Consider the following 124,142-nt stretch of genomic DNA (forward strand, 5'->3'; position numbering starts at 1 on the left):
TCTGGAAAATCCTATTAATTGGTTGGGCGCTTAACTCCCATGGCCGTAAGGGTACAATTACTAAAATTTAAGCCCAGGTGCAATTGCATGCTTGCGAATCCTGCCCCAGTTGAGATTGCTTTACTTTGATAAAAGGGTCTGCATATTTTTCAAAATCGGGTTAAATACATGGTGATACGGGCCAAAGTTTTTTAATACCATTGTATTTACAATGAATTTTGAGTAAGATATTCCAAGGCTCTCGACATTCAACGAAGCGATCAGAAGCAAATAAAAACTTAGGATCCCAGGATTTAAAAGCTCAAAATTGCTCAGAAATACCGTGAGAGTTGGTAACTTGCATCAGTGGAGGTTAACATGCATAGCCCTCGAATGAAGACCTGGCCTGGCTAGCGGTCATTAAAATACAAAGTTAAATCAAAACAAAAATGGTAGAGTAGAGCTGTGACCTGTGAGCGTAACTGCGTAGTTCATTTGTTTTGAAATTTTGCTACTTTATTGGTCAGTCATTTGATGGCTACTGCAAGTTTCCCTCCACTGATACAAGTTACCTGACTTCACGGCAGTTAGTGGAAGTGTACTTCAATTTGTGAAGCATCCATGGCATGGACCAGGGGTTTAGGTACCCCCTAAGAAAATAGGTACCCCCTGAATTTTAGGTACCCCCAAACAACAGACGTTAGTATGTACCCCCTGTGATTGGTACCCCCTGTGACTTAAGTATATGTCAAGAAATGAAAAAATTGTATATTTTTATAATTAAAAGGAATAATGATAGTTAGATAAAAGCAAGCCTTTTTCAGGAAGATTTTGGTTGTAGCCCCCCCCCCTGCGGGCTGGGGGGATTCATGCCATGCCATCTTTACGTCACATAGAACAAAAGAAAATAGCAAAAGAACAAAGGAATTACCCATAGCCACCATTTCGCAACCATGGGGAATCGCAATTTTACGCAAATGGGAATCCTCATAATCGATAAAGCATCTTCTGAAAATTTCATTCTTCCCCATATGCAAAAATAAAAAACGAAGAAGCTTTTGTTTTCTGATCGTCTTTTTATTAATCTGTTATAAAATTCCTTAAATACACTACCGTCAACTGCTCTAACTTGAGATTATCTGACAAAACATGGGACGGCAATTTGACATATTATTCTTGCTACCATTTCACCGAACCTCAAAAGTCATTTGATTTGACTTAATGAACGGCGTATTAAAAAATACACAAAAACAAATTTATTGTCAAAGAGATTTAACAGTAAGTGAAAGTACAGACCATATATCAACCAGTCCCATGTTTCGTCCCAAGTTAGAGCAGTTGACGGTACGTCACAACCACTGAGTGCTGACTTTTAGTTTTATGACTTGTTCTCACTCGTTTGGTTTCCGTAATAAAAAGAAAGTCGTTATTGTGAACTTTGAACATGCTTAAAATCGAGGTACTTGCACTATAGTAGACTTAACCTGGGTATCCAGACTCAAAATTTCAGAAAAAAAGTCTTACCTCAACATACCGGGTGACCCACGAAAAAGTTCGGACGGTTTTCGTTGGCTAGGGTCTGAAATAAAAGTAATATAAACTCAATCTTTCTTTTTAAAGATAGAGGATGCTCTAACTTAAACTTTGAGCTATTACTTCTTAAATTTGGTTCAGCGGTTCTTCATTTATGAGCTTTTAAAGTCAAAATTCAATTATTGGAAAGTGAAAAAACACGTCAAAAATGAGGTATAAAATTATAATTGTTTTCTTTATCTTTAACATTGTGTTTTTCGAGTGTGCTGATGTTTTACGACCTCGTTAATTAGTGTTACGTAGGTAATTAAAGTTTGTAAAATAATAAATTAACAACGAAGTAGATTTATATAAATTTATTGTAAATATTTTTTATCAAAAATATTTTGCAAATAGGCAAAATTTGCCTTCTTTATGAAAATGTCGCGTCTGATGAAAGAACAGAGAGTGTGGGTTTGCCTCGATTATGCTAGAAAGTGCATGGTAGTGGTTCTTTTCTGAGTGAATAACTTATTAATAAATTTTGTGACAGTAAAGAATCTAAAAAAAGGTTTAAAATTGAATAAAAATATCTAACATGCTCTTTTCTAACGATTTAACGACTTTGCTTGATTGATTGATAATAAAACAATTTGATACCTCTTTTTTGACGTAATTTCGCTCTTTCCGAAAAGTGAATTTTGACTTTAAAAGCTCATAAGTAGGGAACTTGTGGGTCAAATTTAAAAAGTAATAGCTCAAACTTTAAGTTAGAATATGTACTTTCTACATATTAAAATTTCAAGCACTTTGAGACATTTGTTCGGCCTCGAGACGCCAAAAACTGTCCGAACTTTTTCGTGGGTCACCCGGTATATATATACAAAGTTTCTTTTAAATTTTAGAGTCTGGTGCAACTAAACCAGTATGGTACAGCTTGAGTGACACAGTCTGCAAGTGAACCCCAGAATTTCAAAACGTTGGAAACCCAGGCAGACACACATAATAGACCTTTTTTCAAAGAGGCCACCCTGCTGAATAATTATGTAGTCCAGCAGAAAAACAATGATAAAACCATGCATAATTATTACAATATGCATGATACAGTAATTATGCATGGCTCTATCATTGTTTTTATGGCTGGACTACATAATTATTCAATAGGACGTCCTCTTTGAAAAAAGGTCTATTACTTACCATAAAACCTCTTTTACAAACTCAAAAGCCTTTTAAAATTACTTTAATCTACATCCAAACGATTCCAAACGTCAGCCACATTCATAAAGGCTCCTTTCCATCAGCCATTTTGTTTAGAAATGAACCTGAGTTTTCATTTTCATTTATTTACAGTATATTTTTTTGCAATGTCAGCTTTTCCATAAATTACCGTGACCGTGAGATTGGGTAACTTGCATCAGTGGAGGCTAACATGCATAGGCCTCAAATGAAAGACCTGGCTGGTCATTAAAATACAACTACGCAGCTCCGCTCGCAGCTCTACTCTACCATTTTTGTTTTGATTTAACTTTGTATTTTAATGACCAGCCAGGTCTTTAATTTGAGGGTTATATATGTATGTTAGCCTCCACTGTGCACTGATGCAAGTTACCCACCAGCCAATCTCACGGTATGCGCGTGCATTAAAAATATCAAAAACCCCGCCAAAATTCTGCTCATCACAGTGACTGGGCGCGTACTGACCAACTCGCATAAGCAGGGACAGATATCCCTGCAGAGAGGAGTTAGTTGGACCAGGACCCTGCCGACGCACCGGACTTAACGAACACCGGACACGCGAAAGTCCGGTGTAAAATGAGAATTTTTTTACCATCGGACAATTTATACACCGGACTTAAGGAAGTCTGATGTCCGGTGTCGGAGAAGGATATTTTTTCCCACCAGACAATCAAAACACCAGACATGACCAGTCCGGTGCGTCCGGTGTTTCTTAATTTTTTGTTTCATAAATGTCAGGCGTCCAAAATTCCCTGTATGCAACACCGGACTGACACCGGACTTATTGCGTCCGGTGTAACCAGACGATGTCAATCGAACAATTTCGAACAAAAATCGCAATCGAACCAATCGAACGTAATCGAATGCGATCGAATAATTACGATTCGATTGTCGAACGTAATCGAATCTCAATCGAACGGCCGATTCCTGGGTAATATTCGATTGTGTTCGATTGCGTTCGAGTAAGGTTAGATTGGTTCGATTGATTGTTGACTATGTTCGATTGGTTCGATTGTAAGTAAGTAAGTAACTATTTATTTACCATTTGAACACTTAAAATACATGAGAGACGGTATCCACAAAATAAAAAGGATGGAGACCGCCTTATAGCCTGGACTAATCATAAAGATGCGGCCACCTAAGTGCAAGTAACAATTGTAAAATACATAAATTATTTCAGTAGATTAATTTGAAAATTTTTATTTATTTACGGATTAAAGATAAGCTGTGGGTAGGGAGTGTGCTCAGTATTCCCTAAGACAGTGAGTAAAGGCAAGAGATTTGACAAAGCTAGAATCAGATGAGCTCAGAGTAATATTTGGATAAGATCGCTGAATACTATTCCATTGTATTATGCAGATTTTAGAAAAAGATTTGTTACCAAAAGTAATGGTATTGTAGGAAGGAACAAAAAGGAGCTTCAATCTTGCTCCTCTGGCACCTTGATTATCGTCACCTTCAGCTTCAAGCTGAACAAATTCAAAGAAATTAAGAAGATCTTAGGGTAATCTATTGTTCAAGAATTTGTGAACAAATGAAATATTAAGAGATTTGACTAGGTCAAAGATTTTAAGAATTTTAAGATCAGAAAAGAGCGGAGAAGAAGGACATTGAAAGGAATTAAAAGTCATGAGACGTAAGGCTTTCTTTTGAAGAATAAATATAGGTTTGGATGTGGTGTTTTCAGTGAGGCCCCAGAGCTGACAACCATATTGGAGATGAGAGTGAAATAGAGCGAAGTAGATGTTAACTAGAGTTTTTGTTGGAACGTAGTGCCTGAGCTTAGATAAGATACCATTTGCTCGAGCAAGTTTGGCTGACAAAAAAGTAGTGTGAGCTTTCCAATTGAGATGCGAATCAATCAAAATACCAAGATATTTGATATGGGAGCTTTGAAAGATTTTCTTACCTCCGATTTTAAGAAAAGGGATGAAAGGAAGAGGTTTGCGACAATGTCTAAAGATTAAAAATTCTGTTTTCCCCGCATTAAGGGAAATTTTATTCGCTTTCAACCATGTTTGGAGGGATCTCAAGTCACGATTGACTCTGTTGCATAATGAAAGCAGATCAGGGTAAAATGTAAGAGGTGGGTATCATCAGCAAAATGAAAAGTTTCACTTGAAAAGATGGCATTGTGAAGATCGTTTATATAAATTAAAAATAAAAGGGGTCCAAGAACAGAGCCTTGTGGAACTCCATGAGGAATTATTTTAATAGAAGACTCAGTGGAGGAGATGGAAACAAACTGAGATCTATTGGATAGATACGATCTAAACCATTCATTAGCTTTGCCTCTGATTCCATAATGATTTAATTTTGAAATCAGAATAGAGTGATCAACAGTGTCAAAAGCCTTTTGCAAATCAACAAACACACCGCATGCAAAGTCACCACTATCAAGAGATTTACGAATACGTTCAACAATGTTAAGCAAAGTGTGGATTGTTGAGTGAGATCTACGAAAACCAAATTGACGTTCAAAAAATACGCGATGAGAATCTAGAAAAGTAATGATACGAGAGTACATAAGTTTTTCAAGAATTTTTTCGATGTTGGAAAGTAAAGAAATTGGGCGGTAATTAGAGATCTCAAGAGGGGAGCCTTTGTTTTTGAAAACAGGAATTGGGTAAAGGCCACATTTTTGGTACACCTGTCCCTTCCGTTACGCTAAAAAAATTTCATCTTCAAAATTGCTTAAAACCTATTTATTTGGATGTGTATAATACCTCTATGATGATAATCAAGTATGTGCTCCTCTATATTACCTTTTTGCAGAACTGTAGGACCCTAGAAGTTGTTGTGGTTGATTTTTTTCTCATTTTCAACCAATAACTAAAAACTTGTTATTTCTACAAAAAAGAGACACTTATAAGACTAAACTTACTCTTAAAATGTTTCTACAAAGTGTTTTAACCAATTCCTAATCGTTTTTCATGAATTTACATTTTTGGGTTGGAGGGGTAGCCTAATTTGCGTAACAGAAGGGACAACTTTCAAATTTTTAATTAACATCTTTACTAGGAAAAAACTTGTTTCAAAAGATAGTTTGAATTTTAATAGTCAAATATGATCTTTTAACCTAAAATGATAGAACTAACCAGAACTAACTATATAAACTTACAAATACTCCTAAAAATTGTAAATATTAGGTATAGAATAAGCGTAACAGAAGGGATTTTCAAAATTTGAAAATAGCTCTGTTTTGGGCCATCCAAGCCTCATCCCAAGTTTTAGATGATCCCTAAAATTTAGGTGACCCACTGTAGGTGACCCCTGAAACCGAAAATGTGACTTGCATTTCAGTTTTTCTTTAAAATTCTATATTGAGCATTCAAAAAAGAAGACGCGAAAACGCGTCCTATGGAGCCTAAGGGTTAATGAGACCTCTGGTAAAATTTGTTATGGTCAAAACAACTTCGAATAACTCCTAATTGTCATTTTCAGGCATTTTGAGCAGTTTGGAGTCTTCAAAAAAAATCAAAAATTTTTGGTTAACCCTTTGAGCGCGCAGTAGTTTTGAAAATGTTGAAAAATTTCAATGATTTTTTTTTGAAATTTGAAACTTCAAAATGGCGTAAAAGCTTGTAGCTTTTGATTCAGACACTCGTTTTGGTACCAACCATTGGAAAGGTAACATAGTGTCCTCCCCCCCTTTATAAAGGGGGGGGGGATTCTGATTTTGGCCCTTTTTTAAAGTATGGGGGAAAATGAAAAATTTGAAATTTGCTGGGGGAAAATAAAGAGGGGGGAAAACCATAAATTTAGGAGATTTTGACTGGGGGAACTTCACTGATCTCAAGGTGATCTTGTTGCAAAACCTGTTTAAGCAATAAAATCAGCAAATCTTTTGGGATAAACCAACTTTTCAATACAATTTCATTTTTCCAGCACTTTCAAGGCTATTTTTTCAAGCTTTCCAAAATTTCAAACTTGATTTAAGGCATTTTTATATTAACCATATGGGGAACCGCAAAATCTTCAAATAGCTGGGGGAATTCAAAAAAGAGGGGGGAACCGAAAAATTTTGAAATATGGTGGGGGAAATAAAAGAGGGGGGAATGGAGAAAAATTTTGATTTTTAGTGGGGGGAACCAACCCAGGAGGACACTATGGGTAATTCTATACTCTTTCAAAAAGCATCGGGTTTAATCCCCTTTAAATCAAGTCCTAGGGAGCTGAGACCCAAGCTTTGGGACTTGGTATTTTGGCTGTTTCAGGACGCGAAAACACGTCCTATTGAGCCTAAGGGTTAATGAGACCCTTGGTAAAGATTTTTTATGGTCAAAACAACTTCGAATAACTCCTAATTGTCATTTTCAGGTATTTTGAGCAGTTTGGAGTCTTCAAAAAAAATCAAAAATTTTTGGTTAACCCTTTGAGCGCGCAGTAGTTTTGAAAATGTTGAAAAATTTCAAAGATTTTTTTTTGAAATTTGAAACTTCAAAATGGCGTAAAAGCTTGTAGCTTTTGATTCAGACACTCGTTTTGGTACCAACCATTGGAAAGGTAATTCTATACTCTTTCAAAAAGCATTGGGTTTAATCCCCGTTAAATCAAGTCCTAGGGAGCTGAGACCCAAGCTTTGGGACTTGGTATTTTGGCTGTTTCAGGACGCGAAAACACGTCCTATGGAGCCTAAGGGTTAATGAGACCCCTGGTAAAGATTTTTTATGGTCAAAACAATTTCGAATAACTCCTAATTGTCATTTTCAGGTATTTTGAGCAGTTTGGAGTCTTCAAAAAAAATCAAAAATTTTTTGGTTAACCCTTTGAGCGCGAAGTAGTTTTGAAAATTTTGAAAAATTTCAATGATTTTTTTGAAATTTGAAATTTCAAAATGGCGTAAAAGCTTGTAGCTTTTGATTCAGACACTCGTTTTGGTACCATTGGAAAGGTAATTTTATACTCTTTCAAAAACATTTGGTTTCTTTCCCTTTAAATAAAGTCCTAGGGAGATGGGACCCCAGCTTTAGGACTTGGTATTTTGGCTGTTTCAGGACGCGAAAACGCGTCCTATGGAGCCTAATGGTTAAGAGATAAAAAGAAGTCATTGTAGTGTAGCAAATGTGAGAACAGTCTACAATAGGTCTTTCAACAATGCAATAACTTCAGATATCTTGGCTTTGAAGAAAGTAACACTATAATGAACATCCAATTCCCTGTAACACTCCCCTTAAAAAAAGGCGTAACGGAAGGGACATCCATAACGGAAGGGACATCAAATTTTCCAAGGAGATAACTCCCACCACATTGTTAATATAAAGTTTAAATGTACCTGCAAGTAAGAAGTCTAATGAGGGTAGTAGTCAACCAAAAGGAAAAGTTTTTAAGTCGAAGACTTGAGATGCTGTTCAATTTAATGTTTGCGTAACGGAAGGGACAAAATTAAGGCACATTTCCAATGGGAAGGACTGTCAATGAAAAAACATGTCAAATATAGAGGATAATGGTTTGCAAATTGAATTTGGAGTAATCCCAATGGTAACTTGTGAGAATTTAACATAAACTATAGCTATTTGACAAATATTTTCTTGAAAATGAATTTGCGTAACGGAAGGGACAAGATCAGAGTCGCAAAACATGCTTTTTAGAAAAATGCAAAACCTGAGCAACAGTGAAAAAAGAATTTACTCAAAATATTGTGAAAACTCGCTCCTTTCAATATTAGATGGACTGAAAAAAAATTGAAAGTGAATATTTTATCCCAGTTGAAGAAAAAACAATTTTGAATCTTATTTGTTTTGCATTTTTCATAGAAAAATGTGAAATTTAGACTTCTGCAGGGTCTGTAAGAGGAAAGACTGTCCTATTGCTGGCCAAACTCTGATTTTAAGGGCACTTTCTACCCCAGATCAATAATCAATTGGAAGTTTTGCAAGTTTAATGCTAGTTTTCAAGATATGAGCAGTAAAAGTCAAAAGCATAACGGAAGGGACAGGTGTACCAAAAATGTGGCCTTTACCCAATTACTTTGCAAAGTTTAAGCATTGTGGGGAAAGAACCACATTCAAAAGAAAGGTTAAAAAGAAAAGATAGCGGTCCAGAAAGGTCAAATTTTAAAAGGCGAAGGATTTTTTGGGGGATGCTATTGGGACCAGATGATTTATTTAGGGGAAGGGATTTAATAATTAATAAAACTTCAGCTGGGTTGACACGGTCAAGAAAAATAGAATTTCTGATGCGGTTCTTAAGATAATGGAAAAGTGATGGTTGGTTGGACCAATTTTGGAGCGAACAGTCTCTGCAATGGATGTAAAAAAGTCATTGAAGCCATTGGCAACAACTTTTGGATCTGAGGTAAGATGACCATTAACACGAATAGACGAGGGAGATGATTTAGAATTTGAGCCAATGATCTCTCTGATACCTTCCCAGACTTTCAAAATATTAGTAGCATGGACAGAGAAAAACCTGGAATAATGATTATTTTTGCTCTTACGTGTAAGAGTAACTATGAGGTTTTTGTAAGTTTTGTATCGTTGATAATAAAAAGTTTTCATAATTGGGTCTTTGGTTTTGATATATTTCCTTGAGTAAAATTGACGTTGAGAAATTGATTTGATAATCCCAGGGGTAGCAACTCCAGAAGATTTTTCAAATTTTAATTTTTTTTTCAAAACCTATCCTATCTTGTAGAGCTTTGAAAAAGAAAGAAAATGAGGGGTCATAGGCCTCCAGAGGATAAGTGGTTGTAAAAATATTCAAATTTATTGTCAAAAATTTGACTAAAAATGTCAAAAAAAAGGTTAGGAAAATAGCTTGGAAAAATTCAAAAAATGTGTCAAAAAAGAAAAAAAAGAAATTTTCCAGTCATGCTTCTTCAATTTTGCATATCTCTTTTTCTAGTGTAGCTAGAGACCTGAAATTTGCAGGGAGAATTCTTTGATGGTGTTAGAATATTATTATATAAAAATATTTGAGAATATTTAGTATATTTATCAAAATAATGAAAGATATATCTTTTTTTGAAAAAAGAAGACATTGCATTGTTTTATTTTTGTTTTTGAAGAAAATTAGCTTGGAAAAGGTTGAAATGAGTCAAAAAAGGTGGTAGGACCCACTTTCAAGGGGCCTCTGGAAATGGAGGAACAAAAACTTATGAATAAAGAATAAGTTTTTCTGAAAGGAGAAACCCCAAATGAAAAGAAAATCCATTTCGGCAGAAATAAAAACTTTTTTTTGGGACATTCCCATGCAAAAGAAGCAAAAAAGTGAAAAAAACTACATGAAAATGAAAGAATTAGAATTATCGATTGTGATTTTTGAATTCCTCACCCTTTTTCTGATAAACATACAAAGTTTCAGCCTTCAAATACATTTTCCTCTGTTTCCAGACACATTTGTTCATCGATAGTTGGAAATTGTTTTTCTCCCGTCGGCAAACAATTTTCAAAATGTTGCAAAATGTTCGGCATTTTACCAATTTGCCGTCTAGCCCGTGTCCACAGTGTTATATACCGCTGGAAAGCTAAGATCACGGGCTTTCATTTAGTAAAAACCATAACGCTTTAGCATACATAGAAAAAAAGTTCGAAGGGTTCAAAGTTCACGGAAAAATGAAATATTTGGTTTGACGTCAACGAAAGTTGCATGACTTCTGGAGTCGCTACCAGGGGTGATCCATGGTTTAGCTCTGGTTTTTTGTTGATTGTCAATTACATTGGATTAATCTTCGATTACGATTATGTTCGATGAGTTTGATTGCGATTAAATTAAATTGGATCACTCTGTTAGAGCTTCTTAGCGTGGGCGGCCGAGGGCTTAAGTACCATACTAAAGCGAATAAAATCTAATACAATTGAATCAATCGAACGTAATCGAATACAATTGAACGTAATCAAATACAATCGAACGTAATCGAAGCAATCGAACATCAAATCCTGGGTAATATTCGATTGCGATTCGATTGCGTTCGACAATCGAATTGCAATTATTCGATTGCGTTCAATTGCGTTCGATTGAATCGGCGTTCGATTCGTTCGATTGACACCGTCTGGGTGTAACGAAAGGATACTTTTTGCCACCGGACAAATACACCGGACAGTCCGGTGCGTCGGCAGGGTCCTGTTGGACCAGAATAGCCACCAAACCCCTAGCCTATACTAGACGTCACCCACGTTTTTTCTATTCTACGCAAGAAACGGGATGAAAAATCTCGGTTTTTAGTGTGAGGCACTCGCTACCAAACCCCTCCAAAATCGAAATATTCAATGAAAGAAAATGGAAATACTAAAATAGCAAATCGGGCCTGAACTCTAAATTCTGAAAAACGTTAAAATACACTAAAATCTCAATATATTGTAGATTTACAGCTTAGAAATGAAAGCTTGAAAAAAAATCATTTTTTGGTCACGTCTTGCCGCCATTTTGATTTTGATAGCACTTTCACTTTCAAAAATTCCGCTATTTCGACTCTCCGTAAATCTTTTTTCAACCCGGTACCCCCCCCCCCCAGGTTGCGAGCGAAATAAACAAAACTCTATCACTTTTAAAGCAGTAGCAATAAAATTTGAATGAATATTTGTCGATTTGTCTTTCTACACCCCAGTTACTCTAGGGGCTGAGTTACGTCTCGTATGTACATCGGCGTATAGTCATTTTTTCTTGACCATGGTCGGTTCTGACCTTTTTCTTAATCAGTATAAAATTTCTGATCGATTGGTATATAGTATGCAGGGTTTTAAGCTCAAAAAATATCTTTCTTAGGCTAGCAGAGCCTAAGAGCCCATGTGACGAAAGAAAGTAGATTCTGATAAATAACGAGATTGCTCACGGGAATTTCTAACCCACGCGAGCAAACCCGCACCTGTCCAATCATTTTTTAAACCTGTCAATCATTTTTATCTGCTTTTCTTTTCACTTGTGGTTTCGAAAAAACATTTTTTTAATTCAAAGTTTTGGAGGGGTTTTGGAATACTGGATTTTCAAGAGAAGGGAAAGTCATAACTCTTGACTCTTGACTCTTCACCCACTAACCAACCTGATCCATTTTGAAGTACTTGAGTCAAACTGCACTGAGGCGACACTACTTATAAAATTTTTGTTTCTTAAAAATATAACGGGAATTTCCAAAAATATCAATAAGAGCTCATAAAACCAGAAAAAGGTTGGTCAATGCTGACAAAATAACACAAACTTCAACCCCCCCTTCAACGCACCGTATAGGATTCGAACTCTCAAAAATGACAAACACATACCTGATAGCTGGAACGCCCTATCCAATCGGCCACTCAAGACGTTACAAATATTAATCAATGATTAACAACAATATATCTTTATTGCCATGACCTGTATAATTTTATTTGCCCTGTCAAGATATTAACTTCTTAAACAAATGATTTTAGATCATTTCCAACATGCGGGAGCCGATCACTCATCGAGATTTTCAGGGGATTTTCAGGACTCTTTAGTCTTTAGTGGGACTGCAGCAAATGGGTTGTAAACCCTGCTAGTGCCTTTAAAATTAAAATTTCCATCTGGGGGGTTAGGACACTCTCCAATCTCCTTAAATTCTCAAAAAACTGAAGAGAGGAGCTTTTTCTTGTATACAATACCCATATACAGCAGATAGAATTCACAGAGCGTACACGTGCGGGCAATTAAACACGATCGCGCGTAATGTGGGTCAAAAAATTCCCGTGAGCAATCTCGTTATTTATCAAAAAGTAAGAAAGTTTTGAATCCGCCATTATGGATTTCGAAATTCATGTAGAAAAAATAAATTTTCCTGAAATTTATTATTTGAACGGTAGGCAAAACCCTCCAAAAATTTCAAGTATATCAAGTAAGCCAATTAAATTTTACAGCCACGCAAATTTGGAACCAAAAGTAGTCATTTCAAAAAAAACAAAATCGAAAGTGCTTCATATCTCCAGATAACGAAATTTTCAGACCATGGTTCTGACATTTTTCTTAATCAGCATAAAATTTGTGATCGATTGGAATATAATATGTCTATGTTTAAACTTTAAAAAAAAGTTTTTTCAAGCAAGAGGGCTAAAAAGGGTTGAAAATCTAAAATCCGCCATTATGGAAATTTGTGCCTGATCTAAATAACGCCACACACGTTTTCTGACTATTCAAGGACTATACTTTCATGATCAAAAGATAAAAATGACTATACGCCAATGTGCGGCATACGAGACCTAACTCAGCCCCCAGAGTAAGTCGCCCAGTACAAAAAATGCAAATAGATCCCTGGATACATGGTAAGTCTCTGCACAAATCTTATACATTTGAAAAATAACATCAAGATCCTAATTATTTACAGGTAATCAGTTTCCAAAAAATGTGCGTGCCAAAAAATATGGAGTGGAGGTCTTTCAGGGATTTCCTACCGAGTAACACACTCACATCACAGCTCGGATAAAGCTAAAGGAGATAAATATCGATTTTTTCCATCACACTTAATCTTTGGTATACGGATGTAGGAATTTTAAGAAAATTTCACCTGGTACATATTTATCTATTTTTTTTCTATACGTATGTATTGGGTGCGCACCACGAAAAAGTTGGGCAATTCGAATTCAAATTTCTACAGCTCTTTACAAATAAATACACATTTTTTTATAAGCAACTCAATCACTCAATCTTCGGGTCAGGGCTGGGGCTCTTTAGCATTCTAGCTCATTTTCTGAAAAATTATTTTTGACTACCCCTGGTATTCTACCATATTTTTATGGAAGCCCAAATGCACAAAAATATCGTAAACCTAGGTTTACGAACCGCAAACCTATGTTTGCGATATTTTTGTGTATTTGGGCTTCCATATATTTTATCTTTTTGGGTCAAGGGCTATCGTTTGCAATGCTTAGGTTATCTAAAAAGCTTTTATTTTACGAGATAGTGCATTCTTTGGATCAGAAAGAGAAAAAGGTAACTTAAATTTTGATAATCCGCCAAAACATTCAATATTCACATGTGACATGACGGAGAATCTACAAATTTTAATATCTTTATATTGCGCAATCATGGTCATAATATTTTAGAAAAAGGGGAATTCCCTGCAAATGTTTTAGACTTGAGACTTACTAGCTTAGGATATTGGGATCTGGGCTTAGGCCAAAAAAGGGTACTCCCTTCAAAAGGTTATATATAGAAAATCGCTCATAGATTTTACGAAAATCTCTTAAAGATTTTACAAAAATTTTTAAGGGATCTCAAAAAATAAAAAAGGGTCGATTTTTGGCTCGGACATACCCATCACCTCGCAAACCTAGTACCCCCCAGATTGGGATCCAAAAGCTCAAAATTGCTCCAATAAGAAGGCTTAGAATATCCGAGCAATCTTATGAAAAAAATAAAGTGAAAGTATTAAAAAATTGCCATTCTCGCTCGAAGTTTAAATTCTGAGAAATGCCCTAATTTACCAATATTATTCAACGTTGATTGTAATTTGGGTTTGCTATTGGAGAGTTTACTGTGATTTAATAAAGCGAGTCAAGAAAAAATATGTTTTAAAACGCCTTATTTTTATAAACATAATCAGGATAAAAAGTGAATGCATAAACATGGTTTACAATGAATGCTTAATGTGCGTAAATAAATTTATATATTGTATATACATTATGGAGAATAAATAATTTTATTAAACAAGGTAAGATCAATTAAATTTGTTGTTCTACGGGCCCGACCGACCTCATTTTGCTAAAATCAAAAAAATAATAATATTGAATTTCCACTAAAATGTATTTCACACACTAGTTATTTGTAAGAATTAAATTTGAAGAAAGCTGAAAATTAATTCAAAAAATTGAAAATTTAGAAAATCAATTCCATACACTAAAATTTTATTATGATCTTCATCGAAGATAAAAAAGTGAACTTTTGATCCAGACATTTTTTATCCAAAATATTTTCAGTACCTTACCAACCCTGATAAATGAAAAATTTATTCTTATTTTACCGACCGACCGACCCATATTTTTCTAACGATCTGCCCGTAGAACAACAAATTAAATTGGTCTCGCCTAAGCTATCCTTTTTTCTGAGGTAGAAAATTAGATCAATAATAAATACCAAGAAACTCTTTAGCTTTCATATTGTTAGTGTATTCAAGAACTGAAAACGCTACAAAAACAAAAGGATCTGGTCAACTTGATTTTGACACAGATACCAAAATTTGAAGAAATCAAGAAATCTTAATGTATGAGAAAGGCGAAAGAAAGGAAATCAGTTCAGATATTAATAAATCACTGTCAAAATATAAAGTTGTCATAACTGTTGGTGCAAAATCTTACAAACAAATCTTCTCAAAGATAATTTTGTTCTATAAACGAATGTTTTCAAAGCTGTTGAAAACACAGTCACTTTTTTTATTCTGACGACCAGCTTCGCCAACATTTGATGGTTGAATGTCCTCATCAGGAAGTCGTTCAGTCTGTAGACCATCTGCGATAGCATCTTCGTCATCTTCCTGATTAGGATTCTCTCCTTCCATTTCTTGATTCTGGTCTTCGTCGGCAGCGTTGGTGGTGTCTTCTGGATCATTGTTCAACTCTTCCTCAGTATATTTCGATTCTTCTTTCTCGACTATACGTACCAATCGTGAGATACACATTTCCAGCTCCGTCACTGCTTGATCGGTCTTGTTCAACTTCTCTGTTGGATCTTCGGGTAGATCGTCTTGATCGATTCTGATTGGATCTTCATCGGTATTAATACCAATCAATTCCTGAGATTAGTTTTAAAGAAAAGGTTAAATCTTTGTTTTAGTAAATACATACAAAAAGTGGGATCGTGTTGCAAAAAAAGACTATTTCAATTATTGTAACTTCGAAAATGTAAGAAAACAACGAAGGAAACCAGGGAATACTTAGTTTGCGTGGTCCTTGTTTTAAATATCGTTAGCCTTGCAGAGGAAAAATTTGAAATCTCCTGATTCCAATTAATACCTGAGATTAATGTTAAAGAAGCGGTTCTTCGTTTTAGCAAGGATTTATTATACACTGGATGTACAAGTAACAGATTTTTGCCGATTTCTCGTGTACTAGCTATGTCCGCATAATGATATTATTGTTCACTCTCCTTCCCTCATTAAATGTTTTTTCAAATCATTTTTATTGCATTTCTTATCGAAAACCACCTATCCAATTCCCAAAAGAGACTTAAAACTTTCCTGTGAGAGTCAGATTCTTCCACTTAATTGATAATTATAAGTCAATATGACGTTTCAAGCTGTGAGAAAGATGCAAAAGACGTGTTGTGTATAAGAAATTTAATGTAGACACCGGAAATTTTCAAACTTCAGCCTCAAAAAAACCACCTTCCCACCACATGCCTCCAAAGGATTTTCATACCACAGTGAAGCCAAGACACTCAAGTCTTATGCATGCTAATTTCAGCTCTTCTGGGGACAGTCTTGGAAAGATATTTCCAATTGAAAATTTCGTGTCACTATAAGCATTTTGTCTGAATTTCTTGTCTAATGATGATTTTCTCACACCAGATTTCACAAATGTATCCAGCTTGGTATGCTAGCCTTACTTTCAGACTTTTTTTTCTGCAAATGTACAAAAAAAAAGAGCGAGAGAACTTTTTAAAAATAAGACTGATAAACATTTTTTTTAAACGGACATCTTGGAGCCGCCATTACGGTTTTAGTAAATGCAAAAGCAAGTCAACTAAGATCGTGTTCAGAAAAAAACGATTGTTTCAATTGTAATCTCGAAAAACGAACGAACGAAACCAAAAATATAACAAAGGAGCAAAAAACGAACAAGCAAATAAAATATCATCAGCAAATTTCATGGTCTGAATTTCAGAAATCTTCATCATCTTCCCTCTTCCAGAGAATTTATTGGTTTATTGTAACTCTTATAGCGAATTTCGAGGTATAAAAAACAGTACCCATACCACTCTCACATAACCAGGTGTTCATTTCACCTAATTGTCCTCTCGCCGAAAAGATATTTAAATCAATTTAGATCAATAAATATATCAATGTTGAGTGGATCTTTTTTGGAAAGGTGGCTCCTGGATTTTTAAAAAATTTTCAGGAACACCTTGAATTTTTTTTCTCATTTTTTAAACCAACATGGATTTTTGACCTAGTTTTCCTGACCACCCTGGATTTTAAGCCTCATTTTACTAACCACCCTGGGTCTTTACACTCGATAAACAGACACCCTGGATTTTTTCTTTTCCAGACCACCCTGGACGTCACACCTCCTCAACATAGCGGTACAGACTTTTTCTGGGATACCTCAATTTGCCCAAACACATTGTAACCTCCCTAACAACAATTAAGCTTATGTGTACCTTCAATCGTTTTGTCATGAATTCAATGACCTGGATATCACCAGCTTGTCTTTCAAACTCTTCATCGTAATCATCATCAACTGCTTCACAAATGATGGCCATAAACATGTTGAAAACAATAAACATCATGAAGCAAGTGTATGCCAAGAAATACATCGGACCAAAGATAGGACTTAATTCCATAGTCCCTTCAAAATCAGTTGCACCTAAAAGAATGAAAGTAAGGCTCTTAAAGAAAGGATTGGTATGTTTTCCAGCAATTCGCTCCAACACAATGTATCCCAATGAAGACGGATTCCGGAAACCAAAAACCCAAATCTTCCCCCAGACTGTAAAAATTTACCTATTATTATTTTTATTTTGAATTTTAACTTTAACCCTATTATTATCAGGCTTTTTCGGATTTTGTATTCTCAAGGGGGGGTGTTTTCCACCAGCCTTGCATAACTTTTGATCTATAAAAGATATGGACTTGAAATTTGGCATAAATGTTCTCTACCATAAAAGGAGTTCATAGAAAAAAATTTGGGTTGATGACGTCATCATAAAGGTGGTGACGTCATCACAAACTTTCACATTTATCGCTTACTAATGAAAAAGTACTATTCAATAAAATAGCAATTAAAGTTGAACGAATGGAGATTTTTCAATTCTGTTTTGAATTTCTAAAAGCCAAAATAAATATCTTTAACATATTTGCCGGTTATAAACATACTAATAAAATTGACCTTTAAAATCCATGCAGAAAATGAGTAAATTTTTTCAAAAAACAATGACGTCATTTTTGATGACGTCAGCAGTTTTTGAAAACTTTTTTAATATTTTTTAGAATTTATTATTGATACCTAAAACCTGTCAAATTTTGAAGTCAGTTTGATGACTAGGTCAAAAGTTATGCTAAATTTAAGATTTATGGATTTTACAGGGTTTTAGCTGGATTTTATGATATGCCTGCACAAAAAAGTCATAAAACCTGATCTGGTCGGTGTATAATTGTAAAATTTGGTATACATGCTGCTAATAGGATTATATTAAAAGTCAAGAACCTTCAGAGTGTTAAAAAAAATTTACAGTGAGCTATTAACAAAAGAGTGCCAGCCTGGTGGAAAACACCCCCCCCCCTGATAAAAATAGGGTTAAAATCAAATATAGCTCGTCCGACCTCAAAAATATAATAAGACAAAGGTCCTTCTAATGAGAAGTAGCTAAGTCAAGAAATGGTTAGTGTCTAAATTTATCTAAGTCACCCGTTACGGAAAGTTCTTTAGTTATAAAAAAATCCTTCTACTTGAAGAAGATAAATTTGCATACCTAACAAGTGCAAGAACTGCGTAGCAATTGTACGTGATATACTCAAGTAATTTTCATTGACGGCGCCAAAACCAAGGTTAGCAACCCATGCGAAGAGAAGGAAATACAACGTGAATGGAATACTGAACATCGCCAATGGATAAGCGAAAGATTTAATGACTTGTCCAGTGACAAAGAATAGTTTGGCAAATTGAAGCAATCTGAGAAATTTGATGTTTAAGAGGAAAGCCACGATACCGATGACCGACATTAAAGCGGTGTCTGCAGCAGCTGAGTACTGGAAACTGACAAAATCTTTTGGATTCTCTTTAAAAGACATGATGTTGGCTGAAGTCGTCAACCAACGAACGAGAATCAAAACAAACATGATCAGGTATAAAGGCATTAAGATGGTCTCCACCCAGTTGAAAAAGCCACGGAAATATTCTTTCTTGAAACGCAACATCTTTCGAATCTCCCTGACTGAGAAATAGGTGATGAAAATAATGAAAACCATCTCAGCCCATAGACTCTGTAGACCATCTTTAGCAGAATAGCGATAACCGTTGAAGATTTTGAAATCAGCCCACGGTAAAGCACCACCAGTCGGCAGATTTTCCACATACAAAAATGCAGTTGCAAACAAATTGATGTTACCATTATAGACAGTGAACTCGGTGAAAACAGCTCTTGATTGACGATCAAGCCAATTATGAGAATGAAGATCAGCTAAAACGGTCCAACTGGTTTCCTCATTATAGCCTAGGTTTGAAACGTAACCCCCGCCATTGTAACTGGTGACGCGACCAGGCACAGGGAAACCACGCAGTTCAGTGGATGTGAAATATTCCCAGCGATCTTTACATGATACTACCGTACCGTCTGGTAATAAAGCTTCCGGTGCAACGTAATAAACCGGTTTTCCATCAATACCTCCGGTCGCCATTTGCTTACGTCGGCGAAGCTGCTTATTACGACCAGTTGCCATAGATTGATAAGCACCACCGACAGCCGCTTTGGCTCCACCGACAGCACGCCTATATCTATACTTGTCTACCCCTGAATCCCTGACAATCCAAGTTGAGTCGCGACGTTTTCGGGTATTCCCAACCAAAGATGCGTTGTAGGGTGTCCATGCTACTCCATAGTCTTTTTTGTCTTCTTTCTCAAAGGCATAGTAAGATTCACAGTTCATTATGATGTCTTTAAATTCATCAGGAACGACACAAGAATCTAAAAAAAGAATAGAATATTGTGACGTTAACTTTTGTCAGAACAATTTTTGGGAATGGCATGGATGGCATAGATATATAAAATAATTTATTCAATATCCACCTCACAAAAGCGACCTGCCTTGGACTGGATTTTGGTCTTTTGGAGATCAACGTCTTTGGACAGTGGAAAAGATACCATACCAAACAGCCCATTCTCGTATCCCCCGATTGAATTAATTGGTCCATTGACGATTTTTTATCAATCAACGAAAATATTCATTAAAAAACTCGCTGCTGACTACGAATATACTGGTAGCAGAGGGGTCAAAATACCGTAGGGCCGTAGCTTTTGGTACAAAAACTTTATAATCTACGTAAAATTCTGCGTCCATTGGTATAAGATTGAAAGGCATTTGAAGCAAAATGAAGGCCAGAGGAGCCTCTAAAAGTCAAACTTCCATGAATTTCTGAAAAGGGCTCGACAACGACAGTTCGCTCATCAATTTTAAGGTGCAAGCTTTTTCACATTGAATCGACACAATGTGGAGCATTAGAACAATAGGGAAACACTGGCCTGAAATAAAACATGTGTCTGATATTAATACAATAATGACCGGTTAGTGAGGGCTGTACTGAGAAATATTGCCCGAGGTCAAGTAACGACCGAGCTTGCGAGGTTGTTGCGTTGACCGAGAGCAATATTTTCAATACAGCCCGAAAAAAACGGTCATTATTGTATTTGTTATCCGTTTCCTTCAGCTTCAATCGATTTTTAGCGCTTTATCCAGGAAAAATAGCGAAATAAAGCGAAAAAAACAAGCGAAAAGAGATAAAAAATTGTTATAATTTCTGACGTCAGAAATTAAAAATGAGAGAAAGATGTCAACGCATTGTTTATTTTCCTTTGAAAAAGTGACGTCACAATGAATTTTCCTAACAACGGGTAGACTGGAGTCGTTTATAATCCGTGTAATTCTAATAATACCAATACTAATAATAATAATAATACGGGATTTAGTTTGTATAAACGACTGGAAGAATCCGGTGTTCCAGCCTTATAGATACAGGGGCTAGCTACGCAGAAACTTGCGTAGCAAGAAAACAATTTATCAAGCAACAACAAACTCTCAAAACGAAATCAACTCAAATGAAAAACTTTCAATACACAAATCCACACATACTTTTTTTTCTCAAGAATTATTTTGAGCAGGAAAAAATTATAATTGCAATATTGACACTTTTCTTTTGTTTGGAGTTAGTGCACAAAGGTTTCTAGACGACTAAAATTGTTCCATTCATTACTTTTTGCTTTATTTCTACTATGTATAAATTAGTCGTCTAGCTTGCTAGACTAAACAACGGGCAACTCTGAGCAGTTTAGGCCCGTCGTCATGCGAAAAGAACCAATTGCATGGCGCAAAAAGCCGTGTAGCCTGCTTTGAAAAAGTAACCGGTTAACAATAAAACAATAAAGGAAGTAACGTCTTACGTTTTTCGGTTCGTACTTGTCGGATACGTGGAATACTGACGAGAAAGCTTTCATGGTTATCAATGAAGCCTTGATGTTTGAGAAGTTCGTCATTGTACCAGGGACCAGAAAATACGCCAGGTACCAGCGTATCACGTATCCAGGTGTAATAATAACCATTGTTTGATACCTGAAAAAATAAAACAAATGATTTTCTCAAATTTCCACATGAAATATAGTACTATGAATTATTATCCATATAGCGGTCATTAAGTAAGCCATTAAAGATTCGAACGGCGGGTGGTATTGAAAGGTTCTATGACTCAAATATTCATACCCGCGCTGAGAAAGCTAAGGCGTCGCGCTTCAGAGGGCTGAAATATCATTAACCGCCCTGATTATAGGGCGATAACGTCATTTGCGGCCCGCTAGCAAGGGTACTCAAAACTTGTTAAAGTTATTGCATTGAAGCGAAAATACTTGGCTGACGCTAGAAAAAAACGTTGTTTGAATGTCTGATATGGATAATAATAGTTAAAAGCGTTAAGCTTTCGTTCGTTGTTGTCATTTATTCTGCCCTTGCAGTTGGATTATTAGTCCTCTAGTGCCATTTGCGCCCTCCGCTTTGCGTCGGGCCCAAATGACACTCTCAGGCTAATAATCAAACTGCGCGGGCAGAAAATAACAACAACGACCTCAAACTGAACGCTATTGTTATATTAATGTAGAACTTCCAAGGTTGAAAAATCAAAGTTAATTGATGTTTTCCATTTTCAATTCACAGTAATTGAGAGAAAAAGAAAATAAAAGCTACCCTACCCAACAGTCCCGGTAATCTTTTATCTGAAATTTTCATCCGACACGCTAAAGCTCTGAAGCTCGCAAAAATTTTCAAAATCTAGAAGTTTTAGATAGATTACGGAGTTAGAAAATTGGGTGGAAAAAAAAGATACTCCAGGGTGAAAATAAGAACATTAAAGAAAATCTTAGGTTTAAAACTCAGCAAGCTAACAACATCCATAGGCTTCAAAAAATTTGGACATTTGGACAAAAATTTCATTTCTTCAATTTCTGCAAACAAATCACACTTACAGATTCAAATTGCATTCCACCATTACTGTATTTAGCATATTTGAACATATTGACCAAGTCCTCACGGAACCAATAAGCGTGCATGTCACGTTCCGAGTACGCTAATTTACCCACAATTCCCAAGAAACAAATATATGTAAATATATCCTTGATCACGATACTTGTCATTTTATCACGGATCTTTGATTTTCGTGATCGTTCAATTTCACTGTCGCTCGGTCTGGAGAAAAAAGAAAAACTTTCAATTAGCCGATATTGATATGATAGATATGATAGATATGCCCTCTGATTGCATCGGAATGGATCCTACCCACGATGGATTTGGGATCACAGCGCAAGCAGACATTGCAACCATGCAGATGCGAGCTGCCGAGCCATGATGTATACCACGACACTCGAACTACACGGGAGAACGGATGTCCTCGAAGGTGTAGAACCTCTTAAGTGTCTCAGCACACCACAATGTCTAGAATATCTAGCATTCACTTGCCAAGTGAATCGTAGTGCCACGGTGGGTATCGAACTCGGGCCTCCTGGACAGACGTCAAGCACGATAACCACTATACCACTATACGCCTTAGCCGATGTTATCCCGTAACATTTATTATATAACCACACAACACCCTTATAACTATTATAACCTTATAAATATTACACGCACAATAAGCGACTCCAGTCTACAAAGGTCGGTGGTCGAATAATTCACTCATTCCAATAAGACCTTAGAATTATGTTGGTTAGGTGGATGTTGTTGTTCCTGGGTCGAATCTCCCCCCTGTTACCTTTAGTGCATGAATTGTCATACAGGTTTTCCATGGATCCCATGCTAATAATACACCTATCCAGTCGCTTTTGAATTTACAAGGAAATGTCGTCAAAATTCTTTGTTTTATGAGAATTTCAATGCAAAGACTTCAGGCATTTTGACGCCATTCTTCCTGGTATGTAAACACGAACCCTGACTCCTCACGCTCCAAAGGTTGTGTATTGAAAGACTATCCTAGATTTTGGTGCTATCCCCGTAAAACTTTTCCTAGGTACCTATTAGTAGATCAAAAGACAAGGCTTACCTGATGATAGGCACTTCATCAGCAGTAATGATTCCATCATCGCCCGCCATGTCTTCTACTTCATCTTCGAACGCTTCTTCTTCATCTTCTTCACTCGTCACTTTCTTTGTTTTCTTCTTCTTCTTATCTTTCTTATCAACAACCTACAATATGAAAACAAATCGATTGTTGTTTCATAACTTTCACACGAATTATGGCTCTCAATATATAAACCGTACGAAGGGAAGGGGGTCAAAATAAACGTGGGGCTGGAAAATTTAATTTTGAAAACCAAAAATAGAATAACAAGCAATATGCTAAATGGACCTACCTGATGATTAAAGTTAGATAGCAATGCGAAAAGAAAAATGAAAAAAATCAGTCAGAAAATATAGCGTTTAGCGAAAATACACAACACAATAAATTCATCATTGATTGTTGATGGGGGGAGAGAGAAGAGTTGTAGGGAAATAATAAATAGGAAGTTCTGGTCGCAAAAATCAGTTTTATTGACAATTGAATCATGCTTGATGGTGGGCATTGCTATTAATAATGTTTTTGAATGAAAAAACAACCAATTATAAGGAAAATTGTTATGAATAATGTTTTTGTGTGAAAAGCATAGAAATAAGTAAACTAAACGGCGATTTCCGGCATTTTCAACCGGAAAGATTTTTTCCTCAAAAATCGGACTCAGCCATGTTTTGGGCATTGTTAATACCCATCTTTGAGCAGAAAGTCAGAAAAAACTAAAAATGAAAATTCGAGAAAATATCAAAAAACCAATATTTCCGACATATTTCCGGCATTTTCGGCCGGAAAATTTTTTTTCGAAAATCGGGCTCTGTCACATTTTAGGTATTGTCATATTGCATCAGTGTGCAAAATTTCATAAATAAATATAAAGTACAGCTCGAGAAATTCAAGAAATACTTCTGTCTTTCCGGCGAAAATAGGTTGTTCCGGCGACTTTTAAAATAGTTCCGGCTTCAAAAATCAATTTTATTGAAAATTGAAACATGCTTGATGGTGGGCATTGCTATTAATAATGTTTTTGAATGAAAAACCATCCAATTATAAGGAAAAAGTCCAATGAAAATCTAGAAAAACGGCGATTTCCAGCATATTTCAGGCATTTTCCGCCGGAAAAAAAATGTTCTCAAAAATCAGACTCGGCCATGTTTTGGGCATTGTTAATACCCATCTTTGAGCAAAAAGTCAGAAAAAACTAATGATGAAATCTCGAGAAAATGCTGAAAAACCAGTTTTTCCGGCATATTTCCGGCATTTTCGGCCGGAATTGAATTTTTTTCGAAAATCGGGCTCCATCACAATTTAGGTATTGACATTTTGCATCAGTGTGCAAAATTTCATGAAAAAATATAAAGTACAGCTCAAGAAATTCAAGAAATACCGTTTTTCCGGCGAAAATCGGCTGTTCCGGCGATTTTTAGAAAGTTCCGGCTTCAAAAATCAATTTTATTGAAAATTGAAACATGCTTGATGGTGGGCATTGCTATTAATAATGTTTTTGAATGAAAAAAACAACCAATTATATGGAAAAAATCCAATGAAAATCCAGAAAAACGGCGATTTCCGGCATATTTCCGGCATTTTCGGCCGGAAAAAATTTTTTCTCAAGAATTGTACTAAGCCATGTTTTGGGCATTGTTAATACGCATCTTCGAGCAAAAAATCAGAAAAAACTAATGATGAAATCTCGAGAAAATGCCGAAAAACCATTTTTTCCGGCATATTTCCGCCATTTTCGGCCGGAAAATTTTTTTTTTCGAAAATCGGGCTCCGTCACATTTTGAGCATTGCCGTTTTGCGTCATTGTGCAAAAAATCAGAGAAAAACTAATGAGCCAATCTCGAGAAAAGCTGGTAACTAACGGATGGACGGACAGACGGACGGACAAAGGTTAATTTATAGGACCTACAGCCCACCGGAGTAGGTCCAAAAATTTATATTCATAGAAACGATTGGACTTTTTTCTTTGTCAGTAGTAAGTAAGTAAGTTTATCCATCTGGTGACTGTTGGTGGAGCTGGGAATGAGGAAGCCTATCCCCTTTTCTATTTGCATTAGACCTGGGAGTTCGAATGCTGAGGTAGAGAGCCACACCTACTCTCAGCTCCCAGTAACTTACCGCTTAGATTAGAATACCCAATCTAAAGCTACTCATTCGCTGAGTTGGCGGTGACCGGGGATGCTCTAACGACTGAGCTAACCGGCCGTTTTTTTAAGGATTAATTAACCGAAGGACTGTTTATTTGGCAACTGAACCACGGAAAATTTTGATTTTCATCTCTTTTCCACAACAGAAAAAAATAATGGATGGATTTCTTATGAACGGATTCTGTTTGCCTGTACTAATCTAATTCTAGACCTCTATTTGTGTATGTTATGATGAATCACTTCATTCACTTCCGACATTACATCACTTTTACAAATCTGATTGGTTGAAAGTGAGGTATGTATTGGGAGGAAAATCAAGGATAGATAAAGTAATTTCGCGAAATCATTGCAGTGGTATTTCTCTTAAATAAAAAAAACTTTTCGTTAAAGATATAGTCAAAGCCTGTACCTGTACATCTTCTTCTTGAGCAGCTTCTGTCTTGACTGGCTTTCTACAGATCGCTGCAAGCAGGATAGCTAAGAAGACAGCCTTGATAGGTTGGATAACCAGTACAGATTGGAAGAATCCAGCAAACATAGACGCTAACCTATAACAGAAACGCAAAATGACATTTTAGTTGTACACTTGCTTCACGGGAAAAACCATAATATCACCCTAATAATGACACTGGCGGATTTAAGACAATAGAGCAAGTACGTCGGAAACATGCGAGGAGTGCAATGCTCGTTAATTGACAATGAAATTAAAATTACAACCAGAAATTCACTCAAAAAGTTCAATTTCATACTTTCAAAAAAATAACGTGCAGTGTGAACCAATGAAGTATAAGCCCGAAGGACTAGAATCGAATCTCTAACCTTTCTCAGGCAAGAAAAATTGAAGCCTTAAAATACGCGCCGTATTTTTGACGACGGATTAAATTAGCAATTCTTTTGTTTTCGAGTGATATTTTTTTAGCGGTAAATTTTAGTTTCAATCTGCCAATTGTGTAAAAACCAGGGGGGTCGCGCAAGGCTGCGCAACTTTGGTAGGATTTGTTGGCTTCAAAGCCTACCAAGAAGATTCGATTCTAGCCCTTCGGGCTTATACTTCATTGGTGTGAACAGATTTAAGGACAATGTTTCAAAAATAAAAACAAATAGAGGGGAGAATCTCTTACCATTCATTAGACTTTTTCGGTCCCCACATCATAGAATAAAAGAAGCAAACGATTGCCGAACTTCCTGACGAAGCCACCACAAAGAAATATGCTACATATTTGAATTGGTTTGGCAAGAGGAATGGACCTTTGTCTTTCTTCCCTTCAGCTTGAGAAATAAGTTGTTGCTCTTCTTCTTCTTCGTTTTCCATCGAGTTATCGAGACTGTCTTGATTGTTCGTTGTTGAGTCTAAGTAAGGTTGAAAAACACAAAAAAGTCATTTAAGTTTAAGCTCATATTAGTTTTTATACTCCGAGTTTTATGGCTGGGTACAAATGGGTTTTTTCAGAAATAGTCCGTGCGAGGGTATCGAGGGTATCGGATAAACGATTTTTGTTCAAAACTGGATATCCAGGGGGTTAAATATCTACAAGGGAGCGGATATGTAGGGATAAATTGTCTTTTCAAGAGTCTTTACTAATAAAGTAGGATATTCAGGGGGTTCGATACTTCGAAATCCTGGTCACAGCACCAGAGATGCTTTTGGACGTACTTTACGTTTGCTGATTTCATGACCATGATTCCAGTGATTGTAAGCTGTATTTGTGTACGTTATGGTGTGAGGTGACAATGTTTTTACTATAAATGCCATAGGCCAAACTCATGGACAGAGACATTTAGGTGAGTAGGTTTTCGACGCGTTCTTCTGATAAGTAACGGTAAAAACACTGTCACCTCTGACAAAAATCAATATCCCCAAAAGTGGTGGTAAAGTTTTTTTCTGGAAACGCCTCAAAAAATGAGGTCTCGCCAAAACAAGTTCCCTTAAAGGACATATCTTCTCCCTTTTGCTTATACAGCAGTCTTAAACAAAAGAAAGAACAATTTTCTCCCCTTTTGGTTCCACGCGAGCAAATATTTAGAGAAATTCCTCTGTTAATAATTCTGTTTTGTCATCAAAGAGGCGCGTCTCCTTTCCATATCATAAGTGATACCTTTAAGGAATATGATTACCTTTGTCTTTTGGTTTAGTCTTTGGAGGAGCCAATCTTCGGAAGACTTCAATGATTATCACACTCGGGAAAATCACAATGATGCTCGATTGTATACCAATCATAATTCCTGTGAAATTGATTTTGAATTCACCTAACCATACAATCTTCCTATTGGCCGGATTGTCACCCACACCAAAGAACATAGCGTTCGTCAACATGGTAAGAAAGATGAGAGCAAGACATGCCGATAAACGACGAACACACGTAAATGAGCTTTGTTTAGGTCGCAAAAAGACAGAAAACCAGATATGACCATCAAGAAGCCCTTTGGAGATTGTGGAAGCAAAAACTAGGTGGAATTTCTTTAATTCTTTTTCACTGGCTACGGATAGGAGACGTTCAATTAATCCGTCGTCGGATTCGACGGCTAACCATTTGTCGCATACAAAGGGATATTCTTTGCGAGTGTTGGTGTCGGTGACGAGGATACTTCGAAGATACCACGACGGACTTCGACCTGGGAACGAGAAAATGCACTAGATATGTAATAATCTAAGTACTTAGATGATTTTAGAGTGTTCAAAAAATAAAAAAGCTTGTTGACAAGACTGTCACTAAATTCAATAACATGAGAGTTTATTTCATTTTTTGAAGGTTTTTCCATGAGTTCCAAGCCGAAAGGTTTTTGAGGAATCTCCTGGATGGGAAATGAGGTCACTAATGTATTATTTATTTAACTTAGTAATAGACAGAATAAAGTTAATTACCCGAATTGTCGTGGAAAACACGAATGCAATCGATATCACCGAGATCTTTGGCTAACATGACTTTGATGGGGACAGTTGACCGTGATTTGAACAATGATTTATCTTTGTAGCATAATGGAATGATTTCTGAACTACCGTTTTTCCCTGAAAGATAGATATTTTTCCTTGTTTCAATATTACTTCGTTAGTCACTATAACGTTTAAAAAAATGTGTCGGGGAAATATCCAGTTGGGTAAATGTCTGTCAGAGTAATGTCTATCGGGGAATGAACCGCTCAGGGAAACGTCTGAGTACAGTAAGAGAAAAGTCCGGTCTAGGAAATGTACGTTCGGGGAAATATCTGGTCGGGTAAAGAACAGTTGGGGAAAAGTACTTCAGAGCAATTTTCGTTGTGTTAAGGTCCATCAGGAAACCATCCGGCTACCACTATAACTAAATGACATGTCTGTGATTTTCGAGTTAACTAAAAGCTTACCTGACACAATACAGAATACTTTAGCGGTCGTTCCGCTGCTATGTCCAGCACCTGTGATGACGTTGAAGAGAAGCGTTTGTTTCACCTCTTCGCCGCGCGTGCAATCTACAGTCACCAAGCGTTTCTATGAAAAGAAATTTTTTGAGGAACTTAGAAACAGATGGACTTCAAAATCTTCGATTCTATCTTGCAAGCCGGGTTTCAATACCGTTAGCATCACAGTTCACAGTTTGCCTTTCTCTCAATTTTAGCCTGTGACGACATATTTCGAATCTTTTCTACGTTTGTGAGATGCAATTTGATTGGTTTGATTGGTTTAGTTTGTAATGTTTATACTTTTGTCCTCCTTCAATATGTGATTATTAGCGAAACTGCTGATATCAATAGGTATTTTTATCAACAGAAGCTAGCTTGCTGCTGTTGATAAAAAAAACACAGTGGTGACAATAAATAAAGTACATACGTCAATTTCGTCTTGGCGATCTTTCTTTCTTGCCCAAACACAAAGAATGGTGTATCTAAGGAAAAATGTTACCAAGAAGCTTAGGCTGCTGGCATCTTTTAACGGATTCGTGCTCCTTATACTATCCTTATACTATATCTGCGGTTTGTAGAGGTGTGCGGCTTAGACTAACGACAGAGACAGAGAAAAGTACACACGGAGATATTTCCGTAAATTGAAGGAAATAGAAAGAGGTGACGGTCAATGTTATGGGAAGAACCAGCCCCCAGTAAAGAAAGGAATCAACCTTTTTCCGCGTGGCATCAAAACCATTATTCTGTGATAACACACAATCTTGATCAAGCAACAGTGGTACTATATCTTAATCATTGTATATCAATAAGAGAAACGATAAACAATTTCCAAAAAGGATGTACAAACTTTTTGGATCTACCTAGCTAATCAACATTAAAATATTGGTTGGGAATCTCGAGAAAATCCCATTTTTTTACGGGACATTTTCGGATCTGGCGACAACGATGTTTTTTTTCGAAAATTTTGGGACATATTTATACAAGGAAAGCTGGTAACTAACTAACCAACGAATAAACACCAGACCTCCAGGTAAGTCCAAAAAACTATAAACTCACATAATAAAGATTGTCAAAATGACCATCAACACACCAAGATTGTCACCCAGGTTCTTTAATCCTTCGAACACCGCACCCATGTCGATGGGGTTGGGTGCCACCATGACGTCACCACCGAAATCAGTAAGATGTGTACATAAACATTCAGTCTTTTCAGCGGTTGTTCCTGGTCCAACCTGTAATAATGAATATTAACCAACGCTGCTTCAAATTTTCAAATACGTAATCTCAAATCTTATTCAGTAAGGCGCGTTTGCTGTTTTTTTTTTTGGGCGGGGTCAAGTAAAAGAGGCATGTATCAGCACACTTCACGGTCCATACTCACACAGAGCTATAAGATTAAGCCTTCACAGATATAGATATGTTACCATACATCGGAATGGGTCCTACCCACGATTGAGTAGGAATCAGAGCGCGAGCAGACATTGCAACCCTGCACATGCGAGCTGCCGAGCCATGGCGTATACCATGACACTCGAACTACAAGGGAGAACGAATGTCTCAGCACACCACAATACTTTATGATGCCAGTTTATTATACTAGCGTTTAGATATATACTAAAGTTACATTGCAAAAATTACATAGCTCCCAGAACGCGTAAAAAATGAAAATACCCGGCAGTATTTCTCAATCAATATTAACGCCCATTACAAAACACGATTTAAAAAAAAACATAATTTTTGTATCGTATATATCGCAGGAAAATTAAAAAAAACACATTACAATAAAAGATAGATCATTACCCAACAGCCGTTGGATTCCCAAGTTTCGTTGACAGTGTTCCAAAAGAGACATTTGGATTTGGTGACATCCAAAGTATAATTGGTCGAATCGTTGGTAATCCTTGGTTCAATGGCGGCGAATGAGCCAGGACCTGAAAGAGTAAATAAATTAAAGTCGATAAGTTAAGAAACAAAACTATCATGAAGTCCTTTACCCTAAGTAGTTAACTAAACCAGTATTAACGATTCTGGAACACACGGCTTATGGCAATATAGCGTTTTCAGCGCTTTAAAGATTGTTTATATTTACTGATTTTAAGTTTGTCTTGGGATACTAGTTATTCAGTCACAACTTACCATTAGATTTATCCTACTGACTTAATCAAACTAGCTTACATTTCTAGGATAACATTCATTTTAGCGCTAGAACCATATATCTCTAAACAATAAAACTTTTCTCATAAGAATGGGCATATTTTTATGAACTTAATTGGCAACATACTGCTTTTGAGCTTCGAACCTGTATATGATATGCTTTGGTGTCTGCATGAAAATGTTTACCTAAAGTAGGAGCAGGTGTCGGTGGCGGTGGTTTAATCACAACACAATATTCTTCGTCAACTTTATCGACATCAATCTTTTGTGTCGTGACCGTGTTTCTACGTCGCCTTGATTTGCCGTCACTGATTGTGTTCTCTTCTTCCGGTGGCGGAGTGTAAGATACAGCTGTAGTAGAAAATAGAACAGAAATTCTCATGACACTCTTACCAACTAGAAAAAGGAGTAATTTAGGCATCTAGCTTATTTTTGGTTGAATTGAAATTGATTTCGAGTCATTTTATCATCAGCACGTGGGCGTGAAATAATCTGGCATCACTATTGGAATCGTGATAAGACGGTATGGGTTGTCCTATTTATGCCTCCCAGACTAGATTTAAGTGTTATTCTTTATTACAAGTCTTTAGATTACGTGGTATACTAGGAATTTTACTAAGTTCTTATTTTATACTCCAGATTTAGGTAACATGATAGAAACATTTGCCCACCAGGACCAGGGTCACAACACAACGTCCGCGTTACATCTACCTCCACCGGGCGCTAGCCCGGACTTCCAGCCCTCGCGATCCAATATTGCAGTGCTTAGTTTTTGTAACGTTAGACGAACGTTAAAACAACGTTTAAAGCCAACATGTAAGAAACTTACACATCCAGAAGTCTCCATCAAGATCTGCATCGTCGCTTATGAAAACAGACCAGGGATGTTGGTGACACGTGACTAAATCGGGCCAATCAGTGAAGATATCAATCGTCTGATTTTCGTATAGAGTTTTATTATTCCAAGTGCATGAATAATTATCAGGGAGGTTCCATTCGTAATCGAAAATTGTTTCGGTTGGCTTTTTGTTTTGTTTCAAGCGGATAGTGATTGGTCGACCGAATTGTTGGACATCAAATAGTGAGAGGAAGCTTTCGTTGTGAATACTGTGCTTGTGATAGGACACCTATGAAAAGAAATGCCAATAAAATGATTTGATTCTGAGCGCTGAGATCTCTTTCCTTTGAGAATTAAGACTATTCGTTTGATCGTTTTTCGTGTTGTCTGTCTGGATAGCTGCTGCCTTTGTTCTTTCAAACCCAAAATTTCTTAATCGGAATATTTCCTCCCTGCTGTAATGAAACCTCATTTAACGGGAATTTTACGGTACTATTTTTCAAACCAAAGAGCTGTCCACAATTTTCCCTTACAGACTATTTAAGAGTATTGCTAGGTGTTCGATTGGTGGTTTTGTCTATCTTGTCTCCCCTAAATATCTTTTCACAATTCACAAGAAGGTATGTTGTGCGCAGATTTGTAATACTTGCGCAGATTTGTAATACCTGCGCAGATTTGTAATACTTTCTTCGCAGATTTGTAATACCTGCGCAGATTAGTAATAAATTTTGCGCAAATTTGTAATACTTGAGCTGCGCAGATATGCAATACTTCTCTGCGCAGATTTGTAATTTGTAATTTAGATTTTTACTTCAAGGGCATATGTTTCCCACGAAGAAAAGTTTCGAAAAAAAGACTTAAAAAAATAAAAGAATTAAAAATAATCAGAAAATCACACAAAGGTTGTACATCTTTTGTATGAACATTAACTTTATAAGAAACACATCAATATATTTTAATCTAATGAAAATTGGCTTTTGGCAGTTGGTTCTTTCAATACAAACAAGAAATAATTTTTATTTTACGAGTTATTGATTAGTTTCTTATAAAAGCAGCTCTTATAAAAAATTATGTCCACGCTTTTCTCAAAAACAATTTTTATATTACCAGATAAATTTCTTATAAAAGCACTGCTTAGAAAAGAATTATTAATTGATTATTTATTCGATGTGCTCAATAATCACAACTTTATTTGGGAATTATTTTCTAAGTCTTTTTTAATGCATTTTGTTCGCAGAATAGAATTTGGTTACCAATGAAAATCTAAATTCCAAATTACAAATCTGCGCAGAGAAGTATTACATTTCTGCGCAGCTCAAGTATTACAAATTTGCGCAAAGCTTATTACAAATCTGCGCAGGTATTACAAATCTGCGCAGAAAGTATTACAAATCTGCGCAGGTATTACAAATCTGCGCAGGTATTACAAATCTGCGCAAAGCTTATTACAAATCTGCGCAGGTATTACAAATCTGCGCACAACAAGGTATCCTAGAGTAACTCTGTTTCGCCTATTTCTATCAACCACATTCTTTAGGAAGTCAAGTGCACTACACACCTGTGTTCCATCATCATTGACAGACATTGTATTCGTCTCTTCTTCTTTTTCCTCTTCCTCGTTGTCAACCACCTCACCTTGGGCGTTTCTTTTGGGCGGTGGTTTATTATTGACAACGTACAAAACAATAGGTTCTTTAACATCTTTCACGGTGAGCTTAGAACCACCCTTACTTTCCAAGTTGATACTGGTCAAAGCAGACTTGACGGCAGTTGCTGAGGTATCGGTCGTGTAAAGATTGAAGTTCACTTTCTTCACCTGGTAAAGGAAGAAAAGAATTATATCCAATTCAACTAGTTTGAAGCATTGAATTTAAAGCCCGAAGGGCTAGAGTAGAATCTCTAACCTTTCTCAGGCAAGAAAAAGTGAAGTCACTTATTCCCCATCCAGAACGAGCCTAGAAAGCGCCACAATCATTACGACAGATTGTATCTTGCGGTTCCTTTGTTTTTGAGGACCACATTTTTTTAAATCTAGCGATAAATTTTACTTTCGATCCGGCATTTGTGTAAAAACCACGCGCGGGCGTTCTGGATGGGTGGATGGGGAATAAGTGTCCTCATTTCCCATCCAGGAATCTCGAGTCTAACCCTTCGGGCTTGGAAGTCAATAGCTTGAATGGATATAGCCTGGGGTCCCCTTAAGGCTTTTTGATAGACTGAGTGGCGCACTTAAGTGCCCCGATTATTGTATATGGTAGTTTATTAATTTTGAGCGTTGCTAGGCTGCCTTTTAATACAGTTCGCCAGGCTTCAGTTTTTTTAGAAGGTAAAAATAGATGTGGTGTTTTTACTTGGAAATGGATAAGGATTGCAAATCTGTTATTTATGTTGGTGTCTAATTCTGATTATATCTTTCAACTCAAAGTGATTTTTTTCTTTTAAAGCGATCTCCCTACCTGACTCAGCGTCGTGATACTCTTGTCTCCCGAATAGACGGGGAGGGGGGTCCGAATAAGCAGGGGGGTAGGGAAATTTTCTAATTTCTAATAAGCAGGGGGATGGAATAAGAGGGGGGGTAATTTGAAGACAGAATTTTTATAAACTGATATCAATTTCAACAACAAAAAAGAAACTTTAACAAATGAACACGTAAAATAAGAACCAATACTAACAAAAAGGAAAATTTTAACAAGTTTAAGGTCTATCTACATTGTAATAAAATATTGATTTATTCGAATTTAATTAGCGGGGGGGTCTTAATAAGAGCGGTGGTGGTTTTTTTTTCTCTTAACAATTAGCGGGGGGACGTCTATTTGGGAGACAAGAGTAACTGGCTTCTCATCCTTATAGAGGATAACCGGTTCTGTATTGAGCGGTCTAGGAATCGTCTCGCTAGAACCGTCTTACACGCTGTAGTTTATACTGCCTGTCAGCTTGCGAAACACTGACACACAGTTTTTCGGATTAAGTGCGTGAACCACTGATTACCAAGGGCAGCGCACTTTTACTTCATTCACGATGTATCGTGGAATGGAAACCTAGTACAGTCACCGACAGCCTTCTTCCGTTTCTGTCTACCCAATTCCCCTCACATAGCATAAGCTGGCCCGGGCAACAATACATTGTTCCAGAATAATAAAATCGTAAGGATATGCTGACTTTGACTACGGTACAAACAATTGATCATATGTAAAAGGTATTCACCTTAGTTGCAGTGAAGTTTGAGGCTTTTTCCACATCATCGCCGTCATTTTGACCAAGGATATCAAGGTTGATGCTGACTGCAGCTCCTCCAACGTCCATCTTGGCGTTGCCACCGTTTCTTAAGGCTAGCTTCACACCTTAAAGGAGAGTAAAGATTCTCAGTCCCTGTAATCGACCTGTAATGAGGTCTACAAATAATAAATCACTGAGAACCAAGAATTTTAAACGTTTGATTCACAGCCCGTTCACAGCCTTAAAAAATATTTTTAAACAATACCTAATGCAGCATTTGAACTTTCAACAATAAGGGCGTCACCACCAGGAACGCAACGTTCTTTAATCATATTTTGTGTTTTGTCAAAACCGTCGATGGCTTTTTGAACTTGTGCTTTTACCTTAAAAAAAGAAATTGATGAATAAAATTAAATGGAACAAACAGAGTGGATTAAATTTTACCAAATACTAATCATAGCACTACATAGCGTCAACCCCCCAAAAATACAAATGAAAACCGGGAGCTAAAATACAGCCATTTATTTGAGGGGACCTGATATGTTTGCGGGGGCCTGGAATTTCAATGACAAAGCTGGGGGCTGACTATTTCTTCTATTATTTTTCTTTATATCACGACGTTTTTATCAAAAAAAAGAGAGAAAAACGATATTAAATCAAAAAATATTTTATACTAGGTATAGAGCTGCTTAAAAAACTTTTAATATTGGGGGGGGTCTAAATCTTTAGGGGGATCTATTTTTTGCCTGGGACCTAGACCTGGGCTGACCCTATGGCAGTGAATCACTCCAATCATCATAAATATTTCAAACATATAATTATTTTCTTTCTAGTCCTCGATTTCACAGACCATCGATTGATGGCTGGCCGAAATTGCTTATAACAGCACGTTACTATGATATTGCTTAGACTATTTTCCGATGTTCACATGCAAAAAATAAAAAAATGTGAAGTTAAAAAATGTCATATTGGAAATCTATTGAAGTTCCAGTTAGGAAAAAGAAATTAGTTTGGAAGGACTAACATAACATTGGGGAAAAATAGGATTTTAGAGTCCACAAATATCCAAGGAACTAAGAATTATGTTTGAGGTAGAGAGATGAGAAATACAATGTGAGAAAGTAAGAGATAGAGTGATTTTTTTTCAAATTTCAAGCAAAATCCCATCTTAGACCTTTTAAAGGTTAAAATGTGGCTCGAGAAGGGGGCCTCACAAAACTCTTACCTCCTTCACAAAGTACTCTGTCCTAATTCCACCCTGGTAAAAATTCTTGATAAGATCTGAAAAGATCGTTGAAGATCTTTCAAGATCTTTAACAAGTAAGAATCTTATAAAATTTGTGTAAGATCTTACAACGATTCTTAGGCAATCTTGAAAATGTCTTCCAACAAAAAGATCTTTAAAGATCTTGTAAAGAGATCGTTAAGAGTTGTCAAGATTCTTCCCTCATATTTATAATAAGATAATTATTATTTCTTATTAAGTTCTTAAGTAGAATCTTATGAAATCTTGAGCCATAAAATATTTTAAGATTCTTTGCGTAACTTGTAAAGTTTTTATAAAGCCACTTTCCAAATCTTAACTATCTATTATGTGCAAAGAAGCTTTAAGATTCTTAGTGGTTCTTATCAAGTTCGGGTTTGGTTATGATTGTTTTTCATAAGAAGGAGTCTTTTGACTCAAGGAGAGCAATCTCTTAGGATTGTATTTACAAAGCAGTTTTTGGTCAGCTTCGAAATACGGTAAGTGGTTTTTCTTTTTTGTCTTTATTATCATTGACTGTATTAATGAAATAATTGATTAATGGAAAGTATTTACGAGGTCATCAGTTGAATGCAGTGTCACTCGAGCGAAGCTTTCGGGGATAGTAGTAAGATTCCGTCAGCGACCGTAGTGCAGTGGTAGAGCATCCGTCTACGGTGCGCAAGGTTGTGGGTTCAACCCCCAGCCGGATCATACCAAAGATTCCCAAAATGGTACTTGATGCTCCTCTGCTTGATGCTCAGCAATTAAGAGAAGGATCAAGGGTAAGTGGAGCAATCCCTCCCCTACCTTCAGGTAGATAGCTATCGAAAGAGAAGCCTTCGGGTCGCCTCCGACTCACTTTTACTTAAGATTCCGTCAAGATCTTGAATCACTGTATGGAACAAGAATCTTATTCAAAACTTATAAAAGAGTCTTATCAGATCGTTAAAGATCTTGAAAGATCTTGGCACGTTCGTAGTAAGAAACTGAAAAAGAATAAGCAAAGTTTCTTGATAAGATCTTTTCAAGAACTTTTCAAGAATTTTTACCAGGGTGATCTTTAATATCATTTAAATATTCAAATCCTTTGTAAAGTTAAAAGAAATTTGTTGTCGTTTGTTAATTGAATCGGAGAGGGCTAACATGACTGTAAAAAAGGGGTAAAATCTTACTTCGTTTTTAGCTGCATCGCTTTCTCCGAATTGTTCTTTCAATAATTCAGTGTCCGATGCATTTTGATTGTTGACGTCCAATACATTCGCCGAAGCTTCCCCGACCTAAGGATAAGAGTAAGTGAATGAGTTTAAAGAGTGTAATTTTTGCAAAAAAATCATATATAACTTGGAGAGACAAAATTGATGAAAAAAAGTTACTCTCCTAACTGTAACTGTTTTTACTTTCGTACACTTAAAGAGACCCTGAAAGCTGAAAATAGAGAGTCATTTTTCTGACTTTTTGTCCAATACATTTGACATCCAATACATTCCTAAAGATTGGAGAATGGGGAATGGAACTTTTAAATCGACCTTTAGAGAGACTAAATATTTGCGAAAAATTGAAACTTGGAAGTCCCATTTTGACTGGTTGTGGATTTTTGTAGCCTTGAAAGCTGAAAATTTCCTTTCGAATTTGGATTCTATTCAACTATATCTTGCTCTGTTATTACATGTTAGATAAATAAACCAACCTTGCCCATGATATTGAGAACACCACCCAAAGCACCCAGAAAAGCATTATCGTCTTGTACATTGGCGATGACATCAAAGTAGCCATCAGCTGCATTCATCATTTTAGCTTGTGTGTCTTTCCCAATCTCGTTTGGATGTTCACAAATAGAGGCTAAAGTACCTGTTACTCGATTCAATGATTCGAGATCACTGACTGGCATGTTATCCATAACTGTGTCAGCTGCTTTTGCACGAAGCTGGGAAAAAAAAGAAACTTTATGTTCGACGAAAATACATTGGATTTTTGTGGCGCATCTTTTAGAATTTATCTCTTTTTGCTGGTGGAATACCGCGAATTAGCATGTGTTAATTACGAATCGAACAAAATTTCGGGATTCTTTTTTACAAGTTTAAAGATAATCGACTTTTAAAGTCGTTGAGAGTTTACTTTGATCGATTTAATCGCTTTTATACGATTTAAATGAAATTTCTAGGTTTATGTATTCTCACTTTTATCACATCTTTTGCTTAGAAGAACTAATGACTATTTGGTTATTAAATTATGAATCAATGAAAACCGTGAAAACGTAGAAAAATCGGCTAAAATTGATAAAAAAATATTCAAATATATATGGAATAAAACAGCCGTAATGACGGCTGCAAACTCCGGTAATTGTCATTTTTGAATAGCGAACCATTATGCAAACATCTTTATCGTGGCCAGCCTTTCTTGATATATCTAACATAAAATTTAAAGGAGTATATCCTAGTAAGTGCGAACGCAAACGCAAACCAAATCAGGAAATCAAACCGGAAAGATCAGGAAATCGAACCCCACTATCGCAATTAATCGGATTTACGCACAATTACAAATGAAAAACACTGATTTTAAGAAACTCCTTGACCGGAGTTTAATAAATAGTCTATGTGCCCAAATGGTTTTATTGAGTTGAAATCTCGCGCACTTTATCATGGTGATAACGAAGTTATAAAAGACATAACCAATCGAAATATTTCGAAATTAATATTTTTTTGCTCCTTTTACACCGGTTCTTATAAGAAAATACATAACGCCGATTTCGGGTGAAAATCCATAGATTAAATAAAAATTTATTTAGTAATCTTTAAAAACAAACCTCCATTCTCTTAGACTGTTCATCTTTGAGCGCATTCTTTTCGGTTGCCGTCATATTGGAACTATTAGACGGTGCAGAGCTTCCTGTAGCCTCGTTCACCAGAGATACGAAACCAGCCACAACATTATTCAATGAATCTGCATCTTTGCTTTGAATGAGTTCTCCAATAACTGATGTTGATGAATCGAAGCTGTCGGTTACATCAGTGATGATGCTATCAATCTGCTCGGGCTTTGTCACCTTGAAAAAAAAATGACCATTTTGCTTCAGATATTGAGAAGATTGTGTTTGCGACGCAGTGGTTTTATGTTTTGGTTGAAAGTATTGGCTAGTCTATAAATTTTAGGCGTGTTCAAATTTGAGAAAATTTTGAGGCAAAAAAGATCGGTTACGCAATATTTAGGTTTTGGCAAGGACTTGAGCTAAGAAAGGATCGATTACATAGCGTTTAAGATTTGGTCTAAAAGATTTGCCATCCTCATCTTAACATATAACTTTCAATAGTTGACATATAGTTGACATATAACACAGCGTGTTTCAACAACTTTCACCGACAGTTATTTGGACCGTTTATGTATGTTATAGATGAGCGATGAAATGTAACGAAGTGTTTGATTTTTAACAAAGTTAAGTCCTAGAATGAACCGACTACACTGACCTCCTGGCCTGAAAAGCGGTAAACAACAGAAGACATCTTACTGTATCCCAACGATGGTATTTTTTACCGGAAATGAGCTTTCTTGCTTTTAAACATCAACAAAACATAAATTGTCTCTTACCGTGACGTTAAAAGATACCGTCGTTTTGCTGTCATGCCGATCACTGACGTCGATATAAATAGTCAAACTGCCGTCCTTACTCGATGGAAGCGGTAATTGTGACGTGTAGCTATTCTTTTCTGTCCCATCCTTTATTGGAGCTCTAACATTGTTTTGTTTGGTGTAATAAGAATATTTCATGGGCTGGTGCTGATCCGTCCAGTCTTTGCAGGTAATGGTAAACTTGTCGACAGCCGCTACCCCTGTCTTAGGGTTGATATCGCAATTTCCTAAAATATAAATTTACATTTAAAATTGAGTGCTAAATTTTCTTACTTAAAATATATTTTGAAGGGTAGATGGAGATGGAGAAAATGAAATTTTAATTTCCTCAACAGTTAATAACAAAATTCAGCGTTCCTACATTACAGGATAGTAAAATTCTGCACAAATGTTAATTTCGCGAGTATATTCATGCAATTATTCAAACGCCCTCGTCAGCTAAATATGTTTTTATCCGTTTTTATGGCTAAAGGCGGGAAATCTCTGCACAAAGGAAATATCGCTTATAGACCGATTCCCCGTGACGTCATTTTCAACCACGACCAGTCATTTTTCTAAGGAATGACAGCAAGAATATGTACAGGTGATCTACTAACACCTTGCTACTTAGCTCCAAGGGTTAAAATATTTTCCGTTCAAACCAGCGCATAGTTTTGTGTTTGTTTTTATTTTGTGAGGTGAAATTTATGTCAGTTAGAAACAGGCAGCTTGAAATTTGGTTGAAGATAGTTCCAAACTGGATTTTTTCGAGTCTATCAAGCATTCTCTATAAGGAGCACCAATCCGTTAGTTAATGTCAGCAGGTAAATTAGAATTTGTGTTTTTAACCCCTCTCTGTTACTAAAAATAGAAACATGGTGGTAAAAATCCAGGCTTTTTCGAGTGCTTCCGTTATAAAATATGAAGTCATATTAACTTAAGCATATCAATAATTTGGAACGTTAAATGGACGTTGTTTTGATGATCAGTGGCAAGGAGATGTGAATGAAGTTGACTCTCGCTAATTCGAACTCGAGCGGAGAATCAATCTTATTTCCTCGAATTACAGAGAGGTTTGAATTAAAGTTAGTATTCTAAGTGAGTTTCTCCTTGACGGGGACTAGGAATAAGTTCGAGTTTATAGAAAAGGTTCGAATAATGTGGAAGTTGGAATAAGCGAGAGTCTACTGTGAACTTACCATTTTTCGGAGATTCATTGACCAAAAAGCGAAAGGACGATTCCCCATAAATATCAGCCGTTCGATGGGCACGGAATTTCACTAAGTACCATTGATTTGGTTGATAGCGATCGGGCGAAACACCGTAAAACAAATTTGATAGTCCAGTGGTTACCAGACTTCCAAGTTCTTCATCGGTGAGCTGTAAAGTAAGAAAATTAATGAAATTACAGAACAGGAGCCCAGATTCAATAAGCGGCAACCCCGGGGGGGGGGGGTGTCTGGGTTTGCGGACTGACGGTATGTGCGGGCCAAAAATTGGCTTTTAAAATTGCACCCTTACAGTGCAGCAAAAATCAGTGAAAATCATACCCTTAGAATGCATTTTCCCCCAAATTTTCGATCCCTTTCGTGCAAAAAATGGTCAAAATTCTAGCATTTTTGGTCAAAATATCTAGATTTTTCAAGAATTTTCTGAAATTTCTACCCTTACAGTGCATCTCTAGTTTTTCCGACCCTTACAGTGCATTTTAAACATATTGGAAAAGGTACCCTTAGGACCCGCACATACCCGTCGGTCCTTTTGCCCAGCTGCCCCCCCCCCCCCGGGGCGGCAACGGATACTTCTTTTATTTAGTCATTTTGAAAATTAATCTTTTGTACGCAAAGATAACATTAACGCTTTAGGCCTGAGTAACCTGCATCCACGTTATGAAAAGCTCATACTTTCATACTGTAGTTTTTAAACTAGTAGTAATATATGAGTAGATAGACGGCAATATCTTAAATTTGCAGAGTATGATGCTTCCTTCACTTCGTTAGATAACAGATAGACTGGAGTCGTTTATAATACGTGTAACACAGTAGTATAGGCGTTATATGATAATACGATTATTGTTACGGAATTTAGTTTGTATAAATCAAAATTTGTTCCCTTCATTACTCTTAGTTTTAGTTTTAATATGTCTGAATTAGTTGTCTAGCTTGCTAGATTAGATAACACATCTCTTTATCTCGGTTACTTAATATTCTGCTCAAATGTTTGCCTGCTTTTGGAAGACTACTGTAGGATGGTTAAGCTTTCTTATTGTCGACTAAACTTTCCAACTACCTAACTAAGACCAACGCTCTGGATAGGCACAAAAGAAACTTCAACTTGTTAACCAATCAAACCATTGTGGTCTTGTCTACCCACTTGTATAATTAATTATTTCCGATATGCAAGAAAAAACAGCGGCAAGGTCCCGGAAATGTGCCAGGAATGTTTCCCCGGGAATGAGAAAGTTTGCCATCCTTCGGTACAAAACGAGCAAAAATTGACTTTGGACCGTTAGGCTATAGGCCATTTCACAGTCGCAAAACGTAATGGGTAATCAGGACCACTGCACGCTAATGACGACTTGCTATTGGTCCAAAGTTTTGAAAATTTTTGAACATTTTTTCGTCTAACCAATGGGAAACCGTTATCGGGGTGCAATCAGTCCTGATTACCCATGATCCATTTCGACTGTGAAATGGCCTATGTAATGGAGTACTTTATCGATTCTGAATTACCTGGACGCAATCAGATGACAATTCATCAGTACATCTGGAAAGACTCCACTTGAAATAAATGTTCGCCTTGTTGGTAGAGTCAACTTCTGCTTCCAATTTGTGTGTTTGATCTGGATTGATATATTTCTGGAATGTTCCGCCTTTTGTCATTGGCCTGGAAATGAATTGGGATTTTATAGGATTACTTTATCTGTTAGATGTTATTTTCTATTCGATTTACAGGGAAAAAGTGCGCTATTCTTCTATTCATCGAAAATGATTTGGAAGAAAAAAAGGAAATACCTATTTTTGGTCCAGCGCGCAGCAGAATGGACCTTTAAAAAGCAACTGATCGAAAAGATTTTGTCTTTGTCGGGGCCTGTGCGCGCAATAAATTAACAAGTTCAGGCTAAACCAACCGCCGATCTAGAATTTTTGCCCCGCCTACCCACGCGATGTTTGACTTATGTTTTGGATTGAATTGGTAGTAGAGTCAAATTTCCCGGTTAGATTAAAGGGTTGTTTCAGGTAGGGTTAGGGCTAGGGTTGGGGATGGGAGTTAACCCCTGGTTAGGGTTTTAGCCCCCGGGTAGAGTTTGGAGTAAATACCATGTTTATAAGCAACTTTAATCTCCTCAATGCAGTTGTGACTCGATGGCCGAGTTGTTAAGGTGCTGGCGTTCTAATCATAGGTGCTTTGTATATAGTGGGTCCGAATCCCATCAGCGGCAAAAGTTTCGAAATTTCGGGAAATGCATCAAAAACTTTCAATTTCAAACTTAGCAATACAAAGAAAGTGTCAAAGAATAGAAGCTCAGAGTGGAGGATGGGAAGGAAATCTTTTTGCTGTACGAAACGACATTCGGTTATTGCCACGTCAGCTGGACCTTCACGCCGCTCCGGCTTCTTGTCTTGACTTTGATATCACAAATTGATAAAAAGTGATTAACAATAGATTACAATTGTCTCTCTAATTCGATCTTCCAGGGACCAAGAATTTCTTCCAATAATAGAAAGATTCGAAATAAAGAGTATTAAACACTGCTTTCTTGCTGACGGGGCCAATGTTTAGTTTGAATTGCAGAAAGTTTCAAACTGTAGAGGCTCGAAATAAAGATAGGTATCATAGGTATTATACACAGATAAGTTGGTTTAAAATATGGCAGGGACTCCAAATGTTTTTTATAGTTTTATTTCTTTACCAGTTTACAGCGTATTGGTGCTAGGATCCACTTGGTACAGGGTATACACCCTCATAAGCGGGATCCAATACGATTTCCCAGTGTGTACTTACTTAATTTTGCAGCTTGGTGGGTTTCCAGGTATAACTTTTAGTTTTTGGTAAACAATTTTGATTCTCGGTTCATCAGCAGGGAGTTCTGATCGAGCATAAACAATGATTTCATAACTGAAATATAACAATTTATAATAAACTTCAAAATTGGACTTTTGAGATTATTTGTTAGTTGATTTTAAAGACTAAAACAACGTGCTAGAATAATACACAGTATACTTTGTACCAGAGTGTGTCTCACGTTTATCGTTTCCTAGTACGGCAATGAATTTTGAAATAAGCCGTAGATACTGGGTTTGTGATGTTCAGACAAAATATGCAGTGGAGTTTCCATAACATAGACGGGGAACACAAATTTGTTCGAATTATGGAAATATCGATTGTGGAGTTTAGTTCATAAGGTATTGTTAACTGACTGAAGGGACCAAAAAGCTTGTTTGAGTTAAGAAGATATTAGAGTTATAAAGGTTCGAATACACCTTTTCGACCTTAGTCGCGCGGTCAGGCGCGTGCCACTTCATTATTTAAATGTCCCCCTAAACTTGATCCAATTTTTACAAATTTTTCTAATATTTCCATTGCCCACACAAGCGTGTTTGAGGAAATTATGTATTTTAAGAAGATTCCGAACCTGATGTTTAGTGGGACGAAATTGCTTTTCAATGTTACTATTCCATGTTTATCTTGACGTAAAATACCAGGGTTAGTGCCGTAACAACCACCTTTGTTATTAACCTGAAAAGAAAGGATCACAATTGGAAGTTGGATCCATTAGCAATTTCACAGTCGCAAAGCGTAATGGGTAATCAAGACCACTACGCGCTAATGAATACTTAATATTGGTCCAAAGTTTTGAAAACATTCGAAGATTTTTTAGTATAGCCAACAGAAAGCCGTTATGGAGGCGCAATCAGTCCTGATTACCCATGATCCATTTCGACTGCGCAATGGCCTATCCTTAAAAGTCATTACAACAGTATTATTCTTGATCTTGATATGCTTTAGTTAAGATTACGTCATTTTAATTAATGATCAATTGCAACAGTCAGGAGCAACTTCAAATTAGCCCATCATCTCGAAAAATCTCGAAAAAAAATGCGACTATTAATATTTCGCTCAAAATCTTCATTAAAGGCTTATTTTCCAATTCTGGGCTAAATAGACGATTTTTCGAGATAATAGGTTAATCTGAAGTTCTTCCTGACGGTAAAAAACCTACAACAGTATTCTTGAAGATTACATCATTTTTTGTCTTACATTAATGATCATTGAATGAAGCGCCTAACGATCAACTCTATTTTTATTTGTCACTCTGAAGCTTTGGATTTCAAAAAAAGATTGAAAATTTTCCTTTAGAAAAAGTGCGATGTGAAGAATAATATCGAGCTTGAAAATTCATGATATTCATGACGTAATGTTTTCTACAAAATACCCCGGTTTTAGCCAGTAGTGGCAAAATTAAACTAGACAAAAGTTGCATAAAATTGCCACTACTGGCTAAAACCGGGGTCTTTCCGTAGAAAACATTATATCATGAACATCATGAATATCATGAATAGGCTTTTACTCATCATCTAGCAAAAAGGAAGTATATCTATAGAGGTCTGCGATTTAGACTAGCTGGAAAAGAACTTACGTCTGTTATGGGAACAGGAGAAGGTTCAGTAATTGTCAATTGCAAGATACTTGATAAGTTCAAATTCATCTGTGGGTCATTCTCACGTCGACAAAGAATATAGTAAGTCAAACTGTCACCGTTGCCAACATCAGGATCAAAACTCTTGGTCACATCAATCATATACTGAAACAAACGTATATGAAATTATTAAAGGAAAAATTGAATTGTTGTATTTGCAGACGGATGTTGCGTTTTTGGTTCAACCCCAGCTGACACACAACGTCGTTTCAAAGTTTATCTAATGTTCATAACGTCCATATAACGTTAGATGAACGTTGAAACAACGTTGTGTGCCAGCTGGGACAGTTGACCCGGACAGTTAACTCGCTCTAATTTGAACTTGAATGCGGAGAATTTTAGTAGTTCGAATTACAGAGAGATTAGAATTATAGAAAGAATTTTACGAAGGTTTCTCCTTGACGGGGACAGAAAAATTAGCTCGAAAGATTCGAATAATTGAAGTTCGAATTAGCTAGAGCCAATTAATTGTATTAGCACTTCTCCAACAAAAAAGTCTTGGCTCTGACTCTTTTCTGCTATACTGAAGCTATCGCTATCATAACAAGTAATACTTTAATGGACCTACCTATTTATAAAACGAATAATTAGAATTTAATGGAAGTAATGTATAATTTTAAATTTCGATTTATATATCTATTGGAACGGAGAAAGCAATTAAGAAACGCATCGATGTTTAACGGTGAAAGAAAAATAATATCGTCACTTTAATCAATCATTCATCTCGAGAAAATCTCAAAAAACCGCTTTTTTCGGGACATTTCCGGTTCTAGCGGCCGGAAAAATTTCTTTTTCGAAAATTGGGCTCTGTCACATTTTGGGCATTGCCATTTTACATCATTGTGCAAAAAATCATGAAAATCTGTCGAGTATAAGTTGAAAAAATGAAGGAAAACCGTTTTACGCCGGTTTTCGGCTGTTCCGGCGATTTTAAGGAGTTCCGGATTCAAAGGATGATTTTTTTGGAAATCAAACGATGCTAAGTTTTGGGCATCATCATAAAGAACATTTTTCTGTAAAGAAACAATTAAATAAGTTGAAAAAATGTGACGGAAATGTGAAAAAACGAAGATTTCCGGCACATTTCCGGTTCTACAGACCGGAAAAAAATTTTTTTCGGCAAACGGTTTTCGACACCTTTTCGGCAGTACTAATGTGCATCTATGTGCAAAAATCGCAAAAAACTAATGAGAAAATCTCGAGAAAATCTCAAAAAACCGCTTTTTTCGGGACATTTCCGGTTCTAGCGGCCGGAAAAATTTCTTTTTCGAAAAGTGGGCTCTGTCACATTTTGGGCATTGCCATTTTACATCATTGTGCAAAAAATCATGAAAATCTGTCGAGTATAAGTTGAAAAAATGAAGAAAAACAGTTTTACGCCGGTTTTCGGCTGTTCCGGCGATTTTTAAGGAGTTCCGGATTCAAAGGATGATTTTTTTGGAAATCAAACAATGCTAAGTTTTGGGCATCATCATAAAGAACATTTTTCTGTAAAGAAACAATTAAACAAGTTGAAAAAATGTGACGGAAATGTGAAAAAAAACGACGATTTCCGGCACATTTCCGGTTCTACAGACCGGAAAAAATTTTTTTTCGGCAAACGGTTTTCGACACCTTTTCGGCAGTACTAATGTGCATCTATGTGCAAAAAATCGCAAAAAACTAATGATAAAATCTCGAGAAAATCTCAAAAAACCGCTTTTTTCGGGACATTTCCGGTTCTACCGGCCGGAAAATTTTTTTTTTCGAAAATCGGGCTCCGTCACATTCGAGGGTTTATAGTAATGCACCTTTGTGCAAAAAATCAGAAAAATTGAACGAGCCAATCTCGAGAAAAGTTGGTAACTAACGAACGAACGAACTAACTAACTAACTAACGAACACGGGTTAATTTATAGGACCTCCACCCCACCGGGGTAGGTCCAAAAATCAGTAAGATTAGATTCAGCGAACGGATTTTCGTCTCCAGGTTTTCGGGCTACAAAAAACTACCTTTCAACAATAGTAATTAAGAATAATTACAAAAAATACTTCTAAAACAAATGCGTATTTTCAATGGGTGATCTATTTTTTTATTCAAGATTTTCACATTACACAAAGTGTCCCGAAAAATGTACCAAGTCTAAACACAACTCTGAGTCAAAGGTTTTTATGCGTATATTCACAAAGTTGTGTTTTGAATTTTCCCTTCTTTCCTTTCGATATTTTATAGACGTGCATTTTTGAAACAAGGGATAATGTTATCAAGAGGGGATCAAGAGCTATCGATTGATACGTTTAATACCTGTGTAATGGAGTCCTTTCTCATAACACACACAAAAAACTTTTTCTACTCAATAATGTGTTCAAGCTCAATACTTTTTTTCCGGACACCCTGTAGTATAAAACTTACATCAGTTTCGGAAGGGATTTGTACAAATTCTCCTCCTTCGATTTCCACTGATAACGGAGTCGACGTGATCTCAAAATATCCACAAGCTTCATCATAAAACTTCGGTTCAACTGTCATTGAAGTCTTAGCACAAATGTGATATTTACCATAATCCAAAGAACCAGATTTCAGGTCCAAATACAACAAGTCTAACGGAACAAGATCGTTTAAGGTAACAACTTGGTCATATAATTCACCATTTTTGATGATCCATTGTGTACTTGTGGTGTTGGAAGCAGCGCAATTAATGTTGATATCAATTTCGATTTTGACGTTTTCACTTTTTTGGTATTGTTTGCGATCTCTTTCCTCTGCAGTTACACCTAAGAACAAATACATAAACTCGCTAAGTATTACCTTATCGTGGAAGGAAATATTGAGTGAAAGTGACAAAAGTTTTGAGAGGAAAACGAAGTCTTTCTTTTTCCTCCTCGACTAATTAAAAACATGAATTTTTTCCCCCGATAAGCCAATGTCACCCAGAATGCTACTAGTGACGTCATCAAGTCGGGTTGGGCAACAATTTATTTTTTTGAAAATATTCCAAATCTGATAGTACCAGCGGAAAGAGTATGAAATTTCTGATGAAATCGAGGTGTGAAACATGCCTTGGAAATGTTTCAATCATAGTCTTTTAATGAAGTCATCAAAAGCCTTTCCATAGGTAAAACTTAAAAGAAGAAAACCACTGATTCTATCAGCTGTAAAATCGCCTTGACAGCAAAACACCTTCTCGAATTATCCTTAAGTGTGCTAGCTTATTTCTCAAATTATAATTTGTAACTTACCTAATAATTGTAAAGTGGGTGATTGGCAAACAACATTCAAAATGGAGACGGTGAGATTCTCCACCTGGTGATGAACGTCATTAAATGCAATCAATTGAGCAATATAATCACCAGAGCTGGCGTAAGTATGAGTCGCCACAAAAGTGTTGGTAGTATCAAAATCTAACGTCTCAATCTCTACTGTTGTTAAGCCTGCAATGAGATTGTATCGGCTTACACAATAATTTGGAGCGGATGCAGATGGCTTGTAGACTTTGACGATTCCATCACCAGTGTTGAAAGCAATACAGCTGTTTGGATCAGTATTATTGACTGTCATCTCGAAGATGGATTCTTGACCGATAGATTGTCCTTTGTCGTACTTAGCTTGCAATTTGAGTCCTGGTTTTGTACATTTTTCAATGATTGGTGATTCGTAAGGGAGAACCTTAAAGAAGGAAATTTTGGGGAAATTTAATTTAACTGATGACTGAAGAGGACTTCTAAAGGATATTCAATTTTCGATTGCCTGGAACAGATAAATTTGACGGGTTGTAGAAATCTTTTAAAGCTATAAGTCGTACTCAGAGGTCTTCAAAATTTATAACGAGAGTGAGAAGGCATGAATTAGGGGAATAAATGAAATAAATTAAATATTAGGCAGGAATTTAATATGGCGGATGGTGCAAAAAACAATTTGCTGGAATTTCAATTAAATCTACAATCATATTATTTCTTTGAGGTACCTGTTCTCCAGTGATTTGTACATGAATTCGGTAACATTTGGTTGGGTTCGGTGGTTCATATTGATATTCACTTTTGGTGGAAATAAAGTGGTCTAGTTCTCCAGAACTGTGATCAACAAACACTTCCATTTGATAGTCTACGTTTGGTGCTTTTGTATAGGTAGTTTTGACAGTCAAATTGTGATACCCATCCACAAAGCTTCCTGTAATATAATAAAAAGAAAGTTGTTTTGACAAAATAGCTGCCTAAAAACTAAGAAACATCTAAGAAACATGCTGAGGCTAGAAATGAGAAAATAACATTTTCTAATTCGGTTTTTTTAAGAACCTTCCAATAAAAACAAATGTTTTTTTTTCTTTGCATGGAAAATAGGCTGATTTATGTCAAAAAGTTTGGAAACATGTAAGAAACATTTAAGGCTCAAAAGACCGATTTCTTAAGAAACATTGAGGCTGCTTGGTAACAATAATTTCTTTAAAAAAACGTGTAGCCTAGTTAACAAAGCTCGTATTCACAAGGCTAAGATATTTTTTATATTTACGGATTTTAAGTTTGCCTTGGCGCATTGTTATTCAGTCACTGCTTACCATCAGATTTATCCTAGTGACTGAATCAAACTAGCTTAGATTTCTAGACTACCTTTGATTAAGGGCTCTTGTTAAAGACATGATTTTATTCTAGGGCTCTTGTTAAAGACATGATTTTAATCTAGAAATCGAATGAAAATACAATAAAAACAATCAACGATTTTGCTTTGAATGGTTTAAACCGAGAAAAATCCTCTCTCAGCCAAAGCAATACAGTCCATCAGGGGAGATTAGGTTTGGCAAACTTATATAAATTTTACATTATATGTCTATAAAAAATATGAGGACATACCTGTGCTGGGAATGAACGATTTCTTGGATGAATAGACATCAAAAACTGGTATCACCCAGTACCTCGAGATCAATTGAACATATTCAGTTCCCGTATTAAAGGCAATTTCTATTCTGGTGATTTCACCAGCCTCTTGAACAATCTGATGGATGGAGTATTCGATTCTGAATGTACCTAAGTTGGCTAAGTCATGTATCACTACATCATCATCAAGTATTTCTTCAGTATTGTTGGGGAATTTTCGGAAGATTTTTGCGTATTTGATATCTGTGAAAAAAATATATCAGATAATGATATGTTGATTATTTATACGCGATTTATAAATTATATCGTTTTTTTTTCTCGAATTCATCAATATGTGATATGATATGAATAGAAAATACGTAGAGGGTTTGACTTTTACGGTGTGACTGGATTGACCCTATTTTAGTACGGTATTACGAAAAAAAGAGACGGGAAAACGGTATCTTAAAATCAGACGGTGACGGTATTTCGAACCCCTACAAAAAACGTTTTAGTTCACAAAAAAATTCGACAAAAATGAAAACTACTGTACTACTGTAAGCTGTACTAAGTAGGCAATTTTGAAACTGGATACACTTCCTATTAAATGGGAATCCCGATCCCGATCCAGTCAATTAGTAAGAGATTAGTATTCTTACCGGGTTGGTAATTCGATGGGATAGAAGTCCCTGGTAGAATCTCAACGTCCACCCATGGAAAGGATGGTGATGCACTAGTCATTCCACCACCAATCATACCAAACATATCCTTCGCATTGTCAGAATCCATCGCGTTGGCAAAAATCAAACCATTCTTATTTGAGCAATTCATATTAAAAGTCGGATAAAGAATCTTATCAATTCTTAAAGTGAATTTCAAGGTGATTTGGTCACATTCGAAAAAGGCATACAATGATGGATCAGAGTCGCACGATATTTGTGCGATCGTGATAGTATTATCGTGATTGAGTACACGACACTGCACGATATTATCGGTGACACCACCTGCGATTTCACTAACGATGTCAATTGTTTCATCTTGGCTATTACTCATAATGGTCGAACTCAATTCTGTTAAAGCAGCCTGAAAAAACCATTAGAATGCTGGAATAAATAATTTGATAACTCAGGCAAAATATTTGCTTGTGAAAGCAAAATTACACGTCCCTGACGGAACTAAAAGTTTAAACGAAGAAAATAGATCAGATTTTTTATATTTTGCAGAACTTTAGGGTAGGTAAGTAAGTATATTCATCTGGTTGCTGTTGGCAGATCTGGGAGTGAGGGAATCTATCCCCTTTTTTATTTGCGCTAGACCTGGGGAGTTCGAATGCTGAGACGGAGTGCCACACCTACTCTCAGCTCCCATTATCTTACCGCCAAGATCAGATTACCAAATTTAAGATACTCATTCTCATTTCGAGTTTGCGGTGATCGGGGATTGAATTTTAAGGCGAATGCTCTACTGACTGAGCTACCCGAGCACTTTAGGATGGAAAAGCTTTTTTCCGATACTTCACGGAGACAGATATTCGTTTTGAACATTGTTTAATAATGTTTTAACCTCTTGTTCTGGAGTGATTTCAGGCGCTAGTGTAATTGTTGTGGTGGGCGGAAGGGTGGTTGTTGTTGTAGTGGTTGGCGTTGTAGTGGTTGGTGTTGTAGTAGTTGTGGTGGTCGTTGTCGTTGTTGTAGTGGTCGTTGTCGTTGGTTCTAAAACGAAATGAGAATGTAACAAGCAGTATCTCGAATAAATCTTCCTTCTAAGAAAATTTAGAAAAAAAGTTACATGCCGAATGAATCTTCCTGAAGATGAAAATTAGATAGCAATAAGGAGAAAAGTGATGAAAACAATCAGTCAGAAGATATAGCGTTTAGTGAAAATGAATAACACATTAAATTTCATCATTGATTGTTGATGGGGGAGAGGGAAGGGGGGTAGGTCAAATAGAAATAGAAAGATCTGGTTGCAGAAGTCAGTTTTATTGACAATTGAATCATGTTTGATGGTGGGTATTGTTATCAATAACAATTTTGTGTAAAAAAAACAAGAAAATGTCTAGTGAAAATCTGCAAAAACGGTGATTTCCGGCATATTTCAGAAAAAACTTTTTCTCAAAAATCGGACTCTGCCATGTTTTGGGCATTGCTAATACGTATCTTTGTGCAAAAAGTCAGAAAAAACTTATGATGAAATCTCGAGAAAATGCCAAAAAAACGGTTGTTCAGGCATATTTCCGGGATTTTCGGCCGGAAAAGCTTTTTGTAATAATTGGGCTCCATCACATTTTGGGCATTGTCATTTTGCATCTTTGTGCCAAAAATCAGAAAAATCTAATGAGCTAATCTCGAGAAAAGCTGGTAACAGACAGACGAACGAACGAACGGACGGACGGACGGACAAGGTTAATTTATAGGACCTCCATGGAGGTAAAAATTGTCTTGAGTTACTTTAAGATCTACTGTTTTATAAACAAGTATATTTTCCGTCCACCTTCCATAAATATTTTCTCCTAAAAGTTTTAGATTAACTGCGTCTAGCATAATCCGAACGAATTCCCGTTGTGGACAGTAGAAAAATCACTGATGATGTGAATGTTGTGAGTTCGGATCTCTCTTCAGTTGTCAATGTAGTATTTCACTCTAAATTGAGTCTTTTTCTAAGTTTCCCTGTTTTTTCCCAGACCTGGAAACAGCTAAGAATTTATATCTCAACAAGAGGTGGGATTGACGAAGCCTTCTTTTTGCGTTCAAAATTGTACCTTTTCTTGTACTTTTGTACTTTCAAATTTTCCTACAGTACCATGTATTTTCAATCTTTTAGTTTTTTTTTGTATGGTAGGGCCCAAGTAATTCAGTTAAGTCATGCCAGTGGTGCATGGATCGAATATTGCTATTAACTCTGAAAACGCGAGGAGATCGGGTTATAAGGGAAAGAATGACGTTGAAATGTGTCTGCTGTATGCACACAACACCGAAATTTGACATCAGACGTTCACCCTTTCTCAATAACTCTAACCCTCTTTAGATGAATGCAAAACATGACTTTGGAAACGTAGCGGGCCTTGTCCTTATTTTATAATTTTGTTTCAATACAATAAATTGCGATATTAGTATTATCTCTATATCATATGAATTTACAGAAATTATCAATGTTTATATGTTTACATTTAGTATTATCTCCACAATATCAATTTCTAGATTTTCAGTAGACTAGAGTCTACTTTTGGCTGAACTTAGCTTTTTGATAATTTTTTATGACGCTGAGTCCAGTGAAGTAGACTAGAAGCGTTTTGGCGAGGTCGCTATTTTGAGAGCAAATTCTAAAAAACCAAATAACAATAAAACTACTTGGAGTTGAAAGATATAATCAAAAATGAGAAACAAACATCAAAAACAGATTTGCAATCCCTTATTCTCAAATAAAAACATTGCATCATACTTTTTTTACCTTCCAAAAACAATGAAAATCTTGCGGACTGTTTTACAGTCCGCCTAAGCAAAAGAATATTACCATATACTACCGGGCCACTTAATCGCACCATCCAGACTATAAAAAAAGCTTTAAGTGGACCCCGGGCTAGATTTTCAGTAGATTCTTAGTATTGTTATATAGAGATAATCATTATCTATTTTATAGTATGAAATCTATAATACATTATTGAAAATTGGTCATTAAGGGAAAGCCGAATCAAATGGCTGATAAACAAGTGATACTTTTATGGACCTACCTGGTTATGCATTTAACACATATATAATTGATATCTACATAAGCGTGACCATTAAACAATCATTCAGAACACAAATAGTGACGATCTATTAAAATTAGTTGTTTGTTTCTTATAAAAAAACACGTTTAGAAACCAAAATTTCATGCTCTTGAAATATTCTTTCATATTCAAGAGTTCGAGAGCAAAAAAACATATCTCATCAAAAAATTCAGTAATTTTAAGAACATTGATGTATGCTTATTAATAGTGATTCTTATAGATAAACATGCGTTTTTTGAGCCAACAAAATTTTTTTGCAAAAATCTGTTTGAACCATCTTTTACCTATGATGGTACCTTACTTTCCTGCAAAAAATCAGAAAAAATTAATGATCCAATTTTTCACAAAGTCCAAAAAACAGCCGTTTTTTGGCCCAAATTTGGCCAAAAATTATTTTCCAAAAATCGGGCTCCGTCACATTCGAGGGTTTATAGTTATGCATCTTTGTGCAAAAAAACGTAAAGAATGAAAGAGCCAATCTCGAGAAAAGCTAATACCTAAGTAATTGATAATGTGCTTATAAAAAAATATCGAATTTGGCCAGTTTTTCTATAAAAACACGCCAAGCAACCAAAATTTCATGTCGAAACACACATATTCTTTAAAAGTAAGCCCTCCTGAGCAAAAAAAACATCTATCTCATAAAAAAATTGAGTTATTTGACTAAGAACATTGATGTATGCTTATTAATAGTGATTCTTATAGATAAACATACGTTTTTTGAGCCAACAAAATTTTTTTGCAAAAATCTGTTTGAACCATCTGTTACCTATGATGGTACCCTACTTTCCTGCAAAAAATCAGAAAAAATTAATGATCCAATTTTTCACAAAGTCCAAAAAACACATTTTTTAGCCGCTTTTTGGCCCAAATTGGCCCAAAAACTTTTTTTTTTGAAAATCGGGCTCCGTCACATTCGAGGGTTTATAGTTATGCATCTTTGTGCAAAAAATCAGAAAAAACTAACGAGCCAATCATGAGGAAAGCTAATAACTAACGAACGAACGGACGAACGGACAAAGGTTAATTTATAGGACCTCCACCGGGGTAGGTCCAACAAATAGATAACGTGACATTCGACTATCTATCCAGCTATCCAGCCTCACTTAGCCGGGCCTGTCCACCTCCATATGAACAGCTCCTTACTTACCGAAAACATCTATTTGGAGAATATCCCGGATCGCTAGGCTACTGGTCTCAGGCACTGCTACCACTACAACAATGTGAATGTCATCTAAAATAGAAGAAATAAGTATGAAGAATTGATCAACTTTTAGAACACTTAGTCTGAAGACAGCCGATTTCTTAACTTACCTATGGCTAACTTAAGTCAATGCATTTCCCTATTTTGAGGTCGAAGTACGCGTCAACTCGCTCTAATTCGAATCTCTACTATTCGGAATCCTCTGTAATTCGAACTAAAATATTGGTCCTCTCAGCTGGAAGGTGATTTGAATTACTATCTGTAACTCGAATCATTCTCTAATTCGAAGAAAATTTTTTGGTTCATTGACCCAGGGATAGATAATAGCGAAGCTGGATGAAGGACGAGAATTCCTTAGCGGATTGCTTCTTTGTCTTTTCTTTTGTAAACTGTTCATAATAGAAATCCATCTCTGTACCCTTGAGTGTTCTGTTTTTATTTAAGAAAAATGAAACAGACAAAGTATTCATGCAGTACGTTTGCACATATTTTGCTATGATGTTCCCACTTTTCATCAAAATAATATTTACAAAAGATATCCCAAAATTATTAATTATCATTTAATTTTATCAGCGTGTGTTATGAATTTGAGAAGCTTTCATGATTCCTCTTTGAAAATTTCGGATGTAAATATTATGACAAATATTGTTTCAATAGACTTGAATTTTTTTTCCATAATCATATAACCGAAGATTTATTATGCACTGGATATACAAGTACCTGATTTTTGCTGATTTCTCATGTTCTAGCTAGTCCGCAGTAATGATATTATTGTTCACTCTCCTTCCCTCATTAAATGATTTTTCGAAGCATTTTAATTGTGTTTCTTATTGAAAATCACTTATCCTATTCCCAAAAGAGACTTCAAATTTTCCTGTGAGAGTCAGATTCTTCTATTTAATTGCCAATAAACCAGCCGAGGCTGGAAGGTCAGCCAATAGAGCTTAGCTAGATAGCTTTAATAAGTGGTTTAACAGATGTAAGAGATGCACTGAAACAGAGTAGACTAAATATGTTGAATAATGTACAAAATGTGAAACATTTGATAACTTGATTTAAAATTATGTAAAACAAGCCTGGAGAGCTCCTCCAACCCCCCCCCTCACGAGAAGCTCAAAGTATACTTCTCTTTAGCATTGTCCATATAGTACGTACGCAAAGATTTTCCAAATATTTGACACCCCCTCCCCCTTGTACACAGAGAACAATAGAAATGACTTTGTTTAAACAATAGATGTACGCTTTTGCTAAACCCCCTCTCCCCCCTTCACTGTGTACGTACTATATGGATGGCCCCTCCAGTCTGGGTAAATAAATTTTGTGGTTACACAACATGCACAACATGCACACAACCATCTTGAAGATGATAATCAAAAGCAAAACTTAAAATTCATAACTATGCGGGGAAGCTCATTTTTCCCCCGTTTTGCTTTAAACTCGCTTTTGATTGGTCTATGAATTTGGGTTACACACAAGTTACACAACATGCACACAACCATCTTGAAGATGATAATCAAAAGCAAAACTTAAAATTCATAACTATGCGGGGAAGCTCATTTTTCTCCCGTTTTGCTTTAAACTCGCTTTTGATTGGTCTATGAATTTGGGCGAATGATTTACCGCCTTGGCGGAATAAACACACAACCATAATAAATAAATTCAACAGGGCAGCGGTGTAGCAATTAATTTCAACTGGGAGTCCTCTCTTCTGTGCCAAGCACTGGCAGTGTTTTTTAAACTTTAAAACAATGTTAAATGAAGGCCAGATTGATCTGTTTGTTATGGCTGTGCAAGTTGTGACGAGAGTGTGCATGTTGTGTAACTTGACGGCAGCCCGCTTTCTGCAAGTCTGATAAGAGATATCTATAAACTGTTTTATCGCCATTCATTCCATTCCATCATTCAGTCAAAATGTGCGCCAAGGTTAGAAAAGGTTAGAAAAACACAATCTGCATCCGGAACTGCGTGAAAAAATAGTCTGATCAATTTCAACAAGAACTGTATATATTAATATTAATATAAATGATCAAATTCCAAAGACCATTTGTCATAATTTTGCAAGTCCAATAATAGGAGATGTGATGTCATCATTTGGTTCCCGTCATCTGATTTACGGTCAGCAGGTAGAGCTAGAGAGTCGGAAAGCTTTTCCGCTGCTTTGCTGGATTTCCACTGTCTACCTCTGAACGCTCTGTGTAACTGCCGAATAGCAGTTGTTTTGTATATTTTTATGTTAATTTGATCGTCAGTGTATTGTCTATTTATTTGTCAATTATTACGTAATTATGTGACACGTATTCCCTTAGGCTTGCTCTCCTTCGTGTGTTTCTCTTTGTCTAGCGTCTGTCCCACGGGACTTTGTGTGCCTTTTTCTGTGCTCTGTTTCTGCTTTCGCGTTCAGATGAACAAAGATCACTGTAGAGTGAATACAGAGTTACAATGTCGAAGCAGAAAACCAGAATTGTAAAACTTATAGTCTGAAGAGACGCCCAGAAGAATAATAAAGAATATTACTATATATCTCACTGCATTAGAGCTTATGGGACCAACGTGTTTAGTAAGTAGTATTTCCTTTATCTTAATGTTGTTCTTTTATATTGTAGCTCTCTATATTGTATCTTGATTTATTGAGCCTTATATTGACATATTATTCACCTCTCAGGTTTGATTTGTACTTAAGAACTGTACCTTACCGTCCGAAACCGTAAAGTATCACGTCCGGCTCTCCTGCAGTTACACTCTGTGTTTATAAGTTTTCAAATCGAAGTAGAGAGCCGCATGCTAATGGAGAGTAAACCGAAAACACCAGTTTATCCACGATTTCTCAATTTTAAAATTCGGATCAGTCCACACGAATTCCCTTTCAACAAGATGTATAGCTGCTTCTTAACAGAAAAATATTTTCGACTGACCGGCTAAACGACTCCCACTTTTAAAGTAGAAATGACGGGAACCGAACAGTTTTTTGCGATTCGCCTTTATCACAAACACGTCCAAGTCCAAAAAAGCACGATTGCATCCAGTCTTTATATCAAATTTATACAGTAGCTGTACTTTTGTAAACTTTATCAAATTCCAATAACATTATAACACCATCAATCCCTCTTGAGGCAAACAAGAAAAATATGTTTTTATTGCAAAAACTATTAAGGATTAAAAAGCAGCAATAAAAAGTTTCAGAAAATTCAACATAAACAAAAACTTGAGCAAACGGCTTTAAACCTTCAAAGGATGTAGAAAAAGAATCCCCTTGATGAAAATCATGTGTTTGATTTGCCGAGTTAAAAAAAGAAATGTTGAAGCTTGCAACAGATTTACACTGGAAATACTTTGGTACAACTCTGACTTATCACATCTGACTATCGCTTGAGCCGCCATCTTGAAACTACATTATGATCTGTAAAAACAACGCACGCTAAAAGTACCCAAAAAGTTAACCCGATCGGAAGAAAGTTTAGAAATCAAAGTGAGATCGGAAAATTTTTTTTGCCGTCTTATGATGATGGAGGAACTGGAAGAACATTTTACCTATTTGAATGCTCAGCTTAGGCTGACCAATTATATGTCGTTATGACGTTTCAAGTTGTGAGGAAGATGCAAAACATGTGTTGTGTACAAGAAATTTAATGTTGACACCGGAAATTTTCAAACTTCAACCACAAAAAAACACCTTGCCACCACGTGCCTCCAAAGGATTTTCATACCACAGTGACAGCAAGACACCCAAGTCAAATGTTTGTTACTTTTAGCTCTTGTGGTAACAGTTTTAGAAAGATATTCCCAATTAAAAATTTCGTGTCACTATAAGCATTTTGTTTGATTTTTCTTGTCTAATGATGTTTTTCTCACATTAAATTTCACAAATGTATCCGGCTTGGTATTCTAGCCTTACTTTTAAAGTTTTCCCTGCAAAGGTACGAAAAGAAAATGCTAGAGAACTTTTTTAAAATAAGATTAATAAACATTTTTAAAAATCAGATACATTCGAGCCGCCATGACAGTTGTCCATTGCGGACAAAGCTAGTACATCAATTGTTTTCTGAAACAAAGAAAATACAATGGTCGCTCTCCACCGTTTTATGAGTCATTTATCCAGTGTCTCTTATAATTCCTTGATATAACTTTACTGATGAAAACAATGTTTTTCATTTTTTTAAATTCTCATTGACCAATGTCTTACAGACCCTCTTGATAATTAAAAGTTTTTAATCGTGAAGGAGCAGAATCATTGGCTAAGAGGAAATCCAAATTTCACGAGCTTGTAATTAAAAAGGTTAAATTTCATATCAAATTTTATTGTCAGGGTACAGAGATAGAACAAGGCTTTTTCAAATGTGCGTTATCCAGCTTCACTATTACATATCCCTGCATGACCTTGACCTTGGTCCCTCGAATTAGAGATTTTTAACTGTATTACATTATGATGAACTTACCATAATACCCATCATCAACTACATCGGCAGCAATCTTATAAGTATAAACAAGATGGTTCCCTTGAGAGAATTCATCTCTAACTGATTGGTCGCTAAGCACATTCCCCGTGACCCAAATCGAAGCATTATATATTGATCCAACCACTTCGAAATTGAACTGAAAAAAGGAATAACTCTTTAAGGAATCTTCTAGCCCGGAAACCTGGCGACGAATAGCTATTTACTGAATCCGATCTTTCTTTATGATGGCGAAGGCTTCAGCAACGGCTTAGGTCCATTGAGTTTCAAGCCTGAAGGGCTAGAGGCGAGACTCCTGGATGGGAAATGAAACCACTTATTTCCCATCCAGAACGCCCGCGCGTAGTTTTTACACAAACACCGGATTGAAACTAAAATCTATCGCTAGATTTCAAAAAATGTAGTCCTCCAAAACAAAGGAATCGCTAGATACAATCCGTCGTCATGATTACGGCGCGTTCGATGCGCGTTTTGGATGGGAAATAAGTGGCTTCAATTTCTCTTGCCTGAGAAGGGTTAAAGTTCCGCTTCATTGAAACTCAATGCTTAGGTCGCCAGGTAAGGCCGACTGTACTCGCATTTTGATTCGTTTTAAGAAATCTCAAGAAAGCAATCATTTCACGTGTAATGACTTTCGGGATTTTTCTACAGGGTGTCCGGAAAAAAAGTATCGAGTCGTACTACTTCTTTAGAAAGAAAGTTCTTGTGTGTGTTTCTCTAAATTTGCAATGTTTATCAAAGTTTCTCTCTGTGGCATATTAATTGTCACGAGATATCTTTCATGAATAACTTTTACAAAAAAAACAATTCTCAATAACTTTAACGTCGTGAAAATTGTAAAGAAAGTTAATTCTTTTTAATCATAATATACCATAATGACTGTTGTAAAAACAATTACTGTGTTTGTATATATTTTCTTACATTTTTTTTAAACACACGCAACAACCTTCTAATCAGAATCATGTTCGAACTCGATACTTTTTTTCCGGACACCCTGTATATCATGTCATGGGAGGTATAAAGAAACGGAGAAGTATGCTATTGTAACCAAGCTCGCCCTACGATTAAAAAAGTTACGATGTATGCATGCTCATAATTTCAAATATCGTGCATTTTTAATGAGTTCTTTTATCCATAGGTGAAATCTTATTGGCTCATTTAAGCTTTAGAAATTAGACGAGATTCATTGTTTCTGACATCAGTGTACGAAAATATTTGGACTAAAAAAAGGCCTGTAAACTTGGCAATCCTTCATCAAATGATAAGATTTTTCGATCAATGTTTTCTTTAAGGTGAACTCTATTGCTTGATACTTTCCTCCAAAATTTACCAGCGACTTTATTATGTCTACAAATTGAGTCTGAAATCGTGTGTGCTTATAAAGAACTCTTCATTTTCTGGCTTGAGAAAATATATTTTCAAAACAAAATTAAACGGATAACAAAATGGAACATAAACTTGTTTCGTGGACGAAGTTTTATCTAAATTTTGTATATTAAAAGGCTAGAATCTTCAATACTGATAATTAGAATGTTCAGAGCAAACTTGAGTTCTACTAAAAAGTCTTATTTCATCGGGCGAGCTTAGAATTTCTTTTGATACATTTTATAAAAGAAATCAAAAGACTTTAACGACCAATTACCGACACATTCAAAGCCTGTTTTTCTTTATACCTCTATGATCACGTTTAAAGGCAAAGGATGTTTCAGAGATGTAAAAACAAACATTTTTTTCAACAAAAAAGTTTATAGACTTTTTCATAAATTACGTCACGAACATCACTTGCCTCGTATTCAAACAATTTACATGGTGATTATGTCCCTTGAGACATTAAATGATTTTTTCATGAATAGGAAGTAGCTTTAATAAAATCCGCTGGGAGTTAATCACCATTGCAATAATTTCAAAACGACGCAAGTGATGTTCGTGACGTAATTTATGAAAAGGTCTATTGTCACTAACATAACGTTATGAAAAAGGGTGTGTTATTTTTAGGAATCTTGCGGATAGGAAATAAAGCCTGTTTCTCATCCAAAACGTGTATCCCGCGTGGCTTTCACACAAACGTCAGATTGAAAATAAAATGTATCGCCAACTTTAGAAAAGATTTAGCGCGTGAAAACAAAGAAAGCACTAGGTTCAATCCGTCATTTATTCGTCGATTATCCAAATGAAAGAAGACGGAGTATATTTATATAAATTATGTTCTGCTTTTTTTTTTCAGGGGGCACACTACTTACCTCATAAAACCCGTTTATTGGTAGAAGCGGATCAGGTAAACCATCACCAACACCAAATCGTCTTATCTGAGGTTCTAAAAATGTATAAATTTCATTTGAGTTGTGTTACTGCAATATCGCAAATACGGTGCACGGTATTGAGGGGTATTGACAATGTTTTTGAAGTTAAACCGTGTGTATGGTTCAGTTTGAAAACCAAATGATTTGTTTTGTTTGTAAAAAATCGTAAACCAGGTAGAAAAGTGAATATTTCGAAGATTCCATTCACGGCAAAACTTTATTGTACGTGAATTATAAAGGCATAATGTTTTATCGAATACTCGAATACTAATGTTTTATCGAATACTAAAAAAATTGAAATGATTTTTTGGTGTTTTTCAGCCTTTTTGAGGGATTTTAGGCCAAAAAATGAGAATTTTAGAAAAAAAATAATTTTTGCAATTTTTCTTTAACCCTTTAAGTGCCACGGTAATTTTTTTCTAAGTTTTTTAAAGAAAATCGATAGTTCAAACTTTAAAGGCTTATATCTCCAGATCTAGAAGGAGTTAGAAGCTCGTTTATGGTCCGTTGGATAGCTTACACAGCAAATTCCAGAATTTTAATATGAGAAAAAAAAAATTCAAAATAAACCAAAAAGTTCTTGAATTAAGCTTTCTTTCGCTTGTCCGCCACGTAGGCTAAATTTGGCTTGAATTAAGAAAAAAAAATCTTAAGATATAATTAGTTTGAATTAAGGAGACTTCTTTTAGGCGCCTTCCGCTGCGCAGACCTGACTAAATGATAGAAAGGCGCCGAGTGGCAAAACTTCAAGCTAATTCGCTGGAGGACAGAATCAAGTTAATCAGGGCCAAATTTGGAGGTTATTGGATCACTCGTTGACCAAAAATGGTCAAAAAACGGTCAAAATACTGTGTGTGGATTTTTGTCAAATTTTTGCATTTTTTAGACTTTTTAGCTTAAAATCTCGCTGAAAAGACTCACTTATTTTTTTTTTTTTGCTTAGCCATGAAGCCCAATCCGATTCCTACGAGTTAGACCAAAAATGACGATTTCTAACTCAAACTGGGTATTACATGTGGGCTTCGGCGTCCTACATAGCCCATGTCTGATATATACGACACTAGCACTTAAAGTGTTAAATAAGAATATATAAGAACATAAGGCTTCGCCAGCCAAAATGTTAAGAAAAAGTTACACAGCCAACTCAAGGTGCCCAAAATTTACTAATGGGTCGACTTTTGATTATTTTGGACAATATTCAGGGTTAAAATTAGAAAATGCTTAAATTTTTTCGTCTACTATTAGTCAGTTTTTCCAATTTCCAGGGTAAAAATAGGAAATTTGTTTTGTTTTTTCGTTAAGACAGGGTCCCAAATTTATCAAACATTCATATTTGACAGGGTCCACTCTCCAAACTCAAGCGGCACGTCCACGTCAGCCGTTAAGGTCAGTGCCCCCTCCCCCTGGGCAGTAAAATAGGAAATATATAAATACGGTTAGACTTACCATCGGTATTAGTATAAACTTTAAGTTTTGGAAATGAAGTTGGCCATATTGAATCATATATACCAGTTATTAATGATTTTTCTCGTAATGAAATTTTGTGCTCGCCTGCTTGAGCAAAAGTCTTTACAAGTGTGATCTTTGTATGGTTGACACTTAGATCAAAGAATGATTTTGCTATGTGCAAATGTAAATCCCTAAAATATAGAAAAAAATGTCACATTCTAGTTTTAAAGAAACCAGTGAATTTTAACTGAGGTCTAGTGCGGTTTATATTTGTTTGTGGTTTCAGGCCTAAATATACTTTAATACACAGGTTGCAAAATTAAAGTCTGAAGACAGATCACGCTTTTACTCGAAATTTTTATGTGCTTGTTACATGACATTTATTTCTGATTGGTTCGAATTTATTGACACTACATAATCAAGTTATCAGCTGTAAAATTGTAAACCAAATTCCGAAATGAAAACTAGGGTCGATAGGGTAGACCTTTTCATAAATTACGTTACGACCATAGGCGCAGTGAGTTACACGCGTTATCTCACAGATTTTTTTGAAGTGAATTTCAATCCAAAAACTCACTATCACATGTTGTGGCGTTGTAACAGCGCGTGATAAAAATTCTTTTAGATGTCTCCATTTTTATCAGATAAAAATTGTTTCGTGATAGTGTGTGACAAATGGCTTTTTATCACGCACTATCACACGTTAGCACACAGTGGAAACCGACCTTTATTATTTGAAGGGGGAAATGCACAAAACATTGTCGATTTCTTGATTTTTTCGAGTCCAAGAGACTCCACTGTGTCTCAATTCACAAGGGAAAATTCATGTACCAAAAACACGACTCCTATGAAATTAGCCTATTTTTATAAACCAGCCTATAGATCCGTTTTCTAATTTTTAAAGATTAAGAGGGTTGTGTATTGATTTGGGTCCGATGATGTCAAATATCATTACATTACATGTCAAATATACATTTTACATACGTCATTCATCCCTGGTTGCCTCATATCCAGGCATTTTTTATGAAACTTTTAGCAAAAAGGGTTGACCTTCAAAAGTTGTGTACTACAATCATGTTGAACTATATCGAGATCGTTTGAAATTTATAACATATTTTATTGGAACATTTTTAAGCTTTAGGATCCATTCTCCAACCCTATCCCCCGGGATGATACTAACCTTCCCAGTAATTTTGGATGAAGCTGAAAAGAGATTTGAAGTTCGTCTCCTGCCAACACATTCGGTTCGTTTCCGTTTGACATGACATAAGTGCCACCGTTGCTTGGGTGAACATATGTTAACAAGACATTACCTAAAATATATGATACAGAAGAGTCTCCATAACTCGAACACGCACGGGGAGCACAAACTTGTTCGAGATATGGAAATTTCGAGTTATGGATTAAGCAAAAGGGACAAGAAAATTTGTCCGAGTTAAGGCGGCGTTCAAGTAATACGGGTTAAAGCAGTAGCGTACGTAGACAGGGGTGAAGAACGATCTACGTAGGAGCAGATTTTAACGATAAAGCACTTACCTATTTTTTATATAAAAACATAATTAATGTGTCGTTAAAAAATGCTTTTCTCAGCAAATGTTCCTTCACCCCTGTCTACTACTGAAGAGACTCTACTCTAATACAGATGAGTCTCCATAATATGAACGCCTACGGGAAATTGAAAATTCTCGAGTTATCAGAGTAGGGTTTATAAGGCATAAGACCCAATCACTAAAGAAGCAAGAAAACCTGTTCGGGTTAAGAAGGCATTCGAGTTATATTGGTTTGAGTTAAAAAATTTCCACTGTACTCGGTTTAAGAATTACCAAATTGGGGGTAACTCTCGGTCGGGAATCTTATAGACGATACGTATCACCTATGTCGAAACATATCAGAGGGGATACGTGCTAACCTACATTAGATAGCACTCATAGAGGCGGTTCAATCGGGCTTATAGTCGTAGTTTTCTTGGAATAAACCCCTGGGTCCTCTTAGAGTACTTTTTCATTTTCCTCATGACTTTCTCTTTGTCTGTATCAACCCTTTTGTCGCTTAACTTTGGGTACAAAAAATAACTAATATCTGGCAAGGTATCGAACGAGATAAACTATCCTATGGATCAAAACGCAGGAAAATGCATATGCGCGCGGAGTTTACAGCCGTCATGGAAAAAGATAGCGGCGGAAAAGTTCGGAGCAAACGCTAACCTCCGTTTTCAAACCCATCCCTCCTCCTTAGCTATTCCTTTTTTTAGAGACGTTGTGTAGACGATAGAATCGTCTATGAATGAGATAAAAGGATCAATGACCAATTACTTTTTAAAGACATTACTAATCATTAGAATTCGTTGGTTCCCTGCTTGTACCAAATTCTTACTTAGGTTACTTAGGTCCTAAAAAACCGACATTTTTCCTTCCATTGTGTCCTTCGCAATGATAAATTTTTCAAAAATATGGAGGCCAAAAAATATGTTATTTTATACGATTGATGCATTCTAATTTGATTTTTAAGGGGAATTGGATTTTCATAAAATAAGGGAGCGCATCGAATAGTAGGACGTCGAGTAGGAGAGTTTCAACTGTAATCAATTCCAACTTTCTTTTGTTTTCTAGCATTTTCACAAACTCGGAAATCGGTTTTTAATAAAATATTTGACTTTTTCAAACGATCTTATTTACGTATGGCAATTGAAATGGTAATATTTCAATAAATTTAGATTTCTTGGTTTCAACTCCTTGAATCCACGAAAGAGACATTTGGAACCAGAAAAAGTAGACCCCTGGTCGTTTTTCACTTTTTGAGAGAATCAAGTTCAAAATATATTGAGAATTTTGGGTATTTTAACGTTTTTTCTTAATTTAAAAGCTCGGGCTCTTTTCTTTAGTTGGGTGTGTACACGCGATTGAAATCAAAAAATCCAGTGGAGTCTTAATGACTGGAACCTCTATAACTCGAATGCCTCTTTAAATCGAACAAGTTTTCTGTTGCCTTCAGCTAACAATGACTTTCAAACCAATCTCTATACCTCAAAATTTCAACAATTCGAACAAAAGGGTGGTGTTCCCCGTCTATGTTATAGAGACTCCACTGTATTTGAAAATTTAAAGTTGCGGAGTGATGGCAATTTTGAAGGGAGTTCTCCTTTTTATAAAATATCATTACTTTGATTTAGATCAGCAAGGTTTTAATATTCTAGAAAGTCTGAAGCCATAACTTTTGAAATGGAAAAAAAATTCTTCATTTTTCTTCTTCAATTGGTCGGCCTCATTTGCAGTTGCAATTTTTACTACTTGTGTCTCAGCACTGCCTATTTGTATTACTGTAAATGATAGAACAAAATGCATTAAAAATTTTACCTCCCATAAAATTAATCGTCTTTGGACAAATGTTGACAGTACTGCCTGAGATAGATTTTAATTCAATTGCTTTGATTGTCAGAAATTGTTGGAACAATATTGCATGATACGGTGTAGAAGAGTTAAACTCAAGCACCGTGTGCGGTGGAGCTGAAATCCAGCTATCATCCTCCAATTGGAAAAACCAGTTAGTTGGGAAGCCACTTGCTGTAGATACTGCACCTAATATCAATTCTAGAACGAAAGAATACCGTATTAATTTTAGTGAGAAAATCTCGAATTCTCGATATCCAGGCTGTAAACTATTTCACAGTCTAGTTTTTTATATTTCATGTTCTGGTTTACCGCCTGGTCTCTCTAGAGCGATTTGCATTCTCAGATCAGAATGCAGTCCGCTTGCCTTCGCTAAAGCCGCGCTAAAGCCATAAGGACCAAACTACATGGCACAGAGAAATTCTGCAACAAAAATAGGATAACCCTCTACTTGCTAGTGAACATACAGCTTTCTGTTACACGAAAACATGAAAAAGAAGAAAACAGAGAGAGCAAGTTCTTTTTCCAAGAAAACATATGGTTGGTCATGATAATGCATGCAAACTTTTTTTATGTAATCTTTGGATGTTTTAAATAGTTTTAGATCTTGTAACACTGCTTTTTATTAATTTCTGTTTTGCTGCCCTGGGTTGGCTAGGAAAGTTTTGGAAACATGGGTTTGTACTTTCATTCTGTAGGGAGACCAAGGTCTATAGTTTTAAGGCCGCTACCCACCCAGCAATTTATGGTCGGCGAACAAGGCGCACAGCTCGGGTGCTTTGGTCGCTGAACGCTTTTCTCGTTCCACTGATCCCAAATAAAGGGGAGATATGCTGCACGTTTTTTCATTTTTCACATGGTACAAAAGAGTTAAATGTCTCTTCTGATTGGCTAATTAAAAAAGAATAGGAAAGCTGCACAGCTCAGCGAAAAAAGTTGAAAAGTTTCAACTCTTGTTGCGCTCAAAACGACAGCCTTTGAAGGCTTAAGGTCGCTAAGGCGCACAGCTTAATTATTGCATAAATTACATAAATCAAGCCTTCAAAGGCTGTCGCTTTGAGCGCAACAAGAGTTGAAACTTTTCAACTTTTTTCGCTAGGCTGTGCAGCTTCCCTATTGTTTTTTTTTAATTAGCCAATCAGAAAGACATTCAACTTTCTTGTGCCGTGTGCAAAAGAATTTCAATAAAATAAAAAATAAAAAATGTGTGGATCAGTGGAATGGGAAAAGCCTTCAGCGACCAAGGCGTCTGAGCCGTGCGCCTTGTTCGCCGACCATTAAATGCTGAGTGGGTAGCGACCTTTAATCTATGTAATTCATGCAATAATTAAGCTGTGTGCCTTGTTCGCCAACCATAAAATGCTGAGTGGGTCGCGCGGCCTTTAGAACTTTGTATGTTGAGGTAATTTTTGTTTGTTCTAAAATTTTGAGCTTGGATATCCTAGGCTACGTCATATCTTCCTTCGTTTCGAGCGTAAAACTCCTACTCTTCGGGCTATGAGCACTGCTCTTGTTTTGAATATTGAAATTCTCCAGATAAATCGCATGCGCACTGAGGTTTTAATGAAACAATAGAGAGTTTTGAAACCTAAGCCAATCAGCTGTGTTTTAAACGTTCTTTTATTTCAAATCTCTATTGATAAACATCTTTTGTGAATGTTGTCTATTATGTTTAAACCTATTAATAAGCAATTCCCGGTGGGGGTCACTAGTGGCCGCCTATAGCAGTGCCTATAGACCAAGAGTAAGGCCTAAAAGCCTGGATCTGTCTATTGTGTAGACTAGGATATCCAGGCTAGTCATAAATACGATAGGATAGAGCATGAGATTCTGAGCAAAGAGTGTTCTACTACAGATCCCTTATTCGAACATATAAGAGAATATGGTCATCTCAAAATTATAATCCTAATTTATTGATGAGGAATTTCCATAATTTATATCCTTTTGGGATTGGTTCATTATTCAAAAACAAACAAATTTTTCAACGAAAGTTCGACAGTTAGGTGTTTTAGATAAAAATGGCAATTCTTTTTCGTTTCGGCAAATATTACCGAAAGTGTCATTTTTTATATAAAAAAATAATACTAAAATCAAAAGAATTTCTTGAACATAGTCAGAGGTGGTGTTGTATACCACGTGTTGAAACTTTTCCCACAGAAGAATGGAAAGTTCTATCGAAATTCCAATGCGGATAGAAAATCTATTATATGTCCAGCTGAAAACACCACTATGAATGGTTTTGTAGTGTGAATTTTTCCATTGGATTTCAAAGTGGGGCTGAAATTTTTGGGTGCTTTTCTCAATAGGGCAGCAGAGGTACCGATAAGTCTGTGCTACGGAGGTGTAGCCAATAGCGAGTTTATGTATATGTGTTTTTCAGCGACGGAGACGGCAAGGTTCTAATTTGACTAGATCCTGACCAGCTAAGGACGACGGTAAATCAGCACTTTTACCGTCCTCGATTTTGCGGGGCGGAATTGCGGTTTTTTCCAAATCGCTTAAGTCACTCTACCGTCCTCAAAAGTGCAAATACATAAACTCGGTAATGATAGGATGTAATCGTTACAAAAGTTACAAAATGTAAACAAACCAACATATTGTCAAAAGAGATATCATACCGTAGAAGGTGATTGGTGAATTTAAAACATATCTATAATAATTGTTGTCGTCGACAGTAAAACATAAAGTATTTGGGTGGTCAGGTTCACTCCGATCTCCATTACTATAATGATGGAATGTGCTTAAATACTCGCCCATTGCATCTTCATCTCTGACATTCAAATTAAATTCTAGACGAAAAAAAAATAATGACATTAAAATCGTAAAATGAACCTTAGATCGAATTTTGACAAAAGACTAAAAATGAAGACGATATATAAGGTCCCGAATAAACGTCTCCCCCGGTTATTTTCGGACCCACCCCTTAATTTATTTGTGAAAATATTTTCAGCTATCAAAATCTGGATTGCTCTAAATAGCCTGGTTTAAGTATATGATTACCTTATTTTGAAGTTTTCAGAGGTATAGTTTCCGACCCCCCCCCCTTTATTATATTTAAAAAAAATTCGGACCCCTCCCCCCTTTTATTTGGACCCCCTACTATTCGGGACCTTACAGTTAAAGTATAGATCACATTTTTCGAAGTTTGGAAGTATTTTTTTAATTTTTATTATAGTTTTAGGAATTTTAATAGGATTAAGGAATATATTCATTATTATATACATGTTGCCAAAAACGGGCATTGAAATTCCTGATATACTATAGGAATTTCATCGGGTGAGCCTTAGAATTCCTTTTGGTAAATCATTATAAAATAAATCAAAAGACTAACTAACAATTAGCGACAAATTCAACTCCTGTTTTTCTTTAAACCTCCATACCAATGCCTTGTTTTTAATTAAAAAAGAAAACACATGCATACCTTCACTTGAAGGGCTCAGAACTGGTACAGAGGTAGTAATACCACCACATTTCAAAGTCAAGTGATCGTATGGATTTTCTGTGAAAAAGTCAATTCGACCTACTGGGGCAAGGTACTGAACGTAAATTTTCAAATCATGACGCCGGCCTGTATACTCGATATACGAATAATCAACAAACTCAATGACTTCAGAGTTTCCAGTAGGAGAAGTTAATGTACAACTTTTGACTGTTGCAATAGTTGTTGGGTATTCAGGATCGAATGAATCGTACGCCAAATAAACTTTAATGTTGAATTCAAAGCTCGTTGTATCAGTTTTGAAATCAATCTCAAGTGGTTCCTATCAATATCAAATACAAAAATATATTAATTTCCGCCCTTGAAATACATTCTCTTTTTTATTAGAAATTTCATAAGAATAATGAGGCTATTCATGATATGCACCATTGCAATGTCTTCCGTTCCACCCAATAGCTGATTGGTTGAAAGTGACGTATTGACTGCTTTTACGTCACTTCCAACCAATGAGCTATTGGTTCCGTGACGTAATGTCAGAAGACATTGCAGTGGTGCATATCATGTAACGTCAGCTATTTTAGCTGAATTCTTATTTCGTATTTCCTGTAATTAGAATCTTTCTCTAATTCGAAAGAAGATTCTCTATCGCTTGAAAATCGAATTAGAGAGAGATATAGGTAGAAGCAAAGGACAGGAAAGGAAGGGAAGAAAATATCCGAATCCAGCTGACGTTGTTATAACGTTAAGTGCTGGTGGGAGAGTACTTACAACTTGTACATCAATAATTTCGAGAACAGGTGTTTCGAAGGTCCATGATTGCGGCGATATTGACGGACCATTTATACCTCGAAAAGTACCAGATATATTACCTGTATGTCGCAATAAACAATAGAAAAACATTTAATAAATCACGACATTTCTTCTTCGAAAAAGCTTTCAATCTGTGAAATGAAGATTAGAAATTAAGACTTTTTTGTTATCGAAGTTTTTTCAGGAAAAGTACACCCTGAATTCCCTATTTCCAAAATAAAACATTACATCAATGCTCTTAAACCAAATTACTATATACCTGTAGGCAAAAACAGCCATTGCATAATTCCTGATATCCCACGGCTATTATACCACGGTAGAATTTCTTTTCAGATTTTGCTTTCAAAGTTTGATTTTTTGTCGCTCTTGTTGTTTATCAAAAAAATTTATTTAAATAAATCTATTGTCGATTTAATGAAAATATTTTATGACTCAAAGTAATTAAGAAAATCATTAAAAAAACATACGAACGTTCGATTATTGAAGTGTTTTATGTGTGAATCGTTCGATTATTTACATAATTTATGTTATGTTTTTGTCTCTAGGTATTTAATAAAACCCCGGGGAGGGGGTACTTAGGCAAATGGAGGGTACAGTATGTGCTGCCTACCTTTCTTGGATTTCCAAAGTCCCGCTGAGGGTCGGAAAAACCAGAAAATCAAATTTCAGTCCCACTAAGGGTGGGAGAAATAGGAAAATTTTAACTTTTTACCCCCAGCAGATACCAAATTTGTCCCGGTAAGGGTCGCAAAATTCAAAACATTTTCCGTTGTTTTCTCCTTTTTAGTCCCGGTAAGGGTCCGAGGGTCGAAAGTCGGGCGGTACCCCCCCCCCCCGTCAGCTCGCAACCCTAGTACCCCCTCCCCCGGGAATAAAACATATATTCAATAGGTTTACGTTGGTTATTGGATTTATTAACCCTCGGTGATGTATATTACGTCGGTTTAATAAATCTCAATAACCAACTTTTACTTATTGAATATCTGCTTATTATTACATTCTCGTTATAACATTATGGGAAAAATCAATTAGAATTGGAATCTAAATAGATGTACTGGTTAAAAAAACTGATTAGAAGTAAAAAATACTTTTGAATGAATTCTTATGTAAAAAACCTGTACCTAGATGAGCATCGACAGTGACTTTAGCGATAAAAAACTCTCCATCTGCATCAATGTCACCCATTACTGCTTCAGGGATGTTAATCACACTTGAATGTAGTTCAGGAGTAAAATCCATAGACGCCTGCCAATTTTCATGAACACCATGTACAAGCTCTTTACCAATCAATACCTTGACGTCAAATAAAATCAAAAAGACATGATCATAAATTGGTCAAATACCTGGGGATACCTTGGCAAGTGAAGGTTACGTGCATGTGCATCTGCCACCCTTAAGAGTGCCTTTTTGGAACCTGGAAGTCTCTGTAAGGGTTGGAAAATCAAAATAATAGGAAGATTTCAACTTTTCTAATTTTACGTTTATGATGTTTTTGCCCATCATAAATACTTTGAAAAGCGATCACATCTTTCTAGACTTTTCTTTTACCGATTAGGTCACTGTCTGCCGTAAAAAGCGAGAAAACATTTATTCATCAAGTTTAAAACAGGAAAAATGAGAGAAGATAGAGGGGGCGAACCCTTAGGATCCCACCTTTCGTGGGACACAACCACGTGCGATTGGTTCCAAGGTAGAGAAGAAATTAAACCTTTTTTGAGATGGAGCCAGCTCTACTCCCGTCCTAACCCGTTGAACAAAATAAAAACTTTTTTAAAAGTTGTAGTTAACGAAAATGATTGATCTCAAACATTTAAAGAAATACAAATAATCTTGTCTGAAACGTAACTTATTTCACAGGATTTGAACTTTAAACTTACAGAGGTTTTATCGACTTTTTCTAAAACCATGTCTGATGTCTGTTGAGTTGATTGTGTTTGAGATAATTCCTGTTGAGTTGATTGTGTGAGTGCGAAAAGCACTAGAAGTGTTGAAAATCCTAGAGTAAAAAATTGGGAGATAAAAAAATCAAGATATCCATGAAAAATGATTTTTAATTAGGGTCGAACACTGATTTTTAGGAAAACATCCCCTTCTCACAGATCCAGTAGGATATTTTCAGCCAGTGGTTGGGTCTAAAAAAAGGTCTAAAACTTAAGGGGGGGTTGATATTCCCATGTTTGTAAATGCTGGGGATTTGAATTCCATTGTTTTTGAATCCAGTGGGGATGAAAATAAAAGCACAATATTTTGCAGTCGGAGTTTGCTTATCTATATCTGATTATTCTCAGCGGGGACAAAAAATAGAGTAAAATTTTCCACTGGGGACGATAATTTTGGCCGATTTTTCCGTTGGTAAGAGGTCTCAGTGGGTCTGTGTGAAGAGGGTGAAGGAAAGATTTCTTTTTCTTTTTGATTAAGATGTCACAATTGACTCTAGAGGAATCTAGTAAACGCAGGGAAATGTAGGCGTCATTTGATTAGATAACGACCATATACATTAGGTGGACAAAAATTGAGTTTTTTAAATGAAACCCTTGTATGTTACAGTAGAAAAAATAGCAAGATTTTAGCAAATTGGGGAAAAATACCTGTGTTCGACTTCATTGTGCTTTGAACAAAAAAAACAAAAAAAAACAAAGCAACTACTACATCTTCTGAATTAGGTGAATTTTTCAATATAATCTCTTTCGATTTTTGATTTTCGATTTACAAAGTAAAGATATAAAAATATTTTCCCAATAGCAAAGTTGAATCAAATAAAAATTGTTTGACACAGTATTTTTGATATTTATTTATGATGAACTAAATAGAGCAAAATTAAATAAAAAAGTGAAAAATTTTGTCGTGAAAAAAATTGTCAATATTTTGTAAATAATGAATAGCAATTTCGATTGATCTATTTATGTTATGCATAATTTTTTGACTTGTTATCTAGGAAACACTCAGTAGTGATCCTGACATAGTTGCAAAGTTACACCCTTTTTTGTATATGCACAATTTTATAAAAACAACCAGGCTCTAAAACGCCAAAAAATAAGAACAATTTAAGAACAATCCTGTGCTTGAAATGGGTGAATTTTATGCATTTGAAAATACTTAAATTTTGCCCTGAAATAAGAACAGAATAAGAACATTCCGATCATTCTAAGACTCGAATAAGAAATAAGAATAGCCGAGTATAAACAAAAAATACAAAAGGTACAAAAGGCTCTTACAAATAAAAGAGTGTCTATATCAAAAGCTTTCGAAGATGTTTAAGGGCGAGTGCTGGTGTGATTGGGGAGGTGTCTTTTTTTATACGATTACTTGTTTTACATGTTTTTTTTTATAAGAACATAAGGCTTCGATGGTCAAAACCTTAAGAACATTTTTAAGGCTTTGCAGACTCTAAAACATCCGATTTCTTAGGAAAATGGACAAAAATACTGACAAGAATGGTGAAAATAAGAACATTTTAAGAACAGTTTTGGCTTGAAACTCAAAAAGTTAAGAACATCCGAAGGCTTCAAAAATATTTTGGATGTTCTTATAAAAAACGTGTAGTTGGTTTGGAGGTAACTTTTTTTATTTCAAAATTACAAATGAGATCATGAGAAAAAGGATACCAGTTTTATTTTTAAGAACAACTTTAAAACACTATACTTAAATTTGGTCAAAGACTAAGGACGAGAACAAACTTGTCTCAGATTTCAGAAGTTGATAAGATTTAGTGATGATGGTCATTTTCAATCTTTCAATCTTTCAGCCTTTCTGAGCATACATTAGGGAACATCATAAATCTGAAAACTCTTAAAATTTTAAGAACAGGCGAAGATAAGCTCAGAAAGCTGAAATCTACAGGGTTCTTCTCAAAAAAATAATAATGAAAAAATCGAATGAAAAAATTAGAAAAGAAATCAATATAGCCAATTCATTATTCATATCATATTCATGTTCATATTCATAAATATGTATAAATTCGTAATATCTGTCAAAAATATAAAAATACACATGAAACCTAGAATTTTCTCACATCAAATCTTTATTCTCCTGAATGAACTTTATGAAGATCGATTTTTTTACACGTTTTATAAGAACAAACTATAAAAGCACATTAAGGCTTCGATGGCCAAAATATTAAGAACAAGTTAAGAACATAAGGCTTCTCTATAATTCACAATTTCTTAAGAAATTGTACTAAAGTACTAACAAAATGGTGAAATTAAGAAAATTTTTTAAATGATTTTAGGCTTAAATTTGAATGGTTAAGAATATTCGAAGACTTTAGGATGTTCTTATAAAAAACGCGTAATGAAACTGGGCATACCTTTCTCCATCGTAACTCTAGAAGTACCACCCCTTCCCCTAACTGCCCCCAAACAATTACCAAGTGTACCCCTATGGGGGTTTTCGATAAATAAAAATGGGGAAAGGGGACGTGCAGTTGGTAAGGGTCCCTTTTTCAGGATCTATAATATCTGATAGGCGATAGGGTCGCAAATTTTGACAGTCGTATTTTTATTATGATTTTTAACAAAGGACTCCACTACACGTTTTTTTTTTTTTTAAAGCAGCCCCAATGTTTCTTAAGAAATCGCTCTTTTGAGCATTAAATGTTTCTTACATGTTTCTAAACTTTTTGACATAATCAGCCTATTTTTCATGCAAAGATTGGAAGGTTCTAAAAAAAACGAGGTAAAAAATGTTATTTTCTCATTCTTAGCCTCAGCATGTTTCTTAGATGTTTCTTAGTTTTTAGGCATTCTGAGCCTCATGTTTCTTAAAAGTGTGTTTCTTAAAAAAAAACAACGTGTATTTAAAATTATCATTGGTTTTCTAAGGACAAGGGTTGATTTACAAGTAATATTCTTGTTCAGTGCCATAAATTTCTCAATTGCGCATGCGTTTCAATAACAACCGCAATTTCCGATTTGATATTACGACTTTTACGACCTTTATGGATATCTTGAAAAATAATCATTGAAAAATAATCGGAAATTTTCAAAAATGTTGTTATTGCGAAATGCAAGCAAACGGTCACTGTAACCGCCTCACGAAACGACACCTTTCGTTAATTTTAACATAAAATTGATATACTTCTACCCAGGAGAGCTGATCTAAAATTTAAATTCAATAAAAAGTACATGGGCTAAAATGTGCAATATCTCTATTGGAGCCCACTCTCATGCATTTTGTACCCATGCAGTATGCGTTGATAACTGCAATGACCGATCCAGCACAGAACAAAATGACGGCGATTGTAAACATAATGAAGTCCTCACGTTCGTAATCTTCAGATTCGGTTTCTTGTGGGACAAAATTTTCAGCGTTATTAGGATGCAGTTGCGGATCTACTTCTTCTTCTTGGTTTGGATCGTTGGTTATGTCATTGACAATATCTTGGACCTTTTTACGTTTGAAGGTTGTAATACACATACAACAATATCAAGTCAATATGTAATGTGAGATTTTTTTACCAGAATTCCACTAATATATCGGGTTACCAGCAAAGTATGAGTTGAATTAATAAGTCAATTATAGCCAGCCGATGATAATATTTTATTCTCGTACCAAATACGATTTCATGTATAAAAATACGATTGATAAATATGTGTCTTTTAATTGAATGTGGTTCATTTAGTTGCCTCTCAAATGTTTAAGACTCAAAATTTTCCATAGGGTTTATATTGTGGCGTTGAAGTGGACCAAAAGTTTTGGTTGATGCAGCGCGATGTTTACAGCGCCTTTCGTAAAAGATCACGAAGAATATTGAAACTGGAAACACGATGGATTAAAACCAAAAAACACCGATCCTTAGTCTGATAACATAAAACAGGAAATGCTAGAAATTAATATCTTTTATACCAATAGGTATAATATTTTGTATTTTCACAATTGATTTCATACAATAGACGCTGACAACATCATAGATACCTCGATTCACAAAAATATACAGATCCAATGAGAAAAATTAATTATTCAATTTTAGAAACAATACAAAAACGGCATCAAAATTATCAAATTTTAATATTTTTTCTACTTCATATAAATATTATTTTAATACCAAAAGTTTTATTTATTGAAATTGAATATTTCATAAAGATTAAAACCAGACATAGCCTAGAAATCTAAGCTAGTTTGATTCAGTCACTAGGATAAATGTGATGGTAAGTTGTGACTGAATAACTTTTCCGAGTCAAACTTAAACTCCGTAAATATAACAAATCTTTAAAGCGCCGAAATCGTTATATTGCCATAAACCAGGCACAGCTTGAGAAAAGATCTGGTTTGCACGATGAGTCACGCAGGTACGGCTATTACGCTGATACATAATGTTGTTACGCCGTTCACGTAACGATGTTGTGGACGTTAAATAAACCTTTAAAGTTTTGTTCGACCATGCCCCCCCCCTCGAATTCAAAACCAAACATACCAGAGAAGGTTAACGTTTGCTTGATAGAAATGATATTTCATGAAGATTAAAGCCCAGAAATAAAGTGAGAAAAACTTTGATTTTCACCCAGGGACACTCAGCAATATAACCATATCCCTTTTGCTCATACGCTAAGGTTCCGCATATATTTTTTTTCAAAATCTTATAAACGAAAAAACCCCAAAATAAGGTAACACATACATAGCTTCATAAAAGAATCAGCCCAGGTTGGCCGACGACCATCTTTATCTTTTCCATTCAGACCACTTTTGCGCCAGATCAATGGCTAAAGCAAAACAATCGCACCAAATTCAAGCGTCAATCATAAACATAAACGATAAACTCAGACCACGTTCACAAGCTACGTTCCGTTTCTCTACGAAACACTGTGTGAGCGTCAAAATTGGAAACGTCAAAAATGAAGACGTTACAAAGCAAAACAGATCGAAACGGTTTCCCTCAACTATTTTCATCGGAACGGAACTGCTCCAATTTCTTGCTCCGAAACGTTCCGAAATGAGTATGAACCACTGACTTTTATATACCCTGGACCAAGCTTCTCAATCCCAGCCAAGCAAAATCTTTGATCGGAGTTTTTTTGAAAAGTGGTACCCTAATGGCGGCACTACTCGATAGTGGTGTAAATGCATCAATAGCGCTAGGTCTACTTTTCCTCTAATTCTTTTGATGATGTAGCGACGTTAGACGTTAATTTTTAACATTGCAATGGCTTCTTCTCGGGTACCAATTCCAAAAAAAACTCCAATCAAAGATGGTGGATATTGCTTGGTCCAGGGATATATAAAGGTCAGTGGTATGAACACTTCCTTTCCATAAAAAATACCACACCGGAGCGATACAAAACCGTAACGGCTGAACATGGTCTCAGTCGCTTTCACTTTCGCTTTCGTTTTTATGTTAACCAGGTCGGATTATCACATTTGTCAAGGCCCTTTAGAGAATAGCATGGTATGCGCAGAATATGAATGATCTGTTATGAGGTAGTCGATATTGGTTTTTTTTAGTTGGTGCGTGTACGAAAAATCTGTAAAATATTTGAACATTTTAAGTTACTTAATGGGTTAATCTGCAATAGCAGAAAAAGTTTAGTAGAAAAAAAAAGAGACAAATAAAATGCATTATATTTTGGGTTTCAATAAATTTATTTCTTGTAGCCATAGAATGAAAAGCCCGAATTCTATGTAGTACCCAGTAGTAGTGACACTTGAACCGAATCGAAATCATGGAAAATTGTTCTTTGCTTTTGAGAAGGTTGCTGATTCTTCAAAGCTACCTGGAAAATAGAGAAAATTACAGATGATTTTTTATTCAGAGTTTGGTTCTAGATTCCTTAATTCTGATTTGATAGTCCAATGTAAAATTATCTGAACCGTCATTAGGGACCTACCCCCCCCCCGGACCAACTGGAAAAATTGGCTAAAATTAACAAAAACTTATTATACTCATTTTGCAAAGCTTTGATGTATCAAATTTACAAAATGTTTCCAAGAGAAAGCAAGAGCTTACATACAATAAATAATATCTTTCACATTCATACAGGCATGTAAAATAACACCCCATGTCACAGACCCCGTGGGACCCTTGCCCCAATGAAAAATATGACCGAAATGAAATGTGAAAAATACCAAGTCCCACTGAGGAATCGACCTTGATCTTTATCCCCGTTCGAAAGATAATGGAAAAGATTGCTCTCCAAAACCATCCAAACTGGATTTTTTGTGCTTGGAACAAAAGAATTTCTATCTCCATTGGGCTTTTAATTTTTATCCCAATTGTAGGAAAAAGTTCCACCAAGGCTGTGAGACAGGGGTGCAAAATAATAACAATGAATTACCCAAACTAAGAAGGGGTTTTGGCAGAGAAGAGGGAAGTTACATGTAGCTCAACTTGAGAAAAAATACAAAAGTAGACGATATGTAAACATTAACTAATTCGAATTTCGAATCTTTCAATAATTCTAAATAGTCCATACTCCGAACCCTATTTTAATCCTACCAAACTAAATGATCTACTTAGGGTACAATCATAGAGAATGAAGAAAAGGTATCTTTCGTTTACCTCACAGTAGGAAGAAGATTTTTTGCCATTATTTGTGAAATCAAAATAGATTTTGCTAGCTCCGGTAGAGGATGACAAGGCGATGACTGAAGCGAATAGTTCCTTAAATTGTCTCATTTTGACAACTATTGACACCTATAAAATAAAATGGTATGGTGAACAAAAATAATAAGAACTTCTGAAATCCCAAGACTGCTCCAGGAATATTAGACTTCTGCTGGATATCAAATGTAACAAAAATCTCAAATAGTCTAACCTGGATATTAGGCTGTGAACGTTTTTTGATTATTTTGATGTTTCTATCCAGCTGAAAATTATTCCTGTGATATTAAAAAAATCAGACATCTATACAATATTGTAACTTATTTAAACTATTGGCCCAAATGTTTTAAAACTATAAAGCATGGTCTTATACATATCCTAGTTACTCTCGACAACTCAGGACTAATATACCTCAAAACTTAGCTTTTTTAAAGCAGTCTTTTCCGTTATTTTCTCATATTATCAATTATTTTGATTAGGTAAATTATTAGAAACAAACAATTTCATACCTTATTTATACCCCAAGAAAACTAATTTACATATATTTGTATATAGCACTTCTTTTTAATTTCTTATTATATTCACGAGAATAGGTCTATATAGCAAAATATATTAAATAAAACAAGGAAATTTAACTAAAGGACATAATTTATGTCCCTAGCATTTGCTTGTATAGCAATTTTATTCAATAGAAAGAACAATTTGCTCGCCCTCCTGCGGCACACAAGCACAAATTTTGAGAAATTCTTTTACTAATTCCTGATCTATTACCTTTGAAAATCAATCAAGATTAAATGTAATATATCAAAGAGCTCTGGCTAAGAGTTGCGAAATTTTTGGATTTACATATAGACGATGCTATCGTCCGTTTAGAGGGTCAGTAAACGCGGGAAAATATGTATGCGCTGAGTCAGGCCGTCACGGTGGTTTACGGATAAAAAAGTGGCGGAAGAGTTTTGAACAAACACTGTAAACACCCCGACACTGTTTACACCGCCTCGAACTAAACTTCGTTTTCAAATTTATCCCGCCTCCTGAATTATTCTCTTTTTTAAGTGAGATGTGTAGACGATAGGACCGTCTAATTTACATACTTACTTTCATTCGGAATAAAATATTTCTAACCATAAATTATATCATTACTTACATTAGAGCGGTTCTGAAAAAAACAATGAACTCTTCAGTAAACTTTCTAATTTCGGTTAAAATATATCTGAAAAGAAACACAGATGGGCGTCATCAAAATAATATTGACGCAAAACATATATTTGCTAACTGACGTCAAAATTTATTTTTATCAAGTTGACGTCAGATATATTTTTGTTTTTCACTTTCATTTCTTTGATAAATGGACGTCTTACCAGAGAATTCTACCTGGAACGCCGGGTTTCGCTCAACAACACCAACAAGAATTGTTACAATTGATCCGGAAACTCCAGATTCGATGGATTACACTATGGAAAACACGGGTCCTTCGACTCGAAGACAAAGTATTGTTGATGACCCTTTTGAAAAGGTAACTAACGCTCTCCTTTATTACTTCTTTTGTTTTATATGTTGTTGTTTTTTTTCAAAACGGGGCTGACTCTTGCTAACAATTAGATAACTCCGGAGAATTTCCCGGTATGCTTAAAACAAATCTAAGGTTTATTGTCAATAAAGTATAGTCAAAGGGTGGAAGTGAAACTTTTACCAGACAAGATATAGTGATGCCTTAAGATTTGCACAGCATTTCAAACAATTGAATCTAGTGTTTCCTTATTTTTTGTCGTGGAACATTCTTTGAAATCTATCAATAAATGTTACTTTCAACCAAGCGTTTGTATAAAACCACGTAGGGCCGTGCAACTTACATAGGATATAAGTTGGTTCATTCTACACTTTTCCATGTTAAATAAGTAGCACATACTCAAAATAACATGATAAATTTCATTCAGTTTTCTTTCTTTATCGTATTACCTAGGCTTCTTTAAGATTGTATCATTAACGACTCCACTTAGCGTAGCTGCTTAAGGACTCTAACACTTAGTGAGAATTGAAAAGTTATTTGTTTTTTAGCCTTCCAAACGCAGTAACACAATAAGACTACCGTGGGTATCACGAAACGAATACAAAAAGATTCCGTTTGAAGGAAACTCATTCCACAAATATTTATAGGTCTCGGAAGAATTGTAAAATATTAGATATATGTAATGATACAATATGCTCTTCATTTTCTGTTCTTTGAAAAGTGATGTGATTGAGACTTGCAGGATAAAAGTCCGTCCTTAAGGCCCTTAAAATTAATTTCAGAGAAAGCTAAAACTATGTAATGCTCACGGCAGTCGGGAACACTATATGGAAAAGGCAACTATTGCCTTAACGGGAAATATTTCCCAAACGGGAAGGTGGAAAATTTCCCGAAATGGCTCGACTTTCCAAACCGGGAAGTTCACCAGTTTCCCGATCGGGAAAGTGGCTTCTGAGCACTCCGTAAATGCCTGTGGAAAGTTAAGAACTTGCCCCACTTGTAAAGGAGGGAAAATAATTAATATTCACCAGGTAGTTAAGAAATCCACCAGGTAGTTAAGAAATCCACCGGGTAATCGCTTCTTAATTCTACTTTTCCCATTCCCAATTAAAAACTTCCCTATTTGGAAACTTTTTCTCGATCGGGAAACAAAAATCTGCTTTGTTTACAAAAATTCTATTTCCAGTTAGGGAACGATGAAAGTTCTTGACTAAAACGGGAAACAGAAAAGCGATGAAATTTTCAATCTGGAAATAGTTTCCTTTTCGGGTTTTCACCATCCCGTTCGGAAAATATATCCTTGAAATAGTTGCCTTTTTCATGTAGTGGTACTGACTGCACGGCTGAACTGATACATAGGATTTGAAGCCACCTTTTCCCTGCATATGTTGAACGGCCCACAAAACCTTTATACAAACGCTAGATTGTATGCATAATTATATGGTTGATTACATTTAGCTTAGATTTGTTAAGGACGAGCGGGGCGATAAATCCGTAATAGCCCCGCTTTTTTGTAATCGCCCTGATGTAAACAAAAATTTCTCACTACGTTCGGGCTATTTTGAAATGTTTTCAATGAACCTCGGGGTTATTAATCCCAAATTACCCTCTAAACCATGTTATTACTAGAATATTCATAAAACGTACCGCGCGAAAACAAACGGATGTCTTGTCCGAGTTGGCGCGCAAATCTTAAAGCATCACATTCACTATACTACAACTTCTTTTAACTTATAATATGCCTTTACCATGTCCTCCTAATTTTGTATTTAGTCGCCTAGCATTTTAGACTTATATCTATCTCTGATGCGGAATGTTGACAACTCTTGTGGCATGAGAATGCATTTCTTATAAGTTAAGACTTTGTAAAAACTGTTTCTTATTTTTACTTTTTAGTACCGGCGCACTGAACGTCAGCCATCATTGGTTAAAGCAGCTCGCCAGTTCCAAGATAACATTCGCTCGCGAGCTGATTCAAAATTGCGTGCAGCCTCAGACAGGTATACAATTATATAATGATCAAACACTACAATTTAAGAGCTTAACTTCAGCATAATACTAGTATGGTTAAGCGTTAGGCGTCCCTCGATCGCGGGATTTTGCCTTAATTACTTCCTTCATTCAAATTTGGGTCTCGATGTATAGTAAACTAAATATATATAAACATCCCTTATTCGAGGTCATGCATTATAGTCCATCACTTAGGTTAGTCATTTCTAAAAATTAGGGCCCCTAAGGAAGCGCGTGCTGTAAGATAGCTTCGTATAGATAATGCTCTGTTCGCAGCCCTATAAGTAAGAATTCAGGTAGATTTTAGTCTACGTAATACTTTAATACTTAACCATGGTAGATCTTAAAATCGGGATCTGGCTGTGACACCGGGGGAGGGGTGGGATATCCAGCCTGATGGCCGAGGGGTACGTGTCGCAGTTAAATTGAGCCCTGTCCTAAATAGTTCGAAATATGGACCCTAACAGACAGACAAGATTTTGACCCTGTCAGATGTAGAATTGTGAAATGACCAAAAGTCGACCTTGTGGGAGATACAACTTTCAAAATTTATAGTATTTGCAGCCCTGTCAAATATATTCAGAACTCAAAAAAGTGACCCTGGCTAGTGGCACGTCCCCGTTAAAAGATCTAAACATCTAAAAAACGTACAGAATTTTCTAGAATTTCGTAGTCCATTTAAATTCGATTAAGTTCAAATAGGAACGACTGACTCGATTTTGAATTCCGCTCGAGTCACATCGTCTGTTGATGGCGCAATACAACTTGCAATATTCTTTGGCGCTTATTATATAAAAACATTAAAGACTTGGGATGGTCATAGCTGTGTTGAGAAAAGACCCTAATATTCTGACGTAAAAGTCACACCCCCATTTGCAACGTCAAAAGTGCAATGCAGAGTCTTCAAAAACTTTTCTAACGAATGTTCACGAAGACAACACAGGCGAATAATTAGAAAAATTGTTGAGGAATTTAGCAAGAATTTAAATAAAATTTTAAGGTTATAAATAATAATTTGCTATATCATTCAAAATGGAAATTTTGGGACGTTTCAGGAATGGCAATTTGGAGCGAGAATTGACCGCTTTACAATCCAAAATGGATCAAAAGATGGGTGAATTAGAGGTAAGGTTTAGTTTAGAGCTAGATTTTATTTAGAATATGTCTATAGATTACAGACATAGGCTAATTTTTCTGTAATAATGGAGCTTGAATCTTTGACTTTCGAGCGATAAACTCCAAACGCGCTCAACATAATAACATAAGTTATAGAATTTTATTTTATTTCTGGATATAGCTGCAGTTTATTTATACTCCGTTCAACTATAGGCGTAGTGGTATAGTGGTTATCGTGCTTTACTTCTGTCCAAGAGGACCGAGTTCGATACCCACCGTGGCACTACGATTCACTTGGCAAGTGAATGCTCCTTCGCCCGGGTCAACCCATGCCATGTGAGGGGAATTGGGTACCATAACTCTGATACAAGAGTATGGGTAGATATTCCAGACATTGTGGTGTGCTAAGACACTTAGGAGGTTCTTCACCTGCGAGGACACCCGTTCTCCCGTGTAGTTCAAGTGTCGTGGTATACACCATGGCTCGGCAGCTCGCATCTGCAGGGTTGCAATGTCTTCTTGCTCTGTGATTCCTACTCCATCGTGGGTAGGACCCATTCCGATGCATCGGAGGGCATATCTATCATTCAACTATATTTCTCGTATTTGCAGGGTTTACAAGAGATGTCAGATCAGACAGCTAAGCCAGCTGCCCACATCTTGGAAACCGTTATGGGAGAGCTGGAACAGCGAGTAAGTAGTTTATTTAGCCCCTTTATTTTATCATAATAAAGAGTCCTAAGTAATAAATTCTGATTAGAAATCTCTCGCTTTGTTTGATCTCCACTATAGATCAGGGCTATGGAGGTTTCTTCTTTCTAACTTCCCCAAGTGAAGCTATTGATCAACCTTTATTTACACTACTGTCATGAATTGGAAAAAAGTTCACGCCGTTGAATAAAATGTTAAGAACTAGAGAGCGAGATCTTAAGAGACCCAGTGCTGAAGAATGGAATAACTCATGCATGTGTGGCAGACCTTAACATTTCATTCAATATTAAGCAGATATTCAATAGGTAAAAGTTGGTTATTGAGATTCATCACCGAGGGTTGATAAATCCAAGAACCAACGTAAACCTATTGAATATATGTTAAATTATATGCCCAAGACGAAAACAAGTTATAAGTTTCTATTTTGTAGATAGATTCACACAAAACTCTTACACAAATCGAACATTCGATTTTTTTTCTTTTTAACTGCTTTTTAATGACTTAAGTCATTCAATTGTTCACGAAATTCACAATTGAACTCTTTTATTGTCTCTCTTTATTAATAGCAACAAAATAAAAGTGACAAAAAATCAAGTTTCAAAAAAAGGTTTGAAAAAAAATTCTACTGTGGTATAATACCGTGGTATATCAGGAATTATTCAATGGCTGTTTTTGCCTATAATAAAAATAATAATCAAACTTACATGCCAGAAACCTGTTGGGAGCCACATAGCGGCATTCACTTCCGTTTCGATTCATTTTGAATGTGTTTTTCGGATTCTTTCTTGATATTCTCGACGACCCTTCTTGTTTTAGAATTTGGAACTTTCCTCATTGTTGAAGCAATCTGAGAGAAGTCGTGTCGAGATGGAAGACGTTCTAAAAGAACAAAATGAAGGTCAGTTATTTAAATTATATATCACTCGGTAAATCGTTCGCCTTTCAATCCAAATGTTGTGCAGGTTCGATAACCATTTGATGATCACTCATTAAATGAGTGAGTGGCTTAAATTGGATAATATTATCTTACAGCCAATTCGATTGACTTCAAAATTTGCCAATTTTGCCCTGATTGCCAATTATTTTGCATTCGATTGACAAAAATTTGGCAAATGTGGCAAAATTTGAGCGCCATAAATGCCAAATAAAAAAGATGTGATGAATCTGGCATTCTTGACATTTTTGGAACTTACCTCCATACAAAACACTGTTCCCACGAGACCTTTCGCTTTTACAAATGCCAATTTTGCTACTTTTGCCAAAGATTTTGAAAAATAGAGGACCTTCCAATGCTAAAGCAAAACAATGCCGATCGGCAATTTGATTGGTTAAAAAAATCGCCCGCGTATAAGCACTTTGCGCTCTACAAACGCCGACAGAAAACTTCTCACGAAGCATCACAAAACGGAAATGATAATGGCGGTGTAGCGGTGTACAAATTTGCCATGAAGCTATGATCTTTTGACATTGAAATTGTGGATTTGACAAAGTTGGTGAGTATGGCAAATTTTGAAGTCAATCGAATTGGCTGTTAGTGGTAGGTTACTGGGATCTAAGAGTAGATGTGATCCGATGGGCCACTTCAGTAATTAATCACTCTCGTCAAGACACCCACTTCTCACAGACCCGGTAGGAATTTTTCAGCCAGTGGGGGTTAAAATAACGGACTAAAACACAATGGGGATTGATATTTCCATGTTTTCTATTGTTGGGGATTTGAATTTCATTATTTTGGAGTCAAAAAATTCAGTGGGGATGGAAAAATTAAAACAATATTTTGCAATGAGGATTTGCTTATCTGATTTTTTTTCAACGGGGACAAAAATTACAGTATAATTTTCGACTGGGGACGATATTTTAGCCAATTTTTCCAGTGGGAAGGGGTCCCAGTGGGTCTGTGAGAAGGGGGTGTGTCAAGCATAAAGTAAAAAAGGGAATGGCTGCGCAAAATAACAGGCTGGTAATCAGCGAGTGTAAGTTCTAAAATTATCTTTTCTCTTATTTTTCTACCATAGAACTGACAACATTACGTGCGAACACTTTGATTATGAAAACTTTGGAAGAAGAGGTTACTTTATTGACTTCAAAGAAAGATGATCTTAACGAGCGCGTCAGTGATCTCGAAACCGGTAAGTCATTTTTCCGGAGGTACCCCGAAATAAAGCGGAACATGTCATCTGTTTAGTTTTAGATTGAAGAAATTGCAGTCTTTTCCGGTGTTCCCAATGTAATGGATTACGTCAAAAATATCAAGGATTCTGAGAAAATCTAAATAAGCTTCCACCAGGCTTGCAAATTGATAGATATAAATATACTGGGTTTTTTGGTTTGCAAGAGGTTATGGGTTATCGAGCCTTAAAACCGATACACCTTTGGCAGCGTAGTATTATTTTCTACCCCCCCTGTGTTTAAATTTCATTTGGCTTATCTGCAGATGAGTATTTCGCTCTTCCAGGGAATCATCAATTTAGCTTAAGGGTAGCGACCAAAGCATAAACCACGCTGATTCAACAGGGATTAAAAAGTTCTGAGCTTATCTTTAATTTCTTTGGGGATAAATTTACATTTTGTAGAGCTTCACGAGCGTCAATTGCACGAGCAAATGTTGAATCAAAAGTTGAGTGACTGTGAACACGAGAGACAAAGCATGGTACGTATATTGTTTGCTTCCAAGAAAAATCAAAAGTCTTTCGAAGTCACCTCAATATTTGGTAACTCCCCTTACCTCTAAAGCCTTAGAGGTATCCCGCAGCTATTTGATGTTCGATGAACGCTATTGGGACATTGTTGCGTTCAAACTGGGCTAGACAATTCTCGACAAATTAAAATAGTCGCCCGTGCCGCTGCAGCTAACGTTCATTACGTTCGCTTAGCATAGTTATTTCCAAACTAAACTCCAAACTTATATCCACGATTTGTGAGTAGAAAAGTCTACAAAATTAGCTCCATTTAACATGTTCTATTTTGAAATGATATATCTTTGTAATTTTTTTTATTTCTTACAGGAGCAAGATAATGCTTCTAGACGAACAGAGATGGGCTCCAAATTATCATATGCGCAACAACAAATAAAAGAGAAAGAACTCTGTAAGTAACCTATAGAATACAAACTACCATCGGATCTTCTAGTAATAAGGGACCTTAATCTTCCATCTCTTTAAAGGTAACTAACTTACTGACCGACGAAGCACCGGGATGTCCCAGAGAGGCTGGGGCCGTTAATTTGAATAAAAATGAATCTTTCTAAAATTCTTCCAATTGAGTAAAGATGTAAATGGTACAGACCAGAGGAGGTGGTTTTTGTACTTTACCACTCTTAAGAACTCTCCCGTTCTTTTTTACGACGAGCCCCATAAATTCTGACAAACAGGCTGTCAGGATCCAAATATATTGGAAAGCATATCAAAAGAGCGATTCTTTAAAATACTTACCTCTCTTTGTAGTGGTTGAAAATACTGAGATTACGGTGAAAGAGTTATTTGAGAAGTGTAATCAACTCGGAACAAGTAACTCGGAAGTCAAACAAGAGTTACTTCATTGTTTGGAGTCTGGCAAACGACTAAAAGACCTCAACACAAAATTACATTTCTGTAAAGATTATTTGGAACAACAGGTAAGATTTGAGTCTCATTTTTTCATACGGGTCAATAAATTTTGTTTGATACGTTCTCCAATCCAGCAGCGAGTAGTCTAGCAAGCTAGACGACTAATTCATACATAGTAGAAATAAAGCAAAAAGTAATGAATGGAACAATTTTAGTCGTCTAGAAACCTTTGTGCACTAACTCCAAACAAAAGAAAAGTGTCAATATTGCAATTCTAATTTTTTCCTGCTCAAAATAATTCTTGAGAAAGAAAATATGTGTGGATTTGTGTATTGAAAGTTTTTCATTTAAGTTGATTTCGTTTTGAGAGTTTGTTGTTGCTTGATAAATTGTTTTCTCGCTACGCAAGTTTCTGCGTAGCTAGCCCCTGTATCTATAAGGCTGGAACACCGGATTCTTCCAGTCGTTTATACAAACTAAATCCCGTATTATTATTATTAGTATATTACACGCATTATAAACGACTCCAGTCTAAGCAGCGAGCTATCAAACTTGCGCCAAAAGCTAAATGAAAGAGGATTGGATTCGATTTTATTTGTGGCGATTTACGCCAAAATCACTGTATCGATGCACAGATAGTGATATTGAACACGCTTCGATGGGTTGACAAGTTTTTTATTTCAGTCTGCTAATTTTTTCCCTAATGTTTCTTTTCAAATGATAGAATTTTTCAGTTTATAGGGCAGTTTTATGCGCAAAAGAATAAAACAAAAAACGGGGGAAAATGGCATAAGTCGGTTGAAGCCGATGAAATAAACTTTTGTAAAAGATCCCGATATACAGTCAACTCTCTAATTCGAACCTCCACTATTCGAATCTTTCTCTAATTCGAGGAAAATTCTTGGTCCCTTGAAGATCGAATTAGAGAGAGTCAACTGTTCTATTCTCGAACTATAGGTTGACCAATTGATTAAAGATTTGAAAGCATCACGCGGTACGAACGAACAACTTAAACTGGAAATGTCCAATGGTAATCGAGAACGACAAAACTATCACAAACAAGTCCTCCTCCTCGAAGAACAGTAAGAATGATGACTCGTTATTAGACCTTTCTTGAGATTTTTTCATGATTTCTTTCTTTGCAGAAGCTCGTGAATTTCCTGACCCTTCCACATAGAAACTGTATGATTTATTACTACTTGGAGGTAGGAAACAGATAGTCAAGTAGAATTTTCGTCGAAAATAGGACCATCCTTGGAAAGTTTTAGCTCAAAAGGTTTTGACATACTTCTTCATTTAATTTCTTTCTTTCTTCTTTCTTTTCAGACACAAACAGACAGTGAGTGAGATGCATATCATGAAAGAAAAACTGTCTTCAGTTGAAAAACAATTACACGTAAGCAGCCTTATGTAATTTCAACACCCCCATCACTCACCCAATGGAGTTAACACTAGTCCTGTATACTTATTTTTCAGGTCCAACCCACTGGTAGAAAAATACTTAGAGCACCATGATGGTAGGAGACAAGCCTAAGGAGCAATTATCAGTCTTTTGTCTTTATAATTTTAGACTCCCCTTAAAAAAAAAAGCAAAACAGACATAACATACCTGAAATCAAATTATCTTTCTTCTTCCAGGAATACGAGTCGGGATCGATTCGAAGCGCATGCGTCATCGCTGAGATAAATAAAGAGAAAGATAGTAAAGAACTCTTGAAATTATCACTCGAAAAACAAGTAAGCTAACAAACTTTTTACGCACTTTCTAAGTTTTTCATTGGCCTCTCTAATGCCATCGACTTAAAATATTGGTCCCTGAAAAGGAGAATAAAATAGTCTTTGTAATTCAAATCTTTCTCTGATTTGAAGAAAGTATTTCGCTTCTCCAGTAAACTGTACATGACTCAACTCCCTATAACTCGACTGATTCCCAATTCAAATTATAAAAATTATGCTATGTTTTCTACAGGATTTAGAATTCACCAGATTGGAAAAATTATGAACATTACTTTAAATTATTTAAGCTCAAAATGTCAATACTATTTCACATTTTTATTTTAGGTTCGTGATTTGGAGGGCGAACTGAAGTTAAAAGAAGAAGAATTGAGGGCTTCCGAGATGTTCGGAAGAAAGTTAAAATCAGGTTCGTAAAATTTCGTCGTTTTGTATAAGATTCCCATTTCCGCACTAAGATTCTTGCTACTTTTCCGGAATTTTTTCAAAGTTACCAAAAGGCATTGAGATTTCAGCCCGACACACAAAACATCGCACCAAATTAGTGTTGCGATTTTTGTCATCTCAGAGAAGAAGTCATTGCATTGTTTTTTCGCGCGCGTGTAGTATAACAGAAATACAGAATTCAAAAGCTTACTAAATTGAAGACAATATCTTAGTGATAAATTCCTATGCAACTTGCGAGCAGGAATTAATCTTGTCACTAACAGTCCGAGGGTAATAACTTGGGCGTGATAATATCGTGATAATCACAATATCAGGGCGAATTGACTCAGGGGTGGTCAACTGTGGTTTAGACCATTTATCATCTAAGGAAATTACTTTAAACTGAATTTTCAATATTCTTCTTTCAGATCTTGTTCAATGTCATGCGAAAGTGGTAAGAATTACTTTTCATCTATTACTGGTAAATTTTCCTACGCAAGGACGGGTTAGCCATCCCATAGACTAGCCTACTTTTAGCCTTACTTTGCTTTTTCGATCATTTTTGATGACGCTGAGTCTAGCGAAGTACACTAGGAGCACTTGACACTTGGCCATTCTGAAGTTAAAACACTAAAAGTCAAAATAGCAAAAAAATACTTGCCGTTGAAGTATATAATGAAAATGATAAACCAACATCAAAAACAGATTTGAAATACCCTATTTGCAAATAAAAAGATTTCTTCATCCTATCCTTAGCTTTCAAAAGCAACTAAAATCTGGTTGACTGTGCCTAAGCAAAAAGCATATTACCATATACGATCAGGCCACTAAATTGCACCACCATCCAGTCTTAAAAAGCTTTAGTGGACTCCGATCTAGCCATTTCGGGGTAAAACTCAACTTTTTTTTTGGGGGGGGGCGAAATAATGCGCAAAAAATGCCTCTAATTACTAATTTCAGCGCCCCTATGCTCTTTTAAACCTTAGATATGGCAGTTTTCGGCCAAAAAGAGAGAAGATACCCCCAAATTTTCGTGCTTTTCATAAGGGGCGCCAAAATCTTCTAAAATTGCCTCCCCAGTTTGCCTGAATTTTAGTCGACCCACCACGCTACTGGTACAAGATGGATGAATAAGGCGGCTCATAGTGTGCACCCCCCCCCCTAAATCAAGGGGAGTTTTGTTGATTTTTGGTTCAAAATCTTTAGGTGGGACTTTTTGGATTTCAGGGGGGAAAACAGGATTAGGTGGGACCTGATTTTGTGGGACTAAGGTGGTTTGGTTGTAAAATTAAAACATCTCATCAACATCAATCAATGATATATAACTTTAGTAGTTACCTTTTACTATTGAAACCTAGTGGATAATCTTGTACATATGACCTGTATTATACTTGAAAGAAGACTTAATTTTTTTTTCCTAAATTCTGCTGGGAATTCAAATTTTTCAAAATCTTGGTGGGGGATATACTTAGTGGTGGTACCATGCATGATTGATTCTAGGTGGGGATTTTAATGTGATTTAACAGAAAGATTTTTGTATCGTTGATTGTCTGAACTTTCACTTTCTTTCAGGAATACTACCAAGAAAGTTTTATCGAGAAGCAGGAGTTACAAAAACTGAGAGCTGACCTCGAAATTAAGGTTTGTCTTTCGATAATGTTTCACCGTTTACTGAATGCAAGGAGCTTTGTATCCTAGCAAATTTTCAGTCAGAGATCATGACGAGATATAGTTTTAACAGCTGAAGGACGAAATTTTAAAACTTACGTGAAATGTATGAACTCAGGTCCTGATAATGATTCTAACTGAAATTTCTCAATATTTTTATCTTCATTTATTTTCACTTTCAGTACAAACTTGACTTGAACACACAACTGCAACGAGTTGGCGATATGTTCGAAAAAGAGGTAAAATGCTAGGCTCGACCAAAATTTATAAGATCACACCTAGCTCCACTCTTCCATTCCCAAGCCAAATGATATTTGAACGAAAGGAGTCCTAAACCTGCTCTCAAAACCTCAAATCCTAAAGAAATAGGAGCCCATGAAGTTCGGACTCCTCTTTTGATATTCTTTCCAAAAATTTATAACAAGTGCTTCCCCGGGCCTACGTTATTTCAACGTTCATCTAACGTTAAACGTTTATTGACAAGTGAAATTACTGAGTTTTTAGGGTAGCAACTTAACACTCGGTATGAATAAGAAAATATTCTAACATATATTTCAATTGTTCTTTCAGCAAAATGAATTGATTGAAACGATGAAGACGTCTTTGAACGCGAGAAGTGAACCAGAGATGTATCATACTGCTGTCACTCCTGAAGCTCTCCGTCTCAGGGATTTCTATCGTGCTCACACTTAAATTTTAACCCTCCTCCACTTTTCTTTTTTTCTTCCATTTTCTATTTATTGTTACACTTCTTTCTTATACTCATAATAAAATAATAAAAAACAAAACGGCATACTCCACTACCATTCATAGGGCGTGGTCCTCTGTCCTCACTTAATTTTGCAAAATGGCTCTGCCTTTGAACAGATTAAGTATAGATTTACGTCCATAGGTTAATTCCTTTTAAAGTAGCCCAAATTGGGCAGAACCACGGATTTTTAACGTTAAATTTAAATTTCCGATCAGTCTGTTCCTCTAAAGAATCCTGCATTATAGCACGCAATCGTAATTTGTCGTTTTTTTAACAATCTTTTTATAGTTAATTCCCGTGATAAACAAAGAGGAATGAAGTTGTAGGGGTGGACAAACTAAGTCTGATCGGGGTTGTAGACGGCAAAATTTGTCTCTTTTTATTCTATTTTTCGTTCTTTTTCTTCTATTTTTAGTAAATGTAGGATTTACCCCCTTTTTCAAACTACAATCCAGGTTTGAACTGTCATCTTTATAATAAAAAAAGATGAATAAAACCGCCTGCTTACAAAATGAACAGGTCGCTAAACTAAAAGATAACTGCGGATGGAGTTGATGGTTCTGGGGAAGTTAATGGTTTAGGCGAGTCTGCTTATAGTAGGGGGCCATTCTTTAGGGCCAGTGACAAAAATTTCCGGAGTGGAATTTTTTTGGTTCATTCGAGAAAATGAACACCAAACGTTTAGAAAGTGTCACTTTGACGCCGTTTAAAACCCGACAGAACCATCTTATCCTTATCTTATCGCCCACATTTTTGGTATCTTTTTTGTCAATGAGGTAAAGCGAATTGTGTCGAATTGAAAGCATGTTGTAATGACATACAACATACTTTCAACAATTTATTGAAAATGGTAGCTAGAAAACAACCACCACTCTAACTAGAAACTCTTAAGGTTGACTGGGATGTTTGGACTCAGATTGATCCGCGTAATCAAACCGTATAAATCTAATCATGATGTGACGTAAACATTTTGTGTCCACACTGAGCTAGAGTTTAAAGATAGAAGTTTATGATTTTAAAGTAAATTTATTTGGATATTTACACAGAAAAAAATAACAGCTGTAAAGTGTATTTCTACAGAGTAAGTTCACTTACAGGTTGTCCAAATATGTATATTAGTAATAACATTTCAGGTGAAAAATATACGATGGAGAACTTATTGCTTAGAGAGAAACAGTATCAATCTTTATGCCTTATTTGGAAATTCTATGAAAATTAGCATTCTTATGGAAAGAATGTGTAACAAATAGGGATCTTTTCAAGATACTACATTCTTTTTATAATAACAATCTTTAAGAACAATATGAGGCAAAAAAATACCAGAACAATTGAAGAACAAATCTGAGTCTGTAAGGTAGAATTTTGAGTAAATTAAGGGTCGAATTGGTAGAAATATAAGGTATCAATACTAAAATACCTTAATTTTGCCTTAAAGATAAGAACAGGATAAGAACAATTTTAGGCTCAAAGTCCTTAAAAAAATAAGAAAAGTCTTATAAAAAAAGTCTACTTGCGCAGTATGATGAGCTTTCTACAGATGAACTTTTTATGTCGTCGAGAAACAGTCATTTTTTTAAATGAATATTATCTACTTTCTGATCTCAGTAAGGTATTACTTCAAAGTATATTAAAACTGGAGGAGATTAAAACACTGTAAGACTGGTTGTATATTAAAAGAAAATCTTATAATGCTACAAATGACGCATTAAAACGTCCATTTATCGTAAGTATAACGTTCAGTAAGAATAATTTGCCTCGATGTACTGTAGGGTAATCAAGGCTAAACAGTATTAGGATCAGTTTGCCTCGCCTACTTCTTTTGTTGTGATTGAAGATAAAGTAGGAGTGTCGTTTTTGTCTGTAAGCTATAGAACCGCTACAAATTGTTATTAAAATCAAGTATTTATTATAAAAATGGGAAAAATGAAATTCGTTGTCTAAATCTTATTTAAAGTATGTCTATTTAACAAGGATGAATACAGGAAGGTTTGGCCAGCTTTTGTAGTTTTGTTAGATTCTTTTGTCATTGTTTTCAAACATGACAAGCCTCTTTATTTCATCAAAAAGATCCAGGCTGTATTTTTTTTCGATTCTCAGACATACGTAGCTGGCGGATGGTCGGAGAGAAGGTTCAATGGAAACAACATATGGTTTTTGGTATGGTTTTATGGAATAAGATTCTAATGTTATTACATTCAGTGTTCTGAGGAGAATCGCCTTCTAACTAGACAAAGAATTTTTTTTAATGATTAATTTGTTCAATTTCTTATTTTTTGGTACTGGCTTAGGATGAATCTGCATTGGCTCTGGAGGGCCGTTCGAAGTAAGGGGGCTAAAAATTTGAAGGAAGATATGATGTCGCCCATCATGGTGGCCTTTAGGCCCATGATCTCTTTTCTTCGGAGGTATCTTTAACTGTAGGCGGTTAACAGTAATGCTTTACATCTCTGCTATTCTGAGCTGTAACTGCGAGAGGTTATAATAGAGAACATCACAGAATTCTTCTAAAGGCTAAGCCAGAAAGCAAGCCAGGCATGTCTTGGGCAAAAAGGTTTTGTAACAGCCCGCAGTTTTGACCAGCAGTTTTGAGGACCGTAATCAGTCAGGATCTAGACAAATAAAAAAACTAATCATCTCCGACGCAGGAAAAGCGCCACATAATCTCCTACTTGCTCGCTTAAAGTGCATTCTCGGTTGTTTTTATTATCAGGTCAAAATTGAGGTATTTCTTGTATATTTTTCGATTGTTCGACTTATCATCCTCAGCCCATAATTATTTTGTTTTGTGTTTGTCATAATATTGCATTGTGGTTTGAGATCAAAGTATGGCCGGTATTTCATCTGAGTAATTAAATTACCGTTATATGCAATGTAATGCTCACGAATTACCACAAACCCATGACATAGTAATCTGTGTCTGTGTCTGCGTCTATTTTCAATATGGTCAAGGAGCTGGTTTTAAGTTTAACACACATGCCACCCTGTTTTCACCCCGCCCAATAAGTCGAGGTTAGCATTTTTTCTTAATTGGAGTGTGTATACGCGTATTTAAAATCGCATTAAAAAAGTCACGAATTTTCATTACAATTTTCAGTACAAACCTCTGCAAAAATATTCAAGAAATTTTCAAAAAACTGTATCTGTATCTGAAAGATCATGAAAAGTAGATGACGAAAATGGGGCCGTTTTAGAAATGGCGTCAATTAGAGCCTCAAAAATGGTTCGAAAATGGCCCAAAATCCGTCATATTTCATTTCATTTCATTTGTATTTACATATGCATCGTTTAGTATGTTTCAAAGCCTGTCTTCTGAGCCTGGCTTAAAAATACAAATCTTACTGGGAAGCTGATGACGTCACCAAGACATGTGAATTATTCTTGTTAAGGCTAGGGTCCGTTTTGAGCCAATTCTATACCAGACTAAAACTTTCGAATTCGAATTAAAGTATAAAGAGTCAAAATTTAGCATAACTTAAATCGAAATTTGTGATGTTCCTTTGCATACACGTTTTTTTTATAAGAACATCCAAAATTTTTGAAGCCTTCAGATATTCTTAACTTTTCGGGTTTCAAGTCTGAAAATGTTCTTAACATGTTCTAGCTTTTTTTGAGTAATTTTGTTCATTTTCCTAAGAAAACAGGTGTTTTAGAGCCCATTAAGCCTAAAAATGTTCTTAACTTGTTCTTAAGATTTTGGCCACCGAAGTTCCTTATGTTCTTGTATAGTTTGCTCTTATAAAAAAAACGTGTAAAAGTAGAAATCGACCGATGTTTGTATTATCTATGAAATATGAAATAGACTGGTACTTAACCCCTTGGCATTTGATTGATGGGAGTGAATAATAAAATATCATATTTTTATCGTCAAATAAGGATCGAATTCATTTAGTAATGGCGATGTCCTTCTCCTGATTTCTGAAAGTAAACAATCAATACCTCATTCATTGTTAAGGGTTTTTTATACGAAACACCGTTACCAGTTTTCTTATAAAAAAAAATACCATATCTAAGCAAGAAGGATGGCTTACTGATCTAATTTTAGCCACTGCTTTTCGAAAAAATTGACTCTGAACAGGACTGATATTATAAATCTTCCAAAAACTGTTTTATCCTTCCTACCCTAAATTTCCCAAAAGCACAATATCATGTTAGAGGCTACTGGCTCTTCATTGACAAGAATGCTTTGACAGTAAGATTTCATACAGTTTCTAAGGATTGACATAAAAAAAGATTTAATGAAAGTTTGGATAATATTTTGTTTGTTGTTTCATTATGATCGCATTGTGATTTCATAATTCAGTAAATAAATTTTTATTAGAAATAAACTTTGTAAGAATAACAACAAGTCGGATCATTCCTAATTTTCTGGCATGAAATTCTCACCTTGCCCTGACTAAATTGATTCAAAATATTGAAACGCTGTAAAATTCAATAGCCAAACTAAAAAGGAAGGAGGAAAACTTGGCAATTTGGACAAACCCTAAACCTGAATAGAGAGCGATTACTTCCTAAGTTCGTAACAGACTACAGTAATACACGAAAAAATATCATTTCCTAACGAAAAAATCCAGCGATTGACACTATTTGCGTTAGCATGAATGTATGCTTTACAAAATCCGGTGTTTTAGTATAACATTTGAAAGCGTATTGGTTAAAAAGTTGAAGGCGTGTAATTGAGGTATCACATTTCATCATAAGAGGGATTGGCTCGTGACATTTTTCTCGACTGACAGAAAAATCATAATTTTTTGAAGTAGTTGAGCGTAAGAGGTACTTGAGAACCGAAGTAAGGAAACAAACGTGAAATTTATTCAAGTTCACTTGGAGTCAGAAAATTTTTAGGAACTCTGTGTTACGTCCGGGGAAGTAAAAGCGGCGACGAACCTTGAATACTCATATCGATTCAAGATATATCTATTCAACGACAAAAAATCTGGTACACTTTCGTCGGTGTTATAAATTTTGCCAACCAGAGCGCTTTTGTAGATTTTGAACTATTTTTTGGACACAAAACGATATACCATCACCATGCCGAGTGATAAAATTGTTCGACCGCGCGGTTACGGTTTGACCGCACAACTAAAGAAAAAACAGGACGCCAAATTTGATTTTGATTTAGCAGAAGATTGTTTGACTTGGATGAAATTCGTACTCAATGATGGTGACTTTACAGCAGAATCAAGCTCACTACCCGATACCGTAAGTTGCTTACTATAAACTTCAAAGAAACCTCGACAATTTTTTATCCCCTCTCCCCTGTTCTTATTTAAATCTCTGTTCATTTCAAATCTGAACCAAGTTGAGAGAAAGCAAAACACCTATGAATCCTTCTAAAATCAAGCCCAATCATCTTCGCGATGTAACTTCTCTATTATTCATCCCGGGGGGGGGGCAGCCAGGCAAATTGACCGACGGGTATGTGCGGCGGCTAAGGGTCTATTTTTCAAGATAGCAGAAATGCACTGTAAGGGTAGACTTTTTGTTAAATGCACTGTAAGGGTGGAAATTATAGTAAATCAAGGAAAAATTAAGATTTTTTGCCCAAAAAGGGTTGAAAATTTGAAGAAAATGCACTGTAAGGGTATGAATTTGACGGAATTTCGGCGATTTTTTGCTGCACTATAAGGGTGCGATTTTAAAAGCCAATTTTTTCGCCGCACATACCGTCAGTTGGCAAACCCAGTGCCCCCCAGGGTTATTTATCCATTCATTCGAGTTCATTAACATATAAGGATATGATCTAATCTAGCCTATCTGGTAGTACCTTCATTACCTCCTAACTTTTGAAGATTTTGGAGTCCTTTTCAGCTCAGCATTCGGGTCAGTGAGACAGGGTTGCTTATCATGGTTCTATCTATTCCTATTGCTTTGATACGTACAACTCAAAATGAACCTCTTCCGCTCTTTACATTCTAGATCAGTGCTCAATCAGATCTAATGATGCCATTGAAAGACGGTACCATACTCTGCAAAATCATGAACGTTGTCAAGCCTGGAAGCGTTAAGAAAATCAATACAGGCAAAATGGCATTCAAACAAATGGAAAACATCAACAATTTCTTGGAAGGTTGTGAGAGTATTGGATGCAAGAAATTAGATCTCTTCCAAACGGTCGATCTGTACGAAGGACAAAATCTGCCACAGGTAAAAATAATATTTTTCTCCGCAATGTTCTACCCAAGCTACAATCATCTAAATAATATATTAGTACCATACTTAAAAAAGCTTGGAGGAGAACGAAGAATTTTTGGAAAAGAGCTCTTATGCAGGGATTGTAGCATACAATGGTGTCTTTATGTTTGACATGTTGGAAGCATGATTGATTAAATACAATACCAGTCAGAATGACCATTAAAAAGATATTGCAGTGCTAGGATGTATTAATAAAATGTTGGGCATATTTATCTCCTGATTTAATGGGTTTCAGGTTTCTTTATCATCAATATAGATATAACTGATCCATAGAACAATGCTACATAGGCATTACACAAGATTATTATGAAGGACCTCTCTAAGTTGAATAACAAAATTCAAGTACTTTTGAGCTGAGTTGGGGTGGGTGATAATGTACATGACAATAAAACAACATCCGACGCTTACATTGTCTTGTGGTTAAAAATGACGTAAGAATATCTTAAAAATGAGACAAAATATGTGTTGAGGAGGAAGTTTATTATTTTGTTGCTTCTAAATGACAAGTGGAACAGCTGATTCGGAGGGAAGGTGACCTAGGGTAGGGTGGGTGCCCCCTCCCCTCCCTCTAAGAAAGTAAAAAAGATTTCTAGTTTAAAAGGTACTGAATTTCGAATGTGCGACCATATCGGCTTTATCCGTCGTTTTATAATTCAGAAAAAATAATGTTTTCAATGATTCTCTGGTAATTGTCTGTTATAATCATTTCTTATCACTCTATCTCGACATGCAATACTTCATGAATTATGAATGTCTTAATTAATACTTCAATGTCTTAATTAAGCATACAGTTTTTCTACAAGCACCAAGTTAGCCACAAATATCTCATAGTTTATAAAAGTCTTTCACCATGTTAGATTGACAAAGTAGAATTGCCTAAATGTACACTTTTTATAAGGACCAGTAAATTAGGGCCATACAACTGTTCTTATTTTTGACGATTTTCAGGTTAAAATAAACTTACTTGACGACTTTAATGAGCTTTAATTGACTTATAGTCAGCATTTTTATGAATTATGTCCAAAATCTAAGGCTTGTTCTTAATTTGTATTTGAATTTTGAAAAAAAAGTTTCCATAGAATTATTCTAAGGATAAAAAGCGTTGTTGACTTTGTATGGTACAGACATCACATCACAATCGTTTAAAGCTTGTTAAAAATGCATAAAATAGAGAATGGAGAATCGACATATATACCATTTTGATTTTGATCTCAGACAAACAGGAGCGTCTGACAAGCTTATCGTGATAATGCTAAATCTCAGCAGCATTTTGATTATCTAATCTACTTTATATAATCTGCCTGTGTAATAGTCTCCCATGGCTTCATTAGCCATTGCCTATTATTCTCGAGAACCCTATTAAAATTATGCAACCCAGTTGCTGATACGTAACATCCGAATAACGTCCATCTAACATCCAAATAACGTCCATTTGAATATCTAACATTTAGATAACGTCCATCTAACATCCAAATGACGTCCATCTAACAACCAGAAAAAGTTCATCTGATAGCGTTAGACAATCGCTGGGTAACACCTGTGTATCCTATTACAAACAACGAAAAGCTATCAAAGAGTCCCAAACGAATAAGTTTACATAAGTCTACGTCTCAGCCGGCAAAAAAGTTTTATCGTTTTATCGTTCACAAGGTCAAAACAAAGTCATGTCAAATGAAACGTGAAGTTATTTTCCGCTGAAAAGGATGTAAAAAATGATAGATTTCTGTTAACCTCCTCGTAAGAGATTCTAATACATTTTGACCTTATTCATTAACAATTTTGTTAACAGCAGTTTTATAGAAGTTTGCCGAAAAAGGCTATGGAATCCAAGTCCACCATTTCGGATGGTCAGAAAGCTCTCAAAAATTAGTTAAAATTCAGTTAAAAGTTTTTTGTTTTGATTCTTGGTCTGTTCTTTTCTGTATTTCTCACAAGTTTTAACTCTGCTTTTTTTATCCAGGTAATTAATGGTATCTTGGCACTCGGACGTAAAGCACAAGCGATCGGCTACGATGGGCCAGAGCTCGGGCCTACTGAAGCGACCGAAAACAAACGAGAATTCTCTGAAGAGACTCTACGGGCTGGTCAAGGTATCATTGGATTACAGGCTGGTTCAAACAAAGGAGCATCTCAGGCTGGTCAAAACTTTGGAAAGACCAGGTCTATTATGGATTAAATTAGTTGGCAAGAAGTATTCACTTCTGTAATCTAGGGATAAACTATTTTATTACGTAAACTATTCCCACTGCACTAATCCCAAAAACATCACAACGTATTAAAAAAGTTAGGACAAATTTAACGGTTTGGTGTGGTAATAGTGTCTTGGGTACTCCCCACTTGTAATTGTAAAATGTTTTGTTTATATCATGCTATTATTACCTTTTTGAATTTGACATTATTTATAAAACTTTATGTACTAGATTATATATTTAGGTATTAATGCTATGCACCAGCCAAAATTACCCCTAAATGCAAATTTAAGATTTTTGGGATGCTGATCTTGACTATAATGAAATGCCTTTTAGATACTAGCTCTGTAAATAGTTTTAACATGGTTAGCATCCCAGAGATGGTTTACGACATTGTTTCGACGTTCATCTAACGTTGTTTGACCGTCATAAAGCGTTGATTGACGTTTCGTATCAACTGGGATGAAGTTAGATTAGGTAGCCCCATTCTCTTTAAATTCACCAGATTTTTATGAAATAAACAGTTAATTTTTTAGACTATTTTATATACATTATTTTCGATAACGTGTAACAAATTCAGAATACCTCATATTAGATAATTACTTATAAAGCTAAGAAGAGTTACGTTACTATTAAAACTCCTACCCTGCCGCGTACTATCTTTTAAGGAATAAAGAATTCTTGGGAAATGACCTATAGACTATAGGCTATAGTTTTCAAACTAGCTTTCTTGATATGGTATTGAGAAGGAGCCGGTGACAGGGGCATGAAAGAAGCATATTTTTAGGGTTATTTTGAAACTTGAGGTCTGTTTTTTCGGATGCAATGGAGAATCTATATTTTTTGCTGATCTTTATCTAAATTTTCATAACAGACCATAGCATGAGAGTAAAAGAAAAACACTCTTGTGTAATGTTTGATTTTATTGATCAAATGTCTACAAAACCAAAAAAGAAAACATATTTATTTAACATCATTGCAACAAAAATATTTGTCAAGGAGACTATGTAAAGCCCTTTCTTTCAGCAAACTTATGACAAATCTTAAGCAACCTAATACTGCAAGACATTCTTAAGTCACAGTCTAGTCTTAAAAAGATTGAATGTCGCATTTAAAGAACGATGAGGCTGTCAGAGGTTCCTGGAACTAGAACTTATTCGTTCTCATCAAAATATACTTTCAATCAGTGCCATAATATATTGGCACTTTTGGCTAATTTACCATTTTTCGAAAATTGTTCGAGTGCGAGAATGTCAATTTCAGGCCTTCAACTTGATTTCATCGATTATTTCGACCTGGGAAGGATTTATTGGTTTCTAGGTTATATTTCAAGCCCTACTGGACCATTTTTAAACTTTTGGATCCTCAGATCCTAAGGCCATAAGTTTTAAGTCTAACGTTAAAACTGAGAGTTAAAGCTCTACCCTTCGAACCTACTTTAAAGCACTTACAAATCGATTGTGGTTTCAAAACACCCCAGTGAATTTTCCTTTTGTGCCAAGTATTTTGTCACTGATTGTTGATACATGAGTTAGTTTCAAACACTCAGACATACAGATTAACTGTAGGATCATAAGTGTGTCGTTGGTTTCATGAACGTACCAACTCATAGCTGGATTTGAAGGAAGGAAACCTTTCCCGCTTTAAAAATAGAAGTTTGGCAATATTCCTCGACCAAAAATATGTGAACACTAAAATAACGTAACGGTATTGGTTTCCTTAACGTACGGCGAAAACGTTTATTTGTTCCCGTTCTAAACTTCCCCTGTTAAATATTATGACAGTACACAGAAATGTCAAACCACATGGAATACACCTGTGACCTTGTATGTCTTTTTAATGCTAGAATTCTAAAGAGGAAATAAAGTCTGTGTCTGTATTTTCTCACCTTTAGGCTGAAAACTGCCAATTTTAAGATGTAAAAAAGCAAAGGGGCGCCGGAGCTAGTAATCAGAGGCGCTTTTTTGCGCCCCTTGACTTTCGGCATCCCCTTAAAATCGGCCACTGGGAGGGGGGTAGTTGCTCCCTTGTCCCTCCTGTCACCAGGCTACTGTTGAATATAATCTGCAGTGGAGACAAAAAAAGACTGTAACTTTTGTCAGAATTCGAATTAAATAGCAGTTTTAGGCCTCGGTTTTTAGGCCCAGAGTGAAATATCACTAAATAGAAAAAGCCAGCACATACATTTGTAACCACAATCGGTAAACCACATAATGTTACTTATCGTCTTTGTAAGAATTTGGTATACCCGTCTCCTTGCTTTTGCTGAAAACATTTTATATAATAATGACGATACAAGTTTTGTTATCAAAGCCTAAATAAAAAGAGATTAACGTTATTCCAAAGAGCAATAAAAAATGATTTTGACTAATTTTTACTTCCATCCTAAAGTATTCTTACAGCATTCTTAGGTTAGGATCATAATTGAGACTAGATTTAACATTTAGTACATACGTCTCAAAATTCCATGATGGTGATATTCTTAGCATATTCTTAATTTTTTGGCCATTTTCATCGTGGACATTCTTATAAAGTGCATTCTTATAAAAAAAAGCGTGTAACGATTCTTATCTGACCAGATACAGGGTGTCCCGAAAAAAGTATTGAGTTTGAAAAAGACATTGTTACTTTTATTTCATACCAATTTTACGACATAATTATATTAGTCACTACGCTCGATTATTTCTTAGATATGACCTATTCTCAAGGCAATTAGTGTTTTCTTTGTCTTTGATATCTTAATGCGTTATATTTGCTATCATTATTTCTCTAGAGATTTGCTAGATTTGTATTTATTACAGCCTTGCATTGATGAGAATTCACAATCATCAGTGCAAGTTATGGGAAAGAAGAGAAGCATGAGAGCAGATGTTAGAGAGATGACATTTGTTGTTGTTTCTGTACCCAATAAATTTACTGATATTCTAGGACGAAGTCCCCACTTTACAAAGTTTTACTGTGAACTTTTCGACCATCGAAATCAGACAAATTTCATACAAACACTTTGTAACAGCCATTGGGTAGAAAAATTTGTGTGTGTTATCGCTGAAATATGAGAACGGACTCCATTTCACTGGACTGAGCTTCGTCAAAATCGTCAGAAAGTGAAGTCCAGTAGGCATTAATCTTCAACGATCTACAAGTATATAGAGAAACTTGTTATATGGAGCTCATTGTATATCAAAACTGACACTACGGCAATTTAGAGAGATTTCTTTACACCCCTAAATATCACGTGTTATTTAAATTTGTGCTTTATTTTAGTGCTGTATAAAAAACAACAATAAAAATGGCTAACCGACCAAAAGGATTTGGAATGACCGCCGAATTGAATCGAAAAAAGGAAGCCAAATTCGACCCAGACCTGGCAAATGATGCTTTTGAATGGTTGAGATTGGTCTTAATAGATGGTGGTCATGACGATATGGCTGACGTTCTCAAAGTAAGTTCTCTACAGTGTATGCAAAGAAATATTTATATATTACAATATTTTTGCTGTGTCCCGAAAACGGTAAAAAATCATTTCTGACTAAAGAAAGACTAAATTTGGAATTTTTTGTTTAGTTGGTAGACATCCTGCTCCCAAGATGACACAGCCAACTCTCGAATTGTAGGAAGCAATTTACAACGGTTTCCTTTTGACGGGAGCTGCGAATTACAGTAACTCGAATTATAGAGAGATTTAGAAAATAAGTCCTCCGTAACAAGTTTCCCTAATCCGAAAAATCTGTTCCACTTTTTTGTAGGCGTACTGCGTATTTCCAAACTTTACTTATTTCTTTATTTAGCCCCTTGAATTTTTAAAAACACTTCCAATTTATAGCATGTTTCAAGCTCTGGGGATGTTGCACCACCATTGAAAAACGGAAAAATCCTTTGCACGGTCATCAACTGTATCAAACCTGGTACCGTCAGAAAGATCAATGACAGCAAAATGGCATTCAAAGAAATGGAAAATATAAGCAAATTCTTGACTGGTTGTGAGGAATTGGGATGTGACAAAGGAGATCTTTTCCAAACTGTTGATTTGTACGAATCACAAAATCCGAACCAGGTAGGTGACGTTTTTTATAAGAGTAGTTGACCCTGGTAAATAATGAGAATTCTGGAGTATCGGCCAAAATTGTTGAATTTTTTTCACAGACTTTAACTTTAAATTGACAATAAAAAAACACTAATCTTGAATAGGATTTTTATGCGACTCCAAGTATTCGACCAAGATCCAAATTTCGAAAATGTTTTTCTCCGGAGTATTTCAAACAAATAAAATTAGCATTGTTTTTCAATAGGTCATCAACGGCATAGTCGCTCTGGGTCGCAAATCCCAAACTATTGGCTACGACGGGCCATGTCTAGGTCCCCAAGAGTCAACAGAAAACAAGCGAGAATTCAGTGAGGAACAACTAAAAGCCGGAAAAAACGTCATTGGACTTCAAATGGGATCCAACAAAGGTGCATCACAAGCTGGACAGAACTTCGGAAAAACCCGTGCTATCATTGATTAAATTTTCATGTATATTTTCTTCAATTTTGGGTTAACTCAGGTCCAATTCAAAATTTAATTATTGTGACCTTTTTTGTTTTAATATTAATGTGTTTTAAAAGTAGATAAAATAATAACCAAAAAAATGTTAATAGGTATTTATGAGCGGAAAGAACCAAAGAATTGCATCAATTTGACATGAAAGTAGAAGTTCTTATCTGAATTTTCAGCCCCACTGGAAGATTTGACCAGAATTTTGTGCTCAATGGGAAATATACCTTACGATTTCAGTCCAACTGAAAAATAAAATTTGATTTCACCCCCTTTTAAAATTCAATGTTAATAATTGCACTTCAAGACCATCCCCACTCGATATTTTAAATTTGGAACAATAGAATTTGAATCTCTATTGGAATTTCGATAGAATTTTTTGTTCCCGCCGTGGGAAAAAGTTCCAACGGGACTGTGAGACAGGGGTGTTATTTGAGACGACTCAAAATATTATGTAAGTCTTGGAAGTAAGTCTCGCGTTCTTATAAAAATATTCTTTTTGAACCCTCACATACCCAATGATTTAGGGAAAAGGAAAGAGTAACATCTGCTTGCATCGATTTTGAATATCATGTTCTCATAAAAATTTTGCATGATTGTTTGAATATATCAAATATTTTTCACGTTTTTTTATAAGAGCGTAAGGTTTCGAAGTCTAAAATATTAAGAACAAGTTAGGAACATTATAAGGCTTTATGGACTCTTAAACAACCAATTTCATAGAAAAAGTATACTAAAATGAAATTTTGGACGTTCTCATAAAAAATACATTGCGATAGAGAAGGTCAGGTGAGAGCAGCCTAATCCTATAATAGCTCTGCTTATTACTAGAGGTCAGAATCTTATTGGCTTATCCCTGCAGCTGATCAAACGTTAATTAGTAGCAGGGAATAACCGGAAAGAGTGTAAACATCTGTTATGCTGTTTCTGGAATGGATTCTGTAATTTTCATGACCCTAGAATTTGCCTAGATGTGCTATCATGATAAGGCTGCATCTTTTAACATCGATGACATAGTATTATTGTTTTTTTATAAGAACATCCAAAAATATTGAAGCCTTCGGATGTTCTTAACTTTTTGAGTTTTAAGCCTAAAAATGTTCTTAATATGTTCTTATTTTCACCATTTTGTGAGCATTTTTGTCCATTTTCTTAAGAAATTGGCCATTTTAGAGTCCTCAAAGCATTAAAATGTTCTTAACTTTTTCTGAACATTTTGGCCATCGTACTAGCCTTGTGTTCTTATGTGGTTTGTTCTTATAAAAAAACGTGCAAATTACCCCTCTATCTAACTAAATAGTTTCTTTATATAGATTCTCCAACTCTGTGTAGGTAGCCAAGACAAGAGATAGAGGGGTAATTTGCACGTTTTTTTATAAGAACGAACTATATAAGAACTTAAGGCTTCGATGGCCAAAATGTTAAGAACAAGTTAAGAACATTTTAAGGCTTCGTGGACTCTAAAGCACCCAATTTCTTAGGAATATGGACAAAAATACCCAAAAAATGGCGAAAATAAGAACATGCTTAGAACATTTTTAGGCTTAAAACTATAAAAGTTAAGAAAATCCGAAGGTTTCAAAAATTTTGGACATTCTTATGAAAAAAAAACGTGTATGTAGACTGTGGACATTTAATCAGGCTTAATTTGCTGTTATTCCACATGGATTGCCTTCTCAATCAAAAAGGCAGAAATTACTAATCAAATAAGCTTATTTGAATGATTTCAATCGTAAGAGTATTAAGGATTTTTTTGATTAACTGCTTTTATACCATAAAGGGAATTTGTCGGATTGCATCAATAAAAAACACTGCGTCGGAGTGTTGCTAATGAGCAATTAAGGTACTGATTAAGCAGAAATCACCCTCCTACACGGTTGTCAAAATCATGGAACAAAGCAGTCTGAATCCACGCCAATGAGTCTAATTGTTTTTCTTTTGTTTGAACATTGCCAATCCTTCTTAATAACCTCGGATCTTTTGTTTTGAAAATGACACTAAATTAACTTTTGAATTTTCAATACAATCTCTACAATTATAATTGGTACGGTGTTTGTGTTATCTTGTATGTTGAGTAGAGAAATTTGACATTGGAGCTTTTTACTTTTAGGTTCACCTTGAAGCTTTTTTTACGTTTTGGTAACGAAAGGGCGTATGGGAAAGTCAAGAAACTATTGACAACAAAGATTCACACCAGATGTAAATAGAAACACAAGGCTTGAATTTTTTAATGAAGTTTTGACAATTTATTTGATTGAACGAGTATTGCTTTGCACTGATTAAAGTTACTTGTTTTGATATCAAAAGGGAGAAAGGTGTTTCAGTTCTCATGATAATTCAGTCTTTTCCCAATTGAGGTATTCTGTTGGCAACCTCGTTTTGACGAAAAATTTGGGCCCTTAAAAAAAACACTAATTAAGAATAACACTCACATGTATCAAATCAAGGAGCAAGTCCGAAAGATTTTAGCTAATCCGAATCTTTTTCGATGTCTAAAAGCTGGCTTTTTGAGACAAACAGACAGAAATTTCTAGCTTAGTTAAAGTTAAGACTTTTCAGAATACACTCTCAAGTTGTAGGCCATGGTCAATGGATTGGTAAAAGCTTTTCAAATAAAAGAAGAAATGTTTCAAAATGTCCTTAACAAAGCTTTTGCAATTTTATTTGATCGATTTGAGGACGCTGAACCTAAATCTGAATGTTAGCAAGCTTGGATAACAACAGTTCTTGCGTGTTTTGCATTTTTTAAACGCTTTTGTGAATGAAATGAGAAATTTCCCCATAATCCGACACGTTTTACCACAAAACCATCTATACCTTTTGAGCAAGGAATATTGCAAAAACGTTGTGTTAAATTTTATGGATTTTAAGGCCTTGCAGTTTTTCCTGGAAAGCAGAAAAATGTGGTTTTTAATGTGGGCAACATCTAGATTTGGATTGAGCAAATTGACCAAAATCAATTGCAAGAAAAAAAGATGTTTTGGGACCAGGACGATTTTATCGATTTTGAATCGATACTGGGCCTCCTTAAGCTAACAAACATTCCCAAGGGGTAATCCAAGAAATCACAGGCTTTAAAGAAAATTTTCGGATTTCCTGAGAGTTTTATTTAAGGCGCTTTTCGAAACTAACGGAGTTAGATGACCAAGTATGATAGATTTTTGGCAGTTTTGGACTTGTTGAGATAACTATTTTTTCCTCTTTTCTTTTATCCCCAATAAATTGGTATAAGATAAAGAGACTATGTATTTAAACTAATAGCTATTTTATTTACAGTTTCCTGTATTATATTTACGAGTGGAATATTATCAAGTAGAATGAAGTGCAATGAAAATGGAAAAATAACTGAAGTACAAAAAAACATATAGTCACCATTTTCACAGGAGTGATTCCTTTTATCTAAATATTCATTCGATCGAAAGTTTCTCAGACTTTAGTCGGTCCCTCATGTTCAAAAATGTTCAAAAACCTTTCCAAGCCTTCCGAGGAAGTTTGCGCATTATTTGCTACTTTGCAAGGTTGGTTTTTGTTGGTTTGCATATTCTCAAGAATATTCTGATCGATAAAAGTTCGTACATTCCCTGTGTATATGCAACAGATTCGCATAACTTCAACTTCAATAAGGTCTCATACTTAAAAGGTCCGCAAAGCAGACCTGAAGGTAAAGGCGAGCTAACGGTTGAAACTGCACACTTTTTTTGCCAACAATATTTACTACTGATGGCCCAAAAATTAAGAGTAACTAATTTTTCGGAAAAGTGAAGAATATAGACGATGATAAAGTAAGGGAGTTGCCAAGGCAACCAAAACAAGCGTCGTGGTAAAAATAAAGAATCTGAACTTACAAGTATGATGACACAGTGGGATAGCCAGACCATAGTCAGCAAAACTTGTTACACTGAAATCTTATTAGAACTATGTTGTCAATCGTTGTCAACTTTGTGTTTGCTATGTTGATTTCGATTTAATGGTTTACGCATCAACCTAAAAAAAAATACAGTTGTGGTATATGACTCTTTATTTTGCATCAGCAAATTGTGAGCATGCTAATAGGCTAGTCTTCCAGCACATCGGTTACTCTTCTCATGAACTGAGGGCCGTTTTTTGATGATTAGGGTACAAGACTAGCATATACTCTGATCACATGTTGGCGCTGGCATTAGCACTTTTTTCAAATCGTTTTTGAGAAATCTCGATAATTTTTCTGTGTGGCCCTGAAAAAATACTATGACAAAAATTGTCATAACCTTAAAAAGTGTCCGTTGAAAAAAAATTATTCTATTTTTCAGACTAAAATAACAGTAAAAATGGCAAACCGACCAAAAGGATTTGGAATGACCGCTGAATTGAATCGAAAAAAGGAAGCCAAATTCGATCCAGACCTCGCAACTGATTGTTTCCAATGGCTAAAAGAGGTTTTAAATGATGGCGGTAAAGCAGATTTAGCTGCATCCTTACCCTCGGTATGTACACTTGGCATGAGGGCGGAGCCTTGTAATAAAATTTTAGCCAAAAAATGCTAGAAAAGAATCTTCAACCTCTGCAGACATGAAATACTTAGACCATGAGATTCGCGCCATATTTCTGACAGCGGGGTTGTCTTTTGAGCGATATTTTTCGGCAAAAATTTCAAGTTAACGATAAAATTTGAGAGGGACCCACTCTTTTGAGCGTTTAAAGTAACATCAAAAATGGTCATACATTTAATGAGTTAGTTTTGTTTGTTTTAAAGGTAATTGGGAAATCAGCCGATGTTATTTCGCCATTGAAAAACGGAAAAATCCTTTGCGAAGTTATCAATGTTATAAAACCAGGAAGTGTGAAAAAGATCAACGAGAACAAAATGACCTTCAAAGAAATGGAAAATATTGGTAACTTTTTGGCTGCTTGCGAAAAAATCGGTTGTGTCAAAAACGACCTTTTCCAAACTGTTGATTTGTATGAAGGACAAAATATTAACCAGGTACGTTTTTAATTATAAGAACACAAAACTTCGAGGCTTAAAATTTAAGAACATTATAAGAACATATTTTTTAAGGCTTTGCAGACTCTTAAAACACAAAATTTCTTAAGAAATTAGGCTGAAATACTCACAAAAAGTCAAAAATAAAAGAACACTTCAAGAACTCTTGTTTAAACTGTAAAACCCAAAAAGTTAAAAGCATACAAATATGTAATTTAAAATATTTTGGCATTCTTATAAAAAAACAATTAGTCCGAGTTGGAGAAAAATTCGAACAGTAGAAGTTCAATTTAGCGAGGGTTTATCACTTTCGAAGAAAAATTTTTGCTAATTCAGCACATTACATTACCTTGGTTAAATCAATTTTAGGTTATCAACGGAATCGTATCATTGGGTCGCAAAGCCCAGACCATCGGCTACAACGGGCCATGTCTCGGCCCCACAGAGTCAACAGAAAACAAACGAGAATTTACTGATGAGCAACTTAAAGCCGGAGAGGGCATCATTGGACTTCAAATGGGCTCCAACAAAGGTGCATCACAAGCTGGACAGAACTTCGGAAAAACCCGTGCTATTATTGATTAAATAATCACAAACTATATCCAAAATTATATAGTCAATACTACGCAAATATTTTTTTATTCGCCAACTTTATTATTTCTCTTTATGCACCTTAAGTAATCAAGAAAAATTTTGTTAATAATATGTATTTTACGGAATGGACCAAAGAATTGCAATAAATTTTGAATTTCTACCGATTTTAAAGTTTTTTTTCCAATTAACAAGAGGTTATTATCATTTGTTGTAAAACTTCGTTTAAGATTCCAGAAATCAAACTATTTAATTTAAGCCAAAATCAAACCATTTTAGACATTTCAAAGATTAAAGGTTTCAGTATCCTTTCGGTGAAAAAAATTGTACCCTGGCCCAAAACAACCAACACTTTTGAAAAATAAAGATTGCACATCCAGGTAAAGTACCAAGTATTTATAGTTCCATTGTATTTTTCGTTATAACCTTTCAAGGAATCAAACGTGCGCAACGCACTGGGCTCAACTTCAGTATTTTTCCAACTAACTCAAAGGCCCGATTGAAGATGCTCAAATAATAGGGTGGAAGAACTGAAACCTTAAAAATAACAGGCTTTCAGACTTTCAGACAGACTTTCAACTGCCAAAATGTTCTCTAATTCAAAGTTTTAGCCTCGTTTTGGCGAAAAACTCGTTCCCAGGCCCCAAAAATCTAAATTTTCAAAAAATGAAAAAAATCGCCAAGGAACAAGTGTGCAAAATTTCAGCCAAATCCGACAATTTTTGAAGTCTCGAGGCCGCCCTAAAGTTTTTGTGACAGACAGACAGACAGATAGACAGACACAGAAGATTCTAGCTCAACTGAAGTTGAGAAGAAGGTGATTCCTTCATGTTCTAAATTGACAAAAACAATAAAACTATAATTTTTTCACTTTATTTTGGTTCCTTTGCTTGATTTGAAATGCCATAAAAGGAGATTCCTTCGCTCAAACAAATTGGCATTTCAAATGCCAACACGCTGGCATTAATAGTGCGGCGCAATTGAACTCAAATGAATACTGCAAGCAGTAATTACGTGTCCGCTAATTAGAGGTTCCGTTGTAACCACTCTTCAACAGGCGAAAATAAAATATATGTGATCACGTGATTTTTTTTGATTGAATAAAAAATTGACGTCACTAAAATACAAAAAATGATATCAAATAAAAAGAAAAAATATTTGACGTCAATTAGAAAGGAAAAAACATTAGAAAAATAATTTGAAAATTTTGTTCTTCATTCGGGAATCCAGATTTGAGTAAAGTGTTCGTAGAGAATTTTTACTCGAATCTTGTATCATTATATTGTTATCATGAGTGATATAATGGCTAATATGGATATTCATACATTGACAGATGATCAGCAAACGATCTTGCAATTGCAAGATACCATTTATTTTCTGGAAGGAAAACTTTCAGAAAAAGATAAAGAAATTATTCGTCTAAATATCGACCTTCGTCGCACGATGGACGTAAGTTAAACATTCTTATCTCGGCATTGTTTAAACATCTTTTTACACATTTTTTGTATTTTAAATGAAGACAGTAGAGTCACCATACCATAACACCACGCACGAGGAACACTCATGGAATTTAGCTATGAAAATTCCACTTATAGGCCTGTGGTATACTAGTGGTCATTGACTTTGTTGCTGCACAGGCGACTGAGGTTCGATTCCCACTCGCAGCAGTTCACATGGCAAGTGAACGAACCTTCACCCTGGTAACTATGCCATGCGAGGGGAATCAGGTAGTCAGTTCAAGGTGCTGCCAGGGCGCTCATTGAAAGCGCCTATTCTATAGTTGCGAAAAAGGGCCTAAGAGCCTCCTGCAACTCAACCAAATAGAAATAGAAAAGGTTTGTAACCTGCCAAGTTAAAATTAAAATTCCGCTAACCAGCCACCTTAATTCAATTTAATTCAATTTTAATTAAACACAAATTGATGAAAATAAGAACATTTGAAGAGCATTTGTAGATGCTTAAAACTCAAAAAGTTATAAGAACATTCGAAGTCATCGATAATTTGAACATTCTTATACGAAAACGTGCACATTGGTGGGTTCATTTCTCATATTCTTATTCATATACATCTTTACAACTTCTATTTAGGAGCGTCAGCTATGCCTCCAGTTCGAAAATTCTGCTCTCAAGAGGAAGGCAGCTGGGCATAACAAAACCGTCCTCCCTTTGAGGAAAGAAAACAATGAACTGCGGGCGGAAAATGAGTCTCTCACAAGCACCATTATCGAACACATGGAGAGAGAAGCAAAACGAGGGAAAGGTAAAGATGCAGCTTCGCAAACTATCGAGCTGCAACCTAACACAACCTCCAGCGGTTGTCAAACTATTGATCTGCAACCTCAAACAACTTCCAGCGGTTGTCAAACAAACATGCAACCTAAAACAACCTCCAGCGGTTGTCAAACAATCCAGCTGCGAGCCAAAACAACCTCCAGTGGTTGTCAAGCAAACATACAACCTAAAACAACCTCCAGCGGTTGTCAAACAATCCAGCTGCGAGCCAAAACAACCTCCAGTGGTTGTCAAACAACCATGCAGCCTAAAACAACCTCCAGCGGTTGTCAAACAAACATGCAACCTAAAACAACCTCCAGTGGTTGTCAAGCAATCCAGCTGCGAGCCAAAACAACCTCCAGTGGTTGTCAAACAATCCAGCTGCGAGCCAAAACAACCTCCAGCGGTTGTCAAACAACCAAGCTGCAACCTAAAACAACCTCCAGTGGTTTTCAAACAAACATGCAACCTAAAACAACTTCCAGTGGTTGTCAAACAATCAAGCTGCAACCTAAAACAACCTCCAGTGGTTGTCAAACTATGAAAACGCAGCCTAAAACAACCTCCAGCGGTTGTCAAACAATCCAGCTGCGAGCCAAAACAACCTCCAGTGGTTGTCAAACAAACATGCAACCTAAAACAACCTCCAGTGGTTGTCAAACTATGAAAACGCAGCCTAAAACAACCTCCAGTGGTTGTCAAACTATGAAAACGCAACCTAAAACAACCTCCAGCGGTTGTCAAACGATCAAGCAGCAACCTAAAACAATCTCCAGCGGTTGTCAAACAAACATGCAACCTAAAACAACCTCCAGCGGTTGCCAAGCAAATGTACATTGGTACATCGAAGATAAGAACCCATTGAATGTTGGTGGCTTTGGTTTACCTAAGGTATTTCTGATTTCCAACATAAAATTGTCTAGAGACTACCTATAACGGGGGGGGGGCTATTACTGTGCTTTCTGATAATTTCTGATGATGCCTCAGTTGGGGTAGCTTTGCTTTTTCCGACACCAAAGGAATTAAAGGTTCCACTTCCAAAATACCGAAAGGATTTGGTAAGATTAAATTTCGAACAAAAATATTCACAAAATACATTCAAATCAATCCCTCTTCAAACAAATCATATTTTCAACTCAAATTGGAATTGAGGAGAGCTAATCTAATAGGTTGATTTTCTTACTTTTAGGATCTCAAAAAGCGATCACCAAAAACCAAGGACCAAAAGCCAAACAAGAACCGTGCTTTTGGCGGCCCAAGGAAGGGCAGAAAAGCTGCTTTCAAACCATCACAAGCAGCCACAACAAACAAAGGTGGCTTCGGACTTCCTACAGTAAGTATTTTTGTTTCAGCTTGTTGACAAGGTTATTTGGTAGCCTAAGTTAGTAAGTCTGCGAAAGCATTCGGAGGTGACTATCTACCAGAGGGTAGTGGGAGGGCGCCACTCTTTCTCCTCGGATTAATCCGCTTCACCATGATCCTTCTCTTAATTGCTGAGCATCAAGCAGGGAGGCATCGAGTATCATTTTGGTAATCTTTGGTATGACCCGACTGGTTGAGCCCACAACCTTGCGCACCGAAGCCTGATGCTCTATCACTGCACTACGGTCGACAGCTATGCTAACGTAGACTTATAATTATCTCTTTGAAACAAAAAATAGGGTCTGTAAAACATGAATTTAACTTCTTTCATCTAGATTATATAATTGATGAAGTAAACACCTTTTCAACTTTCTTTTGAGAAGAAATTCATAGTCAATGGCAGTTACGCAGTGCTGACGAGCCACAATAAGGACGAAAAAACATTGTCATCCATATTCTTCTTAATGAGAAGCTAAAGGGTTAGAAGAAAAGTTTTTATCGACTCTTGATATGCGTGGGTCACCCGAAAAAGCCGGAACTGGGCCGCTTTCTGTTACTAAAGATAGAAACTCATTAGTCAACACTCGGCTTTTTTCGGGTGTTACCGCTAGAAAATACGACATCATCTTGACGTGCGCATATCAAAGATTGTTTAAAAGATAATTTTATGAAATAAACAATCATCTTTATTTTTCATTTTATTTAGGAAATGCGCAAGCGCATGTAGACAGGACGTTCAAGCCAAGGGGTAGATGGAGCTCCGTAGCCCGGGAGGGCAGTCCGTCTAGGAGAGGCTGAAGTCCAAAATGAAACGCAAGGGCGGATGAAGCTCTTTATAGTCGTGGTGAAGACAACTCATCTAGGAGAGGGAGAACTCTGAATTCAAACCGTGCAAATGCAATAGGCTATACGAAAAGCAGCCAACATAATAACAAATTAAAGTTATCTAAGTCGGTACTATGACATCTCAGCTACCAAACATACGGTGAAAAAATCTGGATTGTAAACATGAAATAAAATGAATGAATTATAACATCTTGAAAGAAAAATTCTCAAGTTTGTTTCTGTTTTTAGTATACACCTTTTCGACCGTAGTCGCGCGATCAGGCGCGTGCCACTTTATTATTTAATTTACCACCCTAAACACCCTTTTTTACGCTTTTTTCTATTGTCTTTACTTTAGGCGCAAAAAAAAGACTGGGACGGTTTTAGGGTGGCAAAACGGATACAAAAAAATGCCCGCGCGGCAATTGGCGGCTACAGTCGAAAAGCTGTATTACAAACTGAGCTTGTTTAAAGAAATTTCAGATTTCCCGAGGATATTTTATTAAAATATCATTGAGAATTTTCCAGCCAGTTTATCTTAAGGATCTAAGTTCTGATTCAAAAGCTGAATTCCCTCTACCTGAGAAACTTAGCTCAAATTTAAAGGGTTAACTTTCTTGTCTCGATGTACGTACGGCAGCAAATTGACTGAAAGTTGCCAACTCACATCGATGATTTAAACAAGCTGATTGGACGAACTTGATGAAGACCGTCGAAAAGGATAGAGGGGGATAGAAGAATAAAAAGTCAATCTAAAGATATTAGTCGAAAACTGCTTTTGAGAAACCAATTTGAATCTGAAATTGAAATTTGAATCACCTGAAATTCGACAACGAATCCCTTCAAAATTTTGATATAAAGTATATTTTAAGATTTTGTAGGGAAATCATTTTTTGCTATTGGTGCATTTAAAATACATTCTACACTCCCTAGGTTCTCTGGATTTGGAAGAAGTTTGACACTACGCATTTTGATGAAAATGTAAGATGGCGTATTGGCGGTCGCCTACACTAAAGGTCTAAAGCATAGGATCAAGCAAGCGTAAACGCGCCCACTTACGTCATTTGAAACTCCATACATCCATATGAAATTAAATCGCCTTCAAGAAAACTTGACTGGGCAGTCTAAAAAGAATAAACAAAGAACATCGACCCGATGATTTCTGATGCCACTAAGTCCAGTGTTCCCCTATATAATTATTTTTCCGGTAAAATTCTTGTATTGATAGTTACAACCACAGATCTGTAAAGCCCGAAGGGCTAGATTTGCGACTTTTATCGAAAAGTGAAGCCTAGGTTTGGAAGGATTTCCTATCAAAGTCACGTGACTAAAATGTGCAATTTCACCGGTTTGAGAGATGTGAAATAGCGTTTGCCGCCTACTTTTTTTGATCTCGCGCTCCGAAAACAATTAAAATGCTAGATCCTATCCATCGGCACGAAATTTAAAAAGTCAAATTTTTGCTTCACTTTTTTTTGCTGGAGAAAGCTTAAAGTTGCCTATCTAGCCCTTCGGGCTTTACAGATATCTGTGGTTACAGCCCCTGTTTTTTCACTTCATCGAGTTACCTTGACGAGACTGAACCTTTCGATGCAAGAACTATGCAGCAAAAAAACAATGGTTTAGCTAAAATCAGAAGGAATCAGGGTACTTCTGTAAGAAAGTCTCTACCCCCAAAGGATGCACGCAAAACAAACATTTACAGACTTAAAGTAATTGGACTTAAGGGCTCTGACCATAGTGAATTTTTCATAATTGCCGTGTTTAAAATGTGTTTTCTGACTGATGTAATCAACAAAACTATGGCATGTTATACATTTTCTGTTAGACAAACTATTCCTGAATCTGAAAATTCAAAAATTGCATTGAAAAAATTTGAAGAAGAAGAAAAGTAAGACTTTTGCGAGGAAGAGTAATTTTTTTTTTTTTCTTTATTGAAACAAAGACACGTGTACACTACGAACATATATTACAAAACATTACTTAAACAAAAAATATAGTCCCTCCCCCCGCTAGGAACTAACGTTATATCGCCAGAGGTACTAGACTATGTAAAAAATAAATAAATAAGTAAATAAAGAGAGAAAAAAAAAATCTTGGAGAAGGAAGCTACAGTTGTTAGGTAAAAGCCTAAAATAAAGCACCGCTAAACCTTCCAGTTTCGTTAAGAAATTCAACAACAGAACAAAGAATAGATTTATTTAGATTTGAAGTCAAACTTTCATCCCCATATAATAAAAGCCGACAGAAAAAAGGAGGGTTAAGTGGCGGATGAAAAATAATGCCTAGGGTCTGAAGTTTGTCGAACAAAGATTGTCTTGCATGGGAATATATAGAGCAGTGCAGAAGAAAGTGTTGAGTGTTTTCAACAGAGTTAGTTCGGCAACCACAGACAGGATCTAAAGTGTCGCGGAAGCCATATCTAAATGAGATTGCTTGGGTCTCAAAAATTCATAGATTGCTTTTTTGAAAGTTTTAATTGAAGGTAGATCTCGTATATTACCTCCCAGAACATTCCACTGAGATATGCAGTACGGAAAAAAAGTGTTACGGAAACGCTCAGTTCGTATATTAAGAGGATAAATAGGATTTCTTGTTCTAAGGCCACCTTGGTGCTGTAAGTCTTACTGGCAGGTAGTTACGTAAATACGAGGGACAAGCTGGAGTTTTTACAAGATAGAGAAATGCTGAATTTTGCAGAACAGCATCAATTCATCCTTTTTTTCTACAATGTTTAAAATTACAAAGTTACAGTCATTGAAATACTGAATATATCGAAATTCTATCAAAAAAAATTACACCATACTCAAGTTCCAAAGTCCTGAATTGAAATATATCAACTTTCTGAAAAAGTTTTACACCAACCAAAGAGATAGAAAATAGAGGAGGTTGCACGCAACTGCTTTAAAGCCGGGCGACTCTTGTTTTCTATTCAATTTCCTTTGTTTTGCAACAAAGAAAAATCGCCTTTGACGCGAGCTGAGTTATGCCGCCAATCGAGAAGGAAGCAAACATGGCGGGTCGAAGCGGTGATTTTTCTGCTGTTATTTTTGTTATGTCTATTCGAGTTATGACTAAAACAACGTCTACAGCAAGTACTACATTGTTTGAAACATCTCAAATGCTTTGGGATATATTTATTTCAACCAATCAAATGATTTGTTTACGTTTTGATCAAGGATACAGTGAAATTATCATCGAAGAAAGATGGCCTGTCTTGTTGAGTAGCTAACAGCACCAACTGATGGAAATCACTCGAAATCGAAAAGATGGACATTTTTTCTCAAATAGGGAATAATTTTCCTTGGTAGAGGATGCCTTGAGGTATGTATATCTGAAGTTTCTAGTGTGGTCTGGCTCTTTTCACTGTGGTCTGGCTCTTTGAGTTCAGCCCATTTTTCATGTACTCAACTCGACTGACTAGGTTCAGGTTCTTGTTGTCTTTCACTCTGGCAGTGAATTTCGAAAAGTTTGCTTCTTGATTTGTTTTTTTTATTACTGAAGGAAGAGATGGAAGTCTTCTTCTTCTTAGAAGAATTTGACTTTCATCGAACAAACCTACCCTTTGGTTTGGCTTAGTAAAAACGTAGTGTAGATTATTATGCGGCCGGTGCATGATAAGCCAATTCATCATAAAAAGTAAGACCGTAGAAAACTTAAAGAGGCAACTTCTTTTGATGCTTTCAATGCTTTGAGAGTTGATGTTATACTAATGATTCTGTTGATTTTCATCCTGAGAAAATCTGTGAAAAGTGTAGAGTTGTTTGTACGAAGTTTGAATCAGCGTTGAAAGGCACCCAGAAGCACCCAAGCTGAAAAAGTAGGAAGAAATAGAAAGTCAAGCATAACTCAACTCAGCGTGTTAAAGCAACACCAGGTATATATTGATACTGGTGGTTTCGCAGATTTTGTTGATGGAGAGAAAATTTCACAATATTAAAGAGACCGGGTGTGGCTTGTCTAATTATTGATGCTGAAGATTTTTTATTTTGTTATTGGGTGAAATAAATGAGGAAATCTGTAAGTTGGAAAGGCAATGTTATGAGGAGGGCCAACAAGCAAGACAATCGGCCTCACATGTTTTAGCTTTTATTGTACTACTTACGAGGTATCTACACTGGATTTACTTTTGTTTTTGGCTTTTTCCCTACTGCATCTGCTTCAAGTGATGATTGAGTTATTTCCTGTAATCTGGGAGCTGTTAAAGTGTTGGAATTATATTGAGTTTGAAGGTCAGGTGTTTGGTATCTGATGGAGCATTGTACAAACCGTTCATTTTATAAACTCAAAGAATAAGGAAGATAAAGTCCATTTCTTCAGTATTAATCTGATGTGATTTGGATAGAAAGCTCTATTTCATTTGTGAGTATACAAAACAATTTTGAAAACTCTCATGGAAATAGAAGCACCAAAAACTTTTGTAAATCAATGGTTTGTCTATTATTTCCAGAGGATATAATACCTTAGATATTATTAATGATGATTTGTTTGAAATAGTATTATCACTACCAGGTGTACTATACCAGGTGTTGAAATTCAAAAAAATGATTGAAATTGTAAGGTTTCCTTTCCTTTTAGCTGGACAAACACTCGATCAGTTGGATCCGTGTGGTACAACTCTGGGAGTTCGAGAATACCATAATCCCAGGGCTTTACATGATCAAATTAAGAAGAGAACACATCGACTAAATAGGATGACATTTAAACTTGCAGCTCAGGTAACTCCCATATTAACTCAAAAATTTTGCTTATGTTACTATTCTCGGGTTACTTAATAGCCGTCCCCCCCGCTAATTAATTTTTCGAAAATTTTCCACCCAGGACATTCTTATTCCAACCCCCCCCGCTTATTAATTTTTGAGATTTTTTCCAACCCCCCCGCTTATTCCAACCCCCCCGGCTATTAGGTACCTGAGAGTAAGCATACAATTATACAACAGTTATCATTTTTTATATTTTTCCTTCTTATTTTTGACCATGCTAGGTGAAGTCTGAGAATTAGGTCTGTCTGAAATAAAATGGCTTTTTATGACAATAAAAATGTTGTCCATGACATTGAAATAATTTAGTCTATAGCTACAAGTCTGCTTGTTCTTAGTCTGATTTTAGTTTGATGACTAGCTTGATGTAAACAGAAATTTTAAATAATTTTTCTAGACAGTACATAAAAACAAAAGACAAACGTTTCGTCATTTTTATCCTATATTCTTCAATGGGATTAGTTTTTGTAGGTATTCTCACCACCTGCTAGTTCCCTTTAAGGGGAGGGTTAGGTGTTACTATTATCCAGATAATTCTACTCCATATTATACAATATGTGAAATGAAATCTCATGATTTTAAAGGAGCATTTTTTATTTGATAAGAGATAATGTTGACAGTTTACTTGTGTGTTGGGACCAAATTATAACTTTTTATCATTTTAGTGGCTGACGAATACATTTTTGAAAGGTGGGAAAACAGAGGCACTTTCCACACCTGGCTTGCTAAAGAGGAAAGAAAAAAGGAGACTGTACCTGGCTATTCAAACTGTTGAAGGGCTGCAAACTACAGGTTTGTAATGATTTTGCATTCAAAGTTTTTTTAGTATGAAATAGTACAATGTTAATTTTTAAGCAATCAATGTTTCTGTGAGTGCTCCTCCTGGCTTTGCATGTTCTGGAGGTTTTTTTTCAAAATAGAAAACCAACACTTTCTCCGTCTTTTATTCTTTCATTCAGACTTTTTTCACTTTTCATCTTTAGTCAAGACATTCACGTCAATGATGCAAGAGCTGCTTGTCGAATATCCTGGATTTTACACTTTGGGTGGTCGTCTTAGTCAGCCAACCTCAACCTCAACTTATGGGCAGGTCGTTCTGATTTTTCTATTGTTAAATTATTGTTATTCAATTGTTTTGTTAGATTTTACCAGTATTTTAGCTGGATTTGATTTGGATTTCCAAATGTTTTTTTGTGAAGTTTCAAACAAAAATTAATTAAGCAGAAAAAGTAAATACACCTTCACACTTGTGACAGTCTTTGACATGAGATGAAAAATTTGAAGTTTATAATCTCTTAAAGTTTTTGATCATCTTATATCTGCATATCTTCTCTTTTCTCTCCAAACCAGTCCAAACTGATCTAAAATTATCAATCTCAATACATTTGTTAGTAGATATTTATCTTTTGATGATAGTTTATTATATGGTTAAAATATATTATGATTTTTGTAAAAAAATATACATTTTTAGCTCATAAAAAAGCTAAAATGGACAACTGGTGCTAGATTTCTCCCTGTACTTAGCTTACCTTATTTGCAGCTATATAGACTCTCATTGAAGTAAACCTTTCTTTAGAACGTGAGAAAGTGAACAGTATATTTCAAGAGAGCTAATATCTAAGAATAAATTTCCAAAAGACTCGAGCTGTCAAAGAAAACAATAGCCATTTTTTTACCATTTTTTTGATTTGTCTCTCTGCTCGTTCTACTTTCGTTTTCAAACACCTTTGTACGGCGTCGATAGTATCTTTTTGAATGAAACACCGATTGTCTCAATTTAGTCGGTTCCGTAAACTTTTCCCTATTTTTTTCTTCCCTCATTAATTATTCATGATCATAACTAACATAGTATAATAGAAAGAGAAGCGTGCAACCTCCTCTATTTTCTATCTCTTTGCACCAACCCAAAGTTCCGAAGTCCCGAATAGCAAAATATCGAAAATCTGTTTAAAAAAATTACACCATACCTATGTCCCGAAGTCCCGAATTGAAATATATCAACTTTCTGAAAAAAATATTACACCAACCCAAAGTCCCGAGGTCCCAAAGTCCCGAATAGCAAAATATCGAAAGTCTATTTAAAAAAGTCACACCTTACCTAAGTCCCGAAATCCCGAATTGAAATACATCAACTTTCTGAAAAAAGTATTACGCCAACCCAAAGTCCCGAGGTCCCGAAGTCCCAAATAGCAAAATATCGAAAGTATATTTAAAAAAATCACACCTTACCTAAGTCCCGAAGTCCCGAATTGAAATACATCAACTTTCTGAAAAAAATATTGCACCAACCCAAAGTCCCGAGGTCCCGAAGTCCCGAATTGCAAAATATCGAAAGTCCATTTAAGAAAAATCACACCATACCTAGGACCCGAAGTCCCGAAGTCCCGAATTGAAATACATCAACTTTCTGAAAAAAAATATTGCACCAACCCAAAGTCCCGAGGTCCCGAAGTCCCGAATTGCAAAATATCGAAAATCTATTTAAGAAAAATCACACCATACCTAGGTCCCGAAGTCCCGAATTGAAATACATCAACTTTCTGAAAAAAATATTACACCAACCCAAAGTCCCGAGGTCCCGAAGTCCCGAATTGCAAAATATCGAAAATCTATTTAAAAAAAATCACACATACCGAAGTCCCGAATTGAAATACATCAATACACCGAATACACATTGAAATACATCAATACACCGAAGTCCCAAATAGCAAAATATCGAAAGTATATTTAAAAAAATCACACCATACCTAAGTCCCGAAGTCCCGAATTGAAATACATCAACTTTCTGAAAAAAATATTACACCAACCCAAAGTCCCGAGGTCCCGAAGTCCCGAATTGCAAAATATCGAAAATCTATTTAAAAAAAATCACACATACCTAAGTCCCGAAGTCCCGAATTGAAATACATCAACTTTCTGAAAAAAATATTACACCAACCCAAAGTCCCGAGGTCCCGAAGTCCCGAATAGCAAAATATCGAAAGTCCATTTAAGAAAAATCACACCATACCTAGGTCCCGAAGTCCCGAATTGAAATACATCAACTTTCTGAAAAAAATATTACACCAACCCAAAGTCCCGAGGTCCCGAAGTCCCGAAGTCCCGAATAGCAAAATATCGAAAGTCTATTTAAAAAAAATCACACCATACGCAAGTCCCGAAGTCCCGAAGTCCCGAATTGAAATACATCAACTTTCTGAAAAAAATATTACACCAACCTAAAGTCCCGAGGTCCCGAAGTCCCGAATTGAAATATATCGAAAATCTGTTTAAAAAAATCACATCATACCTAAGTCCCGAATTGAAATACATCAACTTTCTGAAAAAAAATATTACACTAACCCAAAGTCCCGAAGTCCCGAATAGCAAAATATCGAAAGTCTATTTAAAAAAAATCACAC

The 124,142-nt window shown here is 35.8% G+C and overlaps 5 protein-coding genes and 2 long non-coding RNA genes across 7 annotated transcripts; 6 read left to right on the forward strand and 1 right to left on the reverse strand.

The window, feature by feature from the left end:
- Window positions 1-14,505: 14,505 nt before the first annotated feature.
- Window positions 14,506-76,462, reverse strand: LOC136800879 (polycystin family receptor for egg jelly-like). The gene is made up of 46 exons (XM_067057489.1): window positions 76,225-76,462; window positions 72,925-73,043; window positions 72,169-72,340; window positions 71,006-71,106; window positions 70,220-70,559; window positions 69,417-69,587; window positions 66,766-66,999; window positions 64,593-64,725; window positions 63,410-63,603; window positions 61,904-61,977; window positions 59,646-59,802; window positions 55,159-55,242; window positions 51,803-51,951; window positions 50,899-51,322; window positions 50,237-50,503; window positions 49,357-49,559; window positions 48,632-49,058; window positions 47,805-48,166; window positions 45,353-45,517; window positions 44,348-44,451; window positions 43,717-43,830; window positions 42,444-42,597; window positions 40,911-41,091; window positions 39,691-39,959; window positions 38,912-39,151; window positions 37,796-38,032; window positions 37,281-37,385; window positions 35,128-35,245; window positions 34,851-34,987; window positions 33,205-33,462; window positions 31,638-31,935; window positions 30,995-31,159; window positions 30,455-30,585; window positions 29,711-29,886; window positions 29,082-29,136; window positions 28,619-28,742; window positions 28,143-28,286; window positions 27,395-27,892; window positions 26,401-26,629; window positions 25,689-25,827; window positions 23,121-23,263; window positions 22,051-22,270; window positions 20,980-21,148; window positions 18,298-19,509; window positions 16,987-17,192; window positions 14,506-15,400 (listed from the first exon to the last, which is right to left on the reverse strand). The coding sequence occupies exons 1-46, from the start codon at window positions 76,460-76,462 to the stop codon at window positions 14,996-14,998; spliced, it is 10,245 nt and encodes a 3,414-aa protein (XP_066913590.1). The 3' UTR covers window positions 14,506-14,995.
- Window positions 76,463-80,913: 4,451 nt separating this feature from the next.
- Window positions 80,914-93,088, forward strand: LOC136800895 (paramyosin-like). Its single transcript, XM_067057506.1, has 17 exons — window positions 80,914-81,096; window positions 82,987-83,090; window positions 84,156-84,225; window positions 84,829-84,909; window positions 85,744-85,825; window positions 86,943-87,056; window positions 87,501-87,577; window positions 87,933-88,014; window positions 88,371-88,540; window positions 89,430-89,554; window positions 89,799-89,868; window positions 90,111-90,209; window positions 90,534-90,615; window positions 91,061-91,086; window positions 92,205-92,273; window positions 92,483-92,539; window positions 92,871-93,088. The coding sequence occupies exons 1-17, from the start codon at window positions 80,929-80,931 to the stop codon at window positions 92,991-92,993; spliced, it is 1,599 nt and encodes a 532-aa protein (XP_066913607.1). The 5' UTR covers window positions 80,914-80,928; the 3' UTR covers window positions 92,994-93,088.
- Window positions 93,089-96,218: 3,130 nt separating this feature from the next.
- Window positions 96,219-102,050, forward strand: LOC136800896 (myophilin-like). Its single transcript, XM_067057507.1, has 3 exons — window positions 96,219-98,250; window positions 98,968-99,195; window positions 101,204-102,050. Exons 1-3 carry the CDS (start codon window positions 98,080-98,082, stop codon window positions 101,417-101,419), a joined length of 615 nt encoding a protein of 204 aa, XP_066913608.1. The 5' UTR covers window positions 96,219-98,079; the 3' UTR covers window positions 101,420-102,050.
- A 2,639-nt stretch (window positions 102,051-104,689) lies between these two features.
- LOC136800898 (myophilin-like) lies at window positions 104,690-106,112 on the forward strand. The gene is made up of 3 exons (XM_067057508.1): window positions 104,690-104,874; window positions 105,256-105,486; window positions 105,722-106,112. The coding sequence occupies exons 1-3, from the start codon at window positions 104,722-104,724 to the stop codon at window positions 105,935-105,937; spliced, it is 600 nt and encodes a 199-aa protein (XP_066913609.1). The 5' UTR covers window positions 104,690-104,721; the 3' UTR covers window positions 105,938-106,112.
- Window positions 106,113-110,233: 4,121 nt separating this feature from the next.
- Window positions 110,234-111,677, forward strand: LOC136800899 (myophilin-like). Its single transcript, XM_067057509.1, has 3 exons — window positions 110,234-110,429; window positions 110,699-110,929; window positions 111,299-111,677. The coding sequence occupies exons 1-3, from the start codon at window positions 110,274-110,276 to the stop codon at window positions 111,512-111,514; spliced, it is 603 nt and encodes a 200-aa protein (XP_066913610.1). The 5' UTR covers window positions 110,234-110,273; the 3' UTR covers window positions 111,515-111,677.
- Window positions 111,678-114,594: 2,917 nt separating this feature from the next.
- Window positions 114,595-116,143, forward strand: LOC136800861 (uncharacterized). The gene is made up of 3 exons (XR_010845760.1): window positions 114,595-114,685; window positions 114,984-115,127; window positions 115,863-116,143. It is a non-coding gene; the product is annotated as an uncharacterized lncRNA (long non-coding RNA).
- A 2,984-nt stretch (window positions 116,144-119,127) lies between these two features.
- LOC136800900 (uncharacterized) lies at window positions 119,128-121,883 on the forward strand. Its single transcript, XR_010845767.1, has 4 exons — window positions 119,128-119,305; window positions 120,560-120,699; window positions 121,407-121,533; window positions 121,725-121,883. It is a non-coding gene; the product is annotated as an uncharacterized lncRNA (long non-coding RNA).
- The last annotated feature ends 2,259 nt before the right edge of the window (window positions 121,884-124,142 follow it).

This window comes from Clytia hemisphaerica, unplaced genomic scaffold, assembly GCF_902728285.1.
Source record: "Clytia hemisphaerica strain Z4C2 unplaced genomic scaffold, Clytia hemisphaerica genome assembly, whole genome shotgun sequence".
Lineage (NCBI taxonomy): Eukaryota > Metazoa > Cnidaria > Hydrozoa > Leptothecata > Clytiidae > Clytia > Clytia hemisphaerica.

Coding starts and splice junctions, on each gene's coding strand:
- LOC136800879 (XM_067057489.1), bottom strand. CDS start 76,462: ATGTGTATTACAACCTTCAAACGTAAAAAGGTCCAAGATATTGTCAAT. Junction 43,831..44,347: donor TTCGTCCCACTAAACATCAG/GTTCGGAATCTT, acceptor GTTATATTTCAG/TTATGAAATCATTGTTTATG. Junction 34,988..35,127: donor AAGTTCAAATGCTGCATTAG/GTATTGTTTAAA, acceptor CTCTCCTTTAAG/GTGTGAAGCTAGCCTTAAGA.
- LOC136800895 (XM_067057506.1), top strand. CDS start 80,929: ATGGACGTCTTACCAGAGAATTCTACCTGGAACGCCGGGTTTCGCTCA. Junction 85,826..86,942: donor TCTAAAAGAACAAAATGAAG/GTCAGTTATTTA, acceptor TTTCTACCATAG/AACTGACAACATTACGTGCG. Junction 87,057..87,500: donor CGTCAGTGATCTCGAAACCG/GTAAGTCATTTT, acceptor TACATTTTGTAG/AGCTTCACGAGCGTCAATTG.
- LOC136800896 (XM_067057507.1), top strand. CDS start 98,080: ATGCCGAGTGATAAAATTGTTCGACCGCGCGGTTACGGTTTGACCGCA. Junction 98,251..98,967: donor CAAGCTCACTACCCGATACC/GTAAGTTGCTTA, acceptor TTTACATTCTAG/ATCAGTGCTCAATCAGATCT. Junction 99,196..101,203: donor AAGGACAAAATCTGCCACAG/GTAAAAATAATA, acceptor TTTTTTATCCAG/GTAATTAATGGTATCTTGGC.
- LOC136800898 (XM_067057508.1), top strand. CDS start 104,722: ATGGCTAACCGACCAAAAGGATTTGGAATGACCGCCGAATTGAATCGA. Junction 104,875..105,255: donor ATATGGCTGACGTTCTCAAA/GTAAGTTCTCTA, acceptor TCCAATTTATAG/CATGTTTCAAGCTCTGGGGA. Junction 105,487..105,721: donor AATCACAAAATCCGAACCAG/GTAGGTGACGTT, acceptor GTTTTTCAATAG/GTCATCAACGGCATAGTCGC.
- LOC136800899 (XM_067057509.1), top strand. CDS start 110,274: ATGGCAAACCGACCAAAAGGATTTGGAATGACCGCTGAATTGAATCGA. Junction 110,430..110,698: donor TAGCTGCATCCTTACCCTCG/GTATGTACACTT, acceptor TTTGTTTTAAAG/GTAATTGGGAAATCAGCCGA. Junction 110,930..111,298: donor AAGGACAAAATATTAACCAG/GTACGTTTTTAA, acceptor AATCAATTTTAG/GTTATCAACGGAATCGTATC.